This window comes from Xyrauchen texanus, chromosome 2 (genome assembly GCF_025860055.1).
Source record: "Xyrauchen texanus isolate HMW12.3.18 chromosome 2, RBS_HiC_50CHRs, whole genome shotgun sequence".
Lineage (NCBI taxonomy): Eukaryota > Metazoa > Chordata > Actinopteri > Cypriniformes > Catostomidae > Xyrauchen > Xyrauchen texanus.
The window spans coordinates 37,694,914-37,829,135 of NC_068277.1; the positions used below are offsets into that span (position 1 = coordinate 37,694,914).

At 39.0% G+C, this 134,222-nt stretch overlaps 8 protein-coding genes across 19 annotated transcripts; 5 read left to right on the top strand and 3 right to left on the bottom strand.

The window, feature by feature from the left end:
* The first annotated feature begins 3,765 nt into the window (after positions 1-3,765).
* Positions 3,766-9,414, top strand: znf408 (zinc finger protein 408). Its single transcript, XM_052151734.1, has 5 exons — positions 3,766-3,882; positions 4,827-5,038; positions 5,266-5,330; positions 5,804-6,072; positions 6,770-9,414. Coding segments are annotated over exons 1-5 (2,433 nt in total). The 5' UTR covers positions 3,766-3,881; the 3' UTR covers positions 8,656-9,414.
* A 78-nt stretch (positions 9,415-9,492) lies between these two features.
* On the top strand, positions 9,493-15,787 carry f2 (coagulation factor II (thrombin)). Its single transcript, XM_052151743.1, has 14 exons — positions 9,493-9,734; positions 9,912-10,069; positions 10,690-10,714; positions 11,593-11,664; positions 11,884-11,989; positions 12,152-12,282; positions 12,755-13,066; positions 13,254-13,361; positions 13,484-13,610; positions 13,732-13,899; positions 14,148-14,321; positions 15,021-15,199; positions 15,302-15,372; positions 15,524-15,787. Exons 1-14 carry the CDS (start codon positions 9,614-9,616, stop codon positions 15,677-15,679), a joined length of 1,908 nt encoding a protein of 635 aa, XP_052007703.1. The 5' UTR covers positions 9,493-9,613; the 3' UTR covers positions 15,680-15,787.
* Positions 15,788-26,370: 10,583 nt separating this feature from the next.
* LOC127661472 (rho GTPase-activating protein 1-like) lies at positions 26,371-45,455 on the top strand. Its single transcript, XM_052152216.1, has 13 exons — positions 26,371-26,458; positions 29,936-30,105; positions 34,693-34,785; positions 34,932-35,019; positions 38,237-38,368; positions 38,465-38,551; positions 38,700-38,798; positions 38,911-39,018; positions 39,371-39,447; positions 39,654-39,731; positions 40,096-40,224; positions 40,948-41,051; positions 43,676-45,455. The coding sequence occupies exons 2-13, from the start codon at positions 29,970-29,972 to the stop codon at positions 43,844-43,846; spliced, it is 1,302 nt and encodes a 433-aa protein (XP_052008176.1). The 5' UTR covers positions 26,371-26,458; positions 29,936-29,969; the 3' UTR covers positions 43,847-45,455.
* Positions 45,456-47,256: 1,801 nt separating this feature from the next.
* On the bottom strand, positions 47,257-49,935 carry si:dkey-23n7.10 (SPRY domain-containing SOCS box protein 3). Of its 4 annotated transcripts, none has more exons than XM_052153225.1 (5): positions 49,714-49,933; positions 49,359-49,525; positions 48,725-48,853; positions 47,927-48,117; positions 47,259-47,829 (listed from the first exon to the last, which is right to left on the bottom strand). In XM_052153225.1, the coding sequence occupies exons 2-5, from the start codon at positions 49,516-49,518 to the stop codon at positions 47,626-47,628; spliced, it is 684 nt and encodes a 227-aa protein (XP_052009185.1). In that variant the 5' UTR covers positions 49,519-49,525; positions 49,714-49,933; the 3' UTR covers positions 47,259-47,625. The 4 variants fall into 4 exon arrangements, with proteins under 4 accessions (XP_052009194.1, XP_052009185.1, XP_052009203.1 ...); XM_052153243.1 differs by having other exon boundaries at positions 47,260-47,829; positions 49,359-49,509; XM_052153216.1 differs by having other exon boundaries at positions 47,260-47,829; positions 49,359-49,933.
* A 2,214-nt stretch (positions 49,936-52,149) lies between these two features.
* Positions 52,150-66,770, bottom strand: atg13 (ATG13 autophagy related 13 homolog (S. cerevisiae)). 4 transcript variants are annotated; one of them, XM_052138809.1, is made up of 18 exons: positions 66,686-66,770; positions 64,743-64,817; positions 64,550-64,630; positions 64,334-64,453; positions 64,165-64,211; positions 63,936-64,076; positions 63,503-63,543; positions 63,313-63,409; positions 60,307-60,405; positions 58,861-58,954; positions 58,257-58,355; positions 57,773-57,868; positions 57,494-57,633; positions 57,308-57,395; positions 55,409-55,486; positions 55,134-55,247; positions 54,329-54,457; positions 52,150-52,951 (listed from the first exon to the last, which is right to left on the bottom strand). In XM_052138809.1, exons 2-18 carry the CDS (start codon positions 64,809-64,811, stop codon positions 52,874-52,876), a joined length of 1,611 nt encoding a protein of 536 aa, XP_051994769.1. In that variant the 5' UTR covers positions 64,812-64,817; positions 66,686-66,770; the 3' UTR covers positions 52,150-52,873. The 4 variants fall into 4 exon arrangements, with proteins under 4 accessions (XP_051994769.1, XP_051994759.1, XP_051994776.1 ...); XM_052138799.1 differs by having other exon boundaries at positions 66,577-66,764; XM_052138816.1 differs by having other exon boundaries at positions 64,743-64,851; positions 66,686-66,740.
* Positions 66,771-67,008: 238 nt separating this feature from the next.
* harbi1 (harbinger transposase derived 1) lies at positions 67,009-68,940 on the top strand. The gene is made up of 3 exons (XM_052138845.1): positions 67,009-67,051; positions 67,489-68,184; positions 68,299-68,940. Exons 2-3 carry the CDS (start codon positions 67,515-67,517, stop codon positions 68,673-68,675), a joined length of 1,047 nt encoding a protein of 348 aa, XP_051994805.1. The 5' UTR covers positions 67,009-67,051; positions 67,489-67,514; the 3' UTR covers positions 68,676-68,940.
* A 1,273-nt stretch (positions 68,941-70,213) lies between these two features.
* On the top strand, positions 70,214-76,504 carry zgc:110699 (uncharacterized protein LOC325371 homolog). Of its 2 annotated transcripts, XM_052138860.1 has the most exons (7): positions 70,214-70,441; positions 70,647-70,724; positions 70,817-70,873; positions 72,297-72,370; positions 72,903-73,047; positions 74,906-74,999; positions 75,239-76,504. In XM_052138860.1, coding segments are annotated over exons 1-7 (639 nt in total). In that variant the 5' UTR covers positions 70,214-70,440; the 3' UTR covers positions 75,429-76,504. The 2 variants fall into 2 exon arrangements, with proteins under 2 accessions (XP_051994820.1, XP_051994827.1); XM_052138867.1 differs by lacking the exon at positions 70,214-70,441 and having other exon boundaries at positions 70,504-70,724.
* An 883-nt stretch (positions 76,505-77,387) lies between these two features.
* Positions 77,388-111,126, bottom strand: phf21aa (PHD finger protein 21Aa). 5 transcript variants are annotated; one of them, XM_052138760.1, is made up of 16 exons: positions 110,866-111,126; positions 100,640-100,729; positions 100,445-100,477; positions 100,267-100,332; positions 95,933-96,082; positions 90,186-90,401; positions 89,609-89,692; positions 86,973-87,230; positions 86,739-86,897; positions 86,587-86,638; positions 86,390-86,469; positions 86,234-86,291; positions 83,258-83,436; positions 81,023-81,098; positions 80,144-80,247; positions 77,388-79,922 (listed from the first exon to the last, which is right to left on the bottom strand). In XM_052138760.1, the coding sequence occupies exons 2-16, from the start codon at positions 100,694-100,696 to the stop codon at positions 79,308-79,310; spliced, it is 2,187 nt and encodes a 728-aa protein (XP_051994720.1). In that variant the 5' UTR covers positions 100,697-100,729; positions 110,866-111,126; the 3' UTR covers positions 77,388-79,307. The 5 variants fall into 5 exon arrangements, with proteins under 5 accessions (XP_051994720.1, XP_051994712.1, XP_051994746.1 ...); XM_052138752.1 differs by having other exon boundaries at positions 90,186-90,431; XM_052138786.1 differs by lacking the exon at positions 83,258-83,436 and adding an exon at positions 83,500-83,522 and having other exon boundaries at positions 90,186-90,431.
* Positions 111,127-134,222: the final 23,096 nt, after the last annotated feature.

Sequence of the window (134,222 nt, forward strand, 5' to 3'; positions counted from 1 at the left end):
TGTATGATCCGGGCCCTAAGAACTGCCATTAGTGCCTCCCAAGTCACACCCACAGAGGATACTGAGGACCAGTTGGCCTTCATATAGACATTGATTTCAGCCTTAAGCATTTGTTGGAATTCAGGATTTTTGCAAAAGGGACACATAAAAGCAACAACTATATGATTTATTTTTCTCCGTATGTGGCAACACATATAAACACACCAGGGCGTGATCTAAGACTACAATGTTTCCAATTGCGTAATCAACAACAGATGAAACGAGGGACTCAGAGAACAAAAACATCTATTCTAGAGTAAATATTATGGACTGTTAAAAAATTTTATAATCCCTACCAGATGGGTTCAAAAGTCTTAAAGTAACTGTAAGACCAAGATTTTTACACATCCTGTGAAGCATCACTGTAGCTCTAGGGGGCTTACACACTTTTGCTTCACAATGATCTGAAGGACTGAGTCCATCAAAAGATTAAAGTCTCCTCCCAATATTATATCACGAGGGGTGCCAGTGGCTTGCAACATCCCTTCAAGATCTATAAAAAAAGCCCTGATCATCAATGTTAGGTGCATAAATATTAGCCAAAGTGGCCCTACCACTCCAGGAGGAGTGTCCCCACGAGTCGCCGAGAACGCGGAGGGGCGTTCTGACCGCCGGGGGTCGTCAGTCTGACTCCGGTCAGCCTGGGGAGAAGCGGCTGTCATCTGGCTGAGAGGGTGGAGAAGTGATCGAGGACCATGCGATGGCTTATCGGAGAACCGGCGAGTAGGTTTTTTTATTTTTTATTATAATATATAATAGTTTAATAGAAAACTGAAGCAAAAGACAAACACACACGACGGACATCTCTCTCTCTCGTCGCACCACCTTCTGCCATCGGCCTTTATCCCTCTCGGAGGCTTAATTAGCCTGATAAGGGACCAGGTGTGTATAATCACAACCCGGCCCCGCCCTCCGCCCTGCCAGAGTTATGTATCATCTCCTGGGCTTAGACAAACTAAAAACAATCCTAAACCTCCTCTTCTGTCTTCATTGCAATCTCTCTTCCTCTTTTTAAAGCGATCAGGTTCCAACAAGATTCATGTAGCTTAAAGAGGCCCTATTATGCTTTTTGGGATTTTACATTGCCTGTAGTGTGTAATTGTAAGGAATTTTTAGGAGTACCACTTAAATATCAATTCAGGTCTGCATTCGCTGTTCTCGATCCGGATCCCCATGAGGAGAGAATGACACACACACACACCAGAGCATATCATATCATTCTCTTTATATACTGTATAGAGAGAGATTTACGGGCAGCCGTCTGACACCTTTGTGTGTATGTCTTTTTAGTTAAGTTCTTCATTAAAATATGATTTATATTGTCAAGCCGATTCTCGCCTCCTTTTTTCCATTAATCCCTTTACATAGGTTTAGCAGAATTATACAGTATGAGAATAATAATGTGATTCTTAATATTAAAGTATGTAAACCTATACTAGTAGACCCCCCAAATAAATCATGAACCTGTAAATTAGCATAATATGGGCTCTTTAACTGGTACAGCATTGCCCTATAATCCCAGGGAATACAGACGCTTAATTTCACTGTAAATTCCTTTGGATAAAAATTCCTGCCAAATAGACATTAACGCTGTCACAGCCGATGGCAGGATAATATTTATAATATAAACAACACTTCAGAATATTGCCAGATTAAGACCTCCATTACACCCAAGCTATTTTTACTTCTTTTTTTTTTTACCTTGTTGTGATCTTCCCCTAAAGCGTTTAAGAAGACATATCTCTCTAGCCTCATCTTGTACCAGAAAGTTAGTTGCAGTTAGGTTGGTCATCTGTCATCTAATTAGTGTTTCCAATCCTGACCTTCTTATTTTATGTACAGTTGGAGTTTACATACATCTTGGCCAAATACATTTAAACTCAGTTTTTCACAATTCCTGACATTTAATCATAGAAAACATTCCCTGTCTTAGGTCAGTTAGGATCACTACTTATTTTAAGAATGTGAAATGTCAGAATAATAAGAGAGAGAATTATTTTGGTAGCATTGCCTTTAAATTGTTTAACTTGGGTCAAACATTTTGGGTAGCCTTCCACAAGCTTCTCACAATAAGTTGCTGGAATTCTGACCCATTCTGAGTCAGGTTTGTAGGCTTCCTTGTTCACACATGCTTTTTCAGTTCTGCTGGATTGAGGTCAGGGCTTTGTGATGGCCACACCAGTACCTTGACTTTGTTGTCCTTAAGCAAAACTTTGGAGGTATGATTGGTGTGATAGTCTATTTGGAAGACTCATTTGTGACCGAGCTTTAATTTCCTGGCTGATGTCTTGAGATGTTACTTTAGTATATCCACATAATTTTCCTTCCTCATGATGTCATCTATTTTGTGAAGTTCACCATTTCCTCCTGCAGCAAAGCACCACCACAACATGATGCTGCCACCCCTTCATGATTGGGATGGTGTTCTTTGGCTTGCAAGCCAAACCCTTTTTCCTCCAAACATAACAAGGGTCATTATGGCCAAAACTATAATTTGCTAATATTAAATCTGTTAAGTGGTTAAAAATATTTGTTTTAATGACTTCAGCCTAAGTGTATGTAAACTTCAACTTCAACTGTACCAACACAGTCCCATCAGCTCAAGTACCCCTCACTGAAATCAAGTTATAATGTGGGTTGAAAACATACTCACAATGTAGATTCATCTCCCTTTAATTCATTTTTTTTTTTTGACAGTGAAGAAAGAAAGAAAGAAAAAAGAGTGAAAGAGAGAGAGAGAGAGAGAGAGAGAGAGAGAGAGAGAGAGAGAAATAGAGAAAGGAGAAAAAAGAAAGATCATTACAGTAAAAGCAAATGTTAAACCATGTTTAATCTAAAAGAAAATTAGTGACCCAGTCAAAACACAGATCTGAGTGTCACCAATAATTCACAAAAAATGTGTATAACTAACAAAATTAAAGAAGTATCATACAAAATACTGCATAGGATTTATTCAGCCAAATATTTCTAGCAAAGATTTCAACTGAACATTTCATATACCTGTGAAATCTATGAATAGGAGAAAGAAACAGTTATGCATGTGTTTTTTCCATTGTATTTGTGTAAAACATATATTGAGAGAAAATTGGGATGTGTGAAAATTATCAGTGTATTTTATTTTTTTTAAAATATATTTCTGATCGTAAAGAACAATAGTAGGTCTGCAGTTATTTATATATTTTACTATGAAAATAACATATAGACAAGAAAAAATGTACTCTTTGTAAACCAAATTTCCTAATTTGATAAAAGAATTTCAATAAATGTGTAAAAATTCCTGTAAAAAATAAAAAATAAAGCACTGACAACATTTAAAGTTATGAAGGAACTGCTATTTACTGTATGAAGAAGTATTATCTCTGGTAACGTTAGCAATGTTATTAATGTGACCATGTATAAATAACACATTGTATGTTCTTATGGCATTCAAATATAATAAAAATAAAAAACAGCCCACACAAGATACAACTTCAAATCCAGGTGGAGATGGATAAGAGCTGAAAACAAAGATGGGAATTTGCCGTTTTGAGTGTGATACTCGGCACATGAACCGTATAATTGTCATTAACATCTAATTTGACATACTTTTAAAAATCCACACGAGAGGACGTCTATTAAGAGATGGACTTCCGGTTGTGGTTTTACGCAGATTTCACCCACCTCTATCATTTGCAGAGGGGAATGTTCAAGTCAAAGCTGTTTTTAGGGGGAACAGTTACGCAGTAACAACTACCCAACTTCCGGCGGATTCTTCTTTGGCTGGAAGACGATAATTTTCCCGGAGTTTTGGATGGATAAACAAGACCGTGGAGTGGCCAAAACGCCGAGGAAATATAGCCCTGAGTTGGTTGATTTTGTTCCCTCCTGCTTGTGTTTTGAACGTTCAAATAAACGATCAGTTAACTTAGATAACACTGTTAGTTAACGCTATGTCATACTGTGCTAATGCAAAAGATAAACACCCGATCAATGCACAACAAAAAGCATAATTTAACAGTAAATCTATAGGACCTGACCTCTCATTCACTCCATAATGTTCAACGTAATTAACGAAAGACATCAAACTGCCTTAGGCAACAATATTCGAGCTATATGTCATTTTTGTTTCATCTGTTAGCACACTATGCTGTGCACCAAAACGACTTGATCGATGACACAATGTAATGTGCACAATGCTGCTGTTGACCAGTTTACTCGGTTTACCTTTGTAGACTGACTGACTAAATTAACACGTGGAAATAACCCCAAGTATTACATACTAATACGAATACAAAAGTAATAATTTTGTTGGACTGCATTATTCTTTACTGTTACACATGGCCGTACCTAGACGGGGTGAAAGGTGGTAACGATTCTAGGGGCCCAGATATTCAAGGGGCCCCACACCAAATTCTAAACTGTATTGTTTAATAGGAAAGGGGCCTAGAGTAATATACAGTCTGGGGGGCCAGATGACCTTGCTTCGGCCCTGCTGTTACATTTATTTGCATAAATCCACGTTTTGCACTATTCATTTCTGCATTCCAACGAAATATCTATTACTGTAAACAATTATATATTCGTTTTGTTTTTAGCTTAGTATTTTTTTATTATACAAGTTACCTTGGTTTCATTGCAGTACCAGTAATGGATGCTATATACATTTTTGTAAGGGATGCCCATCCACCCTTGCATTAAGTGGTGTCAGGTTAGTCACATGTGAGCTGAATGTGAAGCATTTGCTTCATTGCCTGAGCTACAGCTTTGTCAAATACCATCTGTTCTCATTGTAGTGTGCTGTTTTCTAGTGGATTCATGCATGAGGGATGAAGACTCTGGGAACATGAGAGATTCAATCCACAGTGTGCTGCAATCAGTGCCACTAGGGCTGACCCTGGGCCCCTCTCTGGCCAAAGATGGACAGCTGGGTCTGTGGTGTGTTGGGCGAGTATTAGAGAAAGACACTCTTCTTGGTCTGGAGAACCCTGACAAAATGCTCAGGCAGGAAAAGTCTGAGGAGGTAAGCTAAATAAGTGTTTACTAAACAGTTTTCAAATGTACTGCACAGTCTTAGTTACTATTGCAGCAACATAGTGTTTACCTGTGCCTCTCACCTGACACTGCACATATTGTTTAGAACCACTACAGCCATTTTTAGTGTTAACTGACTTGTTGTTATTTTGTATAACTGTGATGAGTAATATCTGAGCTCCATGTAAAATGTAAATATGTGTTCTTATTCTCAAGGGATTGCAAAACACATGCCAAAATGTGTTTAAAGGACAAATATCAGATGAAATGTACTGGATGAGGTACAGTATGATTTAATTAGCATTAAAGTTTGGTAATTTGCATATTGTCAATAATTGTTTTTATTCTTAAAATGTGCATTTTAAGACATGGTTTAGACATTACAATATCAGACTTATTAATTTGCTATCAAAGTACTTTTGTTAAAGGATCCTAAGTTTTTTGTTGGAAAAGTTTAGCTTTGTGATGAAGAAACCAACTAAACCCTTAGTGTTATTAGCTTGATCAAGCTTCTTTCATTGTTTACAATGCCTATGGAGCTTTTGTAACTGGTCCTACTCGACCCGCTCCGAGCGGGATTTGATCCGGCGTCTCCGGCATGGGAGGTGGGTGTGCTAACGAGCAGGCTAAGGGCTACAGCCTTTAGCATCAGTGGCTAGTGTGCCTCTTGAGGCCAGGGGAGTGAAGTTTACAGACTGCACAGCTTCCTACCAGCTGGCTACTTTTACACTTTATCTTTCTCATGCTTCCAAAGGTTTGCCTGCAGGGCTCAGAGTGAGGAAGAGAGGAATGTCAGTGTGTATGAGGTGGATGGAAGGCTATGCCTCAGGGTCTGTCAGGACATTGCACCAGGTAAAGAACTGCTTCTATGGGGATATCAACAAGAAGCCTCACTTGAGCTTGTTGATAAGGAAGAAGAAACAACAGCCATACAAGTAAAAGCCTGTGAACACGGTACACCCAGCACAGAGCAAGAGGAGCCTTTGGAGTCCATCCCGTTAGTTCAACTTTCAGGCTGTGCAGGTAAGTTAATATATAGGGCCCTATTATATCGTTAGTACCTAGTACCGATATGCCTTAAGTCATAAGCGCAAAGTCAATGGACATGGCCATGAAGTTTTGCTATTTTCGTGCAAGCATGCGCTAAGTCTAGGCGCAAGTGGGTCTGGTGAAATTCCGCGCAAAAGGCACCAATCGGGTCAAGTGGTTCTTGACAGGATTTGTATTTATGCTCCATTATGTTATAGAGAATGTAAGTGTTATTAACAATTTTCTTATACTGCCACAAAAATCATGGATAGTATCAACAATGATTGTATCAGATTATGTCATATATCTCATAATATTTTGTTTCATAAAAAGGCTGTTGTCAGGAACATACTGTAATTTGATGTCCACCATATTTTCAGAGTTTGACATGAACTTTAATAGCACCTGCTGGTGGAATCTCCAAACTGCAAATGCAGGAACTGAATTTGGACATGGTATTGAAATGTTGAATTTTTCTCAGGAAAATCGCAAATTGTGCTTTGCGTCACTTCACTTCATTACAATACAATACACCCACAGTTTGCATGCACACACCCACAGATATTGCAAACATTCCCAACCACACCCACTTGCGCTTTGCACGCTTCCAAAAATCCATAATATTTATGCTGTGTTAGAAAAGGTCCATCATATTACACATTAATATATGTAATGTTATGTTCTCTGACAGATCCAGTTCTGAGTGGTTTAGAACAGAATGCAGAGACAGATGTCTCACAAGAGGGACCAAAACCTCCGATTCAGAGGAAACCTAAAATTATGGAGAAAAGAAATGTGCTGGACTGTGCCCTGGAGCAGAATGGTGCAGATGAGGCATGTAGGGAGAGTGAAGCTGAGCAGACTGAGGAGCTTACTCACGGCATCAGTGTGACTAAATCACAGGCCCTGAATTCATCAGAACAGCTAAAGCCAGAGAGAAGCCAGAGAGCCAGCTTTCGCCTTGCAGCTAAACCTCGAAAAGTGCATGCCACAGCCAACCGTATCAACAAGCGACAAGATCTAACGAACATGTCAGTCCAAAGCAGCACAAAAAAGCTCTTAAATGTAGCTGAGACGAGTACTGGCAAAAGACAAGTGAGTAACAATTCTTCAATGAACAAAGACAACACAATGCAAAAAGAGTGTGCAAACGTGGAGCCCAGCAAAAGCCAACATAAGCAGAAGTCTCAAGATCTTCCTCATTTTAACATACGAGAGAGGAAGTACAAATGTGACCAGTGTGACAAGAGCTTCTTTCAGCTGTGCCATCTGAAGAAACACAAATTTACACACCAAGATCAGAAGCCGTATATGTGCACAGAGTGCGGTAAACACTACAGTTCACAGGAAAGCTTCCAAGCCCACCTGCTAATGCACCGTGGTCAGAGGCCCTTCAAATGCCAACACTGTGACAAAAGCTATGGCTTGAAACGTGATCTCAAGGAGCACCAGGTGCTCCACACAGGTGAGAAAAAATTTGTCTGTGACATCTGCGGAAAAGCTTTTGCCCGTCGACCCTCACTACGCGTCCACAGAGAAGTCCATCGGGCCAAAGAGCCTGACTACCAGGCTTCTAAGATCAAGTGCCCGGAGTGCAATAAAGAACTAGCTAATTCTGGCTCTTTGAGGAACCATATGCGTCTACACACTGGCGAACGGCCCTATGTCTGCCAGCATTGCAACAAGAGCTTTCGTCAACGTGGCAATCTGCTGGGACATATGCGCATTCATACCGGAGAGAAACCCTACAAGTGCAATCACTGTGACCAACACTTTTCTCAAGGACCTGAACTGCGCAGGCATCTGATTTCACACACAGGCGAGGTGTATCTGTGTCCTGTGTGTGGTAAGGCTTTACGGGACCCTCACACACTACGGGCCCACGAACGTCTGCACACAGGAGACAGGCCCTTTAAATGTGAACAATGTGGGAAAGGGTACACAATGGCGACCAAGCTACGGCGCCACTTAAAATCTCACCTGGGGGAGAAGCCACACGAGTGCCAGGTGTGCGGAGCCAAATACACAATGATGCAGAGTCTACAGCGGCATCTCCATTCACACAAACAACAATCAGACTCTGGTCATGGATTGCCAATACGAGGTCGACCCAAAAGGTCAAGCCGTAAAGCAGGGGATGAGGCAGGAAATAGTGACTGCATCAGATTTGAAGATGGACAGGCTGTGACATACGTTCAAACTCCTGAGGACTTCACAATGTTGTCACACCCAAACAATGTAATTTTGGACTCTGGACCATTCCACCATGGCACAATTGTTTTGGAAAAAGGAGTGGAGAATACTATTGAACGAATTGAACTCAGTCAGGAGGTTATTGAGATTATGGTCTCAGATAGCAATACTAGGTGTATAGTAGTCCAGGAACAGCCTTCTGATGTCAGATGTATAGAGGAAATGGAAGCTAATGCCCAGTGTATTGTTATGCAAGAACATGATGCCAGCACCAACTGTATAGTACTTCCAGAACAGGATGCAAATAATTGTTTGGTCATATTAGAAGATCAGGATGGTCTAAGCTCAGTGGTGGAGACTGTAGAAATAGAGACAGAAGTGTAACATTATTGTTTCAATTTTAAATATAGCAAAAGCGTGTCTATCCCCATTAAGTCTTAATCCAAAGGAAAAACAACATAAGACTCAAACAGTAATTTTACACTTTTGTAAATTAAATGTATCAGCTCTGTTGAATTAAAGGCTTGCTGTTCTTTCATTTATTTTCAGGACGGTTTGCAGTAGATATCAGTAAATATTGACTCCTGTGTGCAATGGACCTTGTTTCATCACTGTTTATACAGACATTGTACACGTACATCTGCAAAAACAAAGCTAAAAATGAGCTCATTTAAGAGTGAATTCCATGATTTATAAAATGTCATCTATTTTGTTGAAGAAATTATCACATCCTTCACAAGCTGTTATCATGATTTGCTATGCGTGTTCTTTTTAAGTATATAAATTCATAACAAAAGGCAGTTAGAGCAAGGTTAAACTAATGATATCCAGAGCTCTAATTCGGCTCTACAGCTACATTCTGTAGATAAGTTCATTATTTTATGATGTAAACCATTTTATTTCATAGACAGGACTCTGTTTATTGGTAAACCAGCAATACATTAATATAAAAAAATAAAAAAATAAAACATATTTAGGCTACTTGTTGTGAAGGACAAATCACTGCATAGAATATTTAAACACTTCAAAACAGGTTTATAGATTTCAGCTAAATGGAGTGTGTTCTCAAATAAATAATGACTTGCTTTGGAGATATAAAGCTGTCATGTAATCACCTTGTTTATATGACATGTATCTATGATTCCTGTTCTTCAGACAGAAAAGTATGTTTCACAGTGATATAGAAGTGATCTGAAACAGAATACAGGGTCAGTATTGAGTGATATCATAAAGGGTTCAGACACTTTGTTCTCTTTGAACTCTGGTAGTTCAATATTAACCTGGCAACTGCAGTAACTGCAGCTGTGGCCTTTCTGACTGAGTGGGTGATTACATCAATAAGATGCTCCATTTCTTTTCAGATTTACAGATTCAGTCATCCTCAAGAATGGGAGCAAAACCAGCACCTCTCGTCTTCTTTCTACTTCTCGGACAAGTTATCCAGCTCACATTGTGTTATGACGGTAAGATTTTAATTTTTTTTAAATGATGTAATACAGAAATTTACAGCGATTTTGAAACTTTAGATGTCTCATCCTTTTGGCCTAGAATAAATGTTTTCACTTACAATACATATAGTTGTGTAGTGTATGAATTCAGACCAGTTTTTATATGATAAGCACTGGCTTTTTATGCTTCAGTGTTCATTGAAGATAAGGAAGCCTCTCAGATCATTCGGGCAAAGAGGGCTAACACCATTTTTGAGGAGTTAAAACCAGGAAATCTGGAGAGAGAGTGTGTGGAAGAGATTTGTGATCATGAAGAAGCTCGAGAGGTGTTCGAGAAACCTGATAAAACGGTGAGCAGTACAATCTGGGTAATGGACACTGTGTACAGTACTGTGCAAAAGTTTTAGGCACTTGTGAAAAATGTAGCATAGTGAGGATATCTTCAAAAATAATGCCATAAATAGTTTTAATTTATCACTGAATGTCATACAAAGTCCAGTAAACTTAAAAAATCTAAATCAATATTTGGTGTGACCACCTTTGTCCTTAAAACAGCACCAATTCTGCAACGTACACCTGGACACAGTTTCTTGGTTGTTGGCAGATAGGATGTACCAAGCTTCTTGGAGAATTCGCCACCGTTCTTTTTTCTATTTAGTCTGTCTCAATTGCTTCGGTATCTTTATGTAATCTCAGACTGACACGATGTTCAGTGGGGGGCTTTGTGGGTGCAATGCCATCTGTTGCAGAGCGCCCTGTTTGTCTATTGTAATTTTTTCAATTTGCAAAAGTAATGTTTGGGAGTCTAAAATATATTTTTTCTTTTAACACTTTAAAGCTGAAGATAAAAATAACCATCTTAAGACAAATGTATATATTATATAATATATTTTTATTTGAAAATGTTGTATAGCCTTATCATTGGGGAAGTAATTTGATAAATAAATTCCTTTCTTCCATTTCATCACAGAAAACATTTTGGGAGAGATATTTAGGTAAGAATTTACATCAATTTACAAGTTAACAGTGACTGCATTTTGTGTAAACTATTTCTGTTGAACCAGGGTCAAAGTGCATTGTCACTGGCCTTTCCATGTTTGATATACACTCATGTAGCACTTTATTAGGAACACCTGCACACCTGCTTATTCATGTGAACAGTCAATCATGTGGAAGCAATCCAATGCATAAAATCATATGTGTCAGGAGCTAATGTTCACATCAACCATCAGAATGGGGAAAAATGTGATCTCAGTGATTTTGAGCATGGCATAATTTCTGTGACTGTTGATCTCCTGGGATTTTCATGAAGAAAAGTCTCTAGATTTTTCTCAGAATGGTGCCAAAAACCAAAAACATCCAGCTAGCGGCAGTTTTGTGGATCGAAACATCTTGAGAGATGAGAGAGGTCAACAGAGAATGGCCAGACTGGTTTGAGCTGACAGAAAGGCTACAGTAACTCCGATAACCACTCTGTACAATTGTATTGAGCAGAATAACATCTCAGAATGCACAACACATCGAACCTTGAGGCGGATGGGCTACAACAGCAGGAGACCACGTCGAGCCCTTTATTAGGACCATAGTGTTCTTAATAAAGTGCTCAGTGAGTGTAAAATTTAAGTCTTTCTAAAAATTACAATTCTGTTATCAGTTACTCACTGTCTTGTTCCAAATATGGCTTTCTTTTTTTCATTGGATTACAAAAGGTGATGTTAGGCAGAATGACAGCCTCAGTCTTTATTCACTTGCATTGTATGGAGGGGAGAAAAAAAGATGCAATGAAAGTGAAACATCTCCTTTGTGTTCCATAGAAGAAAGTCCTACAGATACATTATGAAAATATATTGTATTTTTCCTCTTGTTTCCACAGACTGCGATGGACCAAAATTACCCAGAACACCAGCAAATATCAAAATATTGAAAAGATGTGTGGAAACAGATGGTAATGAGTGATATCAATATAATGACGGTGTTCTTTTTTTTATATTTTACTGCACCTGAATCAAGGTCCTATACATTTGCTGAGATACGTAATTTGTCAGTTAAATTGAAATGGGTACTTCTTGTAACACATAGACATTCGTGGTAAAACTGAGTGATTGATTATGCACTCATTTGTGTTCTGTGAAATAACCCTGTTAATTGGATATGTGGTTGACAGGTCACTGCTATTTACATATTGGTGAAAACTACAAAGGAAGTGTGTCTGTTACCAAATCTGGAAGGACATGCCAGTTCTGGAGAAGCAACTTCCCCCACAGGATCCAGTATGTACTCATGCACTCTTAAAACCACAAGAGACCACCAATTAGTCAAGGACTGTCATCTTTCAGTATTGGCTGATGACAAAACCGTTTAAGATGTTGATTGATTTCTGAAAACAAAAATGTTTTTAAAGAAATTGTGTCCCGGTCCTTTTCCTCCTCTAGTGAATTTAATGTCACACAGCTTCAGCTACCAGACAACCATTGCAGAAACCCAGATAAGAGCAGCGGTGGCCCTTGGTGTTTTACAAGAGACCCGACGGTCAGGAGAGAGTTCTGCAGTGTGCCAAAATGTGGTAAAGAAAATCAGACTTCAGACTAAAACATTAAAGTAAGGCGTAGTGTGGCACAGTGGGTAAGCTCAGTGCTGGCAACTGGAAGCCCTGCAAGGAGTCATGCCTTTGAGCAAGGCAATTAACTCAAGGTTCTTCCAGAGATCTGTCCCTATTATAAGCGTACTGGAAGTAATTTTGGATGAAAGCTTGTGCTACATTTATTGAAACTGTGTATTGAGGGCACATTTTTTGTTCAATTACAGTAGTCAAAAGCAAGAACATGTTTAGTTTTATATGTCAATTCTATTTAGTTCCTCTTTGATAATGAAGGGTTCATGAAAACCAGGGGTATAGAGGGGTTTAGTAATTAAAAATTAACAAAGATTCAGACTCAAAGGCATTCAATCTTTTCCCACATGCCTTTCCTCAAATTTTTTTATCTAATATTTATGACAGACCACCAGTCTTGATCATCTCAGTGTTGTCTCCTCAGGTGAGACTGTTGTCCCCCCTCCGCAACCTCCGACATTGAAACATGAAGAGCATTATGGTAAGAGTAACTGTCTGTTAGGAAATGGGGAGACCTATACCGGGGTTCTGTCTGTGACTCTCGGAGGTCATACCTGCCTGCAGTGGAGCGCAGCAGAAGTGCAAGCCTTGACTAAGGGGAAAGAATTTCTGTCTGAAGTTCAGCTGGTAAAAAACCACTGTAGAAACCCAGATGGAGATATGGAGGGACCCTGGTGCTATGTAAAGGAAGCAGGTGGAAACATTACCATTGATTACTGTGACTTAGAGTTGTGTGGTTAGTATTGCCTTCTCCCTCTCACTTTCAAACTTATACAACAAAAAAATATTGCTTTGGTTAAAAATAATTTGCAGAGGTTAAACTTTAAAACAGGAATGATTATGCACTAAATTTTACAAGTGAATCACACATAAACCATACATACACCACTGAACATCAATCTATCTTTGTCATTCACTCTCAGATGCCCCTCTGGACAAGTTTACAGAGGAAGAGGCTGGACGAGAGAGAACAACTTATGACAAAAAGAAGACTTTCTTTAACCCCCGCAGCTTTGGAAATGGAGAACAAGGTGAGAGACTGGCTGATTCAATACCCACACCCTCTGTTTCTTTGTGAATGTTATCGCCGGAAGAGGTTTGATCTCTTGGATAATCAACTGATAGTAACGTGGATGACATTGTCCTTTGCCAGAGTGTGGAGAGCGACCCTTATTTGAAAAGATCAGCAAAGAGGATAAGAACGAGAAGGAGCTACTGACGTCATACACTGGAGGCAGAATAGTGGGAGGAGAGGAGGCTGAAGTAGCCAGTGCTCCATGGTTAATATCACCAGCAAAATTTAAAGGAGATTTCTTATTAACAGCAGTGGCTGTTTTTGAACACTTACACTGCCGACAGCTAATGCTGTGGTTTGTATGTTGTGTTTGATGTCATTTGCAGGCAAGTGATGTTGTATAAGCGTAGTCCTCAGGAGCTGCTGTGTGGAGCCAGTCTGATCAGTGATGAATGGATTCTGACTGCAGCCCACTGCATTCTCTACCCACCTTGGAACAAGAACTTTACTATCAATGATATTCTTATCCGTCTTGGAAAACACTCTCGTACCAAGTGAGCCTTCAAAATTCCTTGAAGACCAATTAAATGCTCAGTGCATGCTACATGCCCACATGTGTTTCCTTAAATGCCAGTGATGCTAAGCCAACAAGCACATACTATTCTAAGGCATCTAAATGGAAATGAGAACAGTGTTGAATCTGTGAAAAATACATCTTACAACTAGTAACTTTCTAAATTAACACATTTTAGTTCACTATAGGTTAGACTGTTTTAAAAACCTTTCCTGTTTTCTGATCAAGGTATGAGAGGGGCACAGAGAAGATTGTGGCCATTGATGAGATAATTGTACACCCTAAATATAACTGGAAGGAAAACCTGAACCGAGACATTGCTCTTCTGCATTTGAAGAAGCCTGTAACCTTTACTAATGAGATCCACCCTGTCTGTCTGCCCACCAAGAATATTGCAAAGAAGTAAGAAAATGACAGTTTAATGTCTCATAAATGTCAACCTTGTGTATTCACACCAAAAAGATTCTAATATCTTGAAGGGTTTATTTTATGTATTTGTTTACCATTATTTATGAGTGGTAAATCTTAATAAAATTGACACATACAGCACAACAGGTTTGTTTCAGTAATATAGGCCAGGGCTAATTATCATTATCCTCTTGTAAGAGAACCCCTTCTTAAAATATAAAAGCAGCTATACTTTATATTATCGTGCATAAAGATCCATTTATATTGAGTTGGAAAATTTGTGTGATTTTTTTTTTTGTGTGATTATTATTATTTATTTATTTATATATAAATATTTTGTGAAATTACATTTTATTTTGTCATTGTACTAAACCAAATTAACAAATTAAATTAAAGCATTACCTGGAAAATATTTACTTTGTGTTTAATTGACAGCATATTTTTTATACCCACTATTAGAAAAATGTTAGATGGGACTTTTCCATATTTTTTTGTATAGCACTTTTCTCAATACATACTGTTCCAAAATAAAAATTGTATTCCATAAAATTTAACAGTTAATTAATATGTGTGAAACATATTTAGATTAATATACTTGGACACCACTGTGAAAAACTCAAATATACAGTTGGCTATGTACACTCATAATAAAATGAGTGTGTGATTGACAAATAAATTTTTTTCTTTCTGTAGTTTGATGTTTGCAGGCTATAAGGGCCGTGTGACTGGTTGGGGGAACCTCAGGGAATCATGGACCTCAAACCCAGCAAACCTTCCAGTAGTGCTGCAACAGATTCACTTGCCTATTGTGGATCAGAATACCTGCCGCAATTCCACCTCTGTCATTATCACTGACAACATGTTCTGTGCTGGTAAGATCACATCAGCTTCTTTATGATCTTTAGGCCCTAGACAATTCTGGTGTCCAGAAATTGGTCAGAACTCAGCTTTGTTCATCTTCGTTCATTTTATAGGTTATATGCCAGATGAAAACAAAAGAGGTGATGCATGTGAGGGAGACAGTGGAGGGCCTTTTGTGATGAAGGTATATAAAACCCCAAAACTATTATTTTTTTCTATCCTCAACAAATTTACTCGCATATGCTTAGCATATAGACTAACCTTTGAACATTTGTTGTTGGATTTGCACCTAAATTCAAACATCTTGTTGTTTTGATGTCTGTCCATGCCCTCAGAGCCCTACAGACAAACGCTGGTATCAAATTGGCATTGTGTCATGGGGTGAAGGGTGTGACCGTGATGGCAAATATGGATTCTACACACACCTCTTCCGTATGCGCCGCTGGATGAGAAAAGTTATTGATAAAACAGGCTCTGCAGATGAAGAGTGATCAACCAACCTTTGACAAAATACCTTTGCCAAATGAGAACAAAATATTTTGGTCAAATTTGGTAAAACCTAAAAATGGATGAATAAATCTGAATTCTTTGTATGCCGATTCCAGTGTGAGAGCATGCTGTTTCTGTGTACTGACTGAGGCTGAGAATTGAAAGGCCTCAGAATTGTAAATCCTCTATTTTTATAAAGAAACAAGTGTAATTCTGGCTTTGGGATAATCAAAATTAAACATCAACTTCTTTTGCCATATAGAAATAAACAAGGCACAGTGAAGAGTAAATGACTGATCACATAGAGCTCAAAATGTTTGGGAGGATATGATGACAACATACACCAAAAGATACTGTTGTTTTCACAGCTGATAGAAAACTAACCAGAAGACAGTTCTGTCAACCCAAAAATCAAAACAAAAAAGATATGAAATTAGATTTTGCATAAAGAAAAAAGTCTATATCCAGAACTATTAAGATTTTTTAACATTGTGACATTATTTACAGGACACTTTAGCACATTTTACCCTCCAATTCTCATTACCATAATGCATCCAGACAGTTTGCTTTTACTATTCCTATTGTTTTCAGTAATGATTCTCATTACTGTAACACATTGCTTTACTGTTACTGTAACACAATTTGTTGTACAATGATTTTTTTTATAAAATTCAGCCATAATGAAAGGCATTGTCAAGGGAGTACTACTATGATGTATACGTACAATTTAGAAAATGTAATATTTCATGTTGTAGTAATAAATATATCATAAAGATCATCATCTTTCAAAGTGTGTAATGAGAATTGGGAAAAAATATGCAGAACTGTCATGAAAATAATGTAACTATGTAAACAATATTAAAGGGATAGTTCAGCAAAATATTTACATTTGTGTCATTTACTCACCCTCATGATATCCCAGTGTATGACTTTCTTCTACTGAACACAAAGAATTTTAGAAGAATATCTCAGCTCTGTAGGTCCTCAAAATGCAAGTGAATGGTGATCAGAACTTTGAAGCTCCAAAAAACACAAAGGCAGCATAAAATTAATCCATAAGTTTTCAGTGGTTAAATCCATGTCTTCTGAAGCAATCCAATCTATTTTGGGTGAGAACAGACCAAAACAATTCACAGATTTCTAACTGTACATCTTGCCATTGCAGTCTCTAGGCACGATCATGATTTCTAGCTAGATTACACTTCTTAGTGCTTGACACATGCACAGAGCGCTAGCAGAGATCTATAATGAGATAATAACATCCGCGCATTTACCATAGGAGAGCACGTAATGGTCACCCAGCGTGTTAAGAGAGTAAGTCACTGTTTGCGGATACCATACAAATAAATGGGGAGAGCTGTAAACTGACACCTACCTGTTGCAACATCGTCTGTGTCTTCTTTAATAAAACAGCAATGTTATCGTAGTAAACTCCACACATAGTTCACCAGATTGTTTAGTGTAAAACGTGTTGGAGCCACGTCAATTCATTGTCAAGTGAAGAACTGTTTCCTCACGAAAGCATTTTATTCAGCTTCAGGAAGCATCTGCTCCATAGGCATTCTTTAAAAAAAGACTGGCCTCTCATCTCCTCGTTGAAGTGTACCACCCATATAATGCCTATGGGACAACTATGTTGGTCTATTCTATACTAACCTTGTAGGCTCCACCTTCAGGTGGGCTCTGGCGCTAGATGATGCTAGTGTGGCGGGGCACAGGAGGATTGAAGTGAGGGAAGAGAGAGAAAGGAAGCTGACTACACCACCCTGGTAAATATGCCAGGGAAATGTTCAAAAGGACACACAGGTTCAAATTCCCTACAAAGAGACTTTGAGACGTGGATATAAAATAATACAAAACATCTTTATTGGAACAAATATTAAAACTTGCAAAACAGTTATAGCAATTTCAAGAGAGCATCCAGCATACCCACAAGTGGTGGCTGCAAACACAAGAGACACTAATGACTTTAATAAACATAAATCACAGAGCTCAGGGTTACCAGAAGCAGGACGAGCTAGCGCAAGACTTGGATGATTCCAAGATGTCAATGAAGCACACACACGTGCACTATGCCTCACACACACATTTCAATCAGGGGTCAATCACTAAAGGTTGCAAACCACACTGTGTATCAAAGGATCCACCACCATATGGGGCAGCAAGCACTCCTACTCTGGACCCATGGCACCTGGAAACACAGAAAACACAAAATAACAGTAAACCAAATCCAAAATAATTCTCAGATAGGTGTCACAACTTTAAGAAAAGAACTGTCCTTTGTAGTCTTCTGATGTCTGATTTCATAGCTGCACCAAACCAGACAGTTATTGAAGTGCAGAGGACACACTCAATGACTGCTGAGTAGAACTGTTTCAGCAGCACTGGTGGCAGGTTGAACTTCCTCAGCTGGCGAAGGAAGTACAACCTCTGCTGGGCCTTTTTCACAATGGAGTCAATGTGTATCTCCCACTTCAGGTCCTGTGAGATGGTAGTGCCCAGGAACCTGAATGACTCCACTGCTGCCACAGTGCTGTTTAGAATGGTGAGGGGGGACAATGATGGGGTGTTCCTCCTAAAGTCCACAATCATCTCCACCGTTTTGAGCATGTTCAGCTCCAGGTTGTTTTGACTGCACCAGAAAGCCAGCCGTTCAACCTCCTTTCTATATGCAGACTCATCATCATCTCGGATAAGGCCAATGACAGTGGTGTCGTCTGCAAACTTCAGGAGCTTGACAGAGGGGTCCTTGGTGGTGCAGTCATTGGTGTACAGGGAGAAGAGTAGTGGGGAGAGCACACATCCCTGGGGGGCACCAGTGCTGATGGTACAGGTGGTGGAAGTTAATTTTCCCTGCCTCACAAGCTGCTGCCTGTCCGTCAGAAAGCTGGTAATCCACTAACAGGTAGAAGTGGGAACAGGGAGTTGGTTTAACTTAGTCCGGAGTATAGCTGGTATGATTGTGTTGGAAGCCGAGCTGAAGTCCACAAAAAGGATCCTTACGTATGTCCCCGGTCTGTCCAGATGTTGCAGGATGTGATGCAAACCCATGTTGACTGCATCATCCACAGACCTGTTTGCTCGATAAGCAAATTGACGGGGGTCCAGAAAGGGTCCAGTGATGTCCTTCAGGTGGGCCAACACCAGTCTCTCAAATGACTTCATGACCACAGATGTCAGGGTGACAGGTCTGTAGTCATTACGTCCTGTGATTTTAGGTTTCTTAGAGACGGGGATAATAACGGAGCGTTTGAAGCAGCATGGGACTTCACACTGCTCCAGTGATCTATTGAAGATCTGGGTGAAGATGGGGGCCAGTTGGTTAGCACAGGAATGAAGGCACGCTGGTGAGATGCCATCTGGGCCTGGAGCCTTCCTTGACCTTTGCTTCCGAAAGACACAGCACACATCGTCCTCACAGATCTTGAGTGCAGGTGGTGTAGCAGGAGGGGGTAGGAGGGGGGTTGCAGGAGGTGTTAATGGTTGTGTGAAATGAAGGTCCGAGTGCATGTGGGGTGTGAAATTGGGCCTTTCAAATCTGCAATAAAACACATTCAGGTCGTCAGCCAGTCGTTGGTCCGCCACAGGGTTGGGGGTAGGAGTCCTGTAATTAGTAAGTTGTTTCAGGCCAATCCACACTGATGCAGGGTCGTTAGCTGAAAACTTGTTTTTCAGCTTCTCAGAGTAGCTTCTTTTAGCCACTCTGATTTCCCTATTCAGTGTGTTCCTGGCCTGATTAGACTCTATCCCCACCCCTGTAAGCCTCCTCTTTGGCATGACGAAGCTATCTGAGTTTTCCTGTGAACCATGGTTTATCATTGTTGAATGATAAAAATGTCCTAGTAGGGATGCACATATCCTCACAGAAACTGATGTATGATGTAACAGTATCTGTGAGCTCATCCAGGTCTGTAGCTGCAGCTTCAAAAACACTCCAATCAGTGCAGTCAAAGCAGGCTTGTAGTTCCAGCTCTGCTTCAATAGTCCATCTCCTTATAGTCCTTACAACTGGCTTTGTTGATTTTAATTTCTGCCTGTAGGACGGGAGAAGATGAACCAGACAGTGATCAGAGAGTCCCAAAGCTGCACGTGGGACAGAGCGATATGCATCCTTTAATGTTGTATAGCAATATATTCCTGTCTCTGGTGGGGCATGTAATGTGCTGTCTGTATTTGGGCAGTTCGCGTGTGAGATTTGTTTTGTTAAAGACCCCAAGAATAATAATAACTGAGTCCGGGTATTGTTTTTCTGGGTCTGTGATTTGATCAGCCAGCTGTTGCAGCGCTAAGTTCCCAGACGTGTTTGGAGGAATGTAAACACAAACCAGAATTTACATTTACATTTATGCATTTGGCAGACGCTTTTATCCAAAGCGACTTACAGTGCACTTATTACAGGGACAATCCCCCCAGAGCAACCTGGAGTTAATTGCCTTGCTCAAGGGTCCAACAGTGGCATCTTGGTGGTGCTGGGGCTTGAACCCCCAACCTTCTGGTCAGTAACCCTGAGCCTCAACCACTGAGCCACCACTGCCCCAGAATAAACGAAGAAAACTCCTGCGGCGAGTTGAATGGCTTACAGTTAATAAAGAGCGCTTCCAGATTAGGGCAGCACATCCTCTTTAATGTTGTTACATCTGTACACCAACTTTCGTTGATGTAAAAGCATGTTCCACCGCCTCTCGTTTTCCCCGTTAACTCCGCGATGCGATCCGCTCTGAACAGCTGGAAGCCCAGCAGAGTTCGAAAAGTCCTTATTATTATGTGTGAGGAGATGTAGTTAGTCAGTTTTGTTGGGAAGATTATTTTGTTTGATTATGAAACAAAAAGTAACAATGAAAAACAACAACAGCAGTGCAAGTTCAAGCAAGCAGTGCTAGCTTGGAAGAACGCACTCAGACATGCTGAACAGAACAGGACAGAGTAAACAAAACAGAATGAAGCCAACAATAGAAAAACAACAAAAATGAAAGTTCAAGCATACAGCACTAGCGAAGAAGAATGCACTCGGTCATGCTGAACAAAACAGAAACAAAAAACAAACCACATTGAAACAACCAAGAACAAAACAGCAGCCATACAGCACTGGCATAAAATGCACTTGGACAGGCTAATCTCACCTGCAATATAAACAAAATAAAAACTAAATTATAAATACCAATCCAGTCATCATTGTTGTACAAAAAGACAAAGACAACGGGCTGGAATACAAAGATCCCATAACTGCACACACTAATATATCATAAAACAACCGCCCACAAGAACTAAAAAGCAGCAATCCAACAACAATGCTCAGTGTAATAAGTTTTGGCCAAAGGCCTCACTTCTACACCACTGGCCTCAGCAGGGAAAATCGCCCGCCCCATGGGAACAGAGTTTGAAAGCCCTGCTACCAGCTGTGGGGAAGTTCACTCAGGGAAAATTAATCCTCGTCGTACATGACCAGAACCAACTGGGAAACTTTCAGGCAACGCACCTACCAGGTTCACTTCCTCCTTTTCTCCTTGCAATGACACAGGAACCAAATGATCACAAGGGATGCTAGAAGAACATGGCCAGGAGGATCCCTCTGGATCCGACTCCTAAGCAGTGAGCAGTGTACAGTTTTTAATTTACTCCAATCTTTCACTGGCGCTATTGTATAAACCACGCCCCCCTCCTGAGGCGCCTGCACTGCCTGATAGACTATGGGGATCCATAAAGCATGGAGCTTGTGGTGACCACTTACACCATAATCAGGGAGGTACACAAACTGACCTTCCACCAGGAAGTGCAGGGGTGCATCCCTAACATACTGACCGTGCCTTAACTTACACCTATCAGCTTCTGTACGTAAGCATTCACGTACCCCTTAAAATGCAAGTAAACTGGTAAGCGAGGTTCCTGACCCAACGTTAAAAAATGTGGTGACTCCTCATTAACTTGATGAGGGGTGGTATTATATCAAAAGAGTAGCTGGGGATGACAAGATACCAAGTCACTCTTTCTAGAAACTAGCAGCGTGCACAACAAGTTATGTATGGTTCGATTGAAGAGCTCACACTGCCCATTTCCAGCCGAATGGTACGGTGTCTCACGAGACTTCCCCACATCATACAGACTGCAAAGCTGACGAATCAAGAGGGATTCAAAAAAGGGATTCAAGAGGGAGGCGACTTGGCACCCTGAGCTTATAGAACCACTCTGCTACTAGCGCTTGGGCCACAGTTTCCACTCTCTCACCCCCAGATGGCACAGCAAAAGCGTATTTGCTAAACACATCTGTCATCACCAACACGTTTTCAATTCCTGAACTGAAAGGTTCCAGCACAGTAAAGTCGATGGCCAAAAGTTTATTAGGTCAAGAGGCCAACAAATGACCCATAAAACTTTGGGCCAACGGGTGAGAGTCCTTAGTAACTTGACATCTCTCACACTCTTCGCACCAATGAGCTACATCTGACAACAAGCCTGACCAATAACAGCTGTCGGAGGAGGACACGTGATGCCATGCGAGAAGCAGATGTGTAAAGATGAGCTCAACGCACTTTGCTAGTTTTTTTTATTATTTTCATATTATAATCCAGTGAGATTCGATGCCTCATTTACATACTTGCTCTTTGAGGTAAACATGGCAAAGAATTAAAAATCCTCAGGAGACATTAGGAGACACTTACACGTTCAAGCTGAGGCCTCTGACTGCCCTGCGAGCCGGAGACTCGATTTGAAAGGCACGTCGGCAAAATAAACTTTTGAAAAGGACATTTAGTTGACCATGTGACTCCGGAAAGTCACATCTGATTGGCTCAGGACACCTTTGCGGTGTGGCCAATTTCATTTAAAAACTTTCCTACCCAAGGAAGAACTCCCTCTTCTCCCTTCTTCTGCTCTCTCCTCTTGATCTTCCTCTTTTGCTGAACTTCTCTTGCAACGCCCTATTTGGAAGCATCACTTGCTTCTTCCAGATCCTCCATGCCATGTAGAATCCAAGGAAAACTCGGGACACCAAAAGTCCCAAGGAAACCTCTCACCCTCTGCTCTGTGATTCAAAAACCCAACAGGAGTCACAAGTCCTCCTAGCAGAAGGCCTCTCTTTAACCAGACAATAAATATCAAAGAATAAAGCAACACAAATAACGCAAAGCAAGGAATCGCAATGACACACAAGTACATCTCCAAGACTTTTGCTCTAAGTGCTGTATTAGTTGAATATTTTGGGTAATCCAATTGCAAATTGATTTAGACTCAAAGAAGGATAAATGGTTCTTAAAGCATTGTCAACAGACTCCATAAAGTTTATTTTCACTGTATTAATCATTCTGTCACTTTACTCACCAACCTGTTTCATGTTTTATGTGTTAGAGTAGTTTTATGTTTAGAATAGCAATAAAGTTTGTCTGTATTCAAAGATAATTTGACTGTGGTATAATTAGATAAATAATCTCATCCCTGTTTTTAAAAGATTTAGCTTCAAAGCTGTACCTAAATATGTGTAATAATAATATTATTCCAATAAGTGAATTAAGTGAATCATAATTCCCTTATTAAAGCTAATTCCTTACAATAGAAATTGTGAGTGGATACAATGAGACGTTGTATTACGATTTTAATAGTGGAGAATTTTATTCAGACAAATAATCTAGTTATTTGTAATTTGTAATGGTTGTCGAACGCGACTAATAAATTTCCTTATATAATAATGTAGAATAAGGACAGCCTCAATTCCTAGCTGACACAAACTGTTCCTACATATAATGGTGGAGGTACGCAGGCACATTAAACCATACTGTGTACATCTACATCAACTACATTTCCTACACCAGTGTGGTGTGTGGAGATTGGGAGGGTGGCTGCCTTCGAGGAGGGGTCAAGCAGAAGGATGGGAGTTAGGAATATTATTAATAAGAAATTGGGCAATTACTTAGCATTTTGGGGGGAATCTCAAGGAGGGGGCGGTGGAAGGAGTAATTTAGAGTTTTTTTTTATTTTATTATACTTGATTATTGTATTTTTTTTATTTATATTTTGTTTTAATTTTGTGTTTTTTTATGTGTGTTTATATTCTTTTGACCACATGGGTGTTTGTGGGGGGTCAGGATGGGGTGGGAGTTTGGTAGGGGAGGGGTATAGTGGGAGTTTAATGTTAAAAGTGATTGATTCACTATATATATATATATATATATATATATATATATATATATATATATATATGTTGTTTTTATCTTTGTGTTAATTTATAAAAAATGTCAATTAAAAAAAAATAACAGCTGTCGACCAATTCTATCGTGTGGTTGATATCCTGATACCCGTGTTGCTGATGTAAGTCAGGACTTCAGACCTCAGCACAGTGGGAAAAAGAAACTGCCAAATCTCCTCCTCACCATTCGGAGCCAAGACCCTACGATAGAGTACTCCGTCGTTCTCTACCAGAAGATCCCACTGACAGAGCTACATTAAGGCTAGAGTTGAAATGCGCCGCTGTACCTCAGGCCCAGGACAGATCTTCTGCCTCCAGAACAACAGAACCGTAGAGATCACAGAATCTTCTCCCTACAACAAACCTAAATCAATGGCTGAGTAACTAGGCAAAGTGATAACAACATACTGTGCTGACTCAACCACTGGTTCTACTTCCACAACCTGCTGCAATGACACCGGTACTACAATTACTGGGACTAACCACCACCACCCCCTGCTCTGGTGGATTCTGCCAGGAAAGGGCATCAGCATTCTTATTACTTCTCCCAGATATATAACGGATCTCGAAGTCAAAAGCAGCCATCTGGGTAGCCCAACGCTGTTCTGTGGCACAGAGTTTTTCAGAAGTCAGATGGCTAAGCGGATAATTAGAGCTAAAAAGAGACCTACCAGAGAGCAAAGCAGCAACCGACCAACAACGCTCAGTGTAGTAGGTGCAAAACATACCATGTATCGGAGAAAGCAGATGCAATGCACTCAAGGGCAATCTTTCAACGGGTAGCACAAAGCTGTAACAAGAACAGTTAGTGTTAGAGGCCAATATACGAGAGCGCATTGCTACAAACGGCAGCAGCACATACCTCCAGCATGGGACAATGTGGCTCAGAAAAGGCGGTCGATCAACAATGATGCAACACCCGTTGGAAAAGCAGTCACCTTAATATGCCCCTCCAGAATAGAATGCTAATAATCTACGGGCACCTAGGGGGCGGAGTAATCACATCCAAAGGGGAGAGATGTGGCAAAATAACTGCTCTCCAATACAAATAATTGAGCTGGGAATCATGATCACCAAGGAGACTGCAGATGTCAAGATTTGTTGTAAAAACTAGTTACATTTTGGTCTGTTCTCACCCAAATTGACTGGATCACTTCTGCAGATGTGGATAAGACCACTGGAGTATTATGGATTTATGTGCTTTTTGGAGCTTCAAAGTTCTGGTCACCATTCACTTGCATTGTATGGACATACAGAGCTGAGATATTCTTCTTAAAATCTTCGTTTGTGTTCTGCAGAAAAAGAAACACATATCTGGGATGGTTTGAGGGCTTCATTTTTAATATACAGAATATAATTTTTTATTTGTTGCATATGATTTTGGAATAAAATAGGACCAGGATATTTTCTTTATAGGATTCGTGATGATCACCCTAGAATAAAAGTAGACCGTTAAATCGTCGTTTGGCAAAAATCCAAACTCAATCTGGAATTTTATTCCCAACTACCTGTTTTCAAAGCTTGGAGGTCTTAATTTCCTCTTACTTTGTAGTTCCAATGTTGAAAAAATCCCCTTAAAACGATCAAACTTTCACAAACAATTGCTTCTTTCCTGGTCCCTAATTTATAAACATAACTTTTCCCCTCACAAGTACTACATCTGGAACAACAGAGACATAATATATAAACACAAATCATTGTTCTTGGAAAACTGGTTTGTCCATGGAGTTTATCTGGTTAAACATCTCCTCAATTCTAGTGGTGAATTAATGTCATACTCTGAACTTCTAGACAAGTATGGTATTCCTATAGGGGATATGCCGTAGTGTTTGATGCAATCCCTTCTGGTCCTCTAATGCTTCTTAGAAACAATATAGTATCTGTACCAACTTTTTTGCCACTGGATCCATGTGCGACTACTGTTGGCCAGACCTGTTTCTCCTCTAACTTGCAAAATAACTGAGCTGTACGTAGACTACTCTGTTTCAAAAAGAAATATTCTCTGTTCCAAATGTTGTTCCTTATTGGAATAACCTTACTCCAAATCTGGACTGGAAGAAAATGTGGTGCTTACCTTCCAAATACCTCATTTTAAATAAGATTAAGGAAGTATCTTTTAAAATGTTGCATCGCTATTATCCCTCCAAGGTATTTCTACAAAGATATAAGAAGGACATTGATGTGGACTGCTAATTTTGTCAAATGGCTCAAGAAGACCTGCATCATTTATTTTGGACTTGTCCCCAATCTTGCACTTTTTGGCAAGATATCTGTACATTTATCTCCCAATATATATTTTAATGTTTTTTGTTTTTTTTTGTCAGCACTATGCTCCCCTGTTATTGTTTGCCTTTGTGAATTATATGCTTTCTATACTGTTTATCAATGAATGCATCAATTTAAAAAAATCGTCGTTTGGGAGACCTCCGGTTACTGTAATGAAACATTATTGGGGTCGTGGTCACGCACATTGTCCAACGGGTGATTTCTGCTGCTTCCGGGGCGTTTACACTGACACGAAAACACGGATCTCAAACCGGAAGTAGCGAATTATGTTGGTAAAATCGGCAGAGTTGTGAAGACTTGTGAGATCGCTGAATGTTAGGTAAACCCAATCTCTTTATTTGGCTTCATAAAACCTAGCTGGGTTCTGCGCAACGGTGGGGAAACACTCATTTGATTTTCCAACCCGATAAATTAAAACGGTAGCTAGTTAGCTTAGCAGGCTGTCGACTGAACACAGCAAGTCACTAAGACTTAACAATAATGTGTCTTCGTTTAAATCACATGTATTTCTTGTCATATGTTTATGTCTACTCTGCTCGCCTTTTGCTCGGTAAACACAAGGGTTTCAACAAGTACAGATGTTGCGTTGCCTTAGAAACGTAGTGTAATCTGACACTGTCCAGAGCCGAGACGAAGCAGGGAGTGTATTAGACTTCTTAGCACAAGAGATGAAAAAGAAACCCTAAACGTCTGACATTTTATGTCTGTCACTTTTAAATGCTTGAGGTTTGTGCAGGGTACACTTTAATGTGTGTTTGTGTGCCTGCATGACCGGTTATGTTGTCAGACAGAAGCTTTGTACTCAGGATTACTGAGATGTCACAGATAACTCAAGATAGATGATTTCGACATCGTTTCCCGTAGCAGTTTTACTAGCATCGCATGGTAGTGTTGCTGATCTTAAGAAACCACACAATCTGCTTGTATATGCAATTAATTTTATATTTATTTACACTAGTTAAGTGTTTTCATTTATTATATACATATCCTAATTGATCCATTATTTCCTGAATCACAAATAATAGCCTATTCTGTTATCTGTATCACAAAAAGTACCACGATATTAGTGTTTTTAGACATGGTCCGTGGTAATGACATGTTTTTTGTTTTGTTTTTTTGACGTGCTATAGGAAAGCCATGGCAAGAGAACCATGAAAACATGATTTATTACCATGTTATTACCCTTGTAACACCACATTGATAATCTTTTTCTTGTCTCATCAATCTTTTCACTTTCATCTCCACTCCGTCACTTCATCCTGTCGTCTCTCCTGCTTCCACTTTGATCTCATCATCCTCTTTATAGGACTGACACTTTCTATTGAGCCGTTCAGCTTGTAGTTCTAAAACCCGGAAAATAATTCGCCTTGGGTCCCTTCATGATTTTCCTCTGGGTTTTTATAATGGGGGTTTTGAACTTATGAGTAAAATAAGGTCTGTGGTAAACATTACTTGACAATACGTAGACGTTTTGTTCTACAACATAAATTACACAGTCATAGCTCAAATGTGAATTTTGAAGCCATACTTTTTTTTAAACATATGGCGACTTCCAAAATTCACATTTGAGGTATGAAAGACTGTATTTTATGTTGTAGAACAAAACGTCCACGTATTGTCAAGTAATGTTTACCACAGACCTTATTTTACTCATAAGTTCAAAAACCCCATTATAAAAACCCATAGCCGGCATAGATTTTAGAATGGCTTAGAGGCTTGTTAGTTTTAACAAAAAAAAAAAAAGTTTTTGGTTGAATCAGTCAGCTCATTCAGTTTATGATAGTATTCTATGAAAGATGTATTTCATTTCTATATAGACTAAAAGCAAAGTGACCGCTCCCATTATAATTAAGTAATTAATAAAGCTGTCTGCACTGCACGTACGCTTTGGTGGTTATGGAGTAGCAATTGAGTATTGTAATTTTTTTTTAGAACTTGCACTGCAAAACTGCAGAGTGGACATTTTATCTGACCTGTTACTCTTCTGAGGCATTGCCACTTCAGCCATTTATGCACCCTTGAAGGGCACTGTGGGAAGGGGACACCACTCGAAGAGTTGTTCCAAACAAAAGTGAGAAAATGAATCCCTTTCTCGAAGGGCCCTTCCTCAAGATTGTTAGCGAAGGGTTCATTTATACAGTAATGGTGTCATGTTCCTTTCAGTGTACATACTTGAAAGGCTCAGCCCTCTGGATTGAGAAGGGTATAGTATGATTTCTTTAGATTGTATTTTGACCCGATCTACTGTAATCCACTGTTAAAGGCACCTCTACCTAATTTTCTTGAATTCTTCCGCGATTTACAAGGAAATCTCACATTAAAACATTGTTCTTATTATTGTGAGGAAAATCTTAGGTAATTTCATTTTATAATTGTTTCTTTATTATTAAAATTTCACCTAATTTTCTGCATGACTAGAAGGGCACCTATAGATTTGTGAATGAAAGGGACACCACTGCTAAGGTGGCAATAGCATTATAAGTGCAAATGTGCTTAGAAAAGCAGGAGCTATTACAGAATTATTGATATTATTCTGCCAATGACTTCTTAATATTACATTCTTATGTTACGTTTTATTTATAAAGGACAAAGGTGGTTTTGGATATGTTGGGGTCTCTTTCGGGCTCTTGTTTTGAAGCTCTCATCAGAGTCTTTGTTTTTTTTTATTGAATTGCAGAATGATAGACTTAACTGAGTGTAGCCTCGATGCCTCTATAGCACAACTGTGTATGAGGAGCATTGTTTTTGCTGATGATCTTGTAAAATGGGCAATGAATTAAGAGGAGACTAGAGAGCAGAACAGAACTGAATTTAGACTGGTGCTGTTTAGTCAGAACCAAAGGCTGTGTTTGAATAAGTGTTTGCACCAAACACAGTTTGACTAGCTACTTTAAGCTGATGATGTGTGTAGTTTTTTCAATGTTAAAATTCTTTCCTGTATCCCAAGTTAATATACAGAGACGTCTTTAAGTAAATAGATTTTCCTGAAAAGTGTTAATTGTAGCCCTTTCAAATATTACTCTGTTTGTTTGAACATCCCAACCATTGATGATTTTGATGATGTTTGTCAGCGATTGCAACAAAGCTGAAAAACAGAGATAAGCTCGCACAGTGTTCTTTTATCAGGAGTGATGTACAGATTACCTAATGACCTTTCGTCAGTTGAAGATTTTGTTCTCACTGTTATTACATTTATGCATTTGGCTTTTATCCTGCTTCTTAGAATTTTAACTGTGTCAGATATAAATAAAAACCTATTCTGAATAAGGTTTACATACTTCTTAAAAAGACATTGCAAAAACCTCTTGGTTGAAGCTGATATGACAACACTAATTTTTTAATTATTTTGTTTATGTATAGATACATTAATGGCTATTTTTAGTGACCATTCTTTCAAATGTAAAAAAAAATAAAAAACATTTACGAGTGAGTGCAAATGCATAAAGCAGTATCTTCTGAATCTGAAGCAAGACATTTTTTTTATTATAGGCATGTCTCTAAATAATGATGTGTTATGCACTGACTGTATTATGGAATATAAGCTACTTGTTTTAAGTGGCACCTATCTGGGTTTCATAGATTGCAAGCCTGTGTTACGAAACAAACTAAGGCAAACTTATTTGTTATTGTGTGTGTGTCAGCCAGTCACTTTGTGTGTGTGCATGTGAAAAAGCTGAATGTACATAATTTAATGCTGCACAGACAGAAACTTAATGAAAAGGAAGCTCACACAAATTCCTAAAAAAATAAATGTTTGTGTAGTTTGTATTTTACCATGCCTTTCTTTGTCTTATAGTTGTGTGTGAAGTGTGGTGTCTTAGAAGACCATCATGTCATCTGACCTGCTGGTAGATCTGCATGATGATCTTGGAGGGGACGACTCTCCTAGCGCTGCTCTGGACCAGCTCAAACTGGTACAGGACAAACAGTGGCCACCTGATGACCCTGTTAGCCTGAGCAAATCTGGTAAGTGCTCAAGGGTATGAATTGTGTGTGTGCATTTAGAGGATAGGTATTTTTTAAATTAGGTTCATTTCACAGAATTGTGCTAGTTTCGCAGAAGGATATTTGAACTGTGCTCACAAAAGTATTAATTTGCCAAGAGCTATAACATAATCATAAATACCAATCATATGGTTTTTATATTTAGAAGCAAGTGAGGGTGAATGTTTCCGGTTGAGATTACTGTAGTGGTCTATTTAAGAGCCAGCAAAAAAACTCAAGAAGTCAAACAACATTACTCACACAGCATAGAAAGGCTCACACACACGCACACACACACACACACATATGTGTGTGTGTGTGTGTGTGTGTGTGTGTGTATTAGGGCTGTAACGTTACGCGAACCGCAACCAAAATCGCGATACAAACATCCACGATCCTGTGTCACGGTTCCTGAAGACCGAACCGCGATACGCCCCTCTCCAACCCCAGAAGCCTGCCCCTTGGGCTCTTTACACACACTACAATAAAATTCCACTACATCAAAATTCATTTTCTCATTTCACAGTAAACGTTACATGTAAATCATTAAATTAGTGGCAGTGAGAGAAGCTGGGTTGTCTCCTCATATTAAGGGTTTTGCACACATTGAATCTTGCTTAGCAAGCAAGATTGCATGCTCCCTGTGTCACTTGCTTTGTCATGTGAGAAAAGTCATGGCTTTCTTTCACCGCAGTGCCACAGCAACAGCTGTGCTCGTGGTAAAGTATAAGATGCTTGAGATTGCATCACATAATCTTATCATGGATGTTGTTGGATGTTGTTACACGATGGAACAGCTCAATGGCAATGCTTGAACAGTATCTCGAGCAACAAGCGGCTATAACATCAGCCCTCTTGAGCACAGAGGTGCGCAAAAATGGCCGTCAACACGATACTCTGGATAGCGCCGACATCAGTGATGTCGAAGAAATAGTAAACCTTCTTAAACCGCTAAAAAAAAAGTCACCACCGTCCTGTCACTCATTGTGCCCTTGAAATCTACGATCGAACTGAGCATGACGAGAAATACTCTACAACTATAGCTAACATGAAGACAGCCATCCTGCAAAACCTCTCAAGCAGATGCACAGAGGAACAGAATGATCTTTTAGAGAGTACTGCCTTGGACCCCAGATTTTGATTGTTGCCCCACTTCCTGAACAACGCAAAGAGGTTTTCCTCCGGTTGAAGAACAAATCGAACTAGTTACAGCAGGTATGAATGCATTACTAATTGTGTGAGAACCTGTGTATTTGCATTTGTCACTCCATTTGCATGTTGGTGTACTGTAACTGTAAGTAACCTAAACAAACCCACAAGCTGTTTGTGTTGAGTTGAACTTACTTGAATAGAACAATATTTGTTTTAATGTTTTTTTTTTTTGTTTGTTTTATTTGCACTTTTACTGCTTTAAGAATTTCTTAATCTAATTTCATGTTACAATTCAGTTTTATTGTTCAGTGACACCTAGTCAGTTGTTAATTTACATACAGAAGGTTAAAATACAACAAAGAACGTTATTGAAAATTGTTAATGCTTTGGAAATAAATCTTTTATTTGAATTTGTTTCATTTTTTTAAATTTTGTTCAAAATATCGCAATGCGTATTGTATTGTGAACCCAGTACCGTGATACGTATCGAATGGTGAGCTGAGTGTATCGTTACACCCCTAGTATATATATATATATATATATATATATATATATATATATATATATAAAAGTGTATATACAGTATCTCACAAAAGTGAGTACACCACTCACATTTTTGTAAATATTTGATTATATCTTTTCACGTGACAGCACTGAAGAAATTACACTTTGCTATAATGTAAAGTAGTGAGTGTACAGCTTGTATGACAGTGTAAATTTGCTCTCCCCTCAAAATAACTCAATACACAGCCATTAATGTCTAAACCTCTGGCAACCAAAGTGAATACACCCCTAAGTGAAAATGTCCAAATTGGGCCCAAAGTGTCAATATTTTGTGTGGCCACCATTATTTTCCAACCCTCTTGGGCATGAAGTTCACCAGAGCTTCACAGGTTGCCACTGGAGTCCTCTTCCACTCCTCCGTGATGACATCACAGAGCTGGTGGATGTTAGAGACCTTGTGCTCCTCCACCTTCCATTTGAGGATGCCCCACATATGCTCAATAGGGTTTAGGTCTGGGGACATGCTTGGCCAGTCCATCACCTTCACCCTCAGCTTCTTTAGCAAGGCAGTGGTCGTCTTGGAGGTGTGTTTGGGGTCGTTATCATGCTGAAATTCTGCCCAGTCTCCGAAGGGAAGGGATCATGCTCTGCTTCAGTATGTCACAGTACATGTTTACATTCATAGTTCCCTCAATGAACTGTAGCTCTCCAGTCCAGCAGCACTCATGCAGCCCCAGACCATGACACTCCCACCACCATGCTTGACTGTAAGCAAGACACACTTGTCTTTGTACTCCTCACCTGGTTTCCGCCACACACGCTTGACACCATCTGAACCAAATAAGTTTATCTTGGTCTCATCAGACCACAGGACATGTTCCAGTAATCCATGTCCTTAGTCTGCTTGTCTTCATCTTTAGAAGAGGCTTCCTTCTGGGATGACAGCCATACAGACTAATTTGATGCAGTGTGCATCAAATCTCTCCAGAGATGTTCAATCAGGTTCAAGTCTGGGATCTGGCTGGGCCACTAAAAGACATTCACAGAGGTGTCCTGTAGCCAGTGTGCTTAGATGAACCTTCGCCCCAGTCTGAGGTCCAGAGCGCTCTGGAGCAGGTTTTCATCAAGGATGTCTCTATACATTGCTGCATTCGTCTTTCCCTCGATCCTGACTTGTCTCCCAGTTCCTGCCGCTGAAAAACATCCCCACAGCATGATGCTGCCACCACCATGCTTCACACTAGGGATGGTATTGGCCAGGTGATGAGGTTTCCTCCAGACATAATGTTTGCCATTCAGGCTAAAGAGATCATTCTTTGTTTCATCAGACCAGAGAATTTCTTTTCTCATGGTCTGAGAGTCCTTCGTGTGCCTTTTGGCAAACTCCAGGTGGGCTGTCATGTGCCTTTTTACTGAGGAGTGGCTTCCGTCTGGCCACTCAACCATACAGGCCTGATTGGTGGCATGGTGCAGAGATGGTTGTTCTTCTGGAAGGTTCTCCTCTCTCCAAAGAGAAACGCTGGAGTTCTGTCAGAGTGGCCATCAGGTTTTTGGTCACCCCCCTGACTAAGACCCTTCTCCTTCGATCGCCCAGTTTGGCAGGGCGGCCAGCTCTAGGAAGAGTCCTGGTGGTTCCAAACTTCTTCCATTTAAGGATGATGGAGGCCACTGTGCTCAATTGGACCTTCAATGCTGCAGAAATGTTTCTGTAACCTTCCCCAGATCTGTACCTTGATACAATCCTGTCTCGGAGGTCTACAGACAATTCCTTGGACTTCATGGCTTGGTTTGTGCTCTGACATGCACTTTTAACTGTGGGAACTTATATAGACAGGTGTGTCTTTGCAAATCATGTCCAATCAACTGAATTTACCACATGTGGACTCCAATCAAGTTGTAGAAACATCTCAAGGATGATCAGTGGAAACAGGATGCACCTGAGCTCAATGTTGAGTGTCATGGCAAAGGCTGTGAATGCTTATGTACATGTGATTTTATTTATTTGTATTTTTTTTTTTTTTTATATTGCAAAGATTTAAAACAAACTTCTTTCACGTTGCTGTAACATAACAAAATGTGGAACAAGTGAAGCGCTGTGAATACTTTCCGGACGCACTCAATATAATCAGCCCCCTACATTGCGAGTAAATTTGTGACCAAAAAACGTGTTATTAGCCACTGTCAAGTAAATATTAACATTTCACTCGCCAGTGATAGACTTGTGTATTGCTGAAGCACCGAAGCCATTTTCATCCCATAAGTCCCACCCCTATGGATACGTGTATGTACAGTACTGTGCAAAATTCTTAGGCACATAAGGTGTTTCACAAAAGCATTTGTCTCCAACTTTAGTGTGTCAATAGGAAATATAAATAGACTCTCAAACATTACTTTTGCAGATAGAAAAGATTAGAATAGAAGAATAGGGAGCCCTGTAAAAATCCCCCACTGAACACCGTGTCAGTATGAGATTACATAAAGAGACAGAAGTATTTGAGACAGCCTAAATAGATAGAAGAACTGCGGAGGATTCTTCAAGAAGCTTGGAACATCCTATCTGCCAACAACCAAGAAAAACTGTGTCCAGCTATATCTAGAAGAATTGGTGCTCTTTTAAAGGCAAAGGTGGTCACACCAAATATTGATTTAGCTTTTTATGTTTACTGGACTTTGTATGACATTAAGTGATAAATGAAAACTAAAAGTTTTACACAGTACTGTATGTATTAAATAATCAGCCACACTGCATCATTCCTGACTATAATATCTCTGACCTTGCATACTGATGCCTTTTAAGCTCTGCTTTTAATGTAGGTGGTACATTTAGACATATCACTTTGCATTTGGGATATTAACATCTTTCAAGAGTCCTCAAAAATACAAAATAAAATATTTTTTTATTCTTTCCTGCAGTTTCAGATATTAAAAGTCTTGGTGGCACCTCACACCTTTCCAGGGACGACCCCTTCTATGACATTGCAAGATATAAGATTGTGGAGGTTGCAGGTGAAACATTATTAAAAGAATAAGAATCACCAGCTAGTTTTACTCTAAATTTAAAGCAGTCACATTTGCCTGTCTATCTATTCTCTATCTTTCCTCTCTCTCTTTTTGTTGTTATTGTTGCTGCTTCTCACTTTCTTTCATTATAGGTGATGATAACTTTGGTCGGAAGGTCATTGTTTTTAACGCTTGTCGCATACCCCACCAAGATCTGCTGGACCAACATAGACTACTCATGTAGGCATCATAGTTTTTTTACTTGCTCACCTATGGTTTATATGAAGGTGTGTTAAGTAGATCTTAACACACTGAATCAGCTATTGTACTTTTTTTTTTTATAACAGCATTACTATATTTAATGGTATTATTCTGATTAACAGTTTGTATTGATTCATACAATTTACAAAGAAAAGAAAAACATATTCACAGAATCAACATTTAACACACACCTCAAGATGATTCCTCAAGAAGTTGATTGAGAAAATGTCAAAAGTGCATGTCTGCAAAATCTAGGCAAAGGGTGACTACTTTGAAGATGCTAAAATATAACACAGTTTTGATTTATTTTGGATTTTGTTTAGTCACAACATAATTCCCATAGTTCTATTTCTATTATTCCATAGTGTTGATGACTTTACTATTATTTTAAAATCCAGAAAAAAAATTAGCTAGTAAGTGTTTCAAAACTTTGACAGGTAGTGTGTATATATATATATATATATATATATATAATTAATTAAACAGGTGTGAATCTTTACTGGCCTCACGATTCGATTACGATTCAAAGGGTAATGATTCGATTATTAAATGATTCTCGATGCATCACAATGCATCTTGTCCTTAAATTTCTTTCTTTTTTCAGTTTCTTAAAAATTAATTTTTTTACTCTCTATTGTTTCCCTTTCAGCTTTTTATTTAACAGCTGTCTTAAAAAAACAGAAGGAGTCACATTACATAAACTGGCCTTTTACATTAATTATGAGTTGTGAACAAAACATGGAACATCCACAAGATTAAATAAATGGTTCTATAGTTTAAACAAGTATCTCAGTTTTTCAGTTTCTTTCTTTAGAATGAAAACATCACCAACATCTCCCAAACCGCTGCGTCATCATTATTTTTATTCTGTGTTTCCCACGTTGCATGCTAATCAGTGCAATAATGGGTGCAAGCTCATCTTCCATCTTGTTTGTTGGCTTTTTATCATGAATAAATTCTCCCGATGCTATGTGCGTGGGTTTGTGAAAGAATTTAAGGATCGTAGTTTCATTCAGGCACAAATGGTCATGTGTTTGATACTGCTGGTGTGCAAATAGTCATGTTTGTGCACTTGACTAGTGTATGCACTTAACTCATGTCTTTGTTCTACATCTGTCTTTTGCATGTGCCACTGCTCTACTGTGATTTAAACTGAGCTCAGAATCGATTCAGATTCTTTTGAGGATCAATTCAGAATCATACGAGTATGAATCGCGATGCATCGTTGAAACGATTTTTCCACCACCTCTATAAAATAATAATAATAATCCCACACATTTAAAACTATACTTCTTTCTCCACTGCTCCACCCCGAGAGCCCTCCAAGAATGCCAAATAGCTGCCCCATTTCCTATCAAATAAATCTAAGTTCCCCAGCCTTCTACATGACATTTCCTCGAATGCCATCACCCTCCCCATCTCTGTGCACCACTCTTGAAATGAGGGCACTGTAGCCAACTTCCATCCCCTTAGAACAATTTGTCTGCCGATCTTAACACTGGTTAGGACCCAATTTGTATGTGTTTATCCCCTATATTCGTCGCATATAAAACTCTGAACCTTCAACCAAAATTCTTGGATCTTAACACACCACCAATGGGTTGTGTCTCCATCTTCTGATTGGCATTGCCTGTAGGTGGGTGTGTCTTTAAAGCCAAGCCTATACAATCTAGAGGGTGTCCAATAGAATCAATGTAAAATCTTGAATTGCATAATGTGAACCCTTGTATCTCTAGATGCAGACTTGATATGTTTTTAATCCTAGCCCACACTCTCTCCTCCAATACAAAGTTTAAATCTTTCTCTCTGTCCCCCAGACTCTGAATTAACAGGGAGTAATACACTGATGCCTCATGACATTTTCCAAAAGCAGCAATTACCACTCCTAGAGTATCTGCCGCTTTAGGGGGTGTATGCTACTCCCAAAATAGTACAGAGGTGGTGGTGCAGCTTTAAATACCTAAAGAACTGAGATCTGGGAATCCCAAAATGTTGAACCAAATTATCAAAGGATCTCAACATTACACTCTCATATAGGTCACCGAGTGTATTAACCTCCCTCACAATACACTCTGTCCAGCAGAAAGGGGACTTATTAATACATAATTTTGGGTTCAGCTATATGCTTGAGGCAATATTTAAATAAATAAATGTCCAATTTAAACACTCTGGACACTTTGGCCATACCGAGTGCAAATGCGAGATAACGGGGTGTAACTAACTTCTCAGATTAGTTTAATAGAAAGGCTTTGCAATGGCGAAAAGGGGCAAGAACTTCCTGTTCAATACAAAACCAGAGAGGGGCTCTCTCTGGTGGAAGCGACCAATGAGCCAAATGCCTGAGACCGAATGCATAATGATAAAACAAAATCTTGGGTAGGGCTAGCCCACCACGGTCAATCAGCCTATGCAACTTACTGAAATGTAATCTGGGACGTTTACCATTCTAAATGAAGGATTTCACTATGCTATCAAATTGCTTTAAATAAGTGAGGGGGACATCTACAGGGAGAGATTATAGTAGGTAGTTGAATTTTGTAATACAATTCATTTTATTAACTTGCAATTAACTAATCTTGAAAAGTGTCAATTACCGCATTCCACTTAGGTCTACTCCTGTTGTATCTAAATTTTGTATTTACTTTTTTTTTTTTTTTTTTTCAGTGGTTAAGCATTGCAATCAGTCACATATGCCTTTAAATAATGCCGAAACAACACTGGAAAGCTTCCATTACAATTTAACAAAATATAACCACAATGAAGTAATAAAGGAACAAAGTTCTCAACTTGTTTTTGGGAAGTGTAGCCTACATAAAGAATACGACTTGTATTTGACTCACAAAATAAATATTTTAATGTAAATTCTAATAATCAAAATTAATAATTGTGTTTATAATATTAAGGGAAATAATCAACCAATTTTGTCATAATTGTGCAGTCCTAGTATAGGTGTAAATGGAGAAATACAAAAACTTTATAGTAACAAAATCAAATTGATATAAATTAAATCTAGAACAACGATTCTGAAATGTATAAATGGGATCAAATGTTTCTGCAGTTGATGGTTGGTCCACAAATATAAAGAATTAGTGCAAATTTCTATCTGCTCTGCTTATGGTGTCTTATGTGATGTTTTTTTAGTTTGATGATAGTGAAATGAACTCTCGTGTGTTTATCCATTGATAATTGTGTTTAGGTATTTGAAGCAGACTCTTGATAAGTATGTGGAGAGTGATTATACACTCATCTACTTCCATCATGGTCTGACCAGTGAAAACAAGCCCTCTCTCAGCTGGCTTCGAGATGCCTACCGGGAGTTTGATAGGAAGTGAGTGATGCTGTTCTTATTGAGGGCCATTTTTTTTACACAGCAGTAGACTAGAATAAACCTGATTAAGCTTCAGTATTGCTTTGTTTATTGCAGGTATAAAAAAAATATCAAGGCACTCTACATTGTCCATCCCACCATGTTTATCAGAACAATACTTATTCTCTTCAAACCTATCATCAGGTCAGTTGTTAATCACTCTATACTGGAAACTTACATGCTCTAAACTTATCCTTTTATCCTGTAGAATCAATATAATCTTTTCTCTATGATGCATTTTTTACTAAAGACCCTGTATTTGACCTCTTATGTACTTATTTTCTGTTGACAGCTTTAAGTTTGGCCGTAAAATAAATTACATAAATTACTTGAGTGAGCTGGAGGAGATTATGAAGTGTGATCAACTGGTGATTCCCAACAGAGTCAGAGAGTAAGAAATTAACCATACATATAAGTACACATATGTATGTGCTCAAATCACACAGTCATGTCTCATGCCAGAAAAAAATTCTTATGAGATGCACTCAAGGCTCTTTCTGTAGGTATGATGATAAGATCCGTCTGTCTCTGAAGCCATCTGCCATCCCTGGGCCAATATCTCCTCGTAGTCCTCCCCTTCCTTTCCAGCAGTTTGGTGTACCACTGTCTACGTGAGTTTCTCTAACCCATTTCCTTACATCTCACACAGTCACAGTTGCTGACTAAATACCTTCCCAGGTTAGGCCTGACTGTATTTTATACCATCACCTTAATACCTCCAAACTTGGTGGATGAGCTTAGCACGTACTGGTTTAGCAGAACATTGTGCAACAATTCAAATGTCTCAGTGTGTCAACTTTATAGTTGTGTTAATTGAAAATGACATCTTCATTAGTGTATTTGATAAAACGAATTAACATTTTATAGTCAATTTTAAGAGCTCCATGTTTTAGGAAGGAGCTTTTGTTGTTAATATGTGGGTCTAGCAATTTCTGTTCCTGTTGTTGTTTTTGTGTGTATCAGATTGAGACAAAGGGTAGCAGACTCTGAGCCAATTCCACTAGTGATGCGTGACACAATTGGATATCTGCAGGAGCATGGTAGGCATCTTACTAAATTATCTTTTGTTTCTCTCAGCAAGAATTACATTGAAAGATATAATGAGATAAATTTCACTTCGTTTTTTTTTTCTTTGTTTTTGTTAAAAAGATCTGGTAAGCCCATAGCTGTATGTATGGCAAAAGGGCCCATGTGTTTTAATTAAGTGTTTTGCTCCCCTGTTGCTAAAGTTTTGTTCTCTTCTCAGGTCTTCAGACAGAGGGAATATTTCGGCGCTCTGCCAATGTTTCTCTGGTTAAGGGTGTAAAGTTGAAATATAACTCAGGTAAGTGGATGTGCATGTCACCAGGGGCGAAAATTGTGGGGGGGGGGGGGCAATAAACATAACAATTCTCAAGAGCAATTTTTGAAGGGGACACCAAGGTTTTTTTTGTTGTTGCCCTGTTTGCATTTGTATTATTTTATTTCTTAAACAATTATTTTAAGAATATATCATTATATTATTTACAATACACATATTTTAATGATATTTTAGGGGGGACAACCCTCAGATGGGGGGGTCCTGACCCCCCCAACCCCCCCGCGATTTCCGCCTATGCATGTCACATGCCCTCACACACGTTCCCTTGATCGTTCATGATCAGTAGCAGTCCTTACAGTGCTGTAACAATGCGTGTGATTGTATTTAGGCGAGGAAGTGAGTTTCTCTCAGATGGATAATATCCACTTGGCAGCTGTGATCTTGAAGACATTCCTCAGAGAACTGCCAGAACCACTTCTGACCTACCAGCTCTACAATGACATTGTCAATTTCCACAGTGAGAACACAAACACACACACATAACATTCACATACCATCTCTAAATACCAGCAATTCCAGAAAGCATGCACACATGTGTCTGTATTCCTCCTTTACTGGCTCAACAGCTGCTTAAAACCATATTTTTTACCACTGTGTACAGTACTGTGCAAAGGTTTTAGGCACTTGTGAATAATATTGCATAGTGAGGATTTCTTCAAAAACATAATTCCATACATAATTTTCATTTATTAATCAGCATCATACAAAGTCCAATAAACATAAAAATAACTAAATCAATATTTGGTGTGACTACCTTTGTCAATTCCCCTAGATACACCTGGACACACTTTTTCTTGGTTGTTGACAGATAGGATGTTCCAAGCTTCTTTGAGAATTCACCGCAGTTCTTCTATCTATTTAGGATGTCTTAATTACTTCTGTCAATTTATGTAATCTCAGACTGACTCCATGTTCAGTGGAGGTTTTTTGGAGGCTATGCCATCTGTTGCTGGGCTCCCTGTTCTACTATTCGAATCTTTTCTATTTGCAAACATAATGTTTGGGAGTCTAAAATGTACATTTCCTATTGACACTAAAGCTGAAGATATAAATAACCATCTTAAGACAAATGCTTTTGTGAAACATTCTAAGTGCCTAAGTGCCTTTTGCACAGTGTTGTATAATTAGCCTCAAAAGTGAGAATACACCCACACACAGCATTTGTGCATTGTGTTATCAGATGTGGACAGTGAGTCTCAGGCAGAAACAATTCGGAACATGTTGCTGTCCCTTCCTGAGGAGAACTATGCACCTCTCTACTTCCTTATACGGTTTCTTGCTCAGGTAATGCTAATCTGTCTTCTTAAATATGTAAGTGTAATCCTTAATTTTTAAGTAATATTCCTAGTTATTAAATGGAATACTCAATTCTAATTGGTCAGTTGTGACATTGAGCAGTCCATTAGTTCTGAATAATTGAGTTTGAATTCAATGTTTCTGGAGACTCTTTTCTTCTCGCATAATTTTAATGCAATTCAATATTTCAACAATTAATTTTTTTTAGTTAAATAGCCATGTAATAAGTGTGATAATGTGCAATCAGCTGGTTATTATCGTAAAATAAATCACTTCAAGGTTATACGAGATCCCTTCACCTCATGTGGGGGTCCTGATCCCCCTGTTGGGACTGTGCTGGAAAGTGCTCATTTTTTTGTTTTAGTCATAGTTTGTCTTTTGACCAAATTGTCTTTTACATTTAGAAAATATTTCATGATTTCATATTGAATCATTTGTCAATTTTACTATGAATTAAATGGCATACAGTGTTTCCCATTAATTATCTAGACTATGGAGTCACGCCACAGTTCCAGAAGGAACCGGCACATATTCGTTTGGTGTCCGAGGAGTGGAAGAGAAAGAGAGGAGACGCAGGAGTAGAATTTAAACTTTTAATTACAATCGCTGGAGTGGAACAAATGCTGGAACAAACACTTAATCTAAATTTAGCACAACATAACACTTCAAACATTACACTTGAAAGACTGACAAATAATAAACAAAACTAGAGGGTATATATATATTTATACACAGGGAAACTGATGAGGGAATGGCATACAGGTGGGGATAACGATGAAGTGAATAGGGCAGTGGATTATGGGAAATGTAGTGCAGGAGAAAACTTTAAAATAAGAGTCCTTGAACACTGTGGAGACAAACTGTGACAATAATAACATAAAAAATACCTAACATTGTGTTTTGTGCCGTTGCTTCAAAAAAGCATATCTCACTCCCAGTCTGCTGTTAAAAAAAGCACTGAATTTTCTTAATTTGTTTTTTTGTTCTATTATTTTTAATCTATTTCTATTCATTGCTGTTTTTATTGTTATTTTAATACTGACTGATTACATAAATAATTACTTCAGAACTTAAAACCTGGTATTGAGAATCATCAAATTTCACTACAGACTGCAGAAATGTTGGTATTGTGATAATCTTGAGCCTTTATTATACATGGTAGATCTTGCTGCAAAAACATGATGAAAAAGTAGATCTCATTCCATAGAAGGGTGAGCACCCCTGTAGAAAATGGTGGCGATGGAGGTTTTTATTTATTTGACTACCATACATAACATAAAATAATTATCATATGACATTTGCCTCCTACCCTACACAGTGCAGTTTACATTTCTGTCACATATAAGTGAGTTGATTGCATAGGTACACTATTAAGTTGGGCATAGATATACAACATCGACTTTGACATGTTACTTGAGCATATAACTTAAATGTCCTTTTTGTCTCTCTGGAGAAATATGTTTTTTACTCTGACAAGTGAATGACCAATTTTATTGTCTGGAGGACAAGCACATGACAGTGCTTAATGTTGAGCACTGGCTCAAATGTATGCTCTAGTCGATTCTGTGTTTTGACCATTTGTGAACTGCGTTAATCTCCTTCTCATTTACCATGCTTTGTGAATGTGACTTTTTTGCCATGTCATCATTCATATCTATACAACCAATTTGTTTATGATTAAATTACTAAGCACAAAATTGTTTACAAGAGCACCAAGTTCTTCATCGATCTAGCCTCTTAATTTTGCTCTCAATGTGCACCAGATTGAAGCATTTAACTTTCAAATATAAACAATTTTCTTTCCGGTGGAACATGTCCCCGAACCCCCCTAGAGGGTCCAAGGTCCACCCACCACAGTCTCATACAATCCTGTGGGAAACACTGGGCATATCATTTTTGTCAATTAAAATAAAGTTATAGTATTACTTAGTGATAAACAAAACAAAAAAACAACAAAAAAACATGTCAAACTGTAACAGTCTAAACCTAAAACAAATATTCAAAAATTAATTTGGCCTAATTATAAACTTCAATAAATCTAAAATAGATTCCTGCAATAATAGCACATGAGTATACTTAAGTATTAGGTACTGATTAGTTACTGTGTTGTGGATTCTTTAGGCTTTGAGAGTCTACATTTTCAGTGTTATTAATTTTCTATTTTAGAGACTGTTTAAGATTTTGAAGCACATTGTTATGGCATTGGCATATTCACAACGCAAGATGTGCCTGTGTGTTGTCAATTTAAACAACTTAACAGCTCAAATAATACACGAGTTTTAACAGAACAATTAATGAAACTGCTTTTATAAAATTATAAGCTTCAAATTTCTGCCTTTAAATCCTCCAAAAATTAGTCCCATTCACTTCCATTGTAAGTGCCTCACTTTAATTTTAATTCGTGCTTTTTTTTAAGAAAAGGAGGGATGAGTCGAAATACATTTTCTGTGGTAATCCTGTGGTTATGCCACAAATGCTGTCGATTGAGCTTAACTTGTAGTGAACCCCAAATGCTCAAGTATTTTGTCTAAAACTTTTTAACCTAATTTAAATATTACTTATTTCTTATTTTAAGCCAAAGGTCTTTGATATTTATTCATATTCGTGTGCAGGTGTCTGCTGTGAGTGAAGTCAATAAGATGACCAATGTCAACCTGGCTGTGGTGTTTGGGCCCAACTTGCTCTGGGGGCAAGATGCAGCCATGACTCTCAGCGCAATCGGACCAATCAACAACTTCACCCGCATCCTGCTTGACCTACATCAGGAGATCTTTACCCAGTGAGCAGCAGCAGCAGAACTTTGACTCCATACCCTATTGTTGCACCTCATCATTCCAAAGGTTCACTCATCTGTTGCCATGTCCCGCCCCTAGTGTCTTTCTTAGTGTTGCCAAATGCACAAATTTTATCAGGTCTGTAAGCAGAGACTTAAATAAATGAACCAACAATGAAAACAGGTTGCCATTTTTGGGGCTTACATTGCGGTAGATATTCAGCTGTAGGATCAGTTTGAATTCATTTCAGTTGGTCTTTCAAGGGGTACAATTTTAATCAGTTTTTGAGATAATGTACTTCCTCTTATTTGTAAGTCATAGTTGGCACAAGCTATGGATCAGTAAAAAGCACTACTACTTAAACTTTAAACACTTCTTTTAAACGTGTTTTTGTCCTCTGACATAAAGTATATGTAAATGTTTTGTCTTTAAAAGCTTTCATTTAATTTTCATTTATATTATCATATCCTGATTCCTGAATAATATTATTATTTCTATAACTGTATCGCTATCACCTCCACAGATATCTCTTTTGTTGTCTCAGTGGTTCCAGGAGCAGGGCAGATGCTATATGGCAAGCACAATATCACTACAAATGTTCTAATGACTCACAGATGTTTTTGAAGCATGATGCTTACACTGATCACGAGAAGCAGTCTGGCATGAATTATTCTTCAATCAAAATTCTTGATAATACAGTAAATACAAATACCTGCCAAAGTTGTGTGTGTGGTTTGTTTAGTAATGCTGCTGTGTTATTCTACCAACTTATTTATTTTGGCCAAAGATTATATTGTTACAATGTTTATGTGATACATTTTATTTGTTATTAGAAGATGTACTGCCTGTCAAAGCCCGTGCTATGGTACATGGGCTCATTTGAAACAAAAGCCCAAATCTAGGTTGAAAAGGCAAAGAATCGTTTGATGTCATTTTGTCCTGTTGGTGAAATTGTTGATGTTTTTATCTATGAGAAAACATATCATAGCGTACTACTGGTGTCTGTGTACATAAACACAAAGTACAGCAACATTTCAGTATTTATCACAGGGCTCTGTACTTGAAGATCCACATTATAATTTTTTGATACAAGGATATGAAACAGTCACAAAGGATGGTTGTTTCATTGAGCTAAACGTCCAAAAGAACCATAAAGCAGGTACGTGCTAATTGTTTAGCACTAATGATTTAAGTGTCATATGCCTTGATTATTGAATTGTAACTGTTTACTGTTTCATGTAAATGTCCTATCAATGTCAGAACTTCGGAGCATTGACAAGTGGACCAGTGGCTTAAATAGTTTTCGCAAAGCTCCTTCAAACCCATGTGTCTATGTGCCTTATGAATTGGCAATGATATTTGCTGATAATTCCCTTTATTTGGACGGATCTGTGAACTTTGTGCCATTTTGTTGTATCTGTATCCAAATGCCTACCTGTTTACCTCTACTGTAGACGCGTATTTCTGGTTTCCAGGTGAAACTTTGCATTACTTCTTTTGTGAAGGTTCTTTTCTTCCATTTTGGCTGTTAAAGGGTATTATTCCTTTACTTTTGAAATCTTTACTTTTGTATATCATGTGATAAATTCAGTGTAATAAACTGTTACAGATTGTGAAATGCATTTTCCATTGTGGTTTTGTTTGCACTTTATAACATAGGCTACTCAAGGATGGGGAGCCAGTTAAAAAACTACAATTTAATTAAGACAAATGTTAAGTGGTCTGCATTATTTGTTTGCTCTTTTCATTTATTTTGTTCCCATCAATATAAACAGATTTAAATATAGAATTGTTTGTGCCTTTAGATAATTTTATATTGTTATGTGCTTTAAAAATCACTTTAGCTTGTTTTGATAGAATTGAAATATTACAAATATACAATAATTTATAAGCCCAGATGGGCCTGCATAATGATCAAAATATTAATAAATACAGTCTTGGCCAACACAAATCGTTTGAAAGCTTAGAAACTTTACAATGCATGTAGACATTGACCAAAACTGAACAAGTGCTTTGAAATATGCAGGCAAATCAAAAGTGTACTGTTTTGATCATTTATGAACAATTTTGCACTAAATATTATTGTAATCAGTAACTCATCAAATAGCCATGTGCCATATGTTTTTGGAAAGCTCTAAAAAAGTACAATCAAGCATATTTGTTTCACTCACATACAAAAATATAGTGAGCTATAGCCAAGTACATGTTTTTGACATTTACGTTTCATTGAACAGGTGTTGCTCATATACCACATATATGTGTTTTGGGGTGGGGTTGAATAATAGGGTTCAACAGTGTTACTATGAAGGCAAACTTAAAATAAAATATGTGATGCCTTTATTTACTATTACTATAAGTTTGAATGGCCATGAAGCAATGTGAACATACATTTTACCTGGTTGGAAAAAGTATTCAGTTAATTTACCTGATGAACTTTCACCTTTTGCTGACCCTTTATGCCTCGTAGAGCTAATGTGTGCTTCTAAATCACACCTTTATTAGCATCTGACACACAAGTGCCAGCTTTACATGTCATACATTCTGCTTCCCACGGATCTCGACCTGGACTAAAGCATGGGAATTATTTGTGCACATCTTCTGTAAATTTGCAATTTTGTTTGGGCATTGTTTCCACTCAGCTGTCATTTGCTACTGTCAAGCACTGTTTGATGCCGAAAACAACAGCGCTTTGTGCGTTCGTGGAGAGATTGACAGGCAGCAATTTGGCCAATAGTTGCTGCAAGCCTCTTATAATCAACCAATTGGTGTGCGAGAAGGTGGAACTTACAAAGAGGGGTTAAAGCAATACAAATATGTGCACACACATAATTAAGTATTAGACCAGATGCACATCATAATGCAACTAAAGCCAAATACCAGACATTATCGCAAATGTTGAAATTCCTGCTGGACACTGTTTTAAGCACCGAAAAAGAGGACATGTCCGGGAAAAAGAGGACGTATGGTCACCCTACCTACAAAATATAGGCTAAATAATTTCATGTATCCATAGATGTTAGCCAGAGGGGCGCACAGTCTTCAGGGCACAATTCCTCCAACAACAACAACAAAGAAACCTCTTTTGTGGCGCCCTAGGTAACTGCCTATGTTGCCTATGCCAGGGGCTGGCCCTGCCACCAGGAGATGAGGTCAAGTAAATGACACAAACTCAATGATTATTCAAATGGCACAGAATGAAACTCATCTCGTGAAATCTCATTACTAAAATCATGTCTGCATGCTATGCAAACCGTTAGTCATTGTTGTGTTTGCATGTGTTATTCATTCTTATGTACAATTATTATGTTTCATTTGTTTGGAGACGTTTTTGCACACTAGGATGCATTGTTGTAACTACGTTACAGGCTTGATTGGGAACCAAACAAAAGCAGTTTTTCGAAGTCACCTTATTTACACTGAGAGAGATATGTCAAATCAGAAAAATAAGAACAAAAAATGCGCGTATGTGTGTGTATTTTTCAGCAGTTTCTTATAATCTATATCATTTAAAAATAAAGTTTTCAATAAAATGATGCCAAACACTTAATCCTCCTTGTTCATTTATTTTTGTACAGTTATATGCCTTAGATTTTGGGTATGCCACTGAAACAGGAGATCTTTAAAAACACCCTCAGAGCTTAAAGAGTTAAAATAATTTTTGAGGTAGATCTGAATCCCTGTTCTACAACTGAGATTCCTTGCACTGCACAATCCCCAGGAAGACTTTGGTTATTATTGAATGTAGGTGTGTAAACGGCATTGTAAATGAGTAACAGGTCAAGCCCTGCTTATGTATGTGCATGTGTATGTATTTGACAGAGCAGGGATTTGGGCAATGGTAATTCATGTGCATGTCTATAAGGTAAGAGGCACTGTGTGATGGTATGTATGCATTGTTCCTGTAGAGAGGACATCCTCTGGGTTCGCAAACCAAGCTGAAGCTCAGTTTCAGGGGCAGTAGAGCTCACCAGAGGAAACAGAGCCTTGTTGACCTGTGAGGAACACACATTTCTCAAATGCCATTAGCTTGTAGACAGAATCATTTTTTAAATATTCCAGTACATATTTTTGATGGGTTACTCTTTTTACCTGCTCCAGGCTGGTGAAGGCCACCCCGAGATTCACTCCATTTCTGTAAAACGTCAGTGTTCCAGCGCTCAAGTCAAGTAGAACACCAATGACTGTATTTCTTTCGTAAAAAGGCTCTGTGTATTTTTCACTCCTCCCGTTATGCCAGATGAAGCCTTTGTATGATAGACCCCAACTCTGACTGTCCATGCCTTCAAAACAAAGACACAGGACTATCATAGCAATCAAATAAATGCAGTTTCTTGCAAGTTGCTTTGGTTAGATAATATAGGGTGACCATATTGTGGTTGTCCAAAAAGAAGACACTGGGGCATGTCTGGTAACATTTTGCATACACACATTCAGTTTGCCGCTGCACGTGCAGAAAGCCAGTGGACGGGCAAGAGATAAAGATTTAAAGATTTTTAAATGGAAGGCTGCAGATGAGTAAGGCTATGTCCTTCATAGATCAGTCCTTCTGAGGCTGTAGGCTAGACTCCTGCTCAACACGCAATGCTAGAATGAGACAGACCTGTTTTTTTTTTTGCCTAACGAGGCTGCAGCCTTCCAATAGAGAAGCACTCTTAGTCTGTCGCTCTCTGTCAGAATAATCATGTATGGACAAGTGAACACGAAAACTGGTTGGAGTATAAAATACACAATGTATGAGAGTCCTAACTGCACGTCAATATGAAGAAAGCCAAATCCCGGACATTTATAGCCAATTTTGAAATCCTGGCCAGATTATTTCAGGACAAAAAAAGGTCACCTACAAATGGTTACCTATATCTCAATCATTTGGGAAGGGCATGTACTCACCTATAAGGTCGATGAACCTTTCCCCTGTGTGCAACAGTGCGTTTTGGGTACCAACGCCTACCATTACAGAGTTTCCGTATGGAGGCTCAAGGAATTCGATCTCCCAGTAATGCTCACCTTGAGTGAAACCTTAATGGGATAGTTTACCAAAAAATGTTTGTTTTCTCATCATTTATTCACCCTTGTGCCGTTCCAGATGTTTATGACTTTCTTTCTTCTGCACAGGACAAATTAAGATTTCTAGAAGAATATCTCAGCTCTGTAGGTCCATACAAGGCAAAAGACTTGTGACCAAAATTTTGAAGCTCCAAAAAGCACATAAAGGCAGGATAAAAGTAATCAATAAAAATCCAGTGTTTTTTTTCTTCTTTTTTTCTCAGAGCTTTAAGTTTTAGTCACCATTCACTTGCATTGTATGGACCTACAGAGCTGAAATATTCTTCTGAAAATCTTTGATTGCGTTCTGCAGAAGAAAGAAAAGTCACACATCTGGGACGGCATGAGGGTGAGTAAATGATAAGAGAACTTTCATTTTTGGGTGAAATATCCCTTTTACACAGACGTTTGTGTTATTCTGTTCTAATAAATTGCTTATTCTAAACAACAAATAATGACAACACTGTTCTGGGCTCACCTTTGGTCCCTCTGACCCCTGCAGTGCCCTGACTGTCCAGCAGAGGGCCGGTGTGAAAGTAGACGGCCTGTCGGCATGGAGACATCTGAGCATCAGGAGATTTAGTGTCTGGATCCCATTCCCAGTTTTCCCATGAGTGACCTCTAAAAGACTGTAACATTTGCTCTCTAAAACGGAAATATTTAAATGACCAAAACGAAATGCTTTTGAACGTGTCGCCGCCACGAAGAACAGCACTTAGTTTGCTGCTTTTTACCATTAAATTGTGTCATGTCGACAGACAGTTGTGAGTGTGGAGCAAAAACAGACATAAGCATACACTTCACGCGCTGTGAAGAAAGCATGCACGACTTACCAAGTGTACGTTAAGTTACGTAATCCGAAGTGGAATGAAAAAATAAACATCAAACTTTATCTTTCTTTTTTCTTCAGATTCTTGTAATTCCCCGTGGTTTACTTTTTAAGCAGGGTTATAACTAAAGGGTTGTAACTATGCAACTGTAGAGGTTTACAATTTTTTTTTTTCAGCTGGACAACACACACAGCTGGACGTCGGAAAGATATTGCACAACTGCTGTCAAAACAACCCTGCATGGCAGCCCGGATTTATCCTAATATGGGCTGTCTCGTTTGGAAGGATGGGTCCTCCGGAGGTCGCATTTGACGGCCGCATACGTCATCGAGGCTGTCTCGTTTCAATTAAAACAAAATAAAACGAATATTTTTTATTTTTTATTGGGAATGCAAAAAAAAAGGTTAACAACTGTATAAATTTAAGTGCATATACATAAAATGCATTGACAATAGATAACAAATATGAAAAAGAAAGACACATTTAAAAAAAATTTTTTTTAACGAGACAGCTTCGATGACTTTGCGGCCGACAAATGCGACACAGACTTCAAACGAGACAGCAATGGAGGTGGACGTGTGTTTGCTTTGCGACCACTTTACAAATCTTACTATGGGGAGGGGTTATCTCATGAATTATAATTAGGTAATGATGACGTTGCATGTTAACCTTACAGTCACGTGACGTTCTCTAATTAATATTCAGGAGCCGATCCTTCGCCATACATCGAGAAAACGAATATTCATAATCTAAGCCATAACCATAGTGGAATTAGTAAACTGTCCTACAGGAGACACGGTGTTCTTTTACCAGTTCTGATGCACAGATTAGGGTGGCCAGATGACTATGACAAACAAACTCAAACCTTATAATACAAATAACCACAAAGTAATCCTTTTTATTACTTATTTTCTGAATTTCTGTCAGAAGATGTGTCAATGATGATTCTTCTTCTTCAGAATCATAGGCATTGCTTGACCCTATTCAACCCCCTAAATTTCATGGCAGCCCTCTAAAAATCTGTGACTCTGCAATCAGCATGGAAATCACCAAGAGCTCTGGTTTGAAACAAGAGACGACTTTTGGGACATTTCTGTAAAGACTAACTATAGCACCAGCCAGTAGCATTTGAGTGCAGGCTGTGAAGGAGCATATAATTGATTTGACCCATTGAACAAATACACCCTTCACTGAATGAGGATCAGAATTTGTTGACTGACTGAAGGAGAGGAGGAGGTATGTCCATCGTTTACTTCGGTAATCTCACTCAGCAAGGAGAGACAGTGGCTCTGACAAAATAGATGAAGAGCAAAAAGGACTGATGACATTACAACGACATAAGGATGTGGTTGAATCATTATAATTATTTTTAGGCTAATATTGTCTTTTGTATAGTCAGTTCACGAAATTATAGAAATGTTTGTTGTCATTTATGTATTTATTATTATATATGTATTAATAGTTTATAATTATAACAATGTATAAATATTAATACATACTAATCATTTCTTAATAACCTTTAAGTCATAGTAAAATGTTAATATATATTTTATTTAAAGGTTTTAAAAAAATCATTAAATATATGTATTTTTAAAAGAAATCACCAAAGCTGAAATATTTGCTTGTTTTTCCATGTTATTTCGTATTAGTGTTAATTTAGTTGTATTACATGAAAAAAAAGAATAAGATTAACGTATTTCAATTTCATAACAAAACTCCATCAAATTGAATTGTCATCTTTAATTAAATTACATTTACATTACATTAAATTACATTAAAACCCATGTTTTAATAATTTAATTTAGTTAAACTTTACACAATTCAATTTGACGGAATTTGGTTATGAAATTGAATGTGTTAATCTTAAAAAGGCTCTGTGTATTTTTAGTCAGAAATATTTTCATTGCTTGCAGCTTAACAGCAAATGTGTTTTATTAGTCATGCCAATAAAGCACACTCAATTGTAAACTGAAACTAAAACATGTCTCTGAATGTGTATATGCCTTACCCTGCACACATGCGCACACACACGCACACAAGCTATATGCTCAGAATGAGTCTGCACACACTTCCTCATCTTCAGATACATATGCTCACTTTGACCACTGACCTTTAGTCAATTCTGCACTAAAAATGAATCTGTCCATTAGTAAATTGTACATTATCAAATTGAGCTCTGTCAATTCATTTTAATTTAGCTTTTCAATTCACTAAATAATAATACACTGTTATTGGTATAGTTATTGTTATTAGTATTATCTGTCCTTTGAATGACCAATTATTATTATTATCAGTATGTCAGAATTGTTTTTGTTGATTAGCTGAGCTGTGTTTGGGGAGTGGACATAGGTTCTTAAGGCACATGAATATTTCATTATGTAGGCCTGAGAAAGGTATGGGTGCTTATGTGGAGCATAAATACTTAAAAGGGAAAAATTCAGTCCTGTCTGAAATTAACAAGTTTATTACACAACATTTATATGCCATAATAACAAAGTGAGGGGGATAAAGAATACACTTAAAATAATTAAAGAAGTTCCAGCTCATAAAGGACTAACCAACATAAAGCTTGTGATGTAAAATCATAAAAAAAAAAAAAATAATAATAATAATATATATATATATATTACGGGAGTAAATACGGGAGTATTTTTCACAAGACACATAGTGATCATGAACTTTTCCCATTTAAAGACAGATTAAAAATTATGGTACAATGCATTTTTTTATGGCATTTATAAGATGCATGTAAGTGGAAATGGACTCACAATTCAATATTGTCACTGTTAACTATAGTGTCATTTATGTGTAAGCCTTTAAAAAGCGGACATCTCAAGTATTTCCTCACATGGATGTTGCAAAGTATTTTGAGACTTTAGATAATGTCAGTGCTACAGTAATCTGCTTCAGTGAGTCAGAGCACCGGGTGTGTTGTTTTGATGACAAAATAAAGGCTGGTATAGGTTTATACATTCATTACAGTGACCTTAATTTACAAAGTTCTGTTATCTTAAATACAAGTGTGAGCTTTTCATGTTGCTCTGTTCCTCTTTTTCCCATATGATGATTCTCTTCAGAGCTTATTTCAAAAGGCAAAACTGACATAAAACAAGGTTAATGGAGAGATTCAATGAAGTTCTAAAAATGCAATCTCAGCTGTGATCTATTGTAGGGTGTCCACAAATGCGTCAAACTCGTCAATGTTTTTCTCATAAATGGCCAGTTTCTCTGGAAGAGAGTCCTGCAAAAATGCATTTCACTGTGTGTTATAATAGGGCAAAACACTATACCAAACTAATCATAAACACATCACAGATTGTTATCATAAAACCTCATACTGAAGCAGCAAGCAGTTTGAACTGTTACCAAATTATACTGGACCAAACAGATTTGCTTTGTAACATTTTACATTAAAGGGCACTTTTTTGTCACCTGTGGATCTCAATCATATAGTGAAACAGTATTTTGCATATAAATATTTATAAAGATTCAGTCACAGCATAGTATATAGATGATTTTCAATAATTTAATAACTCTTTATTCAATTACCCAACCCTGCTTAGAGATATAAAAAAAAAATAGTAATCATGCCTATACTAATTAGGGGTGTGCAGCGAAGCCATTATCTGTATCTGTTGCTATGGCAAAATCATCTGTATCTGTATTCAGATGCAACCGGATTTGGGAAGAAGTGCATCAAAACTAAATAAAATTCCCATTTTAAATGCAACTCTATTACATTTATGTTTTCTATAAATAAAATCTGCCTTGTATTTGCATAGTCATAAAATATTATTAATAATAATAATAATTACTATTATTATTTTTATATTATTATTAGGGTTGTAAATAGATAATTGTTTTTAATCAAATTAATAACACAGTATGCCAATTAATTAATTGAATAAATCACAATTAATCGCATACATACATTGTGTAGGTCCCCTTCATTCAAACAAAACAGTGCCAACTCCCATCTCAGAATAGCATTCAGAGATGTTATACTTCTCACCACAATTGTACAGAGCAGTTATCTGAGTTACTGTAGAATTTGTCAGTTCAAACCAGTCTGCTGATTCTCTGTTGACCTCTCTCATCAACAAGGCGTTTCCATCCACAGAGCTGCCCCTCACAGGATACTCAAACCAGCCCATCTGACACCAACAATCATGCCACGGTCCAAATCACTGAGATCACATTTTTCCCATTCTGATGGTTGATGTGAACATTAACTGATGCTCCTGACCCATATCTGCATGATTTTATGCACTGCACTTCTGCCACACGATTGACTGATTAAATAATGATATGGATGATTGTTGGTGCCAGATGGGCTGGTTTGAGTATTTCTGTGACTGCTGATCTTCTGGGATTTTCACTTACAACAATCTCTAGAATTTACTCAGAATGGTGCCAAAACAAAAAACATCCAATGAGCGGCAGTTCTGTGGATGGAAACACCTTGTTGATGAGAGAGATCAACAGAGAATGGCCAGACTAGTTCGAGTCTGCTGAGTGTGTGCAACAACTATATGATTCTCAAGTCTTGTTTGCAAGCATTTTTCTTGCTTAATGGTTGAGTATGTTGTGTGAGGAGAATGTCTGCTTTTTGCCTCACCAAGTCTTCAGCCATAGATTGAGCACTGACATCAATGGACAGGCTTGCAAGTTGAGGAGGGTTTTGAAACTCTCTATAAAAAGTGCCCAGGTCCATTGGCAGAAGGTCATCCTTAGAGAAAGCTGGCTTCTATTCAGTACAAATGAACACAGAACCGGTCATAAAAATACTAATCAACCATATCTGGCTTTTACCATAAATTGTACATCTAGTATTGTGATTTTGTTAAAGATGTGATGATATAAACTTGGTTTTGCAAAATGGTTTCACGTATATCATTGCTGCCCATATTAAACAGCATGGGCTTCTCTTGTTTTTCATTCAGTAACATTTTTATTGATTTTTAGCTCAAGACTAGAGATTTGATCAACACACCAGAACAGTGCTGCCTGTCTTGCAAAACAGACTGGTCTCTTTGAGGCAACACCAACTTGATAGCATCAAAGATTTCTATTTGGTGTGGGATAATGCGTCACTCAATGTACTGTTTTTAAAAGCTAATATCAGATTAGTCTACTCTATATTTATTTAACATCAATCATCTGTTAGCTTTCTCAGGTCAGAGTCTAGGCTTCTTATCTGATATGTTTATTATTGACTTGTCTAGATGCTCTAACAAGGGCTTGATAAAAACCCCTTTTGTTGTCTATTCTTGCTTGTATACAGGATTTTAAAAACGTCTAGCTGTACTTCTCTATGTAATAATTCTTCTCAGTCTCCACTCACTCAGTGTTTAGCTGATTATAAAGATATAGTTACCGACACAACTTTCCACATTGTTTTTAATATGTGTTGGTGCACTTACAAAGTCAACCATGACAAAGTCATCATGTTGTTGTCCTCCGCTGAGGCTTGAGCTATCGGAGTGCAGGCTGCCTTGCATGGGGGACAATGGGGCTGGTGATGGAGGAGGGTGCACCTGCAAACAAGAGATAAACACTGTGAGAAGAAGTACATCTTTACTGCACAATAAAGCATGAAGAGACAGTGACAATGCACATAAAGGACATCTAATGTCTAAGTGAGTTTGCTCTATCTGCAACATAATGCAAGTCATAATTGTGCTTTTGCTTTTTATACCATTGGGTCATTCTCCTCCAGGTCAAAGACTCTTGGAGCAAACGCAGCAAAAGGGAGATCTAGATTGGCCATTGTCACCTGAGTTACACACAAACACATCCAAATTAATTTATTTTGCCATGCGAACATGAAAGCAAGCTATTTTGTGAGTGAGTGTGCATGTGTGCAGTATCCTCAACCACCACCAATGTGCAGCAGCCACCTGGATGATGCGACAGCAGCCATAGAGAACCAGAACACCCATACCTGCTATTGGTGGAGTGATGTAGCCATTCATATATTAATAGAGGATTATTAGGAAGCCATGATTGAAAGAGAACAACAGGAAAATGTGGGGATTTTTTAATGACGACAGAGAGTCAAAACCTTAGTTTAACTTTTCATCTGAAATACAGCGCCTTTTTACAGTATGGTCTCCCTGTCACTATACTGGGGCATTAGGATGTACACAGATTGCAGGATGAGCACCCCCTGCTGGCCTCACTAGCCATGCATTTCCCCATAAAATCTCCCATCCAGGTACTCTGTTTAGCTCCAGATTATATATTATCGAGCATTTGGGGTTTGAGTCACAGATACTATGAAATGGCAGTTCCTTTGCATCTACATAAAAACACATGCTAGACAAACAATACTCTCCAAAATGTCCCAGTCAGCCTAAGAGTGTAGTCTGAACAATTTCATATTGAACAATGTTGCTGAATTACGAATTGCCAAAATGCATTACAACATGAATACATTTTCCAGTTAGTGTTAAGATTTATTTTAATTTGCTGTTTGCTGACTTTATTTATGCGGTGGTTTTTGCTGTTTTTTTGTTGCCACTGTTAGTTAGTTGTTTTGTGATGGTGTTAAAGGGATAGTTCACCCAAAAATTTACATTTTCTTATAATTTACTCTCCTTCATGGCAAAGATATGTTCTTCTGAAGACAAACAACGATTTTTAGAAGAATATTTCAACTTTGTAGGTCACAAATTGTGACCTGAACTCCAAAAGCTCTAAAAAGACTTGACCATTTCAGCATTAAAGTAATCCATCAGTCTCCAGTGGTTTAATCTATGTCTTCTGAAGCAATCCAGCTGATTTTGACTCCTTTTTCACTGTACATATTGCCATTGCAGTCTCTAGGCATAATCATGATTTCAAGCTCGATTAGCTCAACATTGATTTAAACACTGGAGTCTAATGGATAATGTTTATGTTTCCTTTATGGGATTTTGGGGCTTCAAATTTCTGGTCTCCATTCACTTGTGTTGAATGGACCTACAGAGCTGAAATATTATTCTAAAAGTCTTTGTCTGTGTTCATCAGAATGGGTGAGTAAATGATGAGAGAATTTGCATTTTTGGGTGAACTATCCCTTTAAGAATCATCCTTTTACTTACAAAGGTTTCTTAATTTGTCACTGTTATTGAGGTCAGTCTGTTAATGGGTGTATGAGTGTCTGTATCAACCAATTGCATTTATTGTCTTGCCTTACGTTTCTTTTTTCAGAGACAAAGATTGTAGTTAACTTGAAATCAAAATCATATAATCATATTTAAGAATGAAATGTAGACAAAATTAATTTCTTGTACTTACAATTGATCATTAACAGTACAAAAAATCAGTAGTTGCAACAAGACTTGTTTTAGAGGAACAAAGTATTTTGCATTTAGTGAACAAACAGTGTAATGTGTACAATTATTAAGACAGTTGTTGAGAGAACTCATCACGTAGCCTTGATTTTTAACTTCTTCAACAATACTCTTTTTACAGTGTATATGGAAAATGAAATAAAATGTTCATGATATTTTGTCTACATGAACTATTCACAGTAATTACATAAATAATTGTTTATTAATGGTCTAAATCCAAGTTATTATAGTGTAACACACATATTTGTGTGTATTCTGACCTGAGTGGTGGCTTTGTTGACAAAAGCTCCTACTTTTCTTGTATAGGTTGTCTCTAGCGCATTTGAGGGTGACACACGCTTCACGTCACTAACACACAGACACACAAAGCATGGAATAAAATATTGTTAAAATGAGAAATAAGAAAAAAATATTGAATAATAGTTTACATCTCTTCACACTCTCACCTGATGCAAGACGTGGGTGGAGCCTGCTGCTGTGACTCTCCGGAAGGGAATGATTGGATACGACCATGCTCGGCATTAGTGCCATGATTAGGATGAGCCGGCACCTGTGGAACTCCACCCTCTTTACCTGGCACAGCCATCTAGGAAGAGAGACACACATGGCCACTTTAGCAAGGAAAGATGTGCAAGAAAATTTCCTAGCAGGTGATCTACACCAAAGGGCATCAAGGGTATAACTCAATTTATGATAGTGAGCATGTGTGCATATTTGTGTAGAACCTGGTTAGGATGTGCAGCAGCAGTACAAGCTGGAGGATGGCACAAATCCACAGTGCCCAGGGCAGGAGTCTGATATGACAGACGAGAGCTGTACAGCTGAGAGAGAGAGAGAGAGAGAGAGAGAGAGAGAGAGAGAGAGAGAGAGAGAGAGAGACTCATACTACATAGATGTCACAATAGGTCAATAGCCTTTTCAAATCCAGTCATGTATAAATTTCACTGCAGAGCAAAAGGGACAAGAGAAGGTATCTCAGCAAAAAAAATGTCAAGCAGGTAATCTTAGAGAAGGCAGCAGTAAGAGATCAAAAGATCTCTGGACAGGCCTGGGCAGATACTGTATAACCCTTTTAATAAAACAGTAATAAGAGGTTATAAAGGAGAAGCAGTGGAGTAGAGGTTACAGTGACAGGCCAGACACACTCTGTAATTATTCTAGCAGCTGCATGCATGTACACACATAACTCACACACACTGTGAGACTCACTTGCTGTGAGATGCCAAGCCCCATGAGGGGAACCTTCAGCGTGGCCATCAGAGCCGTCTTAGGTGTCTTAAAGTGTGCCTGACTTACAGTGCATACACACTACATGCACACAGAAAGAAAGAAAGAAAGAAAGAAAGAAAAATAAGGGGAACAGCAGAAATGAAAGCACTACCACAGGAAGAGAAAGTGAGGAGAGATAGAATCTGGTGGCATGGTAACAGAATAGGCAGTACTGACTAACTGTGGTCTTATATGCAGGGATACCACAAAAGAGCATTATGTGGAAACTTAAATAATAAATCACACCAAGACACCAGGCTAACCAAACATAGTGAAAAATGAAGAAAAAACACTGCACTCCACTGGGACTTTACTATATCATGAATGGAGGAATACACAAGCCAGAATATCATATAAACAATGAGAGGTGTTCATCAAGGAACTTCTGAACGAATCTCAGGATAAAACCATTATGAGAGGTTAACAGTTAACCTCTCAATCACAGGTTGTGCTGCACCTGTGCCGATGCTTCACCTACACAAGGAAACTGGTGAAGAGTTACTACTGATAAGACAAATGGGAATGTGCCAGCAAGGGGTATTACCTGTGATGGTGGGGAGGTGGAAAAGGATGTAGTGCACACTTCCTGTGAGTCTTCTATTCCTGCATAGGGCCCTCCCTCATCCTCTCCAGGTGCTCTGAGAGAGAAAAATAGGAAACGAGATGGTTATAGTTCACCTAAAAATGAAAATTCTTTCATCATTTACTCACCCTCATGACATAACAGATGTGTATGACTTTCTTTCTTCTGCTGAACACAAAAGATCTTTAGAAGAATATCTCAGTTCTGTAGCTCCTCACAATGCGAGCGAATGGTGATCAAAACTTACAGGCTCCAAAAATCACAAAGGCAGCATAAAAGTAATCCATACGTATCCAGTGACTTAAACCATATCTTCAGAAGTGATATAATATGTGTGATTAAGCAACAGATTAATAATTAAGTCATTTTTTACAACAAACCTCCACTTTCAAATTCTGAAAGTGAAAGTGGAGATTTATAGTAAAAAAGGATTGATATATTGATCTGTTTCTCACTCCAAGTGATTGGATCACTTCTGAAGACATATAGTGCTGTGAAAAAGTATTGCACTATCCTGATTTCTTCTGTTTTTGTCTATATCTCATACCAAATGGTTTCAAAAACAAAATCTAACATAAAAAAAGGCAATCTGAGTAAACACAAAATATCCACCCCCTGGATTCGAACTTGTGACTCCAGTTGTGGTAGTCAGCGTCTTTACTTGCTGAGCTACCCAGGCCCCCAACCAAAAAGACTTTTAATAAACATAACACAACATAAAAGTGCTTTTCAGCATAACAAATACACACGTCAAAACACAAACAGCTCTATGACTCTCTCTGGTGTCTCCGGCTCCTCCATTTCTCTCTCTCCTGCTGACAGGGGCAAATCAGAGCCAGGCTTGCATCTTCACGGCCCGGCCACGCCCCCCTCCTCATTACACATACACATTTGGGATGGCATGAAAATGAGCAAATGATGAGAGAATTAAAATTTTGGGGTAAACTAACCCTTTCAGGAAGCACAACACTATTAAGAGAGTTGCCGGTCTGAATCCCTGTTTTAGAAGTGTGTAGAAGTGAACCAATTACTAGTGGACTGCTGGTATTAAAGGGTAAGACTTCATTTACACAATCGTGTAAGTCTCAGTCACCTCTGACATTCAGTGTACTGAAAAAAAAACACAATGAAAGTGAATCATAACTGAAGTTAACATTCTGCATAAAATATCCTTTCGTGCTCCACAGAAGAAAGAAAGTAATTCAGGTTTGGGACAACAGGAGGGTAAACAAATTTTTCGATGAACTATCCCTTTATGAATTTAATTCCAACTCACCTTGAGTGCTTGAAGAAAAATAAAACACATTTAAACCTTAGGCTCTATGTATACTAATACAAATATCTATATTTGTGATATTCTGTGATATATCTGTACTGTGACTATACTTTTTGTTTAATAAAACTCACCTGACGCTGCAGGGGTGCATGTGAGCCATATTAGCAAAGGGACGCTCCACAAAATGATCAATGATGATACCCATGATGGGGCCTGTCCTCTCAAATTGCCTGTGAGACAACATACAGATATAAGATCTAATATATCACACTAACCGTAATGCCCTTTTAGTGATTTGTAAATTATATTCGCCCTTTGCTATAATGAAAGCACTACAACTACACATTATTACTACTATTATTATACACACAAACTACTATTATTATAATACACACAATTTACCTTGTGAATTTAATTTTTTTTTGAAAATGTACAGAAATTTCAAATCAGGTGATTGCAACACTCTCCAAAAAAGTTGCAACAGTAGAGTGTTTACCACTGTGAAACATCACAATTTCTTCTAATAACACTTATTAAGCATTTGGGCACTGAAGACACAAGTTTGTTAAGTTTGGAAAAGTTTAAGTTAATCCTCCATTATGTAGGTCTTTAGCTGCACAACTGTTCAGGGTATTCATTGTCATATGTTGTTCTTAATAATGCCGCACACATGCTCATTTGGAGACAGGTCAGGACTGCAGGCAGGCCAATCTAGCACCCACACTCTGATTCACAGCCATGCACTTGTAATTCAGGCAGAATGTGGTTTGAAGTTGTCCTGCTGGAAAATGCAGACACATTTGGACAAGATGGTGCTGGATGGCAGTATATGTTACTCCAAAATTTTTATATATCTGTCATTAATGGTGTTCTCACAGATGTGCGAGTTACCCATGCAGTGGGCACAGACACACCCCTGGCCCATACAGACACTGGCTTTTGGACCTGATGCTTCTAACAGCTTGGATGGTCCTTTTCCTCTTTGGCCCGGAGAACACAACAGCTGTGTTTTTGAAAAACTATTTGAGATGTGGACTCTTCGAACCAAAAAACAGTTCCACAATTCTACTTTCCATCTAAAATGAGATTTAGCCCAGAGAAGTCGGCAGTGCTTCTGGACAGAGTTGATGTAGGGCTTCTGCTTTGCAAAGTGAAGTCTGAACTTGCATCTGTGGGTGCAGCGGCAAATGGTGTTGACTAGGGCTGGGACGACGCGTCGACGTAATCGATGACGTCGACGCAAATAATACGTCGACGCAAAATATGCGCGTCGATTCGTCAGACCAAAACAAAGATGGCGGCGCCGGAGAGTAGAAGCAAAACGAGTGGCTCCTCAGACTACCAGAAGTGCAAGGCGGCACGCACTCGTTCATCTAAAGTGTGGGAATTCTTTAATTTAAAAGGAAAAAATTATGTGATATGTCGTCTTTGCAAAATGGAGATGGCTTTCCATTCTAGCACCACGGCAATGCACCAGCACTAGGGCTGGGATGACGTCGACGCAAAAAATACGTCGATGCAAAATATGCGCGTCGAATTGTCAGACCCAAAACAAAGATGGCGGCGCCGGCGCCAACACGAGTGTATCCTCAGACTATCAGAAGTGCAAGGCGGCATGCACTCGTTCCTCTAAAGTATGGGAATTATTTAATTTAAAAGGAAACAATTCCGTGATATGTCGTCTTTGCAAAATGGAGATGGCCTTCCATTCTAGCGCCACCCGGTTGCAGCTGCAGATGACAGAGCACCGTAAGTTTTTTTCAACTCCCCACTTTGCACTCAATGTTGGAGTAGGCTATAATACGTTGTCGACACCTAAAGTTTTCGCTTATAGCTATTAATAATGCGCTTATAGCTATGAATGTCGTGAAAAATACATAGAGGTCACTGACAACGCGCTGACAGACAGGACCAAGCAGGTAACATTTAATAAAGTCTCAACTTTCAAATTTGGACATTCAAAGAAAATTAAACCATAAATAGGCCTACTATTTTGTGGCTCTTTAATGTGTCGTGACAGATTGCCTCAGTTAAAGCTGCTCGTGAACCGATCATCTTTTCCTTGGTTAATTTATAGCATCAAATAGGCTAAACATGAATGTAGCCTACATCAGAAGGACTGTTGTTTTAACCGCGGAAAGATGTCAGTACAGTAGCCTACAATCCATTATTCAAATTCAAATCCACCGACGTTAATCTTCTCTCTCCTGACTACTTTGTCGGACAAAAATGGCGTATTATGATTGATTGATCAGATCGCCAGTCAATCAAACTCCCGGCAAATGTTTTTTTTTTACATTTTATACACCCCCACCCCCGATGAAACCGGTATTACCGGTGTTGTCACAAGTCGATTAATCGAATCGAAATCGAATCGGACTGGGAAAAAATGAATCGTTAGATTAATCGATGCATCGAAAAAATAATCGCTAGATTAATCGTTTAAAAAATAATCGTTTATCCCAGCCCTAGTGTTGACTAACAAAGGTTACTAAAGTAATCCCAAGCCCATATTCATGATATCCATTACAGATGAATGATGTTTTTAAGTTTTGACGTCTGAGGGATCAGAGATCACATGCATTCAGAAGGGGTTTTTGTCTTGCCATTTACACACCGAGATTTGACCAGATTCCTTGAATCTATTAAATATATTGTGCACTTTAGAGGGTGAAATGCCCAAAATCCTTCCAATCTGTCTTTGGGGAACATTGTTCTCAAAGTGCTGGATTATTTGCTGAAGCATCTGTTGGCAAGTGTACAAGTCTGGGACTATCTTTGCTCTTGAAGGACTAGGCTGTTTTTGGGAACTCCTTATATACTATGACACGATTGCCTCACCTGTTTAACATTTCCTGTTTCAAATTGCCTTGTATTCTAACTCGTCAAATTGTTATTAGTCTTTAATTGCCCACGTCTCAAATTTTTTGGAGCATGTTGCAATAATCTGATTTTAAATGACTGTGTTTTTTGAAAATATAATGCTATTCACAAGGAAAAACATCATATGTTTAGTTGTAGTGCTTTCAATATAGCAAAGGGTGAATCTAATTTACAAAGCACTCTTCATTTTTCATACTGTCCCAACTTTTCGGAATTGGGGTTGTATGCTGCATACAGTAAACTGTAATGTATACCTTGAAGACATGAGGGCTAGGTTAGTGCGGTAAGCACAGGACAGAGTGATAGTGCCTATCGGTGTGCCCACAATACCCACTCGCACTGTCTGGAACCCTACAATGAGAAAGAGAGCGAGAACATAAACACAAAAAAGATTTGCCATCTTATATCTCTTTAAATAATTGTTCTCAGTAAAAATAACATTACCTTCCCCAAGACCTGTCAGCTGAACATTCCCAAAATAAATCCTACAAAAGAGATTTTAATAAGATAGTTATAAAGATCCTGTGATAATAAAGAGGTTCTATGAAATTATTTATTAGGTATTATGTGACTTTGTGAAGTGTAGAAGTGTGTGTAGAGTAAATCTGTGTGTAAAAAAGTGTGTTGTATACACTAAAAAGAGTGGTAACCTGCATTTGTTACCTCAAGGATCTATCTTAAGTTGATCTAACACATCAAATGTATATTGTTCGTGTTACCTAATCTGTCCGTTTGATTAAGTCAGATGAAATACAATTTTTGACTGGAATAAAACAAGTTAATTTAGATGCATCCACATGAAACACACTTTTATGTTAGCTAACAATTTTTTTTATAGTGTACAAGTGTGTGAGACCTGAGCAGATGTATGATGTACCTGTACAATATGACGTAATCGTGTCCTTGTTTACGTGAAAGCTTGTAAGCAGGTGTCACCCTGGTGATGGCCAGTAAAGACTTGAGCAGCAGAGACAGCCGATTATAAACTGTATAGGACACTTTATTGTCCTTATCACACCTGGAAATATAATTTACTATAAGCAATAAAGTATTGATAAGGTATAAATTGACTTGATAATGTATCTATCTGTAGAGCATGTGCATACTTTTCATTCATTTCCAAACACCATGTTTCCAGCTCCATGGAGTCGCCCTGCAAAGGTGAACACAACAATAATACCCAAGTAAGCACTTCTTTACTAAGCGAGCCGTTTAATGTATTTTTTATTAACATACTAGTATCAAATCAACTGTGAACTGAAAGAAGTACTAAACCTCTGAGGTTTTGAGGGAGATCTCCACACACATAGACCGCCCGAGGCCAGGCAGCTGTCCGGCAAGAGCTTTTTTTGCCTCATGGGTCACCTCAGTGATGTCTTTTATTGCCAGATTAAACTGAGAGAGATCATTAAACACACACAGATCTGATATTAGCTATGACATAAAGGAAAATATGGCCTTTGTCTGAGGAGTGTCCTGGACATGTTTTACCCAGTCTGAACCTGTTGGTGATGAAGATGAGCATGTGCCTGTCTTTTCCCCAAGTCGGGCTTGAACTATGATTTGCACTGTCTGAAAGACACACATCACAAAAGGGAAATAATCACCCTGTTGACTGGGATACCAGCTTTCAAAAATGCAGCCTTTGTGTTATTATTATTATTTGAGTGGTCAATGAAGATACCTTCAATGCAAAGAATTTTATGAATTTATCCAAGTCTTTCTTGTCCTGTGGGCTCAGATCAATATCCATTGTCACCTGAGACACAATATAAAGCAAGAGAGCTTCCTCACTAAGCAGTAAAAAAAAAAAGATGCACAAAATATTGAAAATCAGATCAAAGTACTGGTAAAAATAAACACAGACAGATTATAGAGAGTGATGTAATTTAACTGTCTAAGCATTTAAAAATGTACATAATGAAAAACAAGACTGAGATGCAAACTCATGAGAGGTGAAAATAGTGAGAAAATTATTGGCTATGAAAAGTTTGGAATACTGTACATATTTTGCTCTTATGGAAATAAATTGGTACTTTTACTCACCAAAGTGGCATTCAACTGATCACAATGTATATTCAGGACATTAATAACGTGAAAATGTACTATCACAATTTGAAAAAAATCATTCTTAAACTACTTCAAAGAGTTTGCATAAAAAAATCCTCCACGTGCAGTAATGACAGCTTTGCATATTCTTGTCATTCTAGCTGTCAGTTTGTCCAGATACTCGGTGATATTTCACCCCACACTTCCTGTAGCACTTGCCATAGATGTGTCTGTCTTGTCGGGCACTTCTCACCTTACAGTCTAGCTGATCCCACAAAAGCTCAATGGGATTAAGATCCTTAACACTCGTTTACAATTATCTATTGTCCAATGTCTGTGTTTCTTTGCCCACTCAAACCTTTCCTTTTTATTTTTCTGTTTCAAAAGTGACCTTTTCTTTGCAATTCTTCCCATAAGTCCTGCACCCCTGAGTCTTCTCTATACTGTTGTACATGAAACTGGTGTTGAGCGGGTAGAATTTAATGAAGCTGTCAGCTGAGGACATGTGAGGCGTCTATTTCTCAAACTAGAGACTCTGATGTACTTATCCTCTTGTTTAGTAGTACATCTGGCCTTCTACATCTCTTTCTGTCCTTGTAAGAGCCAGTTGTCCTTGAAGACTTTAGTGTACACCTTTGTATGAAATCTTCCATTGTTTTTTTTTTGTAATTTCAAGCATAGTATAGCCTTCATTCCTCAAAACAATGATTGACTGACGAGTTTCTAGAGAAATCTGTTTCTATTTTGTCCTTTTTTACCTAATATTGACCTTAAGACATGTCAGTCTATTGCATACTGTGGCAACTCAAAAACAAAGATGATGTTAAGCATCATTTAATGAATAAAATAGCTTTCAACTGTGTTTTTACTATAATGGCAAGTGATTTTCTAGAATTCAATTATCAATTTATCATGACTACTCAAGGATAAGGTGTTGGAGTGATGTCTGCTGGAAACTTTTTTCAAATAGTGATGGTGCTGTTACATCAGTAATGTCCTGACTATACTGTGTGATCAGTTGAATACCAATTTGGTGAATTAAAGTACCAATTTCCTTCCGAAACAGTAAAATCTTTACATTATTTTAACTTTTGGCCGCCAGTGTATATTTTCAGTTGATTTGTTTGTTGTATTTAAACGTTTTTGCTGTGTTTTAAGCTTTGTTTTTAAGTGTTTAAGCTCATAAAGTAAAGTAACATTTCCAGTTATTTTAATGGGGATCATGTAGAGAATTTTACCAAACAATTTGGGCAAATTAGCTTCAGAAAAGGTTACTGATCTGAAAGGCGAGCAGTTTGCATCCCTAACAAGAACTCTGTGTCAACTTAAAACCACCATCTCACTCGATTCTGAACGGCAGATTTTTAACACAGTAGACCTGCCATTTGTTAGCGATCGTCAGTATGTCAAGGGACGTAGCAACTTGTGCAGTCAATGCTAACGCTTTAGCAAAACAAGCACGTACTTACAGCTCATCACAGAGTCGAGATCAGCTGTTAACTCTTCAAATACGATATTAACGGTGTCATACACTGATGGCTGACTGTGGGTAACGATACAATACTATCTAAAACGAACCTCTATGTTTCAAGAATCACGTCATATGTCCAAAACGTCCCACACTGACAGGCGCCCCATTTTTGTTTATTTTGCTTGTTTGGCCAGGTCAGGAATGACGTGTTCGCTTTACCGATAAAACGACGCCACTTTCGTTATATTATGAAATGTGAATGTTAAAATTCAAATAATAGCTTTACCTAAGTACATAATGATTTAGCTTTATTTATTTTTGTCATGTGAATTATTTTAATTCGTATTCCGCTATCTCAAAATGTAATGCCAAATCGTCTAATTTAAATGTCGAAAGTGCATCTCGTTAACAGGAAAACTGCGACGTGACGTCACATTTCAATGTCGGCGTACGCAAACAAACTGTCTGTGCTGGTAATGAACAACGTGTTTTAAATTAAACCAGATCGTTTTAAATAGTTTTATGCCTAGATAAATATAAAATTAAAATTTTCAATGTTATATAATTTCTTTCAAGGGTTGTTTGCGTTCGGGTTGTCTAAAATATTACAGTGAGTTCGATATACTAGCATAGAACATGTAACTAGCTCACTTCAATTATGTTTTCTAAATGCTGCTTTAATGTGCGATGTGAACAAGATATTATCGGGATTATGTTTAGCAGCCCTATGTTAAATAAGTAAAACGAGGCCCAAATACACTTTGCTGTAATTCACTGCTATTAGATTCATATGTATCGTTGAAAACTAGACTAATTTATTTGAGTGTAGTATTGTGGTTTTGTTATTGACATCACATTACAAGACTTTTAATTTCCCTTACTGACATTCACATGTGCCATTTGACCACAGGTCCTCCTGAATGACTGACGCGTGGAATGGCACTCTCTATTGCCATCCTAGACTGTGACTTACTGCTGCATGGTCGTGGGCACAAAACACTTGATCGATTTGACATTGAAACGGTGTCAGATGAGTTTCTGCTGACCACGTTCGGTTTCCCACGTGAGTTCATTTATTATCTAGTGGAACTGTTGAAGGACAGCTTGTTGAGACGCACACGGAGGTCACGAGCTATCAGGCCAGATGTACAGATACTTGCTGCCCTGGGATTCTACACAACTGGGTCCTTCCAGAGCAAGATGGGAGATGCGATTGGCATCAGCCAGGCCTCCATGAGTCGCTGCGTTTCTAATGTCACTAAAGCACTGATTGAGAAAGCACCTGAGTTTATTGGCTTCACCAGGGATGAGGCCACCAAGCAGCAGTCCAAAGAGGAGTTTTACAGAATGGCAGGAATTCCTAATATCTTGGGTGTAGTGGATTGTGCACATATAGCCATTAAAGCACCCAACGCAGATGACTCTTCCTATGTAAATAAAAAGGGATTTCACTCAATCAACTGCCAGATAGTATGTGATGCCAGAGGCTTGCTGCTTAGCGCTGAGACACATTGGCCAGGCAATCTGACAGACAGAGCTGTTTTTAAGCAATCCAGTGTTGCAAAACTTTTTGAAGAGAAAGATAATCATGAGGGCTGGCTTTTAGGTGAGGCCCCTAGTTTTGGTATCCATTCTCTTTTAAAAAAACAAAAAAACATTTCTGAATAGTCTTGAAGTATTATAATGTGTTAGTGAGCCTTTAATATTTTCTCTCATGCAGGCGATAACCGTTACCCTCTAAAGAAGTGGCTGATGACTCCGATGCAAAATCCAGAGTCCCCTGCTGACTACCGCTATAATCTGGCCCACACGACCACACATGAAATTGTGGACCGCACATTCCGAGCCATTCAGACACGTTTCCGTTGCCTGGATGGGGCAAAGGGCTACCTGCAATACTCCCCAGAGAAATGTTCCAATATCATCCAGGCCTGCTGCGTGCTACATAACATTTCCCTGCAGTCTGGCCTTGATGCCTGGACGTTTGAGAGGACTGAGATCACAGACCAATCAGAAGAGGATGTCGATCCCACTGACACTGTTGATCCAGAGGCTTTGAGAGTTAGACAAGAACTTATTCAAAACCATTTTGGTTAGGACAGAATATGGGATTCATTATTTCCCGATGCTGTATGCTTTCTTCTAATATGCTGTTGTCTTCCTGTATGGCAAGATTTTGAAGTTATAATTTGTACTCTGTCATGGTCCTTATGAACTTTATGTATGAATTTATTTAGTTTCAGGAATGAACACCATGATAAACAAAAGAGGAACTGTTTTTTTTTTTTTTGTTCAGTTTGAGATTTCTAGTTAAAAATTATAGCTCTGCAAAATGAAGGATCAATAACTCATCACAACAATAAATAACATAACATTAATGCAAAGGATATCATTATTTTAAAAGTTGCTTCAAGTACCTTTAAATTGCTGTCATTCCAAGCAAATTTCTTGCAAATTATTTATTTACTGATATGTTTTCACAATGCTAACTAGGAATTCAATTAACTTATCCACTGTTCAGCAATGTTGGGAAGCTACTCAAAAAGTAATTCACTACAAATTACTAATTTTCTAAAATTTTTACCAGATTACTGACTTTAATGATTACTTCATGAAAAATGTGATCACATTACTGATTACATCTAATTTACTTTCTAACACTTCACAGGAAATCTTTTGTTTTTCTGCTTGACTAATTAAAAAAAGAATGTCTATATTTTCACTATCCATTGACTCGTTAAGTGGTACAGTACACGCCCTTAAGATGTCACAGAAATTCAAACAGTTGTTCATATTAATGTAATTCATGTTTTAAATGCATTCTACATAATATTATTTTAGAATTATAGTATGTGTAACCAAAGTCCCTTACAAGGAAAGTCAGTCCACTTGCTCCCAGGCAGCTATTTCCTATGTAAACAAGTGGCATAAAGTACAATGTGGAAAGACCAAAATCTCCAAAACGGTTGATCAACATTACGATAAAATAACATTTCAAATAAGCAGTAAAATCTGACAACAAGGGTAAAATAAATTGTGCTTCTTAGTTCAGATCACGCTAAAACTCCTGTTTTTTCAGGCTGGTCCAGCTAATGGGCATGCTCTTTTTCGAGTTAGCTGACCGGCGATGTCTGTAGCTGAATATGATCGGGGTTCCAATTTCTCTCATTCATTTGAATTACTCTGTCTGCGGCTAAAGATTCTGTGGTGTAACCCATGTAGTGTACTTTAAGTATTTAGGTTAATTTAATTGAAAGGTCAGTAACGGTAATCTGATTACAATAATTAGACATGTAATTCGCCACACTACTTTTAGTACTTTAAAAGTAGTTAGGTTACAGTAATTAATTAATTTGTAATTAGATTACACCAAACACTTCTGTTCAGAAACGCTTAACTGACATATTCAGAGTTAAGTTGCCACTGGTGTGCTTTTTCTGAGTATATACCAGTGCAAAAATACAAAGCTTTTCATTTTAGCCCGGGTTAATTAATGGTTTTGTTGGCGGTGAGATCTGGCTGCTCCAGAGGCTAGGTTGTCAAAGGCGATAAATCAGCTGGTTGTTTAATGAGTCTCGCAGTTTAGTCCTGTGATGAATGTGTGGAATAAACAGACCGCGGTGAACAACGACGCCCTGTCCTTTGTGTGTGTGTGTGTGTGTGTGTGTGCGCGCGCGCTTTTTCTAATATATTTTCTAAAGAGAGAGAGAGAGAGAAAAAAAAAACCTGGAGTCAGCTGGGTTTACATTGTATCACCGCTTACCTCAAGAGTCAAGAGACATGAACACCATGACATAGAACAAAGCGCTTCTCGTTTGGGTGTTGCCAGACGGGTTTGTTTTGCAATAACTTGCTGGAGCAAAGTAAGTATTACTAGGGGACTTTGTTTCATTCTTTGACATGTTGACCATGCCGCATTCTTCTTGAGCGCGAAAGGAAAGCAACTTGAGAAAAATAACCTGTTTTTAAATTACAATTCGATTTTTTTTTTTTACATCTGAATACTTCGGAAGGTGTTAATATTATTCAGATGTAATGCTGTCCACGTGTCTTGAACTTTATCAACAGTGATCATGACAGAATCCATACGAAAGATGATGAGGGCGAAGTTGGTGGTGCTGGGAAGAGAGAACTGTGGAAAGACAGGTAACACTGCAAACAATGAACCATAATGGACTTTATTAACAACACATAGTGAAGATTACTTTAACTTACTCTGTTTCCCTGTTTATCTCTAGCTCTGTGTGTCAGATTCATTACCAAACGTTTCATTGGAGAATATGAACATAAAAGAGGTAAGTAAAAGAGCACGAGTTTATTCTCAGGAAACCAGACAAGAACATATACATGTCCCATTTTATTAAGAAATCAAAAGAAACAAATAAGAAATTATATTTAGCAAATAAAAAATAAAGATTACATTGTGACAATAACTTTCATGACAGTTATGCACATTTTACCCCCGAATCTCATTACCGAAATGCAAAACAAATATAGATTTTCACTACTGCAAAATTATTTTTATTTTAAATTGAATGGTATTCATACAGCAGAGTAATTTGCCCTCATATTGCTTTTCATGTTTGCTGATTTTAATGTAAAAGAATCATCTTGTTTTTAAAAATCTTGTTTTTACTGAAATATAGTCTTATGAAAGTACAGTGGTATGGTAATGACAATAATAATTGAACATTTTTAAATGGTAAAAGTTAAACATCCGGACGTGTAACAGTTATGAGAATTGGACAGGTAAAATGTGATTTACTGTTCAGAAAATAATGTCACACTGCAAAAACTCTTAATGGGCATAATTGAAGGCTTCATTTTAATATTTGTTTGTATGATTTGGGGTGAAATGTGAACTTTTCTTGACAGGTTTCATAAAAATCACCCAATAGGATTAACGCAATTAAAGGATAGTTCACCCCAAAATTAAAATGTTCTCATCATTTACTTGCCCTCATGCCATCCCAGATGTGTATGATTTTATTTCTTCTGCTGAACTCAAATGAAGATTTTTAGAAGAATATTTCAGCTCTGTAGGTTCTTACAATGCAAGTGAATGGGAACCAATATTTTAAAGCTACAAAAAGCACATAAAGGTAACATCAAAGTAATCCATAAGACTCCATTGGGTAAATCATGTCTTTAGTAAGATATGATATGTTTTTACTATAAATTTTCCTCCTTGCTGGTAGGTGGCAATATGCACAAAGAATGCAAATCATCAAAAACAAAATTAGGATATGAAAGTGAAAGAGAAGATTTAAGTAAAAAAGAGCTTAAATATTGATCTGTTTCTTATCCTCACCTATCAAATCACTTTAGAAGACATTAATTTAACTACTGGAGTCATATGGATTAATTTGTTTCCTTTATGTGCTTTTTGGACTTCAAAGTACTGGCCACCATTCACTTGCATTACATGGACCTACAGAGTTGAAATATTCTTCTAAAAAAAAAAACATTTGTGTTTGAAGAAGAAAGTAAGTTAGACAAATCTGGTATTGCACGAGGGTGAGTAAATAATTAGATATTTTTTCATTTTTGGGCGAACTAAACCTTGAAATGCATAAACTGATGCTCTATATTGACTCAACATATCTCCATGCAGAATGTAGCACAAGCAGTGTTTTTTAACACTAATTTCACTTTCAAGTTCTGTGCTCTTATCTGCATTGTATGACATGCCATATATTTTGTGTGTGTGTCTCTTAGAGGTCACCTACAGGTGTCAGAAAATGGTGGACAAAGAGCCGATTGAGCTGGAGATTTTAGACACTGTTAATAAGGTACAGCATGCCTGAGATTAGATCTGATGAGATCTTCCTTTGTTGTATTCTGTCCCTTACCAATTAAGGGGCTGCTGTGCAGCTGTTGTTTTACAGGCATATTTATCCACCATTAAAAAGAAAGACAGTGAGATGATCTTTCCCCGTTAAACGGCTGATGAGACACAGGACTCTCAGATCCATTCCATTCCTTTCATGTCTGTTGTGCTGAATCTCTGGCTGGATGAGGGACTTTAGCAGCCCTCGTCAGCCATTGATCATGTTATACAGTAGAGCGGCACTTGTTAATTCACTAGCTGAAGTATTACCATTTGTGTGAGTGTTTTAGAGAGGCAGAATGATTTGGGGGTATTTCAGTCACGTCCTGAATGCTCCAGGCTGGAACTCGCTGTCAGAATCACATCTGTGAAAGATGTTCTAGATGTCCTTCGCCTCAATCCAGCATCTCTCACATTCACTAACCTCATCACATGCAAGAAATGAAGAGATATTCAAATGTGGGAATCTGAGCTGTATGTGTGTGTATGTTTAGGAGTGCATAGGACCTTCTTCCTCTCTGGAAAGCTCCATTAAATGGGGTGACGGATTTCTAATTATGTATTCCGTCATGGATCGTAGCAGTTTTGAAGCAGTGTCGCGCCTTAAGAGACTGATTGACCACATTAAACAGACACTCGGTAAGGCTGAACTCCAATCAAATTGTGGGTGTGTATAATCACTACAGAAGCGTATTAATAATACTGTGTTTTGTTATGTGTATGGTCCCGCCAATTAGCAAATCGCAATGTTATCCATGAGTATGACTCACATTGCCTTAATACAGGCCAGGGGTGTCCAAACTTTTTCAGTCGGGGGCCAAATGCAGAAAAAAAATAAGGTGCCGCTGGGCGCATCCCTGTAATAATTTAAAAAAGGGCTAGAAGCTACTAGATATGCCAATATGCAGAATCTTTATAGTGTACACTTAATATTAGTATTAATCATAATTTGTGCTCTATGGTATGGTAATCAGTTTAATAAAATTATTGATGCGAGGTATCGGGAAATTTTAACAAGAGTAAAGTATGAGTAAAGTATCTAACCTGATGTCAATCCTTTAATAAATGCATAATTCTTTCTGGGTGTCGCTTCATCCTTAGAAATAAGGAGTATCCAAACTTCAGTTGAACTCCGCCAGTCGATGAAGCTGGAGACGACACAGAGTGCACTAGCAGAGACGATGCACTGTGAATAGCAGCTACACGTTATAGTGGCATCCAGTGCTCAGAATATTCATTTCATATAATTTCTCTTTAGCGGGCCTAATCCAGTTCTAAAATCTCACAGAGGCTGCATCTGTTTTAATATGTCTCAATTCAGAGGTTTCACCTCCTGCATGAACTCATGACTTTCTTAAAATAGTACACGGCAGTCAATGACTACGTGTTTGTAAATCCAAGACCGGAAGATACATCAAAAGTGATATAAAAGAGTGAGAGTCCATCACAACTCTGTAGGCTTTTATGATGCCATCCATCACCAGGTGCTGTCATTTTAATGGTAGTCTGTTCTCCTTCAGTACTACAGCCTTCATTTAGTGTGTGTGTGTGTGTGTGTGTGTGTGTGTGTGTGTGTGTGTGTGTGTGTGTGTGTGTGTGTGTGTGTGTGTGTGTGTGTGTGTGTGTGTGTGTGTGTGTGTGTGTGTGGGTGGGTGGGTGGGCGTGGTGGGCGGTTGGATTGGTCAGCTTGTGGGGATCAGCCAAAATGTAAAATATTCCGGGTCTAATGCAAGTTAAGCTCAATCGACAGCATTTGTGGCATAATGTTGATTTACACAAAAATGTATTTGACTCGTTCCTCCTCGAAATAAAGGACAAATTTGGGTTACATTGAGGCACTTAGAATGGAAGTGAATTACGGTCAATATGTAAACATTAAAATACTCACTGTTTCAAAAGTATAACCACAAGACATAAACAATATGTGTGTTAACATGATTTTAGTGTGATAAAATCACTTACTAACCTTTTCTGTGTAAAGTTATAGCCAAATTTACAACTTTGCAATTATGACGTAATGCTGTAAACCTTAAAACGATTGGAAAATCAATGATTTAAACAGCTTTACAGCTCAAATAATACATGCGTTTTAACAGAAGAATTAATATACGTATTTTAATAAAATTATAAGCTGCACATTTCAATCTTTTAAACACTCCAAAACTGGCCCCATTCACTTCCATTGTGTCTCACTGTAACCTCAATTGTTGCTTTTTATTTTTAAGAAAACAAGGATCTAGTTGAAATAATTTTTTGTGCTAATCAACATTTTGCCACAAATGCTGTTGATTAAGCTTATCTTGTATTTAACCTGGAATATTCCTTTAATAAACATACGTAATGATGGAAGTCTTAATGAAAATGTAAAAATGATAAAGGTTTATGTGAGGGTTTAGTAGGTGTAGAGTTAAGGGATAGAAAATCAATCAATCAAAAAGTCAATGGAAAGTCCTTGGTAAAAAATAAAATACAAATGTTGTGTATGTGTGAATTCAAGGTATTCCAACAGTGATTGTAGCCAATAAATGTGACATGGAGTATGGGCGCTTGGTGAGGACAGATGAGGGTCAGGCTTTGGCCTCAGATTTAAGGTCAGTACACTCTGCTACTGTATCTCTGATGACTGCACACATTCTTTAACCAAACTGACAAATCAGAGCAGATTTAATTTCTCTCATTTAACCTAATTGCACAATGAGAACATGGATATGGATGAAACATGCAAGCTGACTCAAACTTTTTTACTTGGAAACTGCACTTTTGTTATTACTATGGTATCTTGATATGTGTTTTAAAATATAGTTTCACTGGTTTGGTGGTGGTGATACAGGTGCAGTTTCTTTGAGCTGTCTGTTGCAGAGGATACTTCTGCAGTGGAGGCTGCGTTTGGGCAGCTGGTGCGTGAAGTGCGTGTGGAGTTTCAGCGCCACCTGCTGGCTATGGACAAGCGATCACGTATGCTGCAGATGAGACATGCACTCAAAAACAAACTAACAAGGAGTAAAACCATGCAGTGGTGACCAGAAGGACTAAATACATTTAGCAAATCTGACCTAGGTATTCACTACAGTAGTGCTCATATCTTACATGACTACCTTTTCAGAAAGGAATAACAATACAGAACCAATAAGTGCCTTCTGGATCTCCAAATCAGTGTGTGTGAGTATTTAATGCAGACAGCTTAAAGCAGCAAAATGTAGTAGTGTGTTTTAAAGGTGCAGTGTGAAATTTCTGTGCCACTAGAACCACCAAAAAGAATAGCAAAAATAATGAAATTTGTGTTTTCAAATTGGTGTCCCAAACATTCCATTGCATTGTTCATAAAACAAATGGTTGCCAGTTTTGTAACCCACTTATTTTAAGTGTGAGAAGTCATGTAGGCCTATGTGTATTTGTCATTGCTGGGCTAATTCTTAGGCTGTGCTTGTCTAGAATTAATAAGTTATGCCTAAAATGGCAAATGATGTGCATCATGGCAGAAGATCTGTGTATTTACTGTGCATTAGCACATTGAGAATCAATGGGTTCATCCAAAATCTGAAACATTTAGTATAATTTTATTTTAGTATGGTTGGCAGTGATTGGATGATGCTGGCCATTACTTTGAATCAGAATTAATCATGCTAAGTTATGATGTGATGTTTGTTATGTCTCAAAAACATGAATAACCAACACTCATAGAAACATAATAAACAAGTTGATAATTAATCTATGTTTACATATATACATATTTTATATATATACTTTCTATAGCTTGGTATTATTACAAATTTCAGAACTTAGTCCCTCTGCCACATATGTTGCTATACATTTTTAGCAATAATTTTGTTGTTTTCGTTTTTTTGCATGTTTATTAGGTGCTACTTGTTACAAATCAAAAAGGGAAATGGAAAATGCGCACAGCAGTAACGCTCAGGTCTCAGGATGTTAAATGTATAGTAGTTTGACAATGACAACATCTGATTGTTTCTTCACTCATATGATGTTCTAACCAAAACAGAAATTAAACCATGAAATTAAACAATTCAATTTACAATTTTATTTAGCAAAAATGGTAAAAAATAAATAAATAAATACAAATTGATCAAATGCTCCAGTATAACCCAACCTCCTCAACAGAATGAAATTCATGAAGTTATATATTCAAATAACTTACATAGATTCTATGGGAAAAGGTAAACAGACATCAGGCAACACACAAGATCAACAAATTAAACATACAAAGTGTAAAACAGTGAACAGAACAAAAGAGCAATACACGTCCTTTTTAAAAACTATTATGAAAGAATCTAGACACTTTTTACAACAAATTAATGTAAATTGTGTTCTTAATTTATATTTTAGAACACATATTCGTTGCAATAATTTATCCTTGATTTTAGGGGTTTATCAACCTGAATGAGGTAACAGCATGAGGTGTAAGACTGTGGATCTTCATTAGCCTTATCATGCTTATCTTGACAACATGAACAAAAGCCTGAGCTCTCAGTAAACACTTTAAAATCTGAGAAATCAGATTTCACACACTTAATCTCATCAGAGAACATCTGTCACTCAACCACTGTCAGTCCTATTAGCCACATCTGGCCTTAGGATTCTTGGCCCTAGGAGAACAGGAGATGACATTTGCAAATGTCACAGCTGATGAGCATTTGTGTAAGGGCTCTTTCTTTTTAATGCACTAGATTACCAGAATACCACTAAACAAGAAATACTTCTCTAGATGTTGCTTTGGAATTTCCACAAGTGTGATAGAAATTTCAAATGAATGTGTGAATAATTCTGTATTTCTATTGAAATATCGTATCCTTTTGAAAGAGCATTTGAAAATTCTGATGCAAAGTAAACTGAGGGGCAGATGCCCAGATAATCAGACTGGGATAGAATAATTTAACTAAAAATAAAGTCTTCTTTTATATATATATATATATATATATATATATATATATATTTTTTTTTTTTTTTTTTTTTTGAAAAAAAAAAAAAAAAGTAAATTAATTAATCAGCAATTTGTTTTGTGTTTCGTTATAAGAGGTAAGCACTTAAAAGAGTTCTTATGTAGTTATGTGTAGTGGTTAGATTCACTATAGGCAGTGCAGGCACTGTCCTCACAGCCAGAATTATCAGATGACAAAGTAGGTTCAAATTCCTAAATGGGAAAAAACTCCCTCATTGTGCTGACAACTGGTTCTAAGACACTGACAAGTCATAACACTAAAATGAAACAGCCTAACATATTCTATAGAACTTAAGGCAACCAATCCACAGAGGCTACTGCAGGCTAGAACCACATGTGCAGCATTGAAAACAAGAACATGTACACACTCACAAACCTGAAATGAAGATATAAACACTGTATATAATTCTGTCTTCTGTCAACAGCAATGCATTCCCAGTGTGTTTGACACCACTGGGATTCTGGGTTATTTAATGTGCTTTCACAATAGAAATGTCATTTTGATACATGATACAGTTTTCAACCAACCATGGCTGTTTCTGGGGCAGCCATTTATGTTAGAGGTGGTCTGGTGTGTTAAGTCTGTGCTTGTTACACACTGTCTGAAATACAGTGGTGAGAGAGCATCAATATCTCTGATATGGTTAGAGTAATGCAAAATATAAATAATAATGTAATAACAGAAGCCTCTTAGTGGTGGAGACAATGGTAAAATTGCGGCCCTAGGCATAGCACATATGCCCCATTGTGTTGTGCTTTAGGGTAGGTTTACAGAACAGTGTTAACACCTAGTAAGACGACACTGAAATGATACAGAACAGAAGCCCTTATTTTGGCCCATAAGCATAACATTGCTGGCACACTGGTTTTATGGGATTTTTTTTGACGGCATGTGTGCAAGTCTATCTTAATATTTTTCATTGTTTTAAGGAATCAAAGTTCTTGGACAAGGCATGAAACCCCTGCTACACTGGTGATAAAAAGTCCTCTTGATGTGGATATGGACTTCCATGAACCATAAATGATGTGAGATCAGCAAATCTCAAATCATCCCTTCTGTTAAAAATCATCCGTGACTTATATGGAACTGCACTCTCATTAAATCACCACTGTTTAGTAGATAAGGCATGGTTATAATTGACCTCACAAACACTTCAGGACTGACACTACAAATACTAATCTACTTCTCTTAAATATCTATTTAATCTTATAAGTATATAACATAAAATAACAGTTCCCTGTGGCACTAATTATTTGGCAGAACAGAACTAATTAATATTTTTGTTAAAAAAAAAACTACAAATAATGTGTTTAAAAATATATTTACAGAAATGTTTCAGCTTTTAAGAAGCCAAGAATTAGACAAATGCTAATGACAGCAGTGAATTCTCCAGCGGAACGCCTGGAAGACCTGTATTTCTGTTAGTGTGTGATAACCTGTTTTGAGCTTCATGTTACGCTCTGATGCCCTAGAATTAGACACAATAACTCAAAACTAGACAAAACAACTGCACCTTGGTTGCATTTCACAAACAGACTGAACTCTTCATATCTCCATATCTTATGTCTTAGATCAGAGCTAGGAAGCTGTGCTACTCAACTACCAGAGGGCTGCAGGAACAAGACCTGCATCCAATCCTTCAGAAGCTTTCTCTTTCAGAGGTGCTATGGCAACAGTATCAGGCACACAATGGTGTGATATCTTTAGATTTTATTACTCTTTTATTTTATTTTCTATATCATTATTCTTTGTAGAAATATTTTCAGTGTGCACACATTAGCATACACATTGCTGGTACTTTAGGAACCTCCTTCCTGCATGTAGTAAATGGCACTATGGATTTTCTTTCCCTCAAAGATACAAGAGATGAAACAAAAACACAGAACAACAATACTGTTAACTGGCACACTTTGGGCAGCAACTATGGTGGGGTAGCTGATGCTATTTTACCCCCTCCGTCACTCCCGTAAGGGGTACGATTGGGCCGAGAAGGGGCTGTGGGATGACGCTGAGGTCACTGTTGATGTTTCTATGTTTCTTTATATTTTCCTCCCCTGCGGACACTGCTCCGTTGGTACTGGGAAGCCCCTGGTTGCTGCTGTTATTGCTGAAGGCTGTGATGTTTGCATTAGTGGGTTCACTCCTGATTCTGGACATGCTTTTTATATGTGTGCTCTCTTCAGTGCCCTCACTGCTAGTGTTGCTCTTTGCGTTTGTAGCATCAGTCTTAATTGTGTTATTATTTGTGCTGATTTGTTTGACGGGATCGTTTATGTTTGAAAGAGTGCTAATTATCACCATAGCTTCGGAGGAGCGTGTTGAGTTATTCGTGTTATTGTTTGTGTCTGTAGTGACTGCATAGGAGCTGCTGGGTTTGGAAGCTCCATTGTGGGACATATCTCCATTAGCCATGCCTACAGGGGAGATGAGTGCCTGGCAAGGGTGGGGGGACAACTGGATCCCTCTGATCAGATGGACCAGCCCTCTAATTTTCTCCAGTGAAACCTCCATCTCCATCTGTTGGGCCATCACGCCGTTTTTGCTGTCCATACATCTCTGTGCCGGGAGAGGAGACAGTGCTGACTCACAACCCAAATCACATTAGTTTATAGTTACTGAATTCAGGCCTTTTTTTGTCTTATGTGTCACAGTGATGTAATGAGTATAACTTATTGCACTTGAGCTAAGAATTTATCAACATTATGTGATAAAGAGAAGCACAAGTCTGGATCACTCGCTGTACTAATAACAGAATATTCGCTGAACTGTTCTCTCACCGTTATAGAGTGGCTGAGCTGTCCGACTTTCTGCTCCAGTGTCTCCCTCTCATCCTGCAGCTCTGTGCTCCATCTCATCAGACGATCTTTCTCTTCTTCTTTAGCTTCAGAGAGATTAGTGTATGTGTAAATATTAACTGTTCTTGGAAAGTTAGTAAAGGATCAGAGGTTTACAGGGGCATTTAATTAGAGGCTCAAACACAGTGAATCACACTTTGTGTTTTGATATTCTGTTTTGTTTTATTGTAGAGCATCACTCCCATCTAAAGCTATTTAACCACAGGGTATATCAATAATCAGATATACACTCACTGAGTACTTTATTAGGAACACCTGTATACCTACTTATTCATGCAATTATTTAATCAGCCACTCGTGTGGCAGCAGTGAAATGCATAAAACCATGCAGATATGGGTCAGGAGCATCAGTTAGTTTTCACATCAACCATAAGAATGGGGGAAAAAAGTGATCTCAGTGGTTTGGACCGTGGCATGATTGTTGGTGCCAGATGGGCTTTTTTGAGTATTTCTGTGACTGCTGATCTCCTGGAATTTTTTTACATACAACAGTCTCTAGAATTTACTCTGAATGGTTCCCAAAACAAAAAAATATATAGTGAGCGGCAGTTCTGCAGACAGAAACGCCTTGTTGATGAGAGAGGTCTACAGAGAATGGCCAGACTGGTTCGAGCTGACAGAAAATCTATGGTAACTCCGATAACTCACAGAATAGCATCTCAGAATGCACAAAATGCAAACCTTGAGGCGATGGTGTTACTAACAGAGCTCACTGAGTGTATATAAATCTCATATTTGTTTATATGTGTCAATGCAGGTGCCCTGTTATCAGTAAGAATGCTGTATGATGAAACTACTCACCTGCTTTATAAGAGATATAAGAATGGACAATAGCGAGTGTCCCTGGCCACTCAATAGAATCTTCCTTCTGCAGAATCTAAAAAAAAACTAGTGTGTAATTTAAAGTGTAATGAAATTCTATTTACAGTTTACATTCAAAGTGAAAAACAGGAACACTCATAATGAATGGACAAATGTTAAATCAAATTAAGTGGAAAAAAGAGGCTAACTAAACTTACAAAGTCTCGAGCAGTCTTGATGCAGATTTCTGGTTTTCTGTGAATTTGCCCTCTTGGATATTAGGGTGTTTTTGCTAATGACTGTATGTAAGGTTTAGCGTAGGGCTTTACATTTCTGTGGCATCACATCAATCCCTTTCTACTTTAGGCGACAGTAAAAACTTGGGGCACATCCACACTAATCTATTTTTATTAGAGCTGTCAGAATGAGCGCATTAAGGCATGCGATTAATTAAAAAAGTTAACGCGCTAATTTTCTAATTCGTGATTTACCGTTAATACGGCATAAACACTTGTGTGAAGGGCGAAACCTTTGTAATGTGTCCACCCAGAGTCATTACACTGATGCACACTTCACAAACAGACATAGCACCAGAGCCCTTCTACCAAGATGAGCCTACAAGCTTAGCATAAAATAGCATAACGCGGCAATCCCATTGACATTCTTTGGGCGGTACTGTCCTAATACTCACCTATGAAAGAGCCGCAGAGGTTATAATCTAAGTAAATAAAAGAATCTTTGACAGCGCTTCCCTGTCAGTTATAAAATTATGGAGAAAGGAGCACTTAGTGCTGTATGATGTAAAAAAACAAGCCCAGGTGGGACTTGTAAGGCACATTTTAATTACTACAGAAGCAGGTCAAGTCTTAACTATCACCAAAACGCAGAATGAGACATTTTTGTCTGGGAGTTCAAAGCTTGATGCCGGCATTGACGCTCTGACGCGAATCATGAATGCAGATTCACGATTGCTGTAACAAAGCAGAGAGCCAAAGTCTACCGGCAGATTAATATTGCAAAGGATGAGAGTTTAAGAGATTTAATGCCCATTGTAATGAATATGCAACCTATGTGGAAACTAGTTCTTTCAATTATTCAAACTTCCACTAAGACTTTGGGCAACGTTTAATGTTACTCTAATTGGTGCTATTTTAGTGCATTTCTTGTGGAAGGCTCTGTTTGGAAAATTTTAATAAAGCATTATATTGATGCATATAGTTTTGTTTTCTTTCCCAAGATGGAAATAAATGCATTTTGACAAGAAATTAAGTTTATATATATATATATATATTTATGTCAAATTTCAGCACTTTCAAAATCTGATAAATCATGATTAACTACAAAAAATTATGTGATCAATCACAATTTTTAAAAAAAATAATTGACTGACAGCACACATTTTTATTTGAAAACACATTGATTTAGCTACATTTACACTTCCCATTTACTAAAATGGAGACTTTAGAGAAAGCTCTCAATACCCAAATACTTCAGTTAGGAATCTGAAAACGATAGTTTCAAACTTAAACGGATTAGTGTGGACTTGGCATTCGGCTCATGGCAGTCTAGGCCATACACATGTGAGCAAGTATAACACATGAGAAGCTGTCTACTGCATCTATATTTACCAATCACAACACCAGCAGCTAAATACTGATTTACCAAAAACCTTTCAGTCTAAATGGCGCTAGTAAGCTGCTTCTTTGCCTTACATTTCATTAGTGGTATCAGATTTTGGTCAAATAATAACAATAAAATTAAAATGTATTATTAAAATGTACTAATATTAGTAGTCCAAGTACTGTTCCCCTTAGAGGACAGGGCAGGAATTTTTTTTCCTGAAATACTTTTGTGTGGCCTCGCAATAAGTTTAGCATGCCCTCTCAAAAGTTTGCATGCTCTCACAATACGTTTTGTGTACGCAATATGAAAGTTCCTGGCAAAAAATTCACACCCTGTCCTCTAAGGGGCTCCGTAGTTAAGGAATATAAATATCTATGAAGACTGCCTGCTTTGTAAGACCAATGACTAAAGTGAAACAAGATACAGAATGGGGAAAAAATGAAATGAATTATGAGAGTGAAAAGCAATTAATGTCTAATGATAAATGCTCCTCAGTTCCCTGAGACTCATAATTTACCTCCACTAGATGGCACCGGTAAGCATGGTGAACAATAGGAGAGGGAAGCCTAAATAGTGTCTCAGGAACTGTAGTGGACTATATCAGCTACTTACATCCCCTGCTGGGCTGGGGCTGGGTGTGGGTGAATGTGATGAAAGGGTGAGTGAGAGGGCATGGGAGAATGGGCTGCCCGCAGTGGGCCGCTGTTGTTCTGGGGAGGCAGAATGATGGCTGCTGGTGGTTGGGGGGAGGGGCCCCCACTCCACAATACTGCCGTTTTTAGAAAGGTGACCTAGGTGAGATGAAACAAAGGACAAAACAGAAAAGAAAAAGACAAAACATTGGTGTAACATACCTCTGACAAGCTGTCCTCATTGGCTAGGGTAGCACGAAGGAGGCGGGTGGGGGTGGTGTAAGGGTGGTTGGGAGGGAGAGAGCAACGTTAGATCACAAAGGAAGCTTTGCATGCTGGGTAACCACACATTCTGCAAAAAACTGGCCTTAGATGAGCTGATAAAGGCAGAAGGCATTACATTTGGCAGATGGGAATAAGAAATGCCAAAAACAAAGAAGGATCGGGGGCAAAGATTAAAAAAGCTTATCCAGGCATCAGGAAGCTTATTGATGTTATTTTCATCTAAGGATAACACAGATGCTGTCAAATATTAAGCCAAGCAAGACATTATAAGTGAATGTGCAGCGTCTTAAACCAACAGATATTGCACATTTATTTGTGTACTGGGCATTAACAGCAGAAGTAGATGTCCATCATCTGCAAGTATCTGTTGTAGTACTGTTATATTATAAAAGTAACCATATAAAGCAATTTAAACAACATTGTTGTTTAGTGAACCTAAAAATCGAATTAATCAGAAATAGTTTCTATAGCCGCTCAAGGACATTAAATAAACATGACCATACACAACTGAACAAGGAGGATTTCTGACCAACTTTCAAACAAATATATAAACAACCATAGCTTTTAAATGTAAGAGGCCTGACGATTTTGGTACTACTGATTCTGGTGTCAAATCAAATTATTACAATTATACTACACTTTCTGACAGAGATGTTTGCATCCCCTGTTAGCAATATTGGTTGTAATGAAAAGTAGCAATCTTTGGTCAATTGCCATGTTTAGTTTGAGTTTATTTATTCAAATTATAGAAATTATGAAACAGACGGAGTATGAGTAGTTAGGTGGTCTGTCCAATACAAGTACCATTGGTGCACTAACAATGCAGTATTGTAGCATCTTTAAGATGTTCAAAACTAGCCTAATTATGGATCTATATATTAGACTGAGAACATTTTCCAACAACTTTACAAATATATATACACTTTTACAGCAGCTTGAAAACAGTCATTATCCCACTTAACACACTGCAGGGTCATTTCTTCCTGTCTCACACACAATCTACATGGCCACTCCACAGCAGAGTGCCTGTGAGCACATTACATAATCAAACAGTCACTACTGCAGAATGTGCTTGTCTAAGAGACTGACTGATGGGATTAAAGCAGAGTGGATCAGTTCAGGTTAAGAGGTGTAAAAAAAAAGCTGTGGGTGATCAGGGATATTGGCCGTAATAAGCCCTGCAGAGGACAGTGAGGACAGCTGAGAATATCATCGGGGTCTCTCTTCCCTCCATCAAAGACATTTACAAAAAACACTGCATCCGCAAAGCAACCAGCATTGTGGATGACCCCACGCACCCTTTACACAAACTCTTCACCTTCCTGCCGTCTGGCAAAAGGTACAGAAGCAATCTGGCCCTCACGGCCAGACTGTGTAACAGCTTCTTCCCCCAAGCCATCAGACTCCTCAATACTCAGAGACTGGACTGACACACACACAGACATACACACACACACACACACACACACACACACACACACACACACACACACACGTGTCCTGAGTTGCACTTTAATTATTGTCACTTTATACCTGGCTGCTACCTCAATAACTGCTATGTGCATAGAACACTCATCTCATAGTAAATGTTTTTACAATGTTTACATTTAGCATATTTAGAAACTGTCATCTTTGCACTACTGTGTACTGGTCTCTCACTGTCTCTCACTGTGTCTATTGTCCTGTTCATTTTTAGTAATTTATTGTACTGTCCTGTACTTTTTGCACACGTTTGCATGTGCACTTTATATAGGTATGTTATTTAGTCTGTGTAGTCTCATGTGGTTCTGTGTTCCTATGTTGTTTTATGTAGCACCATGGTCCTGGAGGAACGTTGTCTCGTTTCACTGTGTACTGTACTAACTGTATATGGTTGAAACGACAATAAAAACCACTTGACTTGACTAAAGCACAGAACAATGACTACTGTTTTAATAATTTTTTTTAAGGGATGTTCACCCAAAATGAAAATGATCTCATCATAAACATGCCATCCCAGATGTTTATGACTTTCTTTCTTCTGCAGAAAAAAACCCCAAAGATTTTTAGAAGAATATCTCAGCTCTGTAGGTCCATAAAATGCAAGTGAATGGTGACTAGACCCTTCAAGCTCCAAAAATCGCATTAAGGCAGAATAAAAGTAATCCATAAGGCTCCAGTGATTAAATCTATGTCTTCAGAAGTAATATGATAGGTGTGGATGAGAAACTATAGTAAAGATATGAGATTTATAGTAAAAAAGTATTGAAATATAGATCTGTTTCTCACCCAAAGTAATGGCAGCACTTTAGAAGACATATTTTAAACCACCGGCGTCATATTGATTACTTTTATGCTGCATTTATGTGATTTTTGGAGCTTCAAAGTTCTACTCACCATTCACTTGCATTGTATTGAGCTGAAATATTCTTCTAAAAAGCTTTGTGTTCATCAGAATAATGTAATAAACATCTGAGATGGCATGAGGATGAGTAAATGTTGAGAGAATGTTCATTTTTGGGTGAACTATCCCTTAAAAGGAAAACAAAAGCTACATTTCAGACATGAATATCTGTGTTTCTGAAAGCTCATCACAGAAACAGTAGAAAAATGTGTGATATCTGTGCTTGTAAATTTGCATGTATGGTACCTAATTTGGGCACAGAGAGACGGTGTGATTGGCTGTACTTACCTCTCTTCCTGCTAGACTGGTTAATGGAACTCAGATATGACACTGAGCTCTTCTTGCGCTGAAATGCAAACAGGCATAACTGATTTAATCAAATACGTCCAATCTGTAAGCTGTTTGTTTTGTGCCATTCTTATCTAGTGTGTATTTGTTTGTTACCTCTGGTTCGAACATGGCTCCACTATATATTGGATTTGCTGTTGTTCTTCTCTTACGCTCCTGACGCCTGCTCTTAATCTCTATACAAACAAAGCAGGAAACGTCAATACAAATGCACTTAAACACACACACACACACACACACACACACACACACACACACACACACACACACAACACACACTTCATTCTACTGACCTTCAAAATAGTCACGTGTGACCAGTCCCAGAGACAACATGAAGGCCAGTTTCTGTAGAAACAATGTATATCATCATAAACATCAACAGCATAATCATTATTACCTTCATTATAAAATATGATGTTAACATACAGTAAATTAATTATCCTACCCGTGGGCTCTCCTGATGTTTGGAAGAAGGTGTGTGTGTGTTTGTGGGGGCAGGTGAGGATTGTGAATCTAAGGACAGTGGAGGTGAAGTGTGTGTAGGTGTGTCTGGAGAGATGAGCAATGAAGTCTTTGGCTCTGTCCCATATTCCACAACAGATGTCTGAAACAAAACAAATAGACATGTTAATATGAACTGATGAATGTTTAACAAACTGCGTAAGTGAATTACCCTCACCATGTTGTCAGAGCTTGGGCTGTTGTAAGGTAACTTCTGCATGTGTGTCTGGGCAGATGGTTGTGTGTGTGTAGGGGGAGAGATCAGAATGCCTGTGCTGTTTGAGATGTTGGGGCAGGGCAGGCCATTGAGGATACGCATCTGCTGGATGTGACCAGAGGAAGGGAGGGTAGTGCTCAGTAACACTGGTGACTGCAGGGTCTGTACAGACACCTGACCAGCAGCTGGAGATAGAGAGGCTGGAGGTTTGGGCCGGACCTGCTCATACAAAAAGAACGAAAAAACAGGGGAATTACTTATGGAATAATCTTAAATAGTTTAAAGCCGAAGGATGCTAAGGTTTTCCGTTTGCCACTACATTTCTTGCGCACAGTGTACATCTATGTCATCATCAGCAGTGTACGCATGGACTGTTGCCGTGCAGCTAATTTTTGGGCAATACACGTCAGTGCATGTCGTCTATGCATGACTGCACTTATCAGGTCAGGTGAAGTATCACAAATCCGTCGTTGTATGCATGCGACAAACCAGTCAATACAGGCAATGGCGTATCCTTTGAAATGCTAGAACACTTGACCCTGTGCAAAATGTAACGGCAGGTGAAAAAAAGCACATCCTCAGCTTAAAGTGACTTTATTTTAATGTGTCCTTGTTACAGTGTAATTACAAAAGTAATTACTGATTATTACTAATTAACAACATGTACTTACTATAGGTTTAGGATATGGGTTTGGTTTAGGGTTAGTTGCTTGTTCTAATGCATAATTGACTATTATTACTATAGTAAATACATGTAATATGTGTAAAAAGAACACTTTAAAATATTGTTACTAAAATCTCTTACCATTTACTCACCCTCATGCAATCCAAGATGTGTATGATTTTCTTCTGCTGAACACAAAGATTTTTAGAAAAATGTTTCAGCTCTGTAGGTCCATACAATGCATGTAAATGGTGGCCAGAACTTTGAAGGTCCAAAAAGCACATAAAGGCAGCACAAAAGTAATCCATACAACTCCAGTAGATAAATCTATATCTTCAGAAGTGATATGATAGGTGTGTGTGTGACAGATATTTTTTACTATAATTTCTCCTCCCCGCCCAGTAGGTGGTGACAGGTAAGATGAAAGTGAATCACCAAACACAAAAGAAGGAGAAGAATTTCAAGTAAAAACATCCTTAAATATTGATCTTCGTCACAACCACACCTATCATATCACTTCTGAAGACATGGATTTAACCACTGAATTACTTTTAAGCTGCCTTTATGTGCCTTTTCAAAGTTCTGACCACCATTCACTTGCATTGTATGGACCTACATTGACAAATCTTAATTTGTGTTCAGCTGAAGAATGAAAGTCTACACATCTGCGATAGCATGATGCAAGTAAATGATGAGAGAATTTTCATTTTTGGGTGAACTATCCCTTTAAAGAGGACTGCAGCATAAAGGGATCAGAAAATGCCCAACTCAGCAGTCTAACTTACCATATACATGTTTTGTATGTCTCGCAAACTTAAACATTTGGACTTCTGTGATCATTCTTGTAAATTCTGCTGAGTTAGTACATCACCAAGGTAACAATTTCTAGCCAGAGGTAATGCTTTGCACCATATACCATCATTTTCCAGCAAAACAGCATTTCATAGAGATAAATTATAGACGTGTATGCTATTATTGCATAGGGATGGGTATTGATTTCCCGATTAAATTCCAAATCACAAGCTCTCAATTCGATTTGATTCATATGGGTATATTTCTGTTATAATGTCCCTTTTACTTACATATAAAATAAATGATCTCCCAGTTAATGCTGTTAATCATACAGGGGACCTTCTTACTAGGTACATTACAAAAATACAAATTTTACAAATTATATTTTATTTGTTTTTCATAATTTTGGTCACATTTTAGCTTTTTAAAAATCTATAAATGCAAGTAATCCATCAATAAATATAATATTATATTGCATGTATTATATTTTGTTACATGTTTATTGTTTAACGCATAATGTATACTATTTCCAAGTATTTACAATGATTTGTAAAACACGCGCCAACAATCTGTATTGTCTCTTTAAGAAAACCATCAGTTCTGTAAAGAACATCTGTAAATGAATGCATATTAACAAGAGAGGACCTAACCTTTCTCTCTAGCCTCATTAAATTCAGACTGCGAGCTTTGAAAATTGTTTTCTATGGAGCTGTAGATTCAGCAGCAGCACAGCCACACACTTCAGCCATAAACAAAATTATACCTGCATCAGTTTCTATCCCAAAGCTTCACAGAGAGCCTTTAATACTGCTATTTTATTAACGTATATGCATACACACACAACATACACCACACAAAATACAAGAGCACTGAATAATTTCAGAGAGAAATCACGGTTAGGGGTCAGTTTCGGGTCAAGAGCAAGAGCCAAAGCAGGGAATGCAAACGTCACCACTGTACAAGCAAACAAAAATGCAAAGCAATACAATCAGGCAGAGCAAGAAGCAAAACCACTGAACAGAAAATTAACAGCTGCAGTTTAAAAAACACATACAGTAGACACACAATAACACTCAATAGTGAGGGCTTTTCTCTAGTCCAGCCAGGCATTAGGGTGTGAAGTGTTTCCATGGAAACAAACCTGCAGTACAGTGGCTGGCCGAGTTGTCTGTCTGGTGGGTGGGACAAACTGAGGAACTTTGATTGGTTGGGAGGCAGCTTGAACCTGTGACAAGACCGCTTTTATTTGAGCACAGAGACACTCTTACTTTAATAACCCTTCCAACATTCATCCTACAACAAATAATTACAGTAGCATACTTATCCATTCATACTATGTGACAAATAAAGTCTGATTACATTTACATTTAGTCATTTACAGTATCAGAAACTTTTATTTAAAGGGACTTAAAATTAGGAACATCAAAAGCAATTCGTCATACAAGAGCTAACCATAACTGAAGTATCACACTGCCAAGTTTGAGAGAGTAAGTTCCAAGAGTAAGTTAGAGTAGTACAGAAGCTTGAGAAGCTTGAACAGAAGAAATGCAGGCAGATAGTAATAGATCGATTTTGTTTTAAATCATAAAGAACCAACCCTGAGCTCTTGATTCCTTAAATAATTCTGAGAGACTAATATTGCCTCCCACCTCACATGCAGTTTGCAAAACAAGAAGGAGATGAGAACACAAAACTCATATTTAGCTTTGGGAACTTACAAGAACAGTGCTATTGGGTATGACTCGTACTGGCTCTGCCCCCTGATTGGTCACGTGGATGACAGGTTGGAATTTTAGTGGTGAGTTTTGAGGATCCGAGTTAGGAGGGCTCGCTAGGAGAGTGTTGCTGAGGGTTGTAACCACGGTGATAGTGGGTGCTGGTGTCATGATGATAGGTGAGGTGGGTGTGGCAGCTCTCAGCACCAGAGGTAGTGTCTTTGAAGCAATGACAGGAGTCACAGAGTTCTACATGGGCACAGTTTTAAACACTTTAAATGAGTAATACACAAAAAAAATAAAATTCTGTCATCTTTTACTCACCCCTATGTTGTTCCAAACCCATATGACTCTCTTTCTTCTGTATAACACAAAATGGGACATTTTTAAGAATGGTCTTGGTCCCGCTATTCAAAACAATGGAAGTGGATAGTGATTTCAAGCTTCAAGGAGGCAAAAGTATAATTTTCTCTAGTGAATGCCAGTTTATTCACTCTAAATTTAGAGTTGTTTTCCACCAAAATCTATCGTATGTAAATCTTCAGAAGACTTGAAATATGACTTACAAGTAGTATGGATGTCTCTTATCCCCTGCATGCCAAACTAGAGTTACATCGTAGCACATTCAGTCATATATTAAGACTACCTCAAACCAACCCGTCTGGCATCAACGATCATCCATGCGATTATTTAATCAGCCAATCATGTGGCAGCAGTGCAAAATCATGCAGATACAGGTCAGGAGCTTCAGTTAATGTTCACATCAACCATCAAAATGGGGAAAAAATGTGATCTCAGTGATTTGGACCGTGGCATGATTGTTGGTGCCAGACAGGCTGGTTTGAGTATTTCTGTAACTGCTGATCTCTTGGGATTTTCACACACAACAGTCTCTAGAATTGAATCCGAATGGTGCAAAAAACAAAGAAACATCCAGTGAGCAACAGTTCTGTGGATGGAAAAACCTTGTTGATGAGAGAGGTCAACAGAGAATCAGCAGACTGGTTTGAACTGACAAATTCTACAGTAACTCAGATAACTGCTCTGTACAATTGTGGTGAGAAGAATATAATCTCAGAATGTATCTCAGAAAGTTTGGCAGCACGAGGGGGACCTACACAATATTAGGCAGGTGGTTTTAATGTTGTGACTGATCGGTATATATTTACTTGTATTACATACACATTCTTGCAGGGCTCTACACTAACTTTTTTCTCAAGGAGTACATGCGCTCCTAAATGAAAAAATTTAGGAGCACACAAAGAAATTTAGGAGCACAGTGAAAATTAAATACAGAGTTTATTAACAAACAATTTATTACATACATATTTATACTGCGTGTATGAGTGTGTGCGCATGTACTAAGGGACACACACATCTGTGGAACAGCACATACCTCCCAAACCAAACATTGAACCCATGCCTACTAGAATCAAAATATATCAGTTGTCCAGCTGCTTTTGTATGTTGACCGTCCGGCACACTTGGAGGTCAGCCAGCGTTCTCTCATTATGTCAGCAATTTGACCGATCATCTCCACACATTGTCGTATGTGGGATTAATGTAAACTCAGTTTTTGTTGTGGAGTCTGATAAGCGGCCCAAATTTGACGAAAGGTTCTTCTTCTTTCACAATAAAGTATGTGCTGTTTATCTTTATTTTCAGCTGCTTCCACTTCTCCTCCTCAGACTGCAGCACTTGCCTCCTCAAGGCTGCTGACACCGAGCTTGATGGTTTCTCCTGTCTCATCCAGAGCACTGGATATGCCGCCATGAGATGTTTCGCTACACTATCTCTTTTCAGATTAGCAATGGGCATTCCAGCTCTTTTCATAATTGGTGTTAAAACAATTTGAATTAAATTATTAAATGAAATTATACTCTACCTTAACCACAATGTATTTAAAAATGCATTGATTTGTTAAGAAAAATAAGACTATTAAACATTTGCATTTAAAGTATAACTTATTGTATATAAACAAAGTGCATATAAATCTAACCATTCAAAACGAATACAGTCTGAACAGCATAATAGACAGGGCCACCGCTGGCCAAATTGATGCCCTACGCATGATATGAGCGTGAAGCAATCGTCTGTGTTCCGTAACTGCTTTCGGGTCCTTGAATAACGTATAGCGAGCGAGTAAGGGCAGCCGGTGGACTTTCTGGTGCCATCCTAGGGTAAGATGGTGCCCCCCTAGGGAGTTGATGTCCTACGCAAACTGTGTAGTATGCATGTAGGTAGCGGCAGTACTGATAATAGAATAATGCACCATGTCAAAGAAAAATAAATAATTTGCAAAACTGCAGCATCCCACAAATCGAAATAAATGTATAAAAGAAGGATGTTATTTCACGTGTGCATTTAAAGTATAACTTTTCAATGTATATAAACAAAATGCATATAAATGTAACAATTCAAATACAATCTGAACAACATAAGTTGGCTCCGCCCTCTCTCACACATCTTTGATTCATTGGTTGACACTGCGTGTCTGATTGACAGGAACAACAGGTGAGGCTTTTAGTCTGAGCGGACAGTCAGAACTAATGTGTGCGCTTGAGCATTTAGGCCTATATTATTTTATTTGTTTTTTTTTCATTATTTTTAAATCTTTTGATTATTCATATCTTAATTTGTTTTACATATTTTTATAAATAGATTCTGATATGCGAGCCGGCTCCCAACGTTCACCTACAAGAGCCGAATCGATCGCAAACGACCATCACTATTTCAGATGCGTGTTAACTGACACGAAGGACGAGTTGCCCTCCTGTTTCTGCCCTCTACAATATTTGCAGAACATGATGTTGTTTTCGAACTCTAGCCATGGGAACATTTTCAATGCAACAATTTGCATTGAATCTATATGTTGTCCCTCCACCGGCTACAGTGGACGTTGAAGTGACAGCTGTGGTCACGGTAGCTTTGCACTCAGCAAAAGCTACCGTGGTAAACCTTGTGAAGAGACTTCAATTCAATTCAATTCAATTCAAATGAGCTTTATTGGCATGACTGTATACAGTGTACAATGTTGCCAAAGCATTGAGTAATAAACACATTACAAATATAAAAACAACAACATGTATATACAATAAATGAATAATAATGATAATAATAAAAAAAAATATATATAAATAAAAAAATATATATTTCCTCGCCAAATTCCTCTTTCTCCTCATCTCTTTTTCGCTTAAAATAAAATGCGATGTCGCCTATACCGCTACTTTTTTCCATTGTCCGCGTCATCACAGAAAACTCCGCTTCGGGAATGTGGGTTTTGTAATTTTGAAACAAATATCTTAAAAAGGGGGGGTTACGTTTGTAATATTTAATCGCACACTGTGCTCTTAAATAATTTTTCCAGTTCGCACATATCTATTTTTAGGGGCAAATGCAAGTGAAATACTCCCTGTCTTGTGTAATAACATGGTGTGGGTTAGAGCTACTTTAAAGCACTCAAACATTTTGTGTTTGCCATTCACATCTACTGACATGGACTTGGACAAGAATTTTCGTCTTTCCATAAAGCAGAAAAGGGTTACAAAGTTCTTGGGTTACAAAATCTTAAAAGAGTTTAGATATTCATCAGTCCACAGTTAGTCAAACTGTCTATAAATGGAGATGATAGAAGTGGCCGTCCAGTCAAGATGATTCAAAGCATTACATATGGCATAAAAAGGGCACTGCATACCAACATGAAAACATGTACGGTGGAGGGTGCATCATGATTTGAGGTTGCTTTTCTGGGACTGGACTACTGGACTAGTAGACTACTCTGGACTACTTGCTATCATCGATGGAAAAATTCATTCTTACATTTATCAAGATATCCTTCAGGATAATATCAGAGTGGCTGTGCACCAGTTGAAGCTCTGTAGAAGTTGGGTGATGCAGCAGGATAATAACCCTAAACATCAAAGTAAATTCACTACTGAATAACTTTAAAAAAAAGAATAAAATCCACATTTTGTAGTGGCCCAGTCAGAAACCAGACCTTAACCTAATAGAGATGCTGTGGAATAACTTCAAAAGAGCCGTTCACACCAGACATCCTAAGAATATGGTTGAGCTGAAGCAGTTCTGTTAGGAAGAATGGTCCAAAATTCCATCTGAATGTTGTGCAGGCTTAATCTGCAGCTACCAGAAAGTCATTGCTGCCAAAGGAGTATAGACCAATTATTAAATCCAAGGGTTCACTTCATTTTTCCAAGCCAAAGTAAATGTTTAATGGGATGTGTTTAATATAGACATGAAAGATTATAATTGTTTGTGTGTTGTTAGCTTAAGCACATTGTGGTTTCTCTATACTTGTGACTTTCATGAAGATGAGAGATCACATATTATGATGATAAATTACATGTGAAATTGGACACTGATGTTTTTCTTTATGGAAGGCAGAAGGCAAACAGAAGGCTGTTTGCGGTCCACTACAATATCTTGTCCACTTTCCAAGAGTAACAATGCTACCTGTACCTCCAAAGCCCCTAGCTGTGACATTGTGGCTGCCAAGCAGGGTTATTTGTGAGTGTTCAGAATGGAATTTTATGTTTTTAACAATTGTTTTATATTTGAATTTTCTTCTTAACCCAATATTTGTTTGGACTGACAAAGATGAATACATTTTGACACAAAATTGGATACAAAATGCAAATTAGCCATATTGTTTATATGATAACTGGTTGCCACTTGCAGAAATTAAACATGCAACATAGTGAGGTCCTGTGACAACAATGTAGTATATGAATGATTTTATTTATTTATTTATCATGCCTATCTATTACTTTTATTATGACACTTTTATTTTTTGTGTGCTTTTACCTCTTTTAATCCTTCGGTTTTCATTTTGTGAATCACTTCGTATGATATGTTAAATTAATGCATTTACACAACAATTACAATGTGGAAAATAATGTATCATGTGCTCAAATGTAATATTTGTGTAAAAACGTGGCTGGTGCACAGCTGACAGCACACTGATTAAGACAACAACATTATGGTGCGGTTGCCAGATATTCAATCCCGGAATCATTATACATGACTAAGACACTGTATTTTCTTTGTCTAGTGTCTGCCATCAAATGTTTTGGTGACCTCAGTCCATATTTAAAGTATCCCAAACCCACAACGAGATGCTATAATTCTAACCCATGATTGTGATTTACAAATTAGCCCAATTTGGCATGAAACCCTTTCAACAATGCACACACACACACACACACACACACACACTGTTCTAAAAAACTGTTCAGAAAAACGTTTCTCACTTGATTGACAATAATTGTTTTCTTCTGCCTTATTTTATGGTCATTATGAGAGAAGAAGTCTAAAAGTATTCTAAACCAAATACAAATGTATGAAGTCATTGTATTCTGAATAAAGGTGCTTGAAAACGTAACGGGGCTGATTACGGTTACTTCATTTTTGTATTCTGAATATGTAACGCCATTAAATGTATTCAATTACAGCATAACCCTGGCTATCCATTTCCATTGTATAGAAAAGAGGGACCTTTGTGTTCTGCAAAAAATAAAAAAATAAATAAAAAATATGGATTTGGAATGGCATAAGGGAGACTATTCCTTTCAAGAATTTTATAGGCTAGGTTTTAACATACATACCACACCCAAACTTAATGCTCTGTTTTATAATGTTCAGCAAAGGCTTTGTCTCGGAGAGGTCTTTATGTAGTGTACTTCTGGCAGTCTTTAAATTATTGTCCTGTTCGTGCTGTGTGATGGAGTGAGTACCTGTGAAGTGGTAAGGCTGGCAGCAGGCAGAGACGCTTGTGTCTGTGTGATGAGCAGGGTAGACGTTTGCCCGTCAGCTTGTAGCGTCTGCAGCTTCATATCTTCCTGTTTCACCAGTAGATCTCTCCTTAACTGCTCTACCACCTTTTTCTGAGGGAGAATAACAAGTACAAGCGCCTGTTAAATTTGTTATTTTTTTGTCTTTTGTCACTCGTACCTGCAATGAAGTCTCTCTTACTTACTCTCTCTTTCTGCCTGCCTGCTGTTGATAAGAGACTTTTGGAATTTGGCCCACTTGTATTGACAGCAAGTGAGAACATGGAGTCCCTACAGCTGAACATCACTCTCTCTTTGTATTTGTCTCTCTCAACAGTTTTCAGCATTTAAAAAACATCTTAAAGTATTCTATAAATCAGGGTTTAGGTCTAACAAGAAAATGTATCAGTAATATATTAGCATTAGCATAATTTGTGACTATGAAGTGAGTCCAGTATACAGCTGAAAGGAATTTTGCCATGTTTGCTACTTCAAATCATTATTTTTTTTTTTTGCTAATCCGCATCTGCATTAGCTTTAATCTGTAAGATCTGATATACATGAATACTGTGAATACTGATGCAATGATATTGACATTAACATGGATGCTGTCTTATGTCCACTAGAGTGTCCATCTAGAATCATTATTAACACATTATCCTTGGACAAATTGTGTGTCTAAATGTGTGATTTTGTTCATGTCTTAAATAATGATGCATGTAATTTTTTCAATGAGCATGTTTACATGCACATTCTTACACCAATTATGCTTAATAAGCCTACAACATGTGTGGAAATGTAAATGCTTTAATTGGCTTTCCTTTATTGGCATAAATGGACTAAGAATAAACCGATCGATCAATCGATTTTTGCCCTTTACCTCGATTTCACATTGCATGTAAACTCTTTACCAACGTTCTAACCTGCTTATCCAATGTGCGCAAGTGTTGTGCGCATGTCTCTTCATGGTTTGACATCAAAAGCAGAGAACAACTCGATTATTTTTAGTCTCATGTAAACACTTTTTTTATCCCTGCTTTGTCAGATTTTTTTTAATAAGCTGATTTTTAGGAGTTATCAGCATATTGGTGTGCATGTAAACATTCATTATCTAATCCCAGCTTAATGTGCTGAGACAACAATATGTAACAATAAGCCAACAACAAGCCATTTGTAGATTGACTACCATTAAAAGTCTACACTCTTAGGCTCTGTGGCACTTTCAAAACATTTCTTTGCTTATTTGAGCAGTCTAACATGTCAACTTCTAATTCAACCAGAGTTTGGGGCATGACTAGTTGTAATAAGCTGTTTAGAGGGAAATTGACTAATTTGTCCAAATAATGGACAAAGGAGGTTTGTTTGGGAAATCACTAGATAATTTGCATACAAGAACACATTAAACAAACAAATTGTATTTATGAGCTCAAAACACATTTACAATAAATATTTTTAAAATAGGCACACTTACATCTGTGGTAGATTCTCTACAAAGTAACAATGATTCTACATAATGATAAATGGGACTGAATTTCTTTTTTAAACAAATGCAGATGAATGGGAAATAAGCATTCTGGCTGATAATAAATCACTTGAATATTGAATACAGCACACTTAATAGGTGAATTTCCATGAACAAATCATGCAGCTCTTGAGCACCCTTTGAGTAGTCTCACGTAGCCAGACCTATGACTTCGGCAAAGCTCTATAGCAGCTTCAATGGGTCAAGTACCACCCATTTAGACAGGAAAAGCCAACTAACTAACATGTTAAGCAACCAATTACAGTCGGTTTTATCATTAAGGGGTATTTAGGGGATGGGTTATCATAGATGTATCATATCATAATAAAAGACTTACATGGGGAAAGAAATTATTGATATAATTGTGCACCTCCATGAGCGACTGCACAGGTCACACATGGGAAAATAGTGTAAAATGTGTAGAACGTCTAAGTACAGCACAGAAAACCTCCTTACAGAGAATTTCACAGACATAATTAAGTAAACAATGCAGAAGATGTCTGCGTCTATATTTCGGAAGTTCCATCGAACCAGCCAATCAAGTGGTTCAAGAAAGCCTTTTCCAGTTTTATGCTATGCGCATCAGACGTAGAGCACGGACTGTGGGCTGTCCGTAGCATGCCGTCTGAGGCTGAGACTACCCTCTGAGATGTCTTGAGCTTTATTTCTAAGCATGCAAATAGGAAATTCAATTTAGAAACAGAATGAGCCTCTAAATGCTTGACATGATCGGTCTTCTCATTCTCAATGTGATTCATTTGAAGCCATTCACTGTTTGTGTAACAGTCTGACACCAAAAACGTATCATGCACACACATGATACACATGAGCACATCCACAAAGCAACACAGAGCACTCTGAGAGAGAATGGTTCCATAACAAGAGAAGACAGCAGAAACATGCAGATATCAAAAGGAAGAAACAAGAGTCGCAGTACAGACAGTAAGAGTGCATGCTTTTACAAAATATGATCCTAAAATCTAACTCAAAGGCTAAGGATATGCAATATAGCTTGTCTGCATTTAGTGTTGATTCTATAACCAGTGAAGACAGTGACAGTTCAATTAATGAGTATATACACAACTCCCCCAGCTCAGTCCTCTCACTGATTACAGCTTTAACAGGCTCCCTCCACCATCTGTTATAGACACACACTCATAGATGTACGAGAATTCCACTGGACACTGTGGTGCTCAACACATTCCAAGTCTGTGTGAGTGAATGAGTGATAAAGAGAGCACACTTTTTAAAAAAGTGCTGCTGGGTGGTTCATTTTGTTTTTAAATGTGGAGGCTTTGAGTCACTGTCTTTCTAACTATAGAGCCTTAAATGGGTCATGAACTGAGAAATTAACTTTTGACATATAAGAGTTCATTATACTATAAAAACACCCTGTAAGTTTCAGAACTCAAAACTTTCTCATTAGTCTAAAAACAGCTTATATTGAAGCCAATCTGCCAAACCAACAGGATGTGGAATGTGCCACTTTATTACGTAATAGTGTGGCTAAACACCGCCTCCGCAGAAGAAGATCAACGCCTTCTTCTACATCACTGCCTGTTTAGCCCCGCCCACCAATTCATGCATGTAGTAGGTAAATAATGAGAGAAGCAAACACAGGTCTAGTTCCAGACTGCATCAGTAAGAACTTGGTCCTTTGTTCACTTCATTTGACCACAGATTCGTTTACAAACAAGGCACAATTCGACGCAGGATTTTCAAAACTCTTTTTCAGAAACAAACTAAAAGACGATGCTGTGCCGACTATATTGGATCCGGCAGTAATGTCGCATCACACAAGTGTACAAGTAACTGTTTTTATTACGTGGTCACTATTTCTTTGTCTGTTATTTCTTTGTCTATTATTGTTTGATATGTACTGAGCATTTATGCATTTTTAACCTAAATCAAAGCAGTGTCCATCTATGAAGGATGTAGGCTGTCAAACATACATGTAGAAGTTTACATAGGTGGGCACACAGCAAAACTTCCAAGTCTACAATCCGCCACGCCTATTCAAACCGTGTGTTCTGATGATGAGGGGGGTCAAAAAAGGACAGAAAATGGCCTATTACTTCTAAATTATTACGTTTTCTGATGTAAAAATATTGATAACATTATAAGTGGACCTCAGAAAACTGTATAAAATAAAAAAGGCAGTTCATGACCCCTTTAAGATACGCTTACCTTGTGATAATTATTCCTATTTCTCTGCATAAAGACAGCTGATCTCTCAGGTGTGAGTTTTTCTATTGTTGATGGCAGCTGCTCTGTTCTGTTCCTTTAAAAAGCTTTCAGATTCTTATAAAATTTCTCTCCACTCCTGCTGTCTACAACACATCTTTTCTCTTTCTCCTCCACAACACTTCCAGTTCTGTACAGTAAGCTCTAGTGAAGGACAGTACATGTTGTTATACCACATAATCATCCCCAGACATTAATCATAAGTTATATAAATGTCAAAAAAACAGATTTGTGTGTGTGTCAAATACAGTGTTGGCAAATACTTAGTTTGGCAACACAAAGCCACACACAAATCCCACAATGGAACTACAAAAAAAATATTCAGCACAATACACAATACAAAACAATGCCTGGTAAGACTTTCATGACTTAACAAGATGGCCTTATTTTTTTCAAGAGAGCAAAAACTTTCAGACTGGCAAATAACTGTATCCTTGCCAAATGAAAACTTGATTGAACTCATCAACACACAAATATGGTCCATGAGAACACTGACACAGCAGCAGGTGTTCTCTCAGAGAGCAGCTCTCACCTGCCGCTCACTCAGCGTTGTGATCTTGGTCTGCAGGTCACGGAGCTGCAGCTTCAGATCAGCATTCTGTACAAAAACACACACACTCCTCCCTGATACACAGTTTCAGCTGCCGCAGAGTATATAAGAGCGTATCTATCAAGCTGTACAGAGGAAATGTTAATTGAGGGACACACACCTGTGGATCTTGCTTCATCTGTGTGATGAGTTTCTGCAGACAGAGAGAGAGAAAGTTTTAGGACTCTTCAGAGTGCAGCGGGGGAAGAATTTGCTGACTGTGAACACAGTGAACTCTTGAGGTTGATGAGGGTACTGCAGCTGCAACAACTACACACTACAGTACATTTAGTGCAACCGTTTTTAGGGGGGATACCTGATGGATCTGGATTTCCACTTTGAGTGCTTCCTGTAAATTTTGCAGTTCCATCATCGATCCCTTCTTCCCAAAACGCTACACAGCTGCCTGAAAAATAAGAGGAACAGAGAGGATATTTTTTCACTCCTTGAGATCTGAACGACTGGTTTGTAAAACATTGTCTTAACACAGATAAAAAAAAGAGGTAACTGAGCACTTGGGGTCTCACAATGTTTATAACCATGCCATGTCGGATCTATTAGTGTGAGTATGTGTAAATATGCTCAGTGTGAGTAGGATATATCTCTGCGTACTGATTCAATCAGAACTACTCTCATCAAATCCTGCCTGAACAACACGGATCAAACTGAACATCACTCTTCCTCTATATTTGCACATACACACAATCTTCTGCACTCTCCCACTTGTCATTCTTCTTTGATGGTAAATGATGCTGATGTATGCATTAACTGTTTCCTTCCTCCCTAAGTGTTCATTCTAAAGTAACCTTTGTTTATAACTATGCAACAGTTAATTGCTAATAATTGCACTGTACTGTCCAGGAAAACATTTAAATGCATTAACTTGCCAGTTTAACATAATAAAAGCTGACCATCACACTTTCCAAATGTGTGCACCCTCTTTATGACAATGGTTTATTCTATAACTTCCCAACGTCTGCCGTCGTGAACACCGTTCAACTGGCAGGGTGGGGGTGGAGCTGGAATAGACAAGAGAGGATAGTCAGGGAGCACACATCTTCTCATACACATTTACACACAATAATGCCCAGGAGAAGAGTGACAAATCGAATTCATTAAATTATAGAACATGCTAGAGGGAATATTTAAGGTGGAGGTGGCTCTGTGGTTAAAGATTTGGGATGCACATAGGTTGTAGTTTTCCAAACTGACATGACCCTAGACATATAAACAGTATAGTTTCAGAAGTAAAAATTGCATAATTTTTTTTCTATAGGGAAACTGATTTTTAACAATAACTTATAAACCTTTAAAGACAGACCTACCGATGGTATAAGCTTCTGATGTAGCCATCAGTCCATGATATTTTAACTTCATTAAAAAACGCTTCGATTCAAAGTTTGTGGGTGAATTCCAAACGGAACTGCAGGAAAGGGACACCACTCAAAGAGTCATTCCAAACAATGGTTGCTTAAACTAATTGGTTTGCATAGACATACATGTTGGGTTGCGATGTATTTTAATAAATGTGCAATCATAACCTGGGTAAAAAATGTAATCGCTAAGAGCAAATTTGCTCTCTTCAGTCTAATCGTCCATGATGTTGCACTGACCGGTACTGTCTTTCGGCTCTTTACTTATGATTATATCCCTCCACGATATCATTTGATAGGCACACTAACTCTCACCATGATATCAAGCGAGGCAGAAGCGCTGTCACTAAAGCATGACATTTTCACAACACCGCAGTTACTGTGTACACAGGCCAAACAAAAGGATGGCAAATTCTTTGATTAATTAGTTTGTGCCGGTTTTGTATACAGTAGACCATTTTTGTAAGTTCAGAAATAGCGAGTGCCCAACCAGTACTGCACTATATATATATATAAAATGTGAAAGAAAAAAAAATTGTAATTGTCATACTGCTATGTTGCATGGAACTGCACCCAAGACTTTCACCCACTGATGCACTTGTATATATGTTTGAGTGACAATAAAGGGATTTGATTTTTTTTTTTATTTTGATTTAGAACATTCTGTACAGGTTCTTATTTGTTTGTTACACAAGAACCTCCCTGCAACATTCTGGGAATGTTAGTTTATGGTTGCAAAAAATAGAACATAAAGAGAACGTTCCTAGAAGGTTAGGAATTGGTTCCCAAAAAAATAAACAAACAGGAACTAAATGATAACATTAGGGGAATGTTCTGTATTAGCTGGGAATGTGTTATGTGGGCAAGTTCAAAGTAATTAGTCTCTTTTATAACAATATAAGACAAAGTCTCCTCACGCAGATGGAACTGCAGCTCGAGAAAAAGCCATGAAATTTCAGAAAAGATGAAAAGCAGTCAGGAAAATAGTTAATGGAAATGTAACAGAAATGGTAAAGATAAGCAGAAATAGGCAAGTATTGACTATTACATTGGGATAAGCCAGTTGCTTACAAACATTCGTTCTGTACTGTGGTGTCATGCACTTAAAGTAATTTTTTCCCCGCAGCCGCCATATTTGTTACCACCAACAGGAGGAAACAATGGTGGTGAATAGAAAAACACCCATAACATGATCTCAAGAAAAAACTCAAAAAATGCTTTTGATCCATGCCAGGAAATGGGTATATAGGTCTGAGGTCAGCATAAATATTGCCAAATTTGACTTTTGCAGACATTTAAAAATATTTGATCAACGATTTACCTCTGAAGGAAGTCTATGATTCAAGATCTTATGAAGTGTTGTTTATTGACTAACATTAGTATATATACACATTAAATATACACTATATATTCACATTATAGTGCATTTTTATTTATTACAACGTCATAAATATAGATACAGTCTGGGTATTAGTGTTGTCGCAGTACCAAAATTTCAGTAGTCGGTACCAATACCAATGAAATTTCATGGTACTCGATATCATTTCCAGTACCAAAGTAAAACACAAAAACAGGTTACTAAACAAAACTCTTTTACTAACAAAGTCTACAAAACATTAGCAGCAGAACCAAGAACAAAAATATGCCATTGAGCAACACTTTAATTTAAATATATTATTTTTTAATTATAACAAAACTGAACAATGTATGCTTAAAGTCTTTTTGAATACTTATATAAGATTTGCTTCAACTTTTGCAACTTTTAATTTAAGTTTTTACCAAGTACTAAAAAACAAAACCTAAATAAACAAGCATACAGTAGAATTAATAAAAAAACATTTCCAAACTAATGTGCAAAGTGCTCTCTTATTAATAAAGCTGAATATTGCCAATTTTCTTCATTATAAGAAATGCATAGTGACATATATATAGATATTATGATTAAATAAGTCACGAGAAGTCATGTTCTATTCTAGCTGCATTAAGCGTGCGCGCTCGAGGGATGAGCGTCCCCGAGGCAGAGTCTCTCTCAGCCGGGTGCAGTTTCAATCTCTCCCCCTTAGATCGGGACATTCGCACAACTTATAGAAGAGGCACCGACCACACAGAGAAATCCCAGTTTCTGAGTTTAAAGTTATTAACATGATCTGCTTCTGTATAATTTGAACTTTAATAAAGCTATAACGCATTAAATTTGACTGCATTTAAGATGTAACGCCGGGATGTTTCCTTTAAAGGGCTCCGCGCCTCCGCTTATTCCACAAAGGTACATGCTTGTATATGCAATACTTTGGGATCTACATAATATAAACTGTGAAAGTTTAAATTCACCTGCTTTATTGGCTTGAATAAATCCGGGTGTCTGTCTTTCATGTGTTTATTAAGTTTGATGTGTTCCCTCCTTTCATCAGAAAATTGCGAAAGCAGCGTTTACAAATAGGTTTTTGCTGATCTGAGATGTTTCCCTTTTCATCAGCCTCAAATTACCTGGCTTTTTCCACTTTTCATTTTGACAAGATTCAGTTGAGACTCCGTAGCATCAGCTACTTTGCTTGCCGCAAGCGTTCGAAAGTTCCTGCCTCTGCATGGGTACCGGGTAGACTCGGTACTAGGTACCCCGGTACCTCCAGAAATTCTGGTATCGTAAATAATATTTTGTTTTAGTATCGACTTGGTACCGGGGTACCGGTATTTTTGACAACACTACTGGTGTAATGAATAACATTGTCCAGTTTGCAGGAAACAAACATTTTTGCAGACTTTTTCCACATCCCACAGCACAGCACAATGAAGAAATATGAAATGTTGGTCACAAACATGGCGGCACAGTCATACAGTGACATCACAGGAAACAGGTCAATATATGAATGTGACTGGGCGGAGGGCAGGGCCGGGTCGTGATTATACACACCCATTCCCTTATCAGGCTAATTAAGCCCCCGAGAGGGAAAAAGGCTGATTGCGGATGGTGGTTATGAGAGAGAGATTGTTTACGGACATGTCCGTCATGTGTGTGAAGTTAATCATTAAAATATTATTTATGTCATCAAGCCAGTTCTCGACTCCTCCTTTCCATTGAACTGCGTTACAATGAATATACCTTATTAACAATATTTTTTATTTATAGCACAATATTGTGTTATTTTTGGCAGATATGGTTGCCATGGTACATGTTTGTAGACGTTAAAAACAAGATTCTTTCCAGTTTTGATCAATTGATTTGATCAGTTTCAACATAGACTTTATTTCTACAATTCGAGAGTGTGCATGTTTGTGTGCTTGTTCAAATCTTTTATTTCAGTTAACAGGCTTTTTTGAGTCTGTGAAAGAATAATAGAGATTTCTATAATTATCTGTCTAAATCAAAAAGTTTTAGTCATAAAAAAGTAAATAAATTAACAATGTCAACACAAACAAGTTAAGTTCCAGTGTCAACACAAAAGGTCATATCTGAGTCCTGTGCAGAGAAAGTTAAAGAGCCCCTGCTTTAGACAAAAAGTGTCCACATAACAGCAAGTATCTTTTCTAACTTTGCCCAGAAACAGCATATTTAGGACAGAACATCTCACCATTTACAGAGACACTCGATGCCTGTGCAAATTCAGGAGCGGGTTTATGATTTCTGAGGCCCCAATCAACTGACCAACCCGGGGCCCCATTTTTAATATTTGTGCTTAAAAAATTTCATAAAATTGATTTTAAATCATAATTTTAAATTCGTCCTATACATACATTCAACATAATTGTAATGAATTAAAAATCTTGTTAAATGTCATTAATGCATGTTTTCCAATTTTTCCACAGATAAAAAAAGCAATATTTACCAACATATATTTATACATTTTTTTTTGTGAATAGGCTGTGCTAAACCTACTACTTCACCCAGTAACAGTTTGAAAGGTAGTTGGTATTTATTCATATTCTAACCCATCAATTATTTATTGTTGTCCAGTTTGTCATTATAACACAATACAGTATTATTATTATTATTACTTTGATGATTTGTTGTATATAATAGTAATATAGTTCTGTCTTATTTACTTTCAACTGAATTTTATATTCTAATGCTGCAGTGTATTTTTCACAATGTTGCAAAAGGCATTATTTTTTGTAAGCATTGTAGGCAACATTTATAAGAGTAATAGTAAACATACAAGGCACAGCAGCCCCTCAGCACACTAGAGCAAAAGGTGAAAGAAATATTGCCATGTATCAACCACTGAAACGTTGCTTGGTGCAGAACAATTTGGAATAATGGTAAACATTGTAACAGTCTCCTCTTTGCAACCTGAAATCTTTGTGAAACCTGCACTAACAACAATCTAGATGCAGCACAACGACTGAAACAGAACGCAGGTGTCTCGACATGCGTTTTTGAAACCGGAAGTACTTATTAACTTGAAACATTGTCTAAAACTGTGCCGGTCACTGTGTGACACACTGAAGAAACACCAAGACGCGCTGCAGCAGTCAAGGACGTTTGTCATTTACATAGAAAAACTATGAAAAAACAAGTTTGGTGTGAACGGCCCCTAACTTATCCGTTCACACGTATCTGAGCTTGTGAGTGAATCAAGTTTGGAAGGCCAATATATTTTTTCATAAATTACAAACCCAAAATCCTACTGCCCCGAACCCGGCAGCTTCAAACGTGAACCACTCTGAGACCGCTGACAATGACGCGTTTGCGTGTGTACCCAGAACAACATGTCACCTCGAGTGTTTTTTGCGTAGCTTTCCTGAGTGGGGGCCCTCTCATCGTCTGGGGTCCCACGCAATTGCGTGGTGGTTAAAACTGCTACTGTGCAAGTTCACTCAAATCCTAACTGCCTGACTCTGTTTTGTTTGTGCTGTTTCTTATTTTCTGTTCTTAGTACTTGTGTCTCACAGAATCAGTCTCTGTCTCTGCCACAGATCATCACTCTCTTCTCATCAGAATGAATGGAGACTACCAGATGGGCACTCCACACACTAAGAGATTTTCACTCGTCTTCAGAGTGGCATCCTCTAGCTGAAGCTGCACCAGTCACTGATGTATCAGGCCCAAGATAGAAATGAAGAATTGTATGTCCTCTATATTAGTAAAGCCATTTTTGTTGTGAAACGTTTAAGCTAACTTCAGACTCAGTTCAACAGATTCAGGACATGAGCTATTATTATTTAGCTATCTATTTTGCATCATGAATAGAATGATTCTCACTTAAATGAAGTCCAATTTGGTATCAAGCTATTTCTTTTTTAATGTAAATGCATACATATTTTTAAGCATAAAATTATCCATAAATAGGTATGGGCACTAAATGTGTCCATAATGTCCAGCAAAGCAAAAGAAGGGAATTCTCATATTTTCTAGAACTTTTCTATTCAGTGAGAGCAGCCAGAATGATAAACACACACACACACACACACACACCTGCCTTATCAGACTGGCACACCATACCCTCACCTGTTGGCTCAGTACATGTTGAAGCATGTGATTAATTCAGAACAACTCATTAGAGAGAGTGAAAATATAATATACCTCTGTACTTTCCTGTGCCACTTACGCTTTTGGCATATTACCTGTATATAGTAGGGAAGTATGAATATTGGGACGCAGCATATATTTTAAAACACAGCCTTTTAAGGTTTAGCAATCGCGCAAGGCCATATTATGATTTCAATATTAATTCAATCAAACATGCAGCCTTAAAGGGACAGTTCACCCAAACTTTTTAATTCAGTCATTGTTTACTCACCCCTGTGTTGTTATAACCCTATATGACTTTCTTTCTTTTTCTTTACACAAAGGGGAAATGGTGAAATAAAAATTACTCAGTGATGTCATACAATGGCAGTTTAAGGTGACTACCTCTTCAAACTTCAAATAAGTGAAAATGTGTCGATCTCCTGATGTGTGGGTCTCCTGATGTGTGTGATGAGTGCACGATTGCAACAGCTCATGCAACCCCTCGTGACATTTTAGAATAATAGTAGAGAGAATTATTTATTTCAGCTTTTATTACTTTCATCACATTCCCAGTGGGTCAGAAGTTTACATACACTTTGTTAATATTTGGAAGCACTGCCTTTAAATTGTTTAACTTGTGTCAAACCTTTTGGGTAACCTTCTACAAGCTTCTCACAATAAGTTGCTGGAATTTTGGCCCATTCCTCCATACAGAACTGGTGTAACCGAGTCAGGTTTGTAGGTCTCCTTGCTCGCACATGCTTTTTCAGTTCTGCCCACAAATCTTCTATCAGGATGAGGTCAGGGCTTTGTGATGGCCACTCCAATACCTTGACTTTGTTATCCTAAAGTAAAACTTTGGAGGTATGATTGGTGTGATTGTCTATTTGGAAGACCCATTCAAGCTTTAACTTCCTGGCTGATGTCTTGAGATGTTGCTTCAATATATCCACATAATTTTCCTTCCTCATGATGCCATCTATTTTGTGAAGTTCACCAGTCCCTCCTGCAGCAAAGCACCACCACAACATGATGCTGCCACCCCCATGCTTCACGGTTGGGATGGTGTTCTTCAGCTTGCAAGCCTCACCCTTTTTACTCCAAACATAATGATGGTCATTATGGCCAAACAATTGGTCATTATGGTCATTATGTCCTTAAACATTAGGGCTTAAAAAAGGACGTTTTGGAGCAGTGGTTTCTTCCTTGCTGAGCAGACTTTCAGGTTATATCGATATAGGACTCATTTTTACTGTGGATATAGATACTTGTCTACCTGTTTCCTCCAGCATCTTCACAAGGTCCTTTGCTGTTGTTCTCAGATTGATTTGCACTTTTCGCTCCAAACTATGTTCATCTCTAGTAGACAGAATGCGTCTCCTTCTTAAGCGGTATGATGGCTGATTGGTCCCATGTTGTTTATTCTAGCATACTATTGTTTGTACAGATGAATGTGGTACCTTCAGGAATTTTGGAAATTGCTCTGGATGAACCAGACTTTTGGAGGAACACAATTTGTTTTCTGATGTCTTGGATGATTTCTTTTGATTTTCCCACGATGTCAAGCAAAGAGGCACTGAGTTTGAAAGTAGGCCTTAAAATTCATCCACAGGTACACGTCCAGTTCAGTGCACCTCCTATCAGAAGCTAATTGTCTTATTGTCTAAAGGCTTGACATAATTTTCTGGAATTTCTCAAGCTGCTAAAAGGCACAGTTAACTTAATGTATGTAAACTTCTATCCCACTGGAATTGTGATATAGTCCATTAAAAGTGAAACAATCTGTCTGTAAACAACTGTTGGGAAAATTACTCATCAAGTATATGTCCTAAAAGTTTTGCCAAAACTAGTTTGCTAATATTAAATCTGGGGAGTTTTAATGGCTTCAGCCAAAGTGTATGTAAACTTCTCACTTCAACTGTAGGTTTGCACACCCTTGCAGAAGATTCTGCATTTAAAAAAATAGGAGGATCATAAAAATGGCGTTTTGTTTTTAATTTACACACATTATGCTATAAAAAAGTTCACATGCCCTTGCTTCTTAATATGGTGGTTTGCTTCCTTGATGATCAATGGCTGTTTGTATCTTTTCTGATAGTTGTGCATGAGTTCCTGCTTTGTCCTGAGCAGTGAAGCTGCCCACTGTTCTAAAATAATCCTCCAGGCACTGCACATTCATTTTGATTCCCAGCATCTTTTGCACAATTGAGTTCTTCCCAAAAGTGGCTATATGATGTTGCGATCCAAATTTTCACACTTGACAACTGAGGGAAATTGTAATACACAACTATTACAAAAGGTACCAACATTAATTAATGCTCAAAAAGACAACACACCATATCAAGGACCAAATTTTTAACAGGATTATTTGTGCAAATTGCTTTTATTTGGTTTTGTGGGATTGATGTAAATATATGTTATGCAGCTTCTGAGTAAAAAGCAACAAAATAACTTCTGCACCAAACTTCATGGACACAGGTAGCTTTCTTAATTTAATGCACCTGAATACATGCATTTCATGTATTTGGATACACCTTACAGTGAACTTGGTGACCCCTCACAGCAGGGAAAGAGGGAAAAACAGAAACAGAAAAAAATGGCAGTACAGTCAGTCAAGATGTTCTTTCTTCTTGATAATGGAAGAAAACCGCCACACATGCATAAAACATGGGGACAATAAAGAAAAGGGGGAAAAAAAGACTTTGTTAGCAACCTGTATTCTTTGGTAACTTTGCATGCAGCAATTTCATGATCAAACAATGTCTGAAAACAGGGTGTGATTTTGATGAGGAAAAACCCTACTGTTTTACGGCTATTCAGTGTCCGTCATAACGTCCAAAAACAGTACTTGTACCAGAAAGACACACATCCGACATTGGCAATGTAGTAGTAAAACACAGGGTGAGTGAGACAGAAGCTATTGGTCGTTAAAGGGAACCGAGCGCCATGTGAAAGCTTAAGAAAGGTCGACATCATCCTCATCTTCATCGGCGTTCCAGCGCATCCACACCGGAAACAGCAACATCACTTTATATCCTCACACAATTACACATCAAACTCACACTGCACAGGGCCTACAACTTTCTTTCGCATTATAAGTGAATAGATTTGAAGATCTCGCGTTTGTGCTGATATGATGCATGTCGAGGCGTGGTGCCGAGAACACGCACTGAGAAAACATTCTTTCACGGTCACACGTCTTGCCGCCCTAGCGGTTCTCACAACAATAGTAGCTCAACACAGAGAGATGCTCGAGACACCAGGAGTCGACATACACACACTTTATTCGGGATATCGCTCGAGATGTCTTCCTTTCACTTATCACTGTAAATGTAAGCGTTAAGTGCATTTATAATGGCATCCCAGTACTGGTGTGAAAACAACATCTTGCGCTTAAGTCAAAATTTAATCCATATATACGCAAGTTTTGTTCAATAATGGCGTTTGTGAGGTGTTTTGGTGTCAATCGAGGTATTATTGTATAACGGCTATAAGTTATAACGTCTTATACTGCAGCTGCACTCTCTCTCTCTCCCTCTCTCTCTCCTGCAACTCCTAGAATAAAGAGAATTGAACCCCCCCGCGCGATGCCTCTGCGCTTTCACATCCACTCAAATCACTGCCAACACAATCAAATACAGAAAGCTAACAGACTTTAAACACAAACTGTGCCCAAAAGTTCCCCTGATGAAGATAGAAATCCCCCCGAAGTGCACTTACCCTTGTACACACTCCTCCAGCAGTCAAATCCCGATCTTCATACACTTACACACACTCACCAATTATTTAAATATATATTTACAAACAGCCGGGCATTTCACCAACAAAATCCTATCCCGCGGATGAAATGATTCAATTTAGCGCCCTAAAGTTTTGTGCAGTGTATTAGAAGGAATCTTCGCTTTGTTCGGTTGGTTTTTGACCAAAAATGTATTTTAAAAAAAAGACAGAAACTGACATACAAAACAAGAACTCTTCTTCCTTCCCATTCACCCCCAGTTTGAGAGCTCGGCATATCAATGCGCGCAGAATAGAGATAATGGGACACCACAACCGTGCCGTGTATAACACACAAAATAACTCATCCAACATAACAAATTATTTGTCACGTTGGAAATTAATTATATATTGTTGCAAACCGCGGCGAAACAAAAAACGCCGACTGTGAAACAACACTTGGAAGAAGCGGACTATTTTATGTAACGGTGCGGCGAATTTATTTCTCTTTGCCTAAGGAACGGTTGTGGTGCGCCCCCACCCCACTGCCTAGGGAAAAGCCCCGGATGTAAACTCGGAGAAACTCGTGTTGAGTGAAGTTACTCGTGGGGTAGAGATGTTTTAAAGACTATAAAGATGGAAAGTCCACATGCCAAACATTTATCTTTTCTCTCAGATAAAAAAGGGGTTTGCATAGCAGAATTCTTACTACTTTTTATGTTTTGTATTTCTTTACCTTTTGTGTTATTTAATGTCTACGCTCTTACAAGTTGCTATACTGTATTCTTAGCCTGTAATGACAAATATTTTTGTAATAATTTTCATGTTTGTTCTATGTTGACAGAATAGGAATGATCATTCCTATACACCTACAAAATCTTCATGTAAAACTTTAAAACTGCAGTCATCACAATGCTCACATTTACTGAATTAAATACGACATTCAAGTTTACAATGGGACAAATACAGGGTTTGTGTTGGAATTTTGTATTCTTTTACTATATTTAATTTTCTGTCTTTTAATCAATTGGTCATCCATCCATCCATCCATCCATCCATCCATCCATCTATCTATCTATCTATCTATCTATCTATCTATCTATCTATCTATCTATCTATCTATCTATCTATCCATCTATCCATCTATCTATCTATCTATCTATCTATCTATCTATCTATCTATCTATCGTCTGTCTGTCTACTCATTCATTCACCTGTCCATATATCCATCCATCCGTCTATTCATTCATGCATGCATTCGTAAATTCTATACTCGGTATTCTGTTGGCAGCACTTAAGACAGTATTCTGAAGTCAATGATGTTAAATGAACGTTAGGGGGAGACAGAGTGCTGCATTTGTGAGCAAATGATCCTGTGCTCTCAGCACCGTTTTCTTTTCCAGGCCTTTGCCTCCTAAACTTTTCAATGCTCTCCGTCATCAGCACCACTGTGTCCGTTCAAGCCAAATCTACGCCCTTGATGCTGAGGCATTTGAAATTAAGGCACTGTCAGTGTCGACAGATGACACTTGGTGGTGGAAACTGTAAACAAATAGAGCTGTCAAACATATAAACAATGTCAAACAAGGGATTGATGTTCTAATGCATGTAAAGTATCAGAGCTTTCCATGTGCATGGTTTTTATGGAATTATGGTTGCTTTTTCTAGAACTCCTGGTCTGGAGACAGGATGAGTTTATGCTGGCAATGTAGCATAGATGTTATATAATTCCAAAATTCCTGGAGTGATGCCAGTTAAAGTAGTTGTTTGCCATTTTGGGATTCACATACTGATGTCTGACCAAACTGAAACTGTAAATGTGACAGCTCTGATTCATAACATTTTCATTACTTAAACCTTCAATTGCAGACAAATTCGTATTGCAAACTGTAAATCAGGCTGCAAATAGGCACACAGTGCTTGCTAAACCAGGAATTCACCATATCATCCATTGCACTGCGGAGGATGAGGGACAGCCATCGATTTGGATTCTTAGTGCAGCTTCTGCTATCTGCTTTTCTTATTTTATCTGACACTGTGGGGTATCAGCTGGCACTCAATGACTCATCCTCGTCAGTTCTTATGTCGTAAGACCTCACTGAGCTGTTTTCTCTCTGGCTGTTTGTGATTGGCTTTTGAGGGTATTTCTGCACTACACATCCGAAGTGACTGAACTAATCAAGACTCCACTGATCTGGAAGTCCCATGCTGCAAGGAACTGAGTCACCCTCTTTGTCAACAAATGTTTAAGTAAACTAAGGATCAAAGGAGACTCTCTGTGTTAAGAAAATGACATATACAGTATCTCACAAAAGTGAGTACACCCCTCACATTTTTGTAAATATTTGATTATATCTTTTCATGTGACTACACTGAAGAAATGACACTTTGCTACAATGTAAAGTAGTGAGTGTACAGCTAGTATAACTGTGTAAATTTGCTGTCCCCTTAAAAGAACTCAGCACACAGCCATTAATGTCTAAACCACTGGCAACAAAAGTGAGTACATCCCTAAGTGAAAATGTCCAAATTGTGCCCAATTAGCCATTTTCCCTCCCCGGTGTCATGTGATTCGTTAGTGTTACAAGGTCTCAGGTGTGAATGGGAAGCAGGTGTGTTAAATTTGGTGTCATCGCTCTCACACTCCCTCATACTGGTCACTGGAAGTTCAACATGGCACCTCATGGCAAAGAACTCTCTGAGGATCTGAAAAAAAGAATTGTTGCTCTACATAAAGATGGCCTAGGCTATAAGAAGATTGCCAAGACCCTGACACTGAGCTGCAGCACGGTGGCCAAACTATACAGCGGTTTAACAGGACAGTTTCCACTCGCCATGGACGACCAAAAAAGTTGAGTACAGAAGCTGTACACTCACTCCTTTACATTGCTGCAAAGTGTAATTTCTTCAGTGTTGTCACATGAAAAGATAATCAAATATTTACAAAAATGTGAGGGGTGTACTCACTTTTGTGAGATACTATAATAACATCTTGTTTACAAGCAATGCATTCTGTTTAGTCATTATAGACAGCAGTCTGTGCCAGTGTATGCCAACGCAGACATGATAATATGCCAACACAGTTGGAATGCATCTTCAATGGAGGTATAAATCTTCCCCTATTAAAATCATTGTACATAACACATAAATGTTAAAATGATAATTGAATATCCCTCTCACTCAGACCTGGATTTGCTGCTTCCCACATACACTGTAAAATGCAGAAACCTGAAATTGTTATCTTAAAGGAATTTTCCTGGTTCAATATAAGTAAAGCTCAATCGACAGCATTTGTGGCAAAATTTTGACTCGTCCAACTTTTAAAAAAAGCGAAAATCAAGGTTACAATGAGACGCTTAATGGAAGTGAATGTGGTCATTATTTGCAGGGTTTAATGGCAGAAATGTGAAGCTTGTAATTTTATCAAAGCACTTATATTAACTCTTCTGTTAAAACTAATGTATTCATTGAGCTTTAAAGTTGTTTAAATCATAATCTTTCCATTCTTTTTGGGTTTACAGTGTTACATCGTCATAGCAACGAAGTAATAAAATTGAAAACGTCTTGTGGCTATACTTCTAAAACAGTGAGTATTTTAACATTTGGCCTCCACTGACTTGCCTTATTGTAACACAGATTTGCTTTGCTTTTTATTATTTTATTTTTTAAAGAAAACTAAGGATGATTCAAAATAATTTGTTGGTGTTACCTAATGTATTTACGTTGATTCAGTTGATTTTGACTCAAATAAAACCAGTTAATTTTAATTTTATTTCATGAAGAACAACTTTCTAGGTTAACATATTTTCACAACTGTCCCAGCACATTGGATTAGTTATTGTATATAGTACAGAGTGGTGTATTGTACTCAGAAACACATATAAACCAAAAAATGTGCTTCATGAGGTAACATCTGAATTAAGGTTATATAGCATTATATATTATATTATATAGCTACATCTCCCTCTTCTATAATAGTGCAAAAGCACTGCTACAGTGGGAGTTATTCTCTTTGTGTGGTGTTGTTTGATTGGCAGTGAGTAAGCAAAGCTGAATTCAGCTGGTGAGTGTGCTGTGATCTGACATCTGCAGTATGCTGAAGCTACTTGAACCATAGCATCACTGTTGCTTTAAATCTCTCATCAAGATGACCAGATTCAGTCTAAACTCTACACATGCTCCTGTACTGACCGAGAGAGAGAGAGAGAGAGAGAGAGAGAGAGAGAGAGAGAGAGAGAGAGAGAGAGAGAGAGAGAGAGAGAGAGAGAGAGAGAGAGAGAGAGAGAGAGAGAGAGAGAGAGAGAGAGAGAGAGAGAGAGAGAGAGAGAGAGAGAGAGAGAGAGAGAGAGAGAGAGAGAGAGAGAGAGAGAGAGAGAGAGAGAGAGAGAGAGCAAGGAAAAGAGAAAAAGGTTTCTTCCCATCTTCTGACCACAGGTTCCTTTTTGCATTCTGTATGCTTCTGTCTCTTGATCTACCTTGTAATCATTGTCTGCCTGATTCTTTGTTTCTCTTTCATGTGCTCATTTTCCTTTTGGTTGAAGTATGATTTGTTGTATTTTGTGATGATAGCTTGACATGTAATAAAACAGTAACAGTTATAGTAGGAAAAAAGAAAAACAAGAATGAAGGGTTATGAACTATGCAAAAGATTTTTATGCCAAACGTTTGAAAAAATGGAAAGTGTTTTACATGAAGTCTACTCTAAATTCCTATTCACAAATTATTCTGACTCAGAAAAAACCCTGTTCTGACCTCTTTGGACCAATCTAATCCCCTCCAAAGCCATTATGTGTTCTTACCAATGAGTGATGCCAGTGATTTCAGGGATTTTCCAGTGTGAATTTTAGGGCACAATTAAATTACTCATATTTGTACTTTAATGTTTGAAACAGACTTAATAAATAAGAATCTCAATAGAAAAACTCTTTATGAGCTGTTTGTCAGATGGGGATGGCTGCTTTGAAGAGTTTTTTTTGGAAAAGAATACAGACACACACACACCTCTCACTATATTAAATCATTAATTTGATTCCTTCACATGGAAGCTCAAAGAGGATAATTTGTGTAAATGGTTATTATTTTGTTTTGGGGAATATATGTAACTGGGATATACTTTCACGGTTGCTTGTACAACCCCAATTCCGAAAAAGTTGGGAAAAGTTGAAAAATGCTAATAAAAACAAAAAGGAGTGATTTGTAAATTATATTCCCCCTTTGCTATATTGAAAGCACTACAGCTACACATTATATGATGCTTTTCCTTGTGAATTTCATTGTTTTTTGAAAATGTAAAGTAATTTGAAATCAGATTGCAACACGCTCCTAAAAACTGCCAATTAAAGACTTATAACAATTTGATGAGTTAAATAACAAGGCAATGTGAAACAGGAGATGTTAAACAGTTGAGGCAATCGTGTCATAGTATATAAGGAGCTCCCAAAAACAGCCTAGTCCTTCAAGAGCAAAGATAGTCCCAGACTTGTACACTTGCCAACAGATGCTTCAGCAAATAATGTTCCCCAAAGACAGATTGGAAGGATTTTGGGCAATTCACCCTCTAAATGCACAATATAGTTAAAAGATTCAAGGAATCTGGTCAAATCTCAGTGCGTAAACGGCAAGACAAAAACCACTTCTGAATGAGCGTGACCTTCAATCTTTGAGATGTCACTATATTAAAAAACATCATTCATCTGTAATGGATATCATGAACATGGGTTTGGGATTACTTTAGTAACCTTTGTTAGTCAACAACATTCACTGCTACACCCACAGATGCAAGTTCAGACTTCACTATGCAAAGCAGAAGCCCTACATCAACTCTGTCCAGAAGCACTGCCGACTTCTCTGGGCTAAATCTCATTTTAGAACTGTGGAACTGTGTTTTTTGGTCTGAAGAGTCAACATTTCAAATCGTTTTTGAAAAACACAGCCATCGTGTTCTCCGGGCCAAAGCGGAAAAGGGCGAGGTTGAGTTCAGGGGTGTGTCTGTGCCCATGGCATGGGTAACTCGCACATCTGTGAGAACACCATTAATGACAGATATATAAAAATTTTGGAGTAACATATACTGCCATCTAGCATCATCTTGTCCAGGGATGTCTCTGCATTTTCCAGCAGGACAACTTCAAACCACATTCTGCCTGAATTACAAGTGCATGGCTGTGAATCAGAGTGTGGGTGCTAGATTGGCCTGCCTGCAGTCCTGACCTGTCTCCAAATGAGCATGTGTGCGGCATTATTAAGAACAACATATGACAATGAATACCCTGAACAGTTGTACAGCTAAAGACCTTCATAATGGAGGATTAACTTAAACTTTTCCAAACTTAACAAACTTGCCTAAATGCTTAATAAGTGTTATCAGAAGAAATGGTGATGTTTCACAGTGGTAAACACTCGACTGTCCCAAAATTTTTGGAGAGTGTTTCAATCACCTGATTTGAAAAAAAAAAAAAACAATGAAATTCAAAAGGTAAAACATCATATAATGTGTAGTTGTAGTGCTTTCAATATAGAAAAGTGTGAATATAATTTTCAAATCATCCCTTTTTGTTTTTATTAGCATTTTTAATTTTTTGGAATTGGGGTTGTATGTGCATGTCTAGGCACATAAACATGGTTGATTAGTACAGAAATTCTGGCACTAGCCCACTGTCTTAAAAGTGTGCTCCCATGTTAATCTTGCTTAACTTTCTTTTTACATGAACAATTAGAATTCCACATTGGACACTAAGGAAACTATATTACATAAAACTGCTTAGCACTTTCCTGTATTTTGAATGTTCAGAAGCATTTAATATTTCCAGCGCATTCGTTTTCAGAAAATAATCAATTACCATCAGAGCAAAGCAATGAGACATTCAGATGACTTGTACAGAGCTCTAGAGATCCCCAAGGAATATTCAGTGAGACTTTCTAGCTGAGCATTCATCTCCAGTCAGAGTAAGGCCAGATGTTCCTCTATTGGGGCTAATTTCTAATTCATTGGGGAATGAGGGAAATCTGACACACTGAATCATGTCTGTGTGTTAACATACTGCAGGGATTACTAGTATAGATTGCATGAGTGTGTAGACGTGTGTATTGTCCTGGTTTTAATAAGCACAGTTTGAGTGTTGTTTCACGCACATACAATCACAAAGGTACTTTTGTATATTGTCCTGAAGTAAAGAGGGAAAGTCTGAATCATAACATTGCAGAATGAAAATGTTGGTCTGTGTGCAAAGATAGCTGATAGTTTTATTACGAGTCATCTCTTCATCTGTTGCTAAAAGTTGCCCAGACTCGGGCTGAGTTCATCTACATTTGAAGAAACCAGATATGACAAGACCAGACTTTAAATAAACATATCTCACACCATACACAGAGGAGTTTATATTGTCATAATTTATTAATTTTGGTCTTTGCTGATAGCACATTGCATCATTACAGATTAAATTTATAGCATTTTGTGGTCCAGTTGGAGAGCAGGGAAAAGAGGTATAAAAACATGTTTCAAGTTGTTAAAATGTAACACTGGAACAACAGCAGATAAGCAACTCTGTCTACTGTCTATAGCTGTTAAAAATGTGTTGACTCTAACAAAGATGCATTTGTGCTAATAAATCTTATTAAGAACAATTGCAACATGTGAAACAGATTTCACATGATGCAAAAACAAGTTCCCAAAGCATTACACTCAGCTGAATTATTTGTGTCAAGTTACTCTTTTTAAAACGACATGTGTAATTATTGTAATCAGTTTGTTTTCAATTAACATGACTGTGCATGTCTTTAGAAATCCTCATGTCTGATAGGGTGCAATGGGACTAAAGGCACCCCATAAAGGTATATTCCAGGTTCAATACAAGCTAAGTTCAATCAACAGCATTTGTGGCATAATGTTGATTACAGTAATACAAAAAAGACTACCACTTTCCCTCCTTTTCTTTAAAAAAATCTAAAATCTCTCCAGCCAGGTCTCATAAGCAACCAAACTGGCCCGGTTGCTAGGGAGGGTAGAGTCACATGGGGTAACCTCCTTGTGGTCACTATAATGTGTTTCTCGTTCTCAGTGGGGCGCATAGTGATTTGTGCTTGGATGCCATGGAGATAGCGTGAAACCTCCACATGCGCTATGTCTCTGCGATAACACACTCAACAAGCCACGTGATAAGATGCACAGATTGACGGTTTCTGAGATTCGTCCTCCGCCACCCTGATTGAGGCAAGTTACTGTGCCACCACAAGGACATAGAGCGCATTGGGAATTGGGCATTCCAATTTGGAAAGAAAAGTGGAGAAAAAAAAAACTAAATCTGGGTTTAAGTGAGGCACTTACAATGGAAGTGAATGGGGCCAGTCCGTAAACGTTAAACTACTCACTGTTGCATGATAATGACATAAACCCTAAAATGACCATAAAAATTACGATTTAAACAACTTTACAGCTCAATTAATACATGAATTTTAACAGGAGAATTAATGAAAGTATTTTTCTAAAATTATAAGCTTCAAATTTCTGCCTTTAAACCTCCCAAAATTGGCCCCATTCACTTCCATTGTAAGTGAAATGGAGGGATGATGCCACAAATGTTGTAGATTGAGCTTAACTTGTATTGAAACCAGAATATTTCTTGAAGATAAATGTTATATTGGTTATATTGATATAGTGTTGATGTAGAGGCAATACAAGGCATAAGTTGTCAATTTAAAAGAGTTGTCTAAAAGTTGTCTAAAAGAGAAAATTTAATCAAAAGTACTTTTTAATCCGGGGGGCCTTCATATTGTACACCATATTTATATGTTTATGATCAGAGAAGTTTTTTTATTATGAGCCAATTATGCCAAATGTCTACAACACATACTGCACTTCTGAGAATTGTTATGCTACTGGGGGAGTTTGTACACTACAGTACGTTTCTATGTGACTCTTTGTGGACAGCGTTTTTTGGTTCATATTGCACCTTACCATAAGTTGAGGTCCAGTAAAACAAGTCAAAAGCCTAATTTAACTTAACCAGAAACCAGACACCACTTTTCTTACACTGACAAATGAAGGAAAAAAAACATCACTGAACTAAAAGAGGAATGGAACACAATGCCTTGATTAAAGAGGGAGTCATAACTTTATTATTTTAAGGATTATTCTCATGGTTTGGTGGACAGAGTGGCTTTGTGAATCACTTAGGAAAATGACAGATCTAAGAGTTAAGAGGACTGTTTCTCTGTCAGTTAGTAACCATGTGTGTTGCTTCAGTGGGGTTTTCAGCCCCCCAACACACACACTCAACCACATTAGAACCGTGAGGCCGTCTGCTGTTCTCCACCCTCAGAAGAGCGTATGTTAGTGCTGCTGCTTAACAGAACTGTGGGAGCAGAGAATAGACACGCCCTTCTCTCTCTTTCAGTCTCTCTTTCTTTCAGACAGGCAGCCACACTGACCCCATGGATTTATATAAATATCCCTCTTATTGCTGGCTGCCTTTGGGGTTGCTGCTTGAAGCGTCTCATTTTGGCGTCTGACCGAAATAACCAGTAAACCTCAGAGAATAAAAGAGACAGAAAGAGTAGGGGAGGGAGAGGGTATGCAAGGTGTGCATCTTAAACAATGAAAACTCCAGTGGAGAGATGATGGATTTCATTCCAGCTCTCAAAAAAAATTGCAAGCCACTACAATTGAAAACTTAAAAGGGATAGTTCACCCAAAAATAAAAATTCTGCAACCATATACTCACCTTCATTTTCTAAACCCATTTGACTTTCTTTATTCCATGAAATACAAAAGGAGCAACCTTAGTCACCATTCACTTTCATTAGATGGACAAAGGGAATGGATACTGAGACTAACACATTGCCCAACATGTCCTTTTGTGTTCCACAGAAGAAATTATATCAACTGGATTTGAAACAACATGAGGGTAAGTAAATGATGATGGAATTTTCATTTTTGGGCAAACTATCCTTTTAAAGGTGCATTCAGTAACCTTTGTGTTTGTGTCATCTTGGGCCTACACTGACACCTAGAGGCATGGATGCAGCATCATTCATAATCAATAGTTTTTAGTTATGGATGCCATTGTAGAAAAGTAGTATCCACAGTCATCCATGATTAATTTAATCCAAGAATGAAAGTGTCAAGTAGCAGGATGGATACTGAGATTAAGTGAGTAGTATTGGGCTGGTCTTCCAACATGCCAGCCCCCACGAGGAAACCCGCTCCATGTAGAATAAAACAGCTTTTACAAGGTTACTGATATGACTGGAGTCATTATCTCATGTAATTCCTCATTATTTTATACCTATGTTTCAAAATTACTTTTAATTTCTTTAGGAGTAAAACGTTGAATATTATTGAAAATGATACTGAATATTCAGAAAATTTCAGAAATGTCAGAAATAACAAACACTTGTTCTAAATTGAGGCCCCCCACTTTTCCATGTGTTTTGTTAGAAGTGTTTTGAACAAATGATATTTCAGACCTGCAGGTCTGTAAGATGAGTCACTTGTCTCTGTTATTGGAGAGGTGGGACAAATATTGAGCCACAAATTCGCATTTGAATATTCCTGTCATATATATATATATATATATATATATGACCGGAATATATTATCAAACTGCACCGTTATCACAGGTGTCATAGGAAAATATCAGGATCACGCACATGAAAAGGTCACCCCTTCACAGCCTATTCTGTGACCTCTGAATCTGATCGGCTGATGATTACATTTATATAATCATACTGAATACACACACACACACACACACACGCTTACACAATGTAACTATACACAGTAACACAGTAATTACTCTCACACATCACACAGTGATATTGATATATTGAACACACAAACATCAACATAATTTTGGACAAAAGGAGATAAACATAAATCTGTTCTGGTGACATTTCAGTACACATGCCTTTTCTGTCACATGTGTTTCCTCCCCGTCTTTTTCTGTTGGACAACTTAACTAAACTTCTTAAAATACACGTGGCATGAAACTGTAATGACACAAGAAGAATTTCATTATGATCTCAGGATTCTCTAGATCAAATTCAGATGATTTGTTAATTAATATTGTGATGATTTTGTTGCTGAGTATAAATCATTCGAAATCAAACCTGCCAATATTCAAATTGTATTCTGACTTTACATCTTGAAAGAATTTGGTTTGCTTTGTTAAAGAAAGAACAAACTCTTCTAAACATATGGGAGTCATTCATTAATCTTATGAATTAAATTGTTGTATGCCTAGTGGATCACTGCTGCTTATATGCACACTGTGTTCGTTTATGTATATAACGCAGTTGCCATATATGTCTTTACTGTCATCTGTATGTCAATTATGTTACTTTTCACAAACAAGATTTTAATCTATGAGAAAAAATAAAAATAATTTGTATTCGGAGACATGATTTAATGTCTTTGATGATTCCACATTTATCGGCATATACAACTCTTTCTTTTTCTCTTTCTGTCTTTTGCTCGCTCTGCTCTGTGTATGAGTCAGACCGGATAAGTGTTCCCACACAGAGACAGTAGGCTCTGTGTGGGAACACAGGGCTACCTTGGGGAAAAAAGCTCAATGTTACTCTGCTGCACACTAAATATAACTACACGAATACTACATACATTTAATTTAGTATTTAGGCTACATTTACAACAATGCACACACTAAGCAAGACTACACCAGAGACAGGCCTTTAACTTAAAAATAAATTTCATCCAAAAATTACAATTTTTCTCATCATTTACTCACCTTCATGTCATTCCAGATGTGTATGACTTTCTTTCTTCTGCAGAACACAAAGATTTTTAGAAGAATACTTCAGCTCTGTAGGTCCATACAATGCGAAGTGAATGGTGACCAGACCTTTGAAGGTCCAAAAATCACATAAAGTCAGAATAAAAGTAATCCATATGACAAAATCCCATTTCTTCAGGGTGAGATTTCATTTTTAAGTCCTTTTTACTATAAATATCTATATTTAGTAGTAAAAAAGGATTGAAATATCAATCCGTTTCTCATCCAAATTGTTCGCATCACTTCAGAAGGCATGGATTAAACCACTGTAAAAACAGTAATCACAATGTTAGAACTTGCTCTACCTCTGAATTTACATTTTAGTCTGACATCGCCAATCCCTCTTTTTTTTTAATCCCCTCTAACCACCTAGCTCCATTCATGAATATCTGAGGGGTATTCCGTAAAAGCAGGATTAGCAACTAAACCAGGCAAGTTACTGTAAATCATGTTCAACTTCTAACTTCCAAAAACCGGAGTATCTTTCCTGGTAGGTTAGTAACCATAGCAACTTAGTCTATGTTTCCAATATGCGTGCTGTCAAAGTATGTACTGTATTTGATGAAGGACCCACTTCTCAGATGGTAAATCACTACATTCTTTTAGGTATGTTCATACCAGTAGTATGAATACATTTCGGACATACTTCATCCAGGGATGTTTGGACCTGAATATATTATGTTAGAACAACAACCACGAAAACTATCTGCTCTGGTTTTGTTAAACAAGCACAATTTAAGCTCAAGGAACAATTATTTTGGTGTATAAAGCACTTACAATTGAGAAGAGCCATCCACCTCACAATTAACCTCCTTTAAATCCAGTAATTGGAATGTGATGTCTTCTCAGCTCCAGAGGGATTATGGGAGCGTAAAGTGTCCAGTCGATCCACACTTCAAAATGTCACCAGAAATAGTAGGTCATCCGGATATTTCTCGCTGACGGCATCATGAATACTGTGGATTCAGACATGCTACTCCATTGGCATACTGTTTTTGCCATACTATATAGGAGGGAATGTAACCCGCACAAGAAGAGACAGTCACAATGTAAGTCAAAAACTGCTTTTATTAAATAAAGAGCAGGCGAAGGTACAGTAGGGATATTCCAGAGGGAGAAAGGTCGAGGTAAGCGTAGGGTCGAGAGCCGGGGAATCAAAGTGGAGTAAAGGGGCAAATCCGGGAGAGAGTGGTCAACGAGAGTGGGGAGGTCGAAGCCGGGAAACAGGATAAGAGGAACTAGACGGGACTAGGGGGGAGCAAAAGACAGGGGAACAAGGGGAGCTGGCAAGCTAAGAGGAGGACAAGAGGAGTTCAAAACTAGACAAGACTAGCGGGGGGCAAAGACACGGGAAACTAAATACAATAACCAACAGGAGTGAGACGAACGGGTTGTGAAATATATAGGGGCGAGTGCAGGTGTAAACAATGATAGGTGATGAGACGAGTGCAGGTGAAACTAATGTGCAGGAGTGCAGATGACGCGAGTGCAGGTGGTCATAATGTTCTGGGGGATTGGAAACGCGTGAGAAACTCGAGGAAAGGAGATAACCTACGAGCATGTGAGCGAGTAGGAGCAAAGTGGGCGTGAAAAGCTCGAGGGGGCGGAGCGAGGGAGTGAGTGTGTGTGCGATGAAGCGGGGATGGGGCAGAGGAGCAGGGTTCGTGACAGTACTCCCCCCTCTAAAACGGACGGCTCCTGACGGCCGCGCTCGGTTGCGAGGAAGTGGTGCTGGACGATCCCAACAAACAAAAAAACCCTGAAGAGACAACCCACAAAACACACAAACAAAATTGAGGGCAGTCCAAGGGGCACAGAGGGAAATGAGACAGTCCATGGGGTCAATGGGCAGTTTCAAGGCAAGGTCAGGGGGAACGTGGGTGGTCGGGAGATCTAGGGGGCAGCCATAGGGCAGAGGCTGGGTCAGGAAGGCGACTGGAGGACAGGGACTGGGTCCGGGGGTCTGGAAGGTGACCACCGGACAGGAACAGGGTCAGGAGGCCAGGGAAGAGGCCACAGGACAGGGAGAGTGTCAGGGGGCCACCGGACAGGGTCAGGGGGCCAGGGAAGAGCCATGAAAGGCGGTGCCGTCAGAGGCGGCACTGTAGGTGGCTCTGGAGGTGGGGTTCTGGAAGGCTCTGGAGGTGGAGCCGAAGGAGGCTTTAGGGGCGAAGGCCTGAAAGGCTCTGGAGGTGGAGCCAATGATGGTGGCGCCGTGGGAGGCTCTAGAGGCGGAGGCCTGGAAGGCTCAGGAGGTGGAGCCAATGGAGGTGGCGCCGTGGGAGGTTCCCGAGGCGACGACCTGGCAGGCTCTGTAGTCTCGGGGGGTAGAGCCGTAGGAGGCTCGGGAGGCGGAGCCGTAGGAGGCTCGAGAGGCGGAGCCCTAGGAAGCTCTGGAGTCTCTGGGAGTAGAGCCGTGAGAGGCTCGGGGAAAAAGGTCATGGAAGACTCGAGAGGCTCTAGAGGTGGGGCCCTGGAAGGCTCGAGAGGCTCGGGAGGAGGAGGAGCTCTGGAAGACTCGAGAGATGAAGCCCTGAGAGGCTTGGAAGGGGGTGGAGCCCTGAAAGACTCGAGAGGAGAAGCCCTGAGAGGCTTGAGGGGAGGAGGAGCCCAGAGAGACTCGAGAGGGGAAGCCCTGAGAGGCTTGAGAGGGGGAGGAGCCCTGAGAGACTCGAGAGGCGAAGCCGTGAGAGGCTTGAGGGGTGGAGCCATGAAAGACTCGAGGGACGGAGCCCTGAGAGGCTCGAGGGGAGGAGGAGCCCTGAGAGACTCGAGAGGCGAAGCCGTGAGAGGCTTGAGGGGTGGAGCCATGAAAGACTCGAGGGACGGAGCCCTGAGAGGCTCGAGGGGAGGAGGAGCCCTGAAAGACTCAAGAGGGGAAGCCCTGAGAGGCTTGAGGGGGGGAGGAGCCCTGAGAGACTCGAGAGGCGAAGCCTTGAGAGGCTTGAGGGGTGGAGCCCTGAAAGACTCGAGAGGAGAAGCCCTGAGAGGCTTGGGAGGGAGAGCCCTGAAAGACTCGAGAGGAGAAGCCCTGAGAGGCTCGAGAGGAGGAGCCCTGGGAGGCTTGAACGGAGGAGCCTTGGGAGGCTCGTGAGGCAGAGCCCTGGGAGGCTCGAGAGGAGGAGCCCTGGGAGGCTTGGGAGGAGGAGCCTTGAAAAACTCGGGAGGAGAAGCCCTGAGAGGCTTGAGAGGCGGAGCTCTGGGAGGCTCGAGGGGTAGAGCTCTGGGAGGCTCGAGAGACTTGAAAGGCAGAACCCTGGGGGGCTTGGGAGGTAGAGCTCTGGGAGGCTCGAGAGGAGGAGCCTTAGGAGGCTCGAGAGGAAAAGCCCTGGGAGGCTTGAGAGGAGGAGCCTTGGGAGACTCGAGAGGCGGAGGCCGCGAGGGCTCTGAGAGCGGAGCAGAGGCTGGCAGAGCCGTGGAAGACTCTGGGGGCGGAGCTGAACCCGGCAGAGCCGTGGAAGACTCTGGGGGCGGAGCTGAACCCGGCAGAGCCGTGGAAGACTCTGGGGGCGGAGCAGAACCCGGCAGAGCTGTGGAAGACTCTGGGGGCGGAGCAGAACCGGCAGAGCCGTGGAAGACTCTGAGGGCGGAGCAGAGGTCGGTAGAGCTGTGGAAGACTCTGAGGGAACCTCTGCGGTCTTGAGCACAAGACGAGACTGGGGAGAAGGGGCCCTCTTCCTTCTCTTACGTCTTCGGCCAACAGGGGACATGGCCATGGGGACGGTCGAGGCTACAGGCGCTGGCTCTGAGGCGGTTGAGGCTACAGGCGCTGGCTCGCTGACCGTGGCAGACATGGGCGCTGGCTCGCCGGCCGTGGCGGGCATGGGCGCTGGCTTGTTGGCCGTGGCGGGCATGGGCGCTGGCTCTCTGGCGGTGGCAGGCATGGGCGTTGACTCGCTGGCCGTGCCAGGCTTCGGGACTGGGGCCGTGACAGGCTTCGGGACTGAGGCCGTGACAGGCTTCGGGACAGGGGGCCGTGACAGGCTTCGGGACTGGGGCCGTGTCAGGCCTCGGGACTGGGGCCGTGTAAGGCTTCGGGACTAGGGCCGTGTAAGGCTTCGGGACTAGGGCCGTGTAAGGTTTCGGGACTAGGGCCGTGTCAGGCTTCGGGACTAGGGCCGTGACAGGCTTCGGGACTAGGGCCGTGTAAGGCTTCGAGGCTAGGGCCGTGTCAGGCTTCGGGGCTAGGGCCGTGTAAGGCTTCGGGGCTAGGGCCGTGTAAGGCTTCGAGACGGGGGCCGTGGTAGGCTTCAAGACGGGGGCCGTGGTAGGCTTCAAGACGGGGGCCGTGGTATGGACCGCTGGTTCAGTGTCTGCCTCCCCCACAGTAAACGAGGAACCAGCACACAGTAGGGCGAGGTCAATAAACTGAGCCAGGTTGAGAGAGCAGCGACCACCAGGCATGAATGATGAGGCTGGCTCATTCAGTCCAAATTGAAAAATGTCTTTCAGAGCCACCTCATCAAAATTCACCTGGTTGGCCAGGGCACAAAAATCCATAATATAAGCCTCCAAGGGTTGGCTCCCCTGGCGCAAAACCAAGAGTCGGGCCGCTGGCTCCATAATGTCAAGGACGTGCATTACACCACCGCTGCCTTGCACGAAAAACTCTTGGCAAGCGCCCGAAGAGCCGTCAAACCTCTCAGGGGGTTGAAGGCTCACGGCGCTCAGAAATGCACTGGAGGCATCAACGGGCTCAGGGGCAGACACAGGTGAAACAGGGTGACATAAGTCAGACAAAGAACATACCTGCTGCCCCTGGGCCGCGAGCGCTTGGTCCTACCTCCAAACTGTAGCTCCTCGCGCCGAATGTGACGTGCTTCTCCGCTCTAGTGAGCTGCGCGAATCCTCCACGTGATGCATTGTGACTGTCTACGGTGAGGTTGGTTATTTTGTAACCCGCACAAGAAGAGACAGTCACAATGTAAGTCAAAAACTGCTTTTATTAAATAAAGAGCAGGCGAAGGTACAGTAGGGATATTCCAGAGGGAGAAAGGTCGAGGTAAGCGTAGGGTCGAGAGCCGGGGAATCAAAGTGGAGTAAAGGGGCAAATCCGGGAGAGAGTGGTCAACGAGAGTGGGGAGGTCGGAAACAGGATAAGAGGAACTAGAAGGGACTAGGGGGGAGCAAAAGACAGGGGAACAAGGGGAGCTGGCAAGCTAAGAGGAGGACAAGAGGAGTTCAAACTAGACGAGACTAGCGGGGGCAAAGACACGGGAAACTAAATACAATAACCAACAGGAGTGAGACGAACGGGTTGTGAAATATATAGGGGCGAGTGTAGGTGTAAACAATGATAGGTGATGAGACGAGTGCAGGTGAAACTAATGTGCAGGAGTGCAGATGACGCGAGTGCAGGTGGTCATAATGTTCTGGGGGATTGGAAACGCGTGAGAAACTCGAGGAAGGGAGATAACCTACGAGCATGTGAGCGAGTAGGAGCAAAGTGGGCGTGAGGGCTCGAGCGAGCAAAAAGAGCGTGAAAAGCTCGAGGGGGCGGAGCGAGGGAGTGAGATCGAGGGAGTGAGTGTGTGTGCGACGAAGCGGGGATGGGGCAGAGGAGCAGGGTTCGTGACAGGGAAGTATGGATATTCGGAGGCAGCGAATGTTAGGAAGTATCAGATAATGTTTTTTTATAATGACACAAACATTTTTTTAAGCATTATTATGATATACCGCAATCTTATGTTTACCTCACAAATCTACTTCTGTCTGGCTTTTTCAGTCTCACACACCACGGACTTGAATTAAACAAGCAAACAAATGGTATGCATTATGCTGTTTTTTTTATTGCAACAGGATGTTTTCTACATTCTAATTTTGGCAATGAATAATGCATTGGAAAGGCCTCTACACTTTTCACTATGTAAATTAATTGAAGGGGAGTTTTATAGAGTTGCTGGTCAATTGGTTGAATTATTTTATGATATTAATATTATTAACAGATTTACAAATCTAATTGGATTCATCTGTGGAACCCACATTCTAGTTCTTTCAGTCCATGAAGGTTAATATCATGTAAAATGACATCATTTTCAAAATGTAATGGCAGAATAATTTGTCATGTTTAATAAGAACCTCGACTGAGCTAAATGGTGATCTCTTATCAGTTTAATTCCTGTACAGTACATAAAGAAATGCACAACTTTCCAGACTTGTTTATTGTATGTTGATTATTTTCTGAAAATATACTGTAAATGAGACATGCTATAATTTAGAATAACATACAGTGCCATGCTTTGACTGGTAATGTAATTGTGTATTTTAAATGTATATTTTTGATGCTTCATTAGGTGTTGCATATGGTCCCACCATGCCCCCCCAATGTTCAAGCCAAATACACCCTTGCACAAAGGTCACGTATCTATGTGAGCCTTTCCATCATTCCCCACCACTATTACAGCAGATTTTTCTCTCATAATTCACATGAATAATCAAGTGTGGCCTACTAAAACAAATTGCATTAAATCTATGGAAAATTATGACAACTGTGGGAGATCCTACAATTGAAAGAGGATGTATAAATACAATGACACCATCAGCAACTGTAGGAAATGGAAGAAGATATGACACAAATTCAAAGTGTTCAGAAACCCCAATGCTGAATTAAAGGGACAGTTTGCTCAAGAAGAAAATTATCTCATCATTTACTCTCCCATCCCAGATGTGTATGACTTTCTGTCTTCTACTGAACACAAAAAAAGATTTTTAGAAGAATATCTCAGCTCTGTAGGTCCATACAATGCAAGTGAATGGGTACCAAAATGTTGAAGCTCCAAAGGCATGTAAAGGCAACTCGGGCAAATTTGGGTAACACTGCTTTTTGGAATACCCCCCTAGTTTCACTCAGACGTACATCAGATGTAAGGTTGTAAATGCAGTTTCATGTTGACTTTAACGTTATAATATATTTTAATTTGATACCAGTCTGCATTTTGCTAGTAAAATATTGTTACTCTTACCTGAGTTTGATCAATGTCCCTGAACATCAATAAATAAAGTCTCCTTTAGGTCATTTCCACAGAACAAAACAAAACTTTCAACCTATAGTAGATAACCATCATTTTGAGGTGTTTTTATGCAGAATGTCTTAGTTACAGTATTATAAGCTGCACTTTGTGAAGGAGAAAGACATCTGCTGTAAATGAAAGAGACATGTCAGAGACATGCAGAATAGAGTATTAACAACACTATCTCTGTATGAATATGATTATGTGCAAATATGTGCACTACCCGGTGGGAATACATGTTTACAAACTGAAATAAAACCGACAGTATTTAGATTGCAGCATAATATGATTCTGCAATATTCCAAGTATCTTGCTTAGGGCATGTACAAAGCTGTCATCTCCCTATCTGTTTCTCATTTTCTTTCTCACATGTGTACAAATATTTTTCTTTTGTCTTTTATCACAAATTGTTTTCATAGCACTCACCGCTGATGCATTCAAATATTCAAATGTCCATCACTTTATGGAACAACGTTTTATTTTGACCGTGTTACGAGTGCTTGTCTTAAATATGGACCTGCCAGAATGATGTTTTACCCAAAAAAACCTCCCTGGTGATGACTAACACACTGACTCACCACTGTACACACACGGGGAACTGGCCAAAGGATGCATAAGTAAGAGGAGAATGTTCTTTCCGTTTTACAGGTTGATAGTCTGTTTTTAAACAAGTGATGCAATTTTTTTCTAACCATTTGAAGATTATGATATTATAAATGTTTTACATTATTATGCTACGTATATATCGTATTATAATAATAATAGAGTACACCACTTTAAAGAGCAGTATACAGTATAATACAATACAATTACATAAAATGCTATTCACTAAAATGCCATAACAATAAAATGCAGTTGTGAAGCTTTCCACTAAGGAAGACACGGGAAACAGTGTCGGCTTCAAGGTAAGATTCTTTAATTAACACACTTTTTATCAGATACACAATTGTACAGCACACTTTCTTTTTAGTTGCTACTCTGGGTGTAGGCACTCTCCCCCGAGGCTCTGTGGCTGCTGCTCTTTTATGCCGCTCTCCTCACGCTTACTGCAATTAGACACAGGTGTTAGACATAATTTAGCTCAGGTCTAAGCGCCCTTACCGCTTTTCTCTCCCGGATGGGTGCTTGACCACGCCCCCGCTGCCACATACCCCCACCGCCCGACTCAGGCCGGGGCGTCATCCGGCCTGCCTACCACTCCCCCCCCCCCATTTCTGGAGAGGAAGTCAGCGGCAGCCATCTGCACCCCCGGTCTGTGGATCACCTTGAATTTAAAAGGCTGGAGTGCCAGATACCAACGGGTGATCCGGGCGTTAGTATCCTTCATGCGGTGAAGCCACTGGAGTGGGGCGTGGTCCGAGCAGAGGGTGAAGGCCCGCCCCAGCAGGTACTAACGGAGTGTGAGGACTGCCCACTTGATGGCCAGACACTCCATCTCCACGGTGCTGTACTTGGTCTCCCTCAAGGAGAGCTTCCGGCTGATGTACAGCACCGGGCGCTCCTCCCCCTCCACCACCTGCGAGAGTACGGCCCCCAGCCCTCTGTCTGAAGCGTCCGTCTGCAATACAAAAGAGAGAGAGAAGTCAGGTGCATGCAAAAGCGGCCCCCCACAAAGTGCAGCTTTAATCTGTGTAAATGCCTGTTGGCACTGCTCCGACCATTGGACCGGATCTGGAGCCCCCTTTTTAGTGAGGTCAGTCAGCGGGCTGGTGACATCCGAATAATTAGGCACAAATCTTCTGTAATAGCCAGCCAGCCCCAGGAACTGCCTCACCCCCTTTTTGGTCTTGGGTCTAGGGCAAGTCGCAATCGCCGCGGTCTTGTCAATTTGGGGACGCACCTGGCCATGACCCAAGTGGAACCCCAGATACCGTACCTCCACACGCCGAACCGCACAATTTTTCGGGTTTGTCGTGAGCCCCGCCCGCCGCAGCGATCTCAGGACGGCCCTCAGATGTTGCATGTGCCGCTGCCAATCATTGCTATAAATGATGATATCGTCTAGATAGGCAGCGGTGTAAGCAGTATGTGGTTTGAGGATCCTATCCATGAGACGCTGAAACGTGGCTGGTGCCCCGAACAAACCGAAAGGAAGCGTCACGATTTGGTGTAATCCAAACGGCGTGGTGAAGGCCGTTTTTTCATGGGATATTGGTGTCAAGGGGATCTGCCAATAACCCTTCGTAAGAATCCAAGGTCGAATAAAACCGAGCAGTACCTAACCGATCGAGCAGTTCATCAACACGGGGCATTGGGTACGCCTCAAATTTAGACACCGCATTGACCTTTCTATAATCCACACAGAAACGTACAGACCCGTCGCTCTTGGGCACAAGGACGACCGGGCTGGACCAATCGCTGTGGGATTCTTCTATTACTCCCATCTCAAGCATCGCATCCAATTCTTCCCGAACTATTTTCTTTTTATGTTCGGGCAAGCGATAGGGGCGGCAACGTACCACCACACCTGGCTCGGTCTCGATGTGGTGTTGTATGACGTTTGTGTGGCCCGGTAGAGGAGAAAACACGTCTGCAACTCCTTTTGTAGTTCGGAAACCTCTGCGAGTTGGCGCTGCGAGAGGTGGTCTCCACAAGGAACCGGGATGTTAGAATTACAGGCTTTGTTTACCTCCGGTCCGAGCTCCGCCCTCTCCGGAACTACCGTTGCCAACGTCACAGAGGCCGCCTCTTCCCTCCACAATTTCAGGAGGTTGAGGTGATATATTTGCCGTGCGCCCCCTCTATCTGTACATTTAACCTCATAATCAAGATCCCCTACTCGTCGTGTGACCTCAAAGGGCCCTTGCCACTTGGAGAGTAATTTAGAGCTCGATGTTGGGAGTAATACAAGCACCTTATCTCCCGGTGCAAATTCCCGTAGCTGAGCACCCCTTTCATACAGCCGTCGTTGCCGTTCTTGAGCCTGGAGCAAATTCTCCTGTGTTAGTAGAGTTTTGCTCAAAGATCAAGAACGTATTGAATTTCATTTTTACTATTAGAAGGTCCCTCCTCCCAAGCTTCACGGATGACGTCGAGGACCCCGCGTGGGCGTCGCCCGTACAGCAGCTCAAATGTGGAAAACCCTGTGGAGGCTTGCGGGACCTCTCGTACTGTGAATAACAGGGGGTCCAGCCACTTATCCCAATTCCTAGCGTCTCCGTGTATGAATTTACGAATCATATTTTTGAGCGTTTTATTAAATCGTTCCACAAGGCCATCAGTCTGCGGATGGTAAACACTAGTGCGAATCGACTTAATGCCCAAGAGTTCATAAATTTCGCGAAGTGTTCGCGACATAAAAGTAGTGCCTTGGTCGGTGAGGATTTCTTTCGGGACCCCCACCCGGGAGATTATCTTGAAGAGTGCCCCGGCAACACTACGTGCTGAGATGTTGCTCAAAGGCACTGCTTCCGGATATCGCGTTGCGTAATCCACCAGGACTAACACAAAGCGATGTCCGCGTGCCGTCCGTTCTAATGGCCCGACGAGGTCCATTCCAATTCTCTCGAAGGGAACCTCGATCAATGGAAGGGGGTGCAAAGGCGCTTTTGGGGTGGCCGGTGGGTTTACCAGCTGACATTCGTGGCACGCCGCACACCACCTGCGGACGTCGCCGCCAATGCCCGGCCAATAGAAACGGGCTATTAGACGGAGAAGTGTCTTCCTTTCCCCTAGGTGACCGGCCATAGGATTATAGTGAGCCGCCTGGAAAACCATTTCCCGGCGGCTCCGTGGAATCAACAATTGTGTCACCTCCTCCTTTGTTTGAGCGTCCTGCGTCACTCTGTATAACCGATCTTTAATAACCGAAAAATAAGGATATGAAATGGCGACGCCTGGCCGGAGTTCTTGACCATCGATTACTCTCATTTGGTCAAAAGCGTGCTTAAGGGTTTCGTCCCGTGACTGCTCCAAGGGGAAGTCCCCCCCCGGGAATTCCCTGAGAGGAGGGGCGACAACCTCGCCCCTTCCCTCGTCATTTGGAGCAGCCGAGGACGGCCCCGGCTCCGCCTCCCCCGCCAAAGCATGTGTGCACATCACACATCTCTTCATTTCCATGCAGGACCCATCCGCACAAACTCCCTCTAATACATTTCTAAAATTCGGCCAATCAGTACCCATGATTAGTGGATGGGTGAGGCGGGAGCTAACCGCTGCCTCCACACTATGTTTTCCTCCCCGGAATTTGATCGCCAAAGTCACCATGGGATACTTGTGAACATCCCCATGCACACACCTCACCCTCACCCGTTTAGCTGTGCCCAAAGCCCCGGGTTGAACCAAGCGTTGGTGGATGGTGGTCTGATTACAGCCGGTATCCAACAATGCTTGGTATGTACCCCCTTGATCCTTACCGCAATCCGGTACGCTCCAGCCCAATCGGGGGCAGCCTGCGGGACATCGGAGACCCGCACCACTGTCCCCACCTCCATCAGCGGACACTGATCCCGGAAGTGGTCCGGGTCTCCGCACCTCCAGCAGACCGGCCCAGGCGCCACGGCCACACCCGTACTGGCGGGCGCCCCCACCTGAGGAGGAGAGCGGCTGAAGGACGGGGAAG

What these genes read in the sequence shown, in the direction of transcription:
- znf408 (XM_052151734.1), top strand. An exon ending in GGCAGGAAAAGTCTGAGGAG is followed by an intron (nt 5,039 to 5,265) that starts GTAAGCTAAATA and finishes CTTATTCTCAAG; the next exon opens with GGATTGCAAAACACATGCCA. An exon ending in TCAACTTTCAGGCTGTGCAG is followed by an intron (nt 6,073 to 6,769) that starts GTAAGTTAATAT and finishes GTTCTCTGACAG; the next exon opens with ATCCAGTTCTGAGTGGTTTA.
- f2 (XM_052151743.1), top strand. Translation starts at nt 9,614, where the DNA reads ATGCTCCATTTCTTTTCAGATTTACAGATTCAGTCATCCTCAAGAATG. An exon ending in CTGCAGTGTGCCAAAATGTG is followed by an intron (nt 12,283 to 12,754) that starts GTAAAGAAAATC and finishes TTGTCTCCTCAG; the next exon opens with GTGAGACTGTTGTCCCCCCT. An exon ending in GAGGGCCTTTTGTGATGAAG is followed by an intron (nt 15,373 to 15,523) that starts GTATATAAAACC and finishes CCATGCCCTCAG; the next exon opens with AGCCCTACAGACAAACGCTG.
- LOC127661472 (XM_052152216.1), top strand. Translation starts at nt 29,970, where the DNA reads ATGTCATCTGACCTGCTGGTAGATCTGCATGATGATCTTGGAGGGGAC. An exon ending in TGTTAGCCTGAGCAAATCTG is followed by an intron (nt 30,106 to 34,692) that starts GTAAGTGCTCAA and finishes TCTTTCCTGCAG; the next exon opens with TTTCAGATATTAAAAGTCTT. An exon ending in TTATACGGTTTCTTGCTCAG is followed by an intron (nt 41,052 to 43,675) that starts GTAATGCTAATC and finishes ATTCGTGTGCAG; the next exon opens with GTGTCTGCTGTGAGTGAAGT.
- si:dkey-23n7.10 (XM_052153216.1), bottom strand. Translation starts at nt 49,617, where the DNA reads ATGGTAAAAAGCAGCAAACTAAGTGCTGTTCTTCGTGGCGGCGACACG. An exon ending in AGGGGTCAGAGGGACCAAAG is followed by an intron (nt 48,854 to 49,358) that starts GTGAGCCCAGAA and finishes TATCCCATTAAG; the next exon opens with GTTTCACTCAAGGTGAGCAT. An exon ending in AAGGTTCATCGACCTTATAG is followed by an intron (nt 48,118 to 48,724) that starts GTGAGTACATGC and finishes TTTGTTTTGAAG; the next exon opens with GCATGGACAGTCAGAGTTGG.
- atg13 (XM_052138809.1), bottom strand. Translation starts at nt 64,811, where the DNA reads ATGGATATTGATCTGAGCCCACAGGACAAGAAAGACTTGGATAAATTC. An exon ending in CCACCTCCCCACCATCACAG is followed by an intron (nt 58,356 to 58,860) that starts GTAATACCCCTT and finishes GTGTGCATGTAG; the next exon opens with TGTGTATGCACTGTAAGTCA. An exon ending in CTGCTGCACATCCTAACCAG is followed by an intron (nt 57,634 to 57,772) that starts GTTCTACACAAA and finishes CTCTCTTCCTAG; the next exon opens with ATGGCTGTGCCAGGTAAAGA.
- harbi1 (XM_052138845.1), top strand. Translation starts at nt 67,515, where the DNA reads ATGGCACTCTCTATTGCCATCCTAGACTGTGACTTACTGCTGCATGGT. An exon ending in TCATGAGGGCTGGCTTTTAG is followed by an intron (nt 68,185 to 68,298) that starts GTGAGGCCCCTA and finishes TCTCTCATGCAG; the next exon opens with GCGATAACCGTTACCCTCTA.
- zgc:110699 (XM_052138860.1), top strand. An exon ending in AGAGAACTGTGGAAAGACAG is followed by an intron (nt 70,725 to 70,816) that starts GTAACACTGCAA and finishes GTTTATCTCTAG; the next exon opens with CTCTGTGTGTCAGATTCATT. An exon ending in TTTTAGACACTGTTAATAAG is followed by an intron (nt 72,371 to 72,902) that starts GTACAGCATGCC and finishes GTGTATGTTTAG; the next exon opens with GAGTGCATAGGACCTTCTTC.
- phf21aa (XM_052138752.1), bottom strand. Translation starts at nt 100,696, where the DNA reads ATGATGGAACTGCAAAATTTACAGGAAGCACTCAAAGTGGAAATCCAG. An exon ending in TGGAAATCCAGATCCATCAG is followed by an intron (nt 100,478 to 100,639) that starts GTATCCCCCCTA and finishes CTCTGTCTGCAG; the next exon opens with AAACTCATCACACAGATGAA. An exon ending in CAACGCTGAGTGAGCGGCAG is followed by an intron (nt 96,083 to 100,266) that starts GTGAGAGCTGCT and finishes ATTCTCCCTCAG; the next exon opens with AAAAAGGTGGTAGAGCAGTT.